Source organism: Tamandua tetradactyla, chromosome 16 (assembly GCF_023851605.1).
Source record: "Tamandua tetradactyla isolate mTamTet1 chromosome 16, mTamTet1.pri, whole genome shotgun sequence".
NCBI classification, from domain to species: domain Eukaryota; kingdom Metazoa; phylum Chordata; class Mammalia; order Pilosa; family Myrmecophagidae; genus Tamandua; species Tamandua tetradactyla.
This window is the reverse complement of record NC_135342.1, coordinates 30,313,356-30,457,534: the sequence shown is the minus strand read 5'-3', so window position 1 is coordinate 30,457,534 and position 144,179 is coordinate 30,313,356. Positions and strand designations below refer to the sequence as shown.

General features: G+C 41.0%; 4 protein-coding genes, 1 long non-coding RNA gene and 3 pseudogenes across 12 annotated transcripts; 7 read left to right on the top strand and 1 right to left on the bottom strand.

The window, feature by feature from the left end:
* The first annotated feature begins 42,154 nt into the window (after positions 1 to 42,154).
* LOC143660233 (uncharacterized) lies at positions 42,155 to 45,266 on the top strand. 2 transcript variants are annotated; one of them, XR_013163885.1, is made up of 3 exons: positions 42,155 to 42,197; positions 43,222 to 43,332; positions 43,555 to 45,266. It is a non-coding gene; the product is annotated as an uncharacterized LOC143660233 (long non-coding RNA). The 2 variants fall into 2 exon arrangements; XR_013163886.1 differs by lacking the exon at positions 42,155 to 42,197 and adding an exon at positions 42,248 to 42,644.
* Positions 45,267 to 52,921: 7,655 nt separating this feature from the next.
* On the top strand, positions 52,922 to 64,603 carry HAUS5 (HAUS augmin like complex subunit 5). 3 transcript variants are annotated; one of them, XM_077132104.1, is made up of 19 exons: positions 52,922 to 53,053; positions 53,707 to 53,769; positions 53,861 to 53,893; positions 54,027 to 54,051; positions 54,525 to 54,630; positions 54,710 to 54,869; positions 56,406 to 56,475; positions 56,570 to 56,652; positions 57,077 to 57,134; positions 57,267 to 57,391; positions 57,599 to 57,662; positions 57,754 to 57,884; positions 58,110 to 58,272; positions 58,461 to 58,541; positions 58,698 to 58,843; positions 59,117 to 59,228; positions 59,347 to 59,437; positions 61,384 to 61,516; positions 61,663 to 64,603. In XM_077132104.1, exons 1-19 carry the CDS (start codon positions 52,956 to 52,958, stop codon positions 61,778 to 61,780), a joined length of 1,860 nt encoding a protein of 619 aa, XP_076988219.1. In that variant the 5' UTR covers positions 52,922 to 52,955; the 3' UTR covers positions 61,781 to 64,603. The 3 variants fall into 3 exon arrangements, with proteins under 3 accessions (XP_076988219.1, XP_076988218.1, XP_076988217.1); XM_077132103.1 differs by having other exon boundaries at positions 59,329 to 59,437; XM_077132102.1 differs by having other exon boundaries at positions 59,305 to 59,437.
* Positions 64,604 to 69,318: 4,715 nt separating this feature from the next.
* LOC143659295 (actin, cytoplasmic 2 pseudogene) lies at positions 69,319 to 70,488 on the top strand (annotated as a pseudogene).
* A 5,975-nt stretch (positions 70,489 to 76,463) lies between these two features.
* On the top strand, positions 76,464 to 87,093 carry RBM42 (RNA binding motif protein 42). Of its 4 annotated transcripts, XR_013163488.1 has the most exons (12): positions 76,464 to 76,828; positions 77,068 to 77,212; positions 78,549 to 78,630; positions 78,724 to 78,798; positions 80,331 to 80,396; positions 80,474 to 80,649; positions 81,166 to 81,507; positions 81,835 to 81,952; positions 83,759 to 83,953; positions 84,046 to 84,159; positions 84,482 to 84,572; positions 87,071 to 87,093. XR_013163488.1 is itself a non-coding variant. In XM_077132096.1 (10 exons), the coding sequence occupies exons 1-10, from the start codon at positions 76,701 to 76,703 to the stop codon at positions 84,156 to 84,158; spliced, it is 1,419 nt and encodes a 472-aa protein (XP_076988211.1). In that variant the 5' UTR covers positions 76,464 to 76,700; the 3' UTR covers positions 84,159 to 84,294. The 4 variants fall into 4 exon arrangements, 3 of the variants coding, with proteins under 3 accessions (XP_076988211.1, XP_076988210.1, XP_076988212.1); XM_077132096.1 differs by lacking the exons at positions 84,482 to 84,572; positions 87,071 to 87,093 and having other exon boundaries at positions 80,495 to 80,649; positions 84,046 to 84,294; XM_077132095.1 differs by lacking the exons at positions 84,482 to 84,572; positions 87,071 to 87,093 and having other exon boundaries at positions 84,046 to 84,294.
* A 458-nt stretch (positions 87,094 to 87,551) lies between these two features.
* Positions 87,552 to 90,218, top strand: ETV2 (ETS variant transcription factor 2). 2 transcript variants are annotated; one of them, XM_077132099.1, is made up of 7 exons: positions 87,552 to 87,664; positions 87,953 to 88,036; positions 88,152 to 88,226; positions 88,452 to 88,511; positions 88,779 to 89,258; positions 89,627 to 89,739; positions 90,004 to 90,218. In XM_077132099.1, the coding sequence occupies exons 2-7, from the start codon at positions 87,973 to 87,975 to the stop codon at positions 90,160 to 90,162; spliced, it is 951 nt and encodes a 316-aa protein (XP_076988214.1). In that variant the 5' UTR covers positions 87,552 to 87,664; positions 87,953 to 87,972; the 3' UTR covers positions 90,163 to 90,218. The 2 variants fall into 2 exon arrangements, with proteins under 2 accessions (XP_076988214.1, XP_076988213.1); XM_077132098.1 differs by having other exon boundaries at positions 88,149 to 88,226.
* A 2,381-nt stretch (positions 90,219 to 92,599) lies between these two features.
* On the top strand, positions 92,600 to 111,568 carry COX6B1 (cytochrome c oxidase subunit 6B1). Its single transcript, XM_077132101.1, has 4 exons — positions 92,600 to 92,734; positions 94,319 to 94,435; positions 95,554 to 95,654; positions 111,376 to 111,568. Exons 2-4 carry the CDS (start codon positions 94,330 to 94,332, stop codon positions 111,427 to 111,429), a joined length of 261 nt encoding a protein of 86 aa, XP_076988216.1. The 5' UTR covers positions 92,600 to 92,734; positions 94,319 to 94,329; the 3' UTR covers positions 111,430 to 111,568.
* On the top strand, positions 99,914 to 111,357 carry LOC143659293 (exostosin-like 2 pseudogene; annotated as a pseudogene).
* LOC143659294 (UPF0462 protein C4orf33 pseudogene) lies at positions 107,194 to 107,772 on the bottom strand (annotated as a pseudogene).
* Positions 111,569 to 144,179: the final 32,611 nt, after the last annotated feature.

Here is a 144,179-nt window from a genome sequence, read left to right as displayed (position 1 = left end):
GTTCATATCAGTGAGACCATATAGTATTTGTTCTTTTGTTTTTGGCTAGTCTCACTCAGCATAATGTTCTCAAGGTCCATCCATGTTGTTACATACTTCATAAGTTTATTCTGTCTTAAAGCTGCATAATATCCCATCGTATGTATATACCACAGTTTGTTTAGCCACTCATCTGTTGATGGACATTTTGGCTGTTTCCATCTCCTTGCAATTGTAAATAATGCTGCTATACACATGGTGTGCAAATGTCCGTTTGTGTCTTTGCCTTTATGTCCTCTGAGTAGATACCTAGCAATGGTATTGCTGGGCCATATGGCAATTCTATATTCAGCTTTTTGAGGAACTGCCAAACTGCCTTCCACAGTGGTTGCACCATTTGACATTCCCACCAACAGTCGATCAGTGTGCCTTTTTCTCCACATCCACTCCAGCACTTGTCATTTTCTGTTTTGTTGATAATGACCATTCTGGTGGGTGTGAGATGATATCTCATTGTGGTTTTGATTTGCATTTCTCTAATGGCCAGGGAAGTTGAGCATCTCTTCATGTGCCTTTTTTTGGCCATTTGTATTTCCTCTTCTGAGAAGTGTCTGTCCAAGTCTTTTTCCCATTTTGTAATTGGGTTGGCTGTCTTTTTGTTGTTGAGTTGAACAATCTCTTTATAAATTCTGGATACTAGACCTTTATCTGATATGTCGTTTCCAAATATTGTCTCCCATTGTGTAGGCTGTCTTTTAACTTTCTTGATAAAGTTCTTTGATGCACAAAAGTGTTTAATTTTGAGGAGTTCCCATTTCTTTCTTTCTTTCTTCAGTGCTCTTGCTTTGGGTGTAAGGTCTATAAAACCTTTGGGTGTGAGATATGGGTCCTCTTTCATTCTTTTGCATATGGATATCCAGTTCTCTAGGCACCATTTATTGAAGAGACTCTTTTGTCCCAGGTGAGTTGGCTTGACTGCCTTATCAAAGATCAAATGTCCATAGATGAGAGGGTCTATATCTGAGCAGTCTATTCGATTCCATTGGTTGATATATCTATCTTTATGCCAATACCATGCTGTTTTGACCACTGTAGCTTCATAATATGCCTTAAAGTCAGGCAGCGTGAGACCTCCAGCTTTGTTTTTTTTCCTCAGGATACTTTTAGCAATTTGGGGCACCCTGCCCTTCCAGATAAATTTGCTTATTGGTTTTTCTATTTCTGAGTTGTTGGGATTTTGATTGGCATTGCATTGAATCTGTAAATCAATTTAGGTAGAATTGACATCTTAACAATATTTAGTCTTCCAATCCATGAACACGGTATGCCCTTCCATCTATTTAGGTCTTCTGTGATTTCTTTTAACAGTTTCTTGTAGTTTTCTTTGTATAGGTCTTTTGTCTCTTTAGCTAAATTTACTCCTAAGTATTTTATTCTTTTAGTTGCGATTGTAAATGGAATTTGTTTCTTGATTTACCCCTCAGATTGTTCATTACTAGTGTATAGAAATACTACAGATTTTTGAATGTTGATCTTGTAACCTGCCACTTTGCTCTACTCGTTTATTAGCTCTAGTAGTTTTGCTGTGGATTTTTCAGGGTTTTCGACATATAGTATCATATCATCTGCAAACAGTGAGAGTTTTACTTCTTCCTTTCCAATTTTGATGCCTTGTATTTCTTTTTCTTGCCTAATTTCTCTGGCTAGAACTTCCAACACAATGTTGAATAACAGTGGTGAGAGTGGACATCCTTGTCTTGTTCCTGATCTTAGGGGGAAAGTTTTCAGTTTTTTCCCATTGAGGATGATATTAGCTGTGGGTTTTTCATATATTCCCTTTATCATTTTAAGGAAATTTCCTTGTATTCCTATCCTTTGAAGTGTTTTCAACAGGAAAGGATGTTGAATTTTGTCAAATGCCTTCTCTGCATCAATTGAGATGATCATGTGATTTTTCTGCTTTGATTTGTTGATATGGTGTATTACATTAATTTATTTTCTTATGTTGAACCATCCTTGCATTCCTGGGATGAATCCTACTTGGTCATGACGTATAATTCTTTTAAAGTGTTGCTGGATTCGATTTGCTAGAATTTTGTTGAGGATTTTTGCATCTATATTCATTAGAGAGATTGATTTGTAGTTTTCTTTTTTGTAATATCTTTGCCTGGTTTTGGTATGAGGGTGATGTTGGCTTCATAGAATGAATTAGGTAGCTTTCCCTCCACTTCATTTTTTTGAAGAGTTTGAGCAGGATTGGTACTAATTCTTTCTGGAATGTTTGGTAGAATTCACATATGAAGCCGTCTGGTGCTGGACTTTTCTTTTTGGGAAGCTTTTTAATGACTGATTCAATTTCTTTACTTGTGATTGGTTTGTTGAGGTCATCTATTTCTTCTCGAGTCAAAGTTGGTTGTTCATGCCTTTCTAGGAAGTTGTCCATTTCATCGACATTGTTGTATTTGTTAGCATAAAGTTGTTCGTAGTATCCTGTTGTTACCTCCTTTATTTCTGTGGTGTCAGTGGTTATGTCTCCTCTTCCATTTCTGATCTTATTTATTTGCATCCTCTCTCTTCTTCTTTTTGTCAATCTTGCTAAGGGTCCATCAATCTTATTGATTTTCTCATAGAACCAGCTTCTGGTTTTATTGATTTTCTCAATTATTTTCATGTTCTCAATTTCAATTATTTCTGCTCTAATCTTTGTTATTTATTTCCTTTTGCTTGCTTTGTGGTTAGTTTGCTGTTCTTTCTCCAGTTCTTCCAAGTGGACTGTTAATTCCTGTATTTTTGCCCTTTCTTCTTTTCTGATATAGGCATTTAGGGCAATAAATTTCCCTCTTAGCACTGCCTTTGCTGCATCCCATGAGTTTTGATATGTTGTGTTTTCATTTTCGCTTGCCTCGAGATATTTACTGATTTCTCTTGTAATTTCTTCCTTGACCCACTGGTTGTTTAAGAGTGTGTTGTTGAGCCTCCACACATTTGTGAATTTTCTGGTGCTTTGCCTATTATTGATGTCCAACTTCATTCCTTTATGATCTGAGAAAGTGTTTTGTATGATTTCAATCTTTTTAAATTTGTTGAGACTTGCTTTGTGACCCAGCATATGGTCTATCCTTGAGAATGATCCATGAGCACTTGAGAAAAAGGTGTATCCTGCTGCTGTGGGGTGTAATGCCCTATAAATGTCTGTTAAGTCCAGCTCATTTATTGTAATCTTCAAATTCTCTGTTTCTTTATTGATCCTCTGTCTAGATGTTCTGTCCATTGATGAAAGTGGGGAATTGAAATCTCCAACTATTATGGTAGATGTGTCTATTTCTCTTTTCAGTGTTTTCAGTGTTTGGCACATGTATTTTGGAGCATTCTGGTTCGGTGCATAAATATTTATGATTTTTATGTCTTCATGCTGAATCGTTCCTTTTATTAGTACATAGTATCCTTCTTTGTCTCTTTTAACTGTTTTACATTTGAAGTCTAATTTGTTGGATATTAGTATAGCTATTCCTGCTCTTTTCTGGTTGTTATTTGCATGAAATATCTTTTCCCAACCTTTCACTTTCAACCTATGTTTATCTTTGGGTCTAAGATGTGTTTCCTGTAGATAGCATATAGATGGGTCCTGTTTTTTAATCCATTCTGCCAGTCTATGTCTTTTGATTGGTGAGTTCAATCCATTAACATTTAGTGTTATTACTGTACGGGTAGTACTTTCTTCTACCATTTTGCCTTTTGGATTTTATATGTCATATCTAATTTTCCTTCTTTCTACACTCTTCTCCACACCTCTTTCTTTTGTGTTTTCATATCTGTCTCTAGTGCTCCCTTTAGTATTCCTTGCAGAGCTGGTCTCTTGGTCACAAATTCTCTCAGTGATTTTTTGTCTGAAAGTGTTTTAATTTCTCCCTCATTTTTGAAGGACAATTTTGCTGGGTATAGAATTCTTGGTTGGCAGTTTTTCTCTTTTAGTAATTTAAATATATCATCCCACTGTCTTCCTGCCTCCATGGTTTCTGCTGAGAAATCTGTGCAAAGTCTTATTGGGTTTCCCTTGTATGTTATGGTGTGCTTTTCTCTTGCTGCTTTCAAGATCCTCGCTTTCTCTTTGAACTCTGACATTCTGATTAGCAAATGTCTTGGAGTACATCTATTTGGATCTATTCTCTTTGGGGTACGCTGCACTTCTTGGATCTGTAATTTTAAGTCTTTCATAAGAGTTGAGAAATTTTCAGGGATAATTTCCTCCATTAGCTTTTCTTCTCCTTTTCCTTTCTCTTCTCCTTTTGGGACACCCACAACAAGTATATTTGTGCGCTTCATATTATCATTCAATTCCCTGAGTCCCTGCTCATATGTTTCCATTTTTTTTGCTGATAGTTTCTGTTTCTGGTCAGATTTCAGATGTTCCATCCTCCAGTTCACTAATCCTAACCTCTGTCTCTTGAAATCTACCATTGTAGGTTTCCATTGTTTTTTTCATCTCTTCTACTGTGTTTTTCATTCCCATAAGTTCTGTGATTTTTTTCAGACTTCCCATTTCTTCTTTTTGTTCATTCCTTGCCTTCTTCATATCCTTCCTCTCAATTCATTGATTTGGTTTTTGATGAGGTTTTCCATGTCTGTTCATATATTCTGAATTAATTGTTTCAGCTCCTGTATCTCATTTGAATTTCTAGTTTGTTCCTTTGACTGGGCCATATCTTCGATTTTCCTGGTGTGATTTTTTATTTCTTGCTAGCATCTAGGCATTTAATTACCTTAATTAGTTTATTCTGGATAACCCTCAGGGTTTCCAGAATAAACTGCGCTGTTTGTATGGTGCCTTTTTCCCCCCACCCTTAGGAGGGTCTACATAGGTATTATAGACCCCAGCTGGGTTTTCCCCGAATAAACTGGCCTCCTATCAGGGGAAGGAGTCACCTGCATCAGTTTTCCCTGAGGGTGAGACCAGAATAAACTAATTTCTCTTACCTAGTATTTTCTTGCTGGATAAATTTGTTGTCTATCTGTTCTTTGACATTCAGTTCAGGTTTTTCTGGACCTCTAGCTTAAGTTTTGTTTAACAGAGGAGAATTTTTCGGTTCTTGTTTTCTTGCTTTTTGCGCTGTTTGTATGGTGCCTTTTTCCCCCCACCCTTAGGAGGGTCTACATAGGTATTATAGACCCCAGCTGGGTTTTCCCCGAATAAACTGGCCTCCTATCAGGGGAAGGAGTCACCTGCGTCAGTTTTCCCTGAGGGTGAGACCCAGCAGGTTAAAAGACTTTCCAGTGAAGTCTCTGGGCTCTGTTTTTCTTATCCTGCCCAGTATGTGGTGCTTGTCTGCCTGCGGGTCCCACCAGCATAAGATGATGCTACACCTTTAACTTTGGAAGACTCTCCCTGCTGGGGGCATGATGGAGACAGAGGAGAGGTTGTAGGCTGGTTTTGATGGCTTCAAATTACCATGCCTTGGGGTCTGAATTCCTTGAGGGAGGGATTCCACCTGAGTTGGGCTTCACCCCTCCCCTGTGGAAGGCAGGAGTTGGAAACAAGCCCTGAAAGGATTTTCTTCTGCCTATGCCTGGGGCAGTTGCAGCCTGAGAAGTCCTGCTGCTTAATCCAGAGGCAGCCAAGCCTTTGTAGAAACACAGCCACAAAACCTCTGTTTCTTTGCTTTTTTTCTTTTTCCGTTAGCCCAATGAGTGACCTCTGCTTTGACCAGGTTCACCTGAGCTGGGGGCCTATTTTCAGTAGTCAGAATTTGTTAATTAATGCCACAACTGGTGTTTGCTTGGGCTCAGCCCCTGCTGCTGTTAAATTCTCTTTCCTTTCCCCACTGGGAAGCAGCCCTGGGGGAGGGGCGCCGACCCCCACAGCTTGGGGGAACTCACGGTTCTGGGGAAGCTCGCAGCTGGTCCAGCTGGTCCAGACTAGGGTACGCTGTGAGTCCAGTCACTGACATGGCCCCAGGAGCTGTTCTGTAGTTTCTGGTTATTTAGCAGTTTATCTGGAGGACAAACTAAAACGTGCACATTGCTAAACTGCCATCTTGGCCACACCCCCAACTGTTGAAATTTTCTTCGGAATTGTGTTGAATTTGCAAATCATTTTGGGTAGAACTGACATCTTAATATTTAGCTTCCAATCCATGAACACAGAATATTCTTCTATTTATGTATGTCTTCTTTGATTTTTTTAGCAATGTTTTGTAGTTTTCTTTGTACAAATCCTTTTATCCTTGGTTAGATTTATTCTTAGATATTTAATTATTTTTGTTGCTATTTTAAATGGAATTTTTCTTGATTTCTTCTGATTGCTCATTGCTGGTGTATTGATCTGGGATGTTGATCTTATACCCCTCCACTTTGCTGAATTCATTTATTAGCTCTAGGAGCTCTGTGTTGGATTTTCAGGGTTTTCTGTATATAGATCTTGTCATCTGCAAATAGAGAAAGTTTTTCTTCTTCCTTTTCAATTTGGATGCCTTTTCTTTTTCTTCTATAATTGCTCTGGCTACAACTTTCCAGTACAATGTTGAATAGCAGTCATGACAGTGGGCATCCTTATCTTATTCCAGATCTTAGAGGGAAAACTTTCAATCTTTCACCATTAAGTAGGATGTTAGCTGTGGGATTTTCATATAAGCCCTTTAACATGTTGAGGAAGTTTCCTTCTATTCTTAGTTTTCTAAGCGTATTTCCAAGAAGGGGTGCTGAATTTTGTCAAATACCTTTCCAGCTTCAATTGAGATGATCATGTGTACTCCCCTCCACTCCACTCTGTTAATGTGGTGTATTACCTTAATTGCTAAACTGCCATCTTGGCCACACCCCCAACTGTTGAAATTTTCTTTGGAATTGTGTTGAATCTGCAGATCATTTTGGGTAGAACTGACATCTTAATATTTAGCTTCCAATACACGAACACAGAATATTCTTCTATTTATGTATTATGTAATACATAAATGTAATATTCCACATAAGGAAACCATCCATGCATACCTGGGATATACCCCATTTGATCATGGTGTATAATTCTTTTAATGGGCTGTTGGATTCAGTTAGCTAATATTTTGTTGATGATTATTGCAACTATATTCATAAGAGATATTGGCCAGTAACTTTTTTTTTCTTATGGTATCTTTATCTGGCTTTAGTATGAGGGTGATGTTCACCTTGTAGAATGAATTAGGGAGTGCTTGTTCTGTCCTCTTCAATTTTTTGGAAGTGTTTGAACATTCTCCTTGGAATGTTTGGTAAAATCCCCTTGTGCTGCCATCTGGACCTGCACTTTTCTTTGTTGGGAGGCTTTCTATAACTGATTCAATTTCTTTACTAGTAACTGGTTTGTTGAGATCTTCTATTTCTTCTTGAGTCGATGTAGGTAATTTGTGTTTTCGTCCGTTTCATCTAGTTTACCCAATTTGTTGGCATACAGTTGTTCATAATATCCCCTTATCGTCCTTCTGATTTCTGAGGGCTTGGTAGTAGATCCCCTTTTTCAGTTCAGATTTCAGTTATTTGTGCCTTCTCTATTTTTTATCAGCCTAGCTAAAGGTTTGTCTATTTTATTGACCAAAAAAAAAAAAACCTTTGGTTTTATTGATTCTATTGGTTTTCATTCTCTATTTTATTTATCTCCCCATTAATCTTTGTCATTTTCTTCATTCTGGGCACTTTGAATTTAATTTGTTCTTCTCTTTAAAGATCCTCCCAGTTTTTAGGTTAGATCTATGATTTTGAGGTCATTTTTTTCTTTTTTAACCTAAGTATTTAGAGCTGTAAATTTCCCTCTTAACATTGCCTTCACTATAACTTATAAGTTTAGATATGTTGTGTTTTCATTTCCTTTAAGATATTTTCTAATTTCTATTTTCACTTCTTCTTTGACCCATTGGTTGTTTAAGTGTGTGTTGTTTAATTTCCACATATTTTGTGAATTTTCCACTTCTCCTTCTGATATAGATTTCTAGCTTCATTCTATTGTGGTCAGAAAAGATCCATTGTAAGATTTCAATTACTTTTTAATTTATTGAAACTTGTTTTGTGACTCAACCTATATTCTTTCCTGGAGAATGATCCATGTACAGTAGAAAAGAGCATGCTTTCTGCTGCTGTTGGGTGAAGTGTTCTATATGTCTGTTTGGTCTAGCTGGTTTAGAATGTCATTCAAGTCTTCTTTTTTCTTACTGATCTTCTGTTCAGATAGTCTACACATTATTGAAAGTGGCACAGTGAAATCTCCTATGAGTAATGTAGAATTGTCTAGTTTTCCCTTCAAATCTGTCAATATTTGCTTCATGTGTTATGGGACTCTGATGTTAGGTGCATATACATTTATAATTGTTATATATTCTTTTTAAATTGTCCCTTTTATCAGTTAATAATAACCTTCTCTGCCCCTCATAACACTTTTTTACTTAAGGTCTATTTTATCTGTTATTAATATAGCTACTCCAGATCTCTTTTGGTTACTTTTTGCATGGTATATATTTTTTTTCATCTTTTCACTTTCAACCTACCTATATCTTTCAGTTTAAGGTGAGTGTCTTGTAAACAGCATATGATTGGGTCATACTTTTTTTAGCTATTCTACCTGCCTTTTGACTGGACAGTTTAATCCATTTACATTTAAAATAACAGCTGATATGCAGGACTCTCTTCTGCCACTTTGTTATTTTGTCTTTATAAGTCCTATATCTTTTTTGACCCTCAATTCTTCCATGTTTATCTGTTTGTTGTTGTATTGTACCATTTGAGTCTCTTCTCATTTCTTTCTGAATGTATTCTTAATATATTTTATGGTTACCATGGGCCTAAATTTAACATCCTAAATCTATGTCATATTTTATTTTATACCAACTTATCTTTGATAGCATACACATACATTATTCTCATACCCCTCATACCCCAACCTTTGCTGAACTTGTTACAAATTATATCTTTTTACATTGTATGTCCAAAACCATACATTGATCATTCCTTTTTATATATTTGCATTTTAGCACCTGTAAGAACTAAGAAGTGAAGTTACATAACAACAAATACAATACAAAAGTACTCACATTTACAAGTACCCACATAGTTACCTTTACTGGAGGTCTTTATTTCTTTATGCTCCCTTGACCCTCTGTCTAGTGTCCCTTCCTTTCAGTCTGAAGAACTCCCTTTAGTACTTACAGAGCATGTCTACTGGTGATGAACTCCCTCAGGTTTTCTTTTCTGGGAAATGTTTTAACCTCCCCCTCATTTTTAAAGCAGCATTTAACCAGATATAAAATTCTTTTTAGGCAATTATTTTCTTTCAGCACTTTATATATTTCATACTATTGCCTTCTAGCCACCTTGGTTTCTGATAAGAAATCAGCACTTAATCTTATTGTGATTACCTTGTATCTAACTTGCTTTTTTTCTTGCAGCTTTCAGCACTCTCTCCTTGTCCTTAGCATAGAACAATTTTATTTCTATGTGTCTGGACATGATTCTTTTTTAGTTTAACCTGTTTGGGGTTCACTGTGATTCTTGAATGTGCATATTATGTCTTTTTTTTAAATTTTGGAATATTCCTTTTGGCCCTCTCTTTTTTCTCCTTCTGGGACTCCCATAATAAGTGTATCGGTATGTTTGAGTGTGTCCCACAGGTCTTTTAAGTTCTATTTGTTCCTTTTTATTATTTTTCTTTCTGCTCTTCATCTTGAATCATTTCAGTTGTCTTGTCTTTTTTATTACCAACTCTGTCTTCTACTACCTCCAATCTTCTGTTGAAATCATCTGAAGAATTTTTCATTTCAGTTATATCATTCAACTCCAGTATTTCAATAGAGAGATTCCCTTATTATTCATTCATTGTTTTCCTCATATCCTTTTAGTTGTTTCTCCAAAGGTTGGTCCTCTTCCTTGATGGTTTCTGGGTTTTTACCTGATTCCTTTGAATGGACCATCATTTCCTATTTCTTTGTCTTATAATCTCTTTTTATGCACATTGTACATTTTTAATATTTAAAGTGTTAACTCTGTGATTTATTTGAATGGACCATCATTTCCTGTTTCTTTGTCTTATAATCTCTTTTTATGCACATTGTACATTTTTGATATTTAAATTATTAATTCTGTGATTTAGTCCCCGAGCTGTCTGTTCCTTAATTTTGTGTCCAGCTAATCATATGATGGAGATTTTCTTGAATGCCAGGAGCTAATCAAAACAAAGAACCAAGGCAAAAAGCACCATTCACTGTCTTTGCAAAGTTTGTGCAAGCTAGAAGCCTTAGGAATTCTAAAATTACAGTTTAACTTCCTGCCTATCCGGGTGCCCTCTTGAGCGACTTAATGCAGGTAGTCCTTTGCCCTAAGCTACTTCAACGCAATTGTTTCTTACACTGTCCCACCGCAAACCACTTCTCTTCCCTCAGGACAAACTCTAAGAGAATGAACCTGAGACACAGTCCCCTGCTCAGTTTCTCAGATAGATTGGCACTGATACACATATACCTCAGTATGCATAAAGGGACCACCTCACTCCCTCTAGAACAGGGCCATGGACCCAAAATTGCTGGGCCCACCCTGTTTTGTAGAGGGGATAAGGAAGGGGCTAGCTATGGTATCAGGAGTTTCCTCTATGGCTTTGAAGCTGTTTCTTTGATTCAGCACATGCCCATTTAATGCAGTCCTTTAACTCTTTTCCATAGTTTTGAGGAAGATTCCTGTCTTTAAATTTCCTCTGCTACTTTTGCCAGAAAGGGCTGGAACAATGGATGCCTACAGACCCAGTAATCTGAACTAGCATCAAGTAAACTGAACTAGCTGATCACGGATAGAGGCCTGGAATCAGACTACACATACTTGGAGTTTGGAAGACTGGATCTTTATGACTCACCCTACAACCAACAATCTGGAGCTCCAGTCCTCACTGCTGCCTGCCACAAGTCTGGGGTAGTGAGAGGAAAGCCACTGCAGGGAGGGTAAAACTCATCAGTATTTATCATAGTTTACCAGCCTCCCCCACCTGCACAGTGTTCCACCAGCCTCCAGATTTCAAAGTGGTTCATTCATACAGTTCCTGCCAGTTTGATAGCTGCTTTGGTGGCAGAAATGATTCACGGAGCTTCTTATACCACCATCTTCCCACAGTCCTAGCCAATTGATTTTTGACAGGTGCCAAGTCTACTCAATTGGGAAAGAATAGTTTCATCAACAACTGGTACTGGGAAAATGAATGTCTATATACAAGATAATAAAAGTGGACCCCTACCTCATACCATATACAAAAATTAACTCAAAATGATCATTATATTAATATTTCTTTTAATCTCCAGTATCTTAGAGCAGCTAGAAGTAAAAAACTAAAATTGTGGAAGTATAACCCATACCAAACTCTGAAATCTGTTCTATAATTAATTGTTGTGATGTGTTTTGAAATGTATTGATTTTTTTGTATATATGTTATTTTTCACAAAAAAGAGAAAAAGTCGATTGTGCTGATAAATGCACAGCTATATGATGATGCTGTGAATCACTGATTGTATACTTGGATGATTTCATGGTATGTGAATATATAATATATTACAATTTTTTTAAAGCAAAAAAAGAACTCAAAAAACAGATAAAAGATCTAAATATAAGAACCACAAACTTTAAAACCCTAGAAGAAAACTTGGTGAAGCATTCTCAGGACCTTGTGCTATGCAATGGTTTCTTACACTTTATGCCAAAACAAACACCAGCAACAAAAGAAAAAATAGATTATGTAAGGTGTCATCAAAATTTTTAAAACTTTGGTGCATCAAAGGACTTCATGATGAGAGCATATTAGTTTGCTAATGCTACCGGAAACCAATATACCAGAAATGGAATGGCTTTTTAAAAGAGAATTTAATAAGTTATAAATTTACAGTTCTAGTGCCAAGATAGTGTCCAAACTAGGGCACCAACAAAAGGTTACCTTCACTCAAGAAAGGCTGATGTCATTCAGAACACCTCTGTCAGCTGGGAAGGCATGTGGGTGGCATCTGCTGGTCCCTTGTTCCCTGGCTCATTACTTTCGGTCTCTGTTTCCTGTGGGGGTTCCTCCTTGGTATCTGTGGGCCTTCACTCAACTCCTCTGGGGCACAACTCTGGGTTGTGACTTGCTTAGCATTTTACAGGAAGGCATATAGTGACATTTGCTGAGCCATGCATCTCCAAACATCTGGGTCTTGTGTTGGTTCTGTCAGCTCTGAAGCAACTAGTTCTCCAAGCATCTGCATTGGCTCTCTCCAAAATGTTTCCTCTTTCACAGGACTCCAGTAAATGAATCAAGGTCTACCCTAAATGGGTGGAGTCACATCTCCATCTAATCAAAAGTTTCCAAAACAGATTGAAAGTAGAAGGTTGGAAAAAGATATATCATGCAAACAACAACCAGAAAAGAGCAGGGGTAGCTATACTAATATCCAACAAATTAGACTTCAAATGTAAAACAATTAAAAAAGGCAATGAAGGACACTATGTATTAATTAAAGGAACAATTCTACAGGAAGACAACACAATCATAAATATATATGCACCCAGCTAGAATACTCTAAAATACATACAGCAAACACTGACAACACTAAAGGGAGAAGTAGACACCTCTACAATAATAGTTGGAGACTTCAATTCCCTACTCTCATTAATGGACAGAACATCTAGACAAAGGATAAATAAAGAAACAGATTTTGAATACTATGATAAATGAACTAGACTTAAGGGACATTTACAGAACATTGACACCCCATAACATCAGGATAGATATTTTTCTCAAGTGCTCATGGGTCATTCTCAAGAATAGACTACATGTGGAGTCACAAAGCAAGCCTCAACAATTAAAAAGTTTGAAATTATACAAATCACTTTCTTGGATCATAATGGAATGGAGTTGGAAATCAGTAACAGGCAGAAGGCTGGAAAATTCACAAAAATATGGAGGCTAAACAACATACTCTTAAACAACCAGTGTGTCAAGGAAGAAATTATAAGAGAAAACAGTAAATATCACAAGGCAAATGAAAATGAAAGCACAACATATCAAAACTTACAGGATACAGCAAAGGCAATGCTTAGATGGAAATTTATTGCCCTAAATGCCTATATTTTTAAATAAGAAAGAGCAAAAATTGAGGAATTAATTGTTCACTTGGAAGAATTAGGAAAAGGACAACAAACTAACCCTAAAGCAAACAAAAGGAAAGAAATAATGAAGATTAGAGCAGAAAAAAAATGAAATTGAGAACATGAAGACAATACAGAAAAGCAACAAAGCCAGAAGTTGGTTCTTTGAGAAAACTAAAATCAATGGACCCTTAGCTGACAGAGAGAGAGAGAAAGGATGCAAATAAATAAAATCAGAAAAAGAAGAGGGGGCATAACCATTGACCCCACAGAAATAAAGGAGGTAATGAGAGGATACTATGAGCAACTATATGCTAATAAACTAGAAAACAGAGATGAAATGGACAATTTCCTAGAAAGGCATGAACAACCAACATTGACTTAAGAAACAGATGACCTCAACAAACCAATCACAAGTAAAAAGATTGAATCAGTCATCAAGAAGCTCTGAAAAAAGAAAAATCCAGGACCAGATGGCTTCATATGTGAATTCTACCTGGCATTCAAGAAACAATTTGTACCTCAAACTCTTCAAAAAAAATTGAAAAGGAGGGAAAGCTACCTTCTATGAAGCAAACACCACCCTAATACCAAGGCCAGATGAAGATACTACAAGAAAAGAAAATTATAGACCAATCTCTTTAGTGAACATAGATGCAAAAATCATCAACAAAATACCTGCAAATTGAATCCAGCAGCTCATTAAATGAATTATACACCATGACCAAGTGAGATTTATTCCAAATATGCAAGGCTGATTCAACACTATAAAATCAATTAATGTAATACACCACATCAATAAGTCAAAGCAGAAAAACCACACGATCATTTCAATTGATGCAGACAAGGCATTTGGCAAAATTCAACATCCTTTCTTGATGAAAATGCTTCAAAGAATAAGAATAGAAGGAAACTTCCTCAACATAAATCCCAAGAAATCTACTGCAAAGCTCCTAGAGCTAATAAATGAGTACAGCAAAGTGGCAGGGTACAAGATCAACACCAAAAATTCAGTAGTGTTTCTATATACTAGTTATGAGCAATCTGAGGAAGAAATCAAGAAAAAATTCATTTACAGTAGCAAACAAAAGAATAAAATATTTAGGAATAAATTTAACTAAGGACCCAAAAGACCAATACACAGAAAACTACCAAAAAAAAATTGCTAAAGAGTGCATAATAAAAGGGGAGCGGCAAAGAGGCAGGGAAACAAATCCTTGTTGGAGAAGATGGAAAGGAGCCTAGCAACTTAAAAATCGCATACCCTTCTCTGTGAGATGACCTTTTTCCTGTTGGTGGCTCAGTTTACTTAGGACATGAAGAAGATACTGAGGCCTGTGACAGTATCATCATGCCATATCTGAGCTTATTGAAATGTTTCTTCCCTTTCCTTATTCTTTATTTCACAGTTTGCTTTTCATGTTCATGAAATGACTCACCTGTTTCCTATTAGTATTTAAAATATCATATGGGCACCATAAGTTCTAACAAAATGGCTTTTAATGAGGGGACTGAAGGCTCATATTTATGACTTTCTATGAAATTTTGGCTTGTTCACAAAACTACCCCCACTGAAGGAAGGTAGTAGTGTTCAAGAAAGAAGAAGTTGATAAAAACAATTGATATGGTGTTTTTTTTTTTTCAGATGGGCAGGCACCAGGAATCAAACCCGGGTCTCTGATATAGCAGGCGAGAACTCTGCCAGTGAGCCATGGCGGCTCGCCCTGGGGTGGTGTTTTATGACTTAAAGTTTTAAGTAGTAGTTTTTAATCTAAGTTTTTATTAATTTTGGCAAAAACATTACTATATCTTTTTAATGTCATGTATATTGCCAAGAGGTGTAGGCATTTGGTGGCCTCCCACTTTAGGATTTGTATGAATTAAACATAAATTAGAGAAAAGTATTAATATTTTCTTATGTAAGAAAAACAAAAAACTTAAACTTTACTATTGCTCTAAGAGTACTTTATAACGAAAACATAAAATGTATATTAAATATATAGGAGAGCATGTTAAAATTAACACTTCTGTTTTTATTTTAGAAATTTATTTTATCATATTATAATATGGTGTTCTAGTTTGCTAGCTGCTGGAATGCAACGTGCCAGAGATGGATTGGCTTTTAATAAAAAGGCATTTATTTCGTTAGTTCTTCAGAGGAAAGGCAGCTTTCTTTCAATGGAGATTCTTTCTTCCATGGGAAGGCAGAGGGTGATCTCTGCTGGCCTTCTCTCCAGGCCTCTGGGTTCCAACATCTTTCCCCAGGGTGATTCCTTTCTTCATCTCCAAAGGCCTGGGCTGAGCTGCGACTGCTGAGATGAGGTATGTTGAACTGCTTGGGCTATGTTACATTGAGCTCGCTCATTTAAGCACCAGCCAATTAAATCAAACATTATTCATTGCAGCAGGCATGTCTCCTAGTCAACTGCAGATGTAATCAGCAACAGATAAGGTTCACAAGCCATTGGCTTATGTCCACAGCAATATAACTAGGCACCTTCACCTGGCCAGGTTAACAACTGAATCTAACTACCACATATGGCCTGTCAAAATTTTTCCCTACCTGCTTATATAGGCTAAACTGCTTCTAGAGAGATGGCTGTGTCAATTTGCTACTACTCTTGTTTTTTATTTAGCTAAATTAAAGCTTAGTTAAAACTCAGAAAAACAGAAATTGCTAAAAGAAATTACGGAAGACATAAATAAGTGGAAGGGCATATAGTTCATAGACTGGAAGACTAAATATAGTTAAGATGTTAACTTTACCCAAACTGATTTATAGATTCAATGCAATACCAATTAAAATCCCAACAATGCACTTCGCAGAAATAGAAAAACCACTAACCAAATTTATTTTGGAAGGGAAGGGTGTCTTTATCTTGAGATAAAAGTATCTTTTAGCTAAAAGTATCTTGAGAAAGAAAAATGAAGTGGGAGGTCTCACACTACCGGACTTTAAAGCATATTACAAAGCTACAGTGGTTCAAACAGTATGGTACTGGTATAAAGACAGATATACTCACCAATGGAATTGAATAGATTGTTCAGAAATAGACCCTCTCATCTACAGACAATTAATCTTTGATAAGGCAGTCAAGACAACACAATTGGGAAAGAGCAGCTTCTTCAATAAATGGTGTTTCAAGAACTGGATATCCATTTGCAAAAGAATGAGAGGATCCACATCTCACACCCAATACAAAAATTAACTCAAAATGGATCAAAGACCTAAACATTAGAACTAAGGCCATAAAACTTTTAGATGAAAATGTAGGGAAATAATTTATAAATCTTGTAATGGGAGATGGTTTCCTAGACCTTAAACTCAAAGCACAAGCAATGAAAAAAGAAATAGATAAATGGGATCTCCTCAAAATTAAACACTTATGTGCATCAGAGAACTTTGTAATAAAAGTAAAAAGGCAGCCTATGCAATAGGAGACAATATTTGGAAACCACATATCAGATAATGGTTTAATATACAGAATATATAAAGAGATTCTACAACTCAACAAAAAGACAAACAACTCAGTATAAAAATGGGTAAAAGACATGAACAGTTTTCAGAAGAGGAAACGCAAATAGCCAAAAGGCATTTGAAAAGATGCTCAATTTCACTGGCTATTAGGGAAATGCACATTAAAACCACAATGAAATATCAACTCACACCCACTACAGTGGACATTATCAACAACAACAAAAAGCAAACAGAAAACAATGTGCTGGAAAGGATGTGGAGAAAGAAGCACACTTATCCCTTGGTGGTGAGAATGCAAAGTGGTGCAACCACTCTGGAAGTCAGTTTGGCAGTTTCTCAGGAAGCTAAGTATAGAATTGCTATATGATCCAGCAATCATTTTACTAGGTATATTTTCAGAGGAACTGAAGGCAGGGACACACACATGCGTCCAGCCCCTCAATCTCTACCTCTCCCTCCCTGCCCCTTTCAGGCAGTCACCTGCACACCTGGGCCACACCTGCACACAGCCCATATAGTCACTCAACCCTGCAAAGCCCCCCCCCACCAAGCCCTGCAAAAGTGTGTATGCAGATGGGCCTACTCATGCCACACCCCCTCAGCTCTGGGCAAGTGGCTCCCAACACATGCAGGCGCAATCTCACCCCACCACCCCTGACCTCTCTGCACATACACACTAGGGCCTTGCCCCCAGATCCATGCACACCAGCACCCTGCCCCCCAGACACATGCACACCAGGGCACTGTCCCCCACACATATGCACCAACATAGCCCTATCCTCCCCAACAGGCACCCACATATCTGTGCACTGAACTCTTGACCCCTGCACCCCACCCTCTCTGCCCCACACAGGTGCACATCCTTATCCCACACCACAACTATATGCCAACAAACTAGACAACTTACATGAAATGGACAAATTCCTGGAAACACACAAACAAGCTACACTGACTCAGGAAGAAATAAAAGATCTCCCCAAACTGACCACAAGTAAAGAGATTCAATCAGTCATCAAAAATCTTCCTACAAAAGCCTAGGGCCAGATGGCTTCACAGGGGAATTTTATAAAGCACTCTAAAAAGAACTAACACCATCTTGCTCAAACTTTTCAAAAAAATTGATGAAAAAGGAATACTACCTAACTCATTTTATGAAGCTAACGTCACTTTAATAACAAAACCAGGTAAAGATGCTCCAAGAAAGGAAAACTACAGGCCAGTCTGCCTAATGAACATAGATGCAAAATTTCTCAACAAAATATTAGCAAATCAAATCCAACAGCACATTAAAAGAATTCTACACCATGAACAAATGGGGTTTATACACGGAATGCAAGTATGTCTCAACACCAGAAACTCAGTTAATGTAATACAGCACATTAACAAATCGAAAGGGAAAAATCATATGATCATCTCAATTGATGCTGAAAAAGCATTCAACAAAATTCAACATCCTTTTTTGATAAAAACACTGCAAAAGGCAGGAATCAATGGTAACTTCCTGAACATTATAAAAGACATATGAAAAAACAATAGCCAGCATCATACTCAATGGTGAGACACTGAAAGCTTTCCCCCTAAGATCAGGAGCAAGACAAGGATGCCCTCTGTCAGCACTGTTATTCAACATTGTACTAGAAGTTCTAGTGAGAGCAAACAGGAAGGAAAAAGAAATAAAAGGCATCCAAATCAGAAAGAAAGAAGTAAATTTTTCATTATTTGCAGATGACATGATACTATACTTGGAAACTCCTAAGAAATCTACAACAAAGTTACTTGAGCTAATAAAAAATTCAGCAAGGTGGCAGGTTATAAAATTAATGTGCAAAATTCAGTAATGTTTCTGTACACAAGCAATGATCTAACCAAAAGTCAATTAAGGAAAAACTTCCATTCAAGATAGCAACTGAAAGAATCAAGTTTGTAGGAATGAACTTAACTAAGGACGTAAAGGACCTTCATAACAATGTTAAAGAAATCAAAGAAGATCTAAATAGGTGGAAAGACATTCCATGCTCATGGATAGGAAGGTTAAATGTAGTTAAGATGTCAATTCTGCCCAAATGGATCTACAGATTCAATGCAGTACCAATCAAAATTCCAACAATCTACTTTGAAGACTTGGAAAAGCCAGTTACCAAATTCATCTGGAAGGGAAAGAGACCACGAATAGCTAAAAGCATCCTTAAAAAGAAGAGCAAAGCGGAAGGATTAACACTCCCCATTTGTAGAACTTATTATACAGCCACAGTGGTCAAAACAGCATGGCAATAGCATAAAAAAAAGAAGTATTGACCAAAGAAAGAGAATTGAGAGTGCAGAAATTAACCACCAAATCTATGGCAAACTGATCTTCAACAAGGCCCCCAAATCCATTAAACTGGGACAAAATAGTCTTTTTAATAAATAGGCATGGAAGAACTTGATTTCAATAGACAGAAGAATGAAAGAGGACCCTTACCTAACATATTATACAAAAATTAGCTCAAATTGGATCAAACACCTAAACATAAGAACCAGTACCATAAAGCCCCTAGAAGAAAATGTAGGGAAACATTTTCAAAACCTGGTAATAGGAGGTAGCTTCCTAAACTTTACACCCAAAGGACAAGCAACAAAAGAAAAATGAGATAATTGGGAACTCCTCAAAATCAAATGCTTTTGTGCCTCAAAAGACTTTGTCAAAAAGTTAAAGAGGCGGCAAACTGTTCACCCATCTCAAGACTCTGTGTATCTCTAGATTCCCTATATTTTGTATTATAAACCTCTGATTTTACCTTTACCATGGTCATAAAATTGAAATCATACAGTACCTGGCCTTTTATGTCTGGCTTATTTTACTCAGCATTATGTCCTCAAGGCTCATCCATCTTGTCATGTGGTTCAGGAAGTCAATGGGAGAAGATATTTGGAAACCTTTATCAGATAAAGGTTTGATATCCTGTATACATAAAGAACTCATACTACTCAACAAGAAAAGAACAAGCAACCCAGTTATAAAGTGAGCTAAGGATATGAATAGACATTTTTCTGAAGAGCAAATAAAGGTGGCTAAAAATCACATGAAGAGATGTTCATTCTCATTAGATATAAGAGAAATGCACCTCACACCTATAAGAAAGGTTGCCATAAACAAACAGGAAAGTACAAATGTTGGAGAGGATGTGGAGAAATTTGGACACTTATGCCCTGCTGGTGGGAATGTGTAATGGTACAGCTGCTATGGAAGATAGTCTGGCAGTTCCTCAGAAAACTAAATATCAAGTTGTGCTATGACCCAGCAATAACACTACTCGGTATATACCCAGAAGAGCTGAAAGCAGATGCACAAACAGAGATTTGCACACCGAGATTCATAGTAGCATTATTTAGAATTGCCAAAAAATGGAAACAATCCATGCGCCCATCAATACAAGTGGATTAACAAAATGTGTTATATACATACAATGGAATATTATGCAGCAATAAGATGAAATGACTTCCTGAATCACATGACAAGATGGATAAGCCTTGAGGACATAATGCTGAGTGAAATAAGCCAGACACAAAGGCCCAGGTACTCTAGGATTCTACTTTTATGACCATGGTAAAGGTAAAATCAGAGGCTTATATTTCAGAATACAGGGGATCTAGAGATACATAGAATCTTGAGATGGGTGAACAATTTGTTAATGAGGTTGAACTTCATTGTAAGGGAATAGACAGAAGTGAAGGGGTTTTTTACTAGTGGGTCTATAAATAATATTATCATATTGAAGGTGAACATGATTGAAAGGGGTTGTATAGACTCATGTGACCCACGAATTAACACTATAAATATAAATAAGTTCTTGCATGAAATACTGCAAAGGTATGAATCTTGTACAAAGAGTATAATTTTGGGGTATAGGGAGAAAAATGATATTGCATGCTATGGGCTATGCTTAACAGGAAAACATCAACAGTACTGCAGCAATACCAGGGGTATATAACAGGGGGAGGGGCAAGAGTTAAGGGGAGGCATGGATTTTCTATTTGAAGAGAGTGTATTTATTGGCTGTCTTTCTCTTGAGAACAAGAAATTATCTACAATTGAAAGTACTGATGGACTGTTGACTTTGGACATTATACACGAGGCCCAGTAGATGGAGGTGGCTGAAAGAAGCACTGACTGAGAAATAAATTGGTGAACAATAGTGTAAAAATATGATTGAACATGGCGCTGCTACAAAAAGGAACGAAGTTGTGAAGGATGCAATGATGTCAATGAACCCGTGGGACACTTGGTGACGCAAAATAAGCCAAAAACAATAGAGAAAATACTGCATGTTCCATTTAAGTATTTTCTTACTAAACTAAGAAAACTGGAGTCTAGATTGTAAGCTCTTATAGCAGTCACATTTAGTCCTGAGTGGTAATTGTTATTTCTGGGTTTTGAGAGGCTGTTTTATATGTGTGTGACCTGGTATGTAGAGATAAGAATGAAGCCAATTGGGTTGGGATTAAGGTAATTCAGAATACAGGGGTAAGGAAGACAGTGCCTGTATTTTAGAACTTCGCCCACTCTTTGAGACCAAAGGAAGATCATTTAAACAATCCAAACACAGGAAGCCCAGAATAAGAATGAGAGCCTTTAATCCTGTACAGCTTAATGTAATGCCTGGATACATCTCAAAGTATATTAAGCAGATAACCAAAAAGTATTGGCAAAGTCCTTAAGGGGAAAAGGGAAAAATTATGAAACTATTAAATTTTACCACCGGGGAAACCCCGGATACTGTGTCAAACATTAGGGACATCCAAATCAACAGGCCAAGCCCTTGCTCTTGTGAAGCTTCTGAATGTAGCAGAGAAGCTTAGCCTACCTATAGGCATGCCTAAGAGTCACCTCTGGTTGGACCTCTTTTGTTGCTCAGATGTGGTCTCTCTCTCCAAGCACAACTCTGCAAGTGAAACCACTGCCCTCTCCCCACCACATGGGACATGACTCCCAGGGATGAGCCTAGCCCTGGTACTGTAGGATCAACAATGTCATCCTGAGCCAAAGGGGGAAAAAGTGTAACAAATGAGGTATCAGTGGCTGAGAGAGTTCAGACAGAGTCAAGAGACTACTCTGGAGGTCATTCTTATGCAAGCTTCAGTTAAGCATTGCTACCTATCATGGCTTGCCAAAACCATTCCTGCCAATCTTAAAGAACACTTAGGGCATTATATAAGATTCTACAAAGGTTTTATGAACTAGGGTAACTTCCCAGAAACCTACACCCTCCAGATAGGTCCTGAAATGCAGAGGGCCCAACCCTTCTAGAACATCAACTAGTTCCATCCCACTATCCCATATTATTGACAGTCCCTTCCAATATGAAAAAAGCTAGAATGGGCAGAGCCCAAATACCCTAAAGAGTGGGAGGAAGATCAAAGGTGATGGTGGAGTTATACAAAGAATGTAGGCTTTAACAATGAGTATGAGTGCTGAATCATTATATTGATATTTCTTTTAGGTACCAGTACCTTGGGGCAGCTAGAAGTAAAAAACTAAAATTGTGGAATTGTAACCCATACCAAACTCTGAAATCTGTTCTACAACTAATTGTTGTGATGTACTTTGAAATGTATTGCTTTTTGTATATGTATTTTTCACAAAAAGAGAGGAGGAGTGTAACAGAGAAGATAGGATTCAACAAATTAATATGACTGCTGAATCATTATATTGATATTTCTTTTGATCTCCAGTGTCTTAGAGTAGCCAGAAGAAAAAAAGATTATGGAATTGTAACTCATACCAAACTTTAAAATCTGTTCTATAACTACATGTTAAAATGTTCTTGGAAAATTATTGCTTTTTTGTATATATATTTCACAATAAAAAAAACGTTTTAAAAAGTGATCAAACTCTGACTAGAGATATGAGCAAAACTAATCTGGATAGGACTAAGGTAAATCAGAATACTGGGTAAAGGATGATATGGTCCATATTTTAAAACTTTAATTTCTGTGTAAAACCAAAAGAAGAGATGTTTATTTTGGTGCAAAAATTTATATTTTGTGTAGTGCATTATTTAATTTAACTTGTATGGTCAGTTTAGTTGATTCCATAAGCACATGGACTCTTAAATAGGGCATGAGATCTTGTTGGTTTGTACAGGTTAGTATGATGCCCCGATACTTCCCAGAGTAATTTGGGCAGAGAGTAAAAAATATTTTCAAAGTCCCCTTGGTGGACTAGGGAGAAAGGAGGAAATATTCAACATCCCCATCTGGGGAATTCCTGGTATTCTCGCAAGTAGTGGGGACAACCAGTTCAACAGGCTGAACTTATTTGATTATGAAATTATGAAACTTATTTCTGCAAAGGAAAAGCTAAGCCTATTTAAAATTATGCCTGAGTCACCCCAAAAAAATCTCTTATGGTGCTTCAGATGTGGCCTCTCTCTAACCCAATTTGGCAGATGAACTCACTGCCCACCCCATACATGGGACATGACCACCGGGGTGTAAATATCCCTAGCAATGTGGGACAGGACTCCCAGGGATGAGCCGGGACCAACCTCATGGGCTTGAGAAAGCCTTCTTGATCAAAAGGCGGTAGAGAGAAATGAGAAAAAATAAAGTTTCAGTGGCTCATAGATTTCAAACAGTCAAGAGGTTATCCTGGAGGTTATTCTAATGCATTATATAGATATCCCTGTTTAGGTTATGGCGTATTGGAGTGGCTAGAGGGAATTACCTGAAACTGTTGAACTGTATTCCAGTAGCCTTGATTCTTGAGGACAACTGTGTAACAATATAGCTTTTACAATATGACCATGTAACTGTGAAAACCTGTGTCCAATGCTCCCTTTATCTGGGGTATGAACAGTTTTGTAAAAAAATAAATAAATAAATAAATAATGGGGGGGCAGTAAGAGGTAAAAAAAAATGGGTAGACAACAATACTAGTGTCAATGAGAGAGAGCGGTAAGGGGTATGGGATGTATAAGCTTTTCTTTTCTCTTTTATACTTCTTTTTCTGGAGTGATGCAAATGTTCTAAAAATATGATGGTGATGAATACACAACTGTGTGATATTATGAACCACTGATTGTATACTTTGAGTGGACTGTATGTCTGTGAAGCTATCTCAATAAAAATATTTTTTTTAAAACACCATAGGACTCGGTGCATGGATGGTTCAGTGGTAGAATGCTTGCCTTCCATGCGGGGGACCCGGCTTAATTCCCAGACTATGCACCTAAAAAAAAAAAAAACAACATAGGATGGGGGGTGCAAGTTTAGTTCAGTGGTAGAATTTTTGCCTGCCATGTGGAGACCTGGCTTTGATTCCTGGCCCATGCACTTCCCAACAAACAAACAAGCAAGCAAACAAATGAAAAACCAAACAAACAAAAATGCAACAAATGGTGCTGTGATAAGGGGATACTCACACGGAAAAAGAATGAAATGTGGCCCCTGCCGTACAGCATTCAAATGCAAAAAAACCACATAGAATTGTACAATAAAAAGCCCATACTTTACATTTACAAAGACAACCCTGTTGTCTGAGAGATCATTGCCTGTCTTCTGCCAACATCCATTAGCATCAATCTTATGAAGTTTTGCTGACTTGAAGGGTAAGGAATTGCTTGAATTTACATTTCCCTGATGAATAGTGATTTTAAGCATCTTTTAAAAATGTTTATTAGTCCTTTGTGCTTCTCTTTTTTTTATTTTTTATTAATTTTTTAAAGAATATAACAACGAACAAAAATTTTCTTAACATATGATCATTCAGTTCAACATATATAATCAGTAATTCACAATATCATCACATAGTTGCATATTCATCATCATGATCATTTCTTAGAACATTTGAATCAGTTCAGAAAAAGAAATAAAAAGACAACAGAAAAAAATCACACATACCATATCCCCTACCCCTCCCTTTCATTGATCACTAGCATTTCAATCTACTAAATTTATTTTGACCTTTGTTCCCCCTATTATTTATTTTTATTCCATATGTTTTACTCATCTGTTGATAAGATAGATAAAAGGAGCATCAGACACAAGGTTTTCACAATCAAACAGTCTTCGTGCTTCTCTTATAAGTCATTTGTGATATCTGATGTGGATTGAATTGAGTCTTGGTCCACATTCTGGTAGGTGTGAACCCACAGTACACAGGATCTCTTCAAGACGTTACTTCAGTTAAGCTGTGGTGTAACTAAATCAGGTAGGGCTTTAATCTGGATTACCAGATAGTAAGAAGAGTGAAAGTCAGACAGAGAGAAGTCACAAGGAGCAGGAAGAAGCTGGAGGTCAAGACAACCTGGAATAGAAAGAAGAGGCCACCATGTGCATTGCCATGTGTCAGAAAAGCAAGGAGCTGCAGCTAGCTCCTGAATGTCATAGTCTTCAAGAAGAAAACATCATCTTGTAGACTCCTCAATTTTGTACCTCTCCTAGCCTCAAAATTGTGTGCCAATAGATTCTAAGTGTTTAAATCAACCCATCCAATGGCATTTGTTTTAGCAGCTAGGAAACTAAAACAATATCCTTTGCCCATTTTTCTATGATTGTTTGTCTTTTTATTATGGATTTGTAAGAATTATTTTTATGCCACAGAAATTAATCCTTTTTCTGATAAATGCTTTACAAATGTATTTTTTTAATTAGAGAAGTTGCAGGTTTGCGGAAAAATTGTGCATAAAAAACAGAGTTCCCATATACCTCCCCTATGAATAACACCTTGCATTAGTTTGGTACATTTGTTACAATTGATGAAAGACCATTTACAGTCCATGGTTTAGAGTGATTTGAACAGTGAATGAAAAAGTATTTGCAAAGTCCCCTTGGGGAAATGGTGAGAAAGGGGGAAAATTCAACTTCCCCATTTGGAGAATTCCTGATATTATTGCAAGCAGTGGGGACAACCAAATCAAGGCCAAGCCTTCGATCTTGGGGTTTGTTCATATGAAACTTTACCCTGCAAAGGACAGACTAAGCCCACTTGAAATTAGGCCTAAGAGTCACCCCCAGAGAACCTCTTTTATTGCTCAGATGTGGTCTATCTCTCTCTCAGTCAATACAGCAAGCAAACACACTGCCCTCCCCCTCTCTATGTGGGACATGACTCCCAGGGGTGTAAACCTCCCTGGTAACATGGGACAGAAATCCTAGAATAAGCTGGGACTCAGCATCAAGGGATTGAGAAAATTTTCTCAACAGAAAGGGAGAAGATAGAAATGACACAAAAGTGTCAGTGGCTGAGAGATTTCAAACAGAGTTGAGCGGTTATCCTGGAGGTTATTCTTATGCATTATATAGATTTCACCTTGTTAGTTTAAGGTGTATTAGAGAGGCTAGAGGGTAGTGTCTGAAACTGTAGAGCTGTTTTCCAGTAGCCATGTTTCTTGAAGATGAATGTATAATGATATAGCTTTCACAATGTGACTATGTGATTATGAAAACCTTGTATCTGATGCGCTTTTTATCTACAATATTGACAAATGAGTAAAACATATAGATTAAAAATAAATAATAGGGCGAACAAATGTTAAAATAAATTCAGTATATTAAAATACTAGTAAACAATGAACTGGAGTGGTAAAGGGTATAGGAAAAGATAGAGGGAACAGAGGTTAAAATCTATTGCGTAGATGGAAATTAGTGGTCAGTGAGAGGGAGGGGTAAGGGGCATGGTATGTGTGAGATTTTTCTTTTTTCATTTTATTTCTTTTTCTGGAGTGATGCAAATGTTCTAAAAAAATGACCATGGTGATGAATATATTACTATGTGATGATATTATGAGGCATTGATTGTACACCATACACAGAATTGTTATATGTCAAAAATGTTCATGTTTATATGCTGTTTCAGTTTGATAATACAAATATATTAAATTTTTTTAAAAAGTCCACGGTTTACATTAGGGCTCACTGTGTTGTACAGTCCTATGTTGTTTTTATTTTTATTCTAGTAACAAATACATACAATGTTTCTCATACATTTTAACATTGTTTATACTATCTTTCACAAAGATATTTTAATTCTTATGAAGTGAAATTTATCAAAATTCACCTTTATGACTTCTGAGTTTTGTGTTTATTTAGGAAAACTTAAAAATATTTTTCTATATTTTCTCCCAACATGTAAGAATTATTTAATGTTTAGTTTTTTAATCCATCAAAACTATATCCATTTACTTATTTTTGTACTGTATACAATGATAGTCTAATTTTATTTTGCCAATTTGATATACTATTTTACAAAACAACATTAATTTGTTCATCCTTTTCCCTGATTTGAAATGCCACCTTTACCATATGCAAAATTTCCATATACATATGTGACTGTTCCTAGATTTTATTTCTGAGCCAAAATCAATTTTGAATTACCACAGTTTTATAGTCTTTTTTGATATCTGGTTAGTCACATCCTCCTTCATTATTATTTTTCAAAAATATCTTGGCAAATTTCATGCATTTTCCTTTCTAGATAAACTCTAGATCCTGCTTGCCAAGTTCTATTTTAAAAATCCATTCTGAATTTGATTGTATTACAGTGAATTTAACTATCAGTCTGGTGAGATTTAACACCTTTATGGTAAGCCTTCTTATCTATAAACAAAGTATGTCATAGGACATGCACACCTTTAGTTTTATTTTATTTAATATAAATGTACCTATTTCTACTACTTAATCTAAGTTATTATTGGAGCAGAAGAAAGATACTGAGTTTTCTAATGTTGATATTTTATCTGACCATTTTACTGAACATTTTTTGTTTCAATAATGTGTCATTTCAGATGCTTGGATTTTCTATGTGAAATCTGAATAATTGTTTAATAATTTTAATACATCATTTTATATTTTTCTTGGGGTTCCTTGGTTAGACATTCTGGTACAATTAGATTAGTATCAATAATATCAAGCATTCTTATCTTGTTTCTATCTTTTGATCAAAAGATTCTGTTTGAACATTACATCACACAGTTGATGTTGGTTCCTGATAAAATTCCATCCAGTTGGGCACACAGATAGTTCGGTAGTAGAATACTTACCTTCCATGTGGGAGACCTGGGTTTGATTCCCAGACTATGCAACTAAAAAAAAAAAAAATCCATCCAGTTTTCTTCTATTCCCAACTTGCCAAGATTATTTAAATTTTAGATTTTTTAAATTAGTAATTAGTGTTGAATTACATCAAATGATTTTCAGCATCTATTAAGATGATCATATGGGATTTTAATTCACTACAAATTTCTTCCCCTTGAACTCCTGGGAAAACCCAACTGGGTCACATCTATTATTCTTCTAATACATGTTGGATATTGTTTGCATATATAATTTTCAATTGAGGTGAAATTCGTATATTATAAAATTAACCATTTTAAAGTGTAGAATTGAGCGGCATTTAGTAATTCACAATATTGCACAGGCACCATTTCCATCTAGTTCCAAAACATTTTCACCATCTCAAAAGAAAATACTATACCTATTTCACAGTCACCCCTAAACCCACCTCTCTCCAGGCCCTGACAACCACCAATCTGTTTTGTCTCTGTGAATTTATCTATTATGTATTTTCATATAAATCGAATTGCTCCCTTATATTTTATTTTGCTTCTATATTCAAAAGTGAACCTGTCTTATAATTCCACTCCCATGTACTCAAAAAAACAATAATAATAATATAAAAGGCTGGGAGTACTGAGAGGAATGGATTACAAAGAAGCATGGGAAAACTTTCTCGGGTGATAGATATGTTCATTATCTTGATTGTGGTCATGATTTCATGAGAGTATGCATATGTCAAAACTCCCCAAATTGTACATTTTAAATATGTGCAGTCTTATTAGAAAAGAGCCACATTCATTTATTCATATATTGTCTAGAACTGTTCTCTTGCTACAATGGTAGAATTGAATAGTCGCAGCAGAGACATGGTGTTCTCATTATTTTGTATTGTTATCAGCACACAAATTGCAATGATGCAGTAATAAATCAACAGTGTTTTCACAGCCACCCATACCAACATACTGCAACTTGTTTTTGTTTTTGTTTTATTTAACAATGCATACCCATCATGCCAAAACAAGAAAGTAAGAGAAAAGTGGACTTCAAGTGTCATACTTTAAAGTATGGATTGTTTTGTTATTGAGTTTGATGACTATTATAAAAAATGGAAAATAACAAGAATTGGTGAGGATGTGGAGAAATAGGAATTTTCTTGCATTGCCAGCAGGAATGTAAATTGATGCAGCTGCTGTGCAAACAGTTTGGAGTTTCCCCTAAAAATTAAACACAGAATATGACCCAGCAGTCTAATCCTAGGCATATACCCCAAATAAGTGGAAACAGGAACTTGAACAGATACTTGTACACCAACGTTCATAACATTATTTATAATAGCCAAAAGATGGAAACAACCCAACTGTACATCAGCAGATGAATGGATAAACAAAATGTGCTATTATTCAGCCATAAAAAAGAATGAAGTTCTGATACGTGCAACATGGGCAAACCTTGAAAACTTTATGCTGAGTGAAATACTACAGACACAAGGACAAATATTGCATAATTTCACTTATATGAAATATCTGGAATAGGCAAATTCATGGAGACAGAGAGGACTTAGAGGTTACCAGGGGCTTAGGGTAGGGGGAATAGGGAGTCACTGCTTAATGGGTACTGAGTTTCTGTCTGGGATGATAAAAATATTTTGGAAATATGGTGATGGTTACACAAAATTGTGACTGTATTAATGCCACTAAATTGTACATTTAAAAAGTTAAAATGGCAAATTTTATGTGTTATTTATCAGCAGGTACATTATAGAGGATATTTGAATCTATCATCTGGTATTGAACCAGCCATCAGTGCCAACAAAAAATATCACTCACTCTTATGGATTTAACAATTGCCAGCTCCATAAAACTTCTCAGAAATAGAAACTGGTTAACCCGATAATAAAGAAAAATCAAATGGAAACTTTAGAACTACAAAATAGAAAAGCAAAATAAAAAAACTTTCTATATTGGCCAAATAGCATAATGGACATGACAGAGTAAAGAACCAGTGAACTTGAAAATAGAACAATAGAAATTATACAGTCTGAACAACAGAGAAAAAAAACATTGGAAAAATTGACAGAATCTCAGAGACTTGTGGAACAACAGCAAAAGCTCCAACATTCTTGTCACCAGAGTCCTAGAAAGAGAGGGAAAAGAGTGTGGTGCAAAAAAAAATAATTTTAAAGAATTGATGGCTGAAAGTTTCCTAATTTGACAAAAGACATAAATTTACCAATTCAAGAAGCTCAAAGAATATCAAGCAAAATCAATTTAAATAAGGGCGGTGTGACAGCGGTTCAGTGGCAGAATTCTTGCCTGCCATGTCGGAGACCTGGGTTTGTTTCCCAGTGCATGACCATGCAAAAAAAATTTTTTTAATTAAAAAAAAATCAACTTAAATAAATCCATGCTGAGACACATACTACTCAAAGCAATGAAAACTAAAGACAAAGAAAAAGTTATGAAAGGATCCACAGAAAAATTTAGCATTAAGCATTATGTATAGAAAAACAACAGTTCAAATTACTACCAATTTCTCATTAGAAACTGTAACAGCCAAAAGGAAATGGAACAGTATCTTTTAGGTACTCGGGAGAAAAAAAGGTCAACCCAGAATTCTATATCCATTAAAAATATCCTTCAGGAACAAAAGTGAAATAAAGATATCTTTTTTTTAAGATAAAGCGAGGTTGGTGCGATGGTGGCTCAATGGCAGAATTCTCGCCTGCCATGCTAGAGACCCAGGTTCAATTCCCCGTGCCTGTCCATGCAAAAATAAAAAAATAAATAAAGGGAAACTAAGAGAATACATTTGACAAAGTATTTCGCCTCTGAAAGAAATACTGAAGGAAACTCTTTAGAAAATGAACCTGTGGAAAATTTGGAATTTCAGGAATGAAGTAAAAGCAAGAGAAATATAAATATCTAGGCAAGTATAATAGACTACTCTCTTTTTTTACTCTTGAAAATATATATGACAGTTGAAAGCAAAAATTATAACACTGATGAGATTGTAAATGTATGTAGATGTAACACATATAAAAACTAAAATATAAAGGGAAAAGGGAGAAGAGACTTTGGTAATAATCTCTCTACATTCCACTTTAGGTTGTAAAATATTAATTCTAGTAATAATCTCTCTACATTTACACTTTACATTTACACTTTAAGTGTAAAATATTACTATTAACTAATTAATGAAAAGTTTATATTTGTTTATTGTGGTCCATAGAGCAACCACTAAAAAGATGTGCAAAGATATATAGTCAAAATTACAATTGATAAATTATAATGGAATACTAAAATAACACTCAAATATTCCAAAAGAAAGCAGGAAAGAGAAAACAGAAGAATGAAAAATAGAGAAAACAAACAGGAAACAAATAATAAAATGATAGACATCCAGTCAAGCATATCAGTAATCACATAAAATACATATGGTCTAAACACACAAATTATAAGATAGAAATTTTCAGAATGCATTTTTTTTAAAAGACACAACTAAATGTTGTCTACAGGAACCCACTTTAAATATAATGATATATGTCAGATAAAAGTAAGATGATCAGGGGAAAATATACTCAATACAAACACTAATCAAAATAAAGATGGGATGATTATGTTATTATCAGACAAAGTAGATGTCAGAGCAAGGATAATTAACAGGGATAAAATGAGACATTAAATAGTGATAAGAGTGATAAACCACCACAATTTTAATTGTGTAGGCACCAAACAACAGAAATTCAAAATATACAAGGTAAAACCTGATAAAACAGAAATCCAGTTATATTTGGAGACTTTAACACTTCTCTCTCAAAAATCAATAGAACAAGTAAAAAATCAGCAAAGATTTAGAAAAAAACTAGCACCATCAATCAACTGGATCTAATTGCCGTTTATAGAATATCCCCAAAAAGCAGAATATATATTATTTTCAAGTGCATGGGGAAATTCATCAAGATAGATCATATCCTTGGTCATAAAATGAACTAACAGAGGGAAAAGAAGTGGAACAAATAAGCGGAACAAATCAGTGGCTGAGAGAGTTCAAATTGAGTTGAGAGGCTACACTAGAAGTCACTCTTAGGCAGGCTTCAGTTAGACACTGCTATCTATCATAACTTGCCAAACCCCAACCAAAACCATTCCTGCCAATCCTAAAGAATACCTAGGGCATTATATAAGATTCTACTAATGTTCCATGCATTACGGTAATTTTCCAAAACCTACAACCTCCATATGGGTCCCTGGACCAGATAAGTCCTGAAATGCAGAGGGGCCAGCCCTTCCAGAACATCACCTAGTTCCATCCCCGTTTCCCATATTACTGACAGTCACTTCCAACATGAAAAACTTAGAATGGGTATAGCTCAAGTACCCCTAAAGAGTGGGAGAAATATCAAAGGTGATGGTGGAGTTATAAAGTTATGCTCTATAACTACTTGTTAAAATGTACTTGGAAATTAATTGGTTTTTTGTTTATATGTTATATATCACAATAAAAAGAGTTTTTAAAAAAACTAACAAATTTAAAAGAACTGAAATCATGCAAAGCATATTATCTGACTACAGTAGGCAGAATTTTAGCATGCTTCAAAAGATTACTGCCTCCTGGTGCATCTACCCTGTATAATCCCTGAGACTATAAATATTATGAGATTGTCCCTCCTGTGATTAGATAAACTTTACTGCCCAGTTGATTTAAGAAAAGGAGATTATCTGTATGGGACTGACCTAAACACACAAGGCCTTTAAATTTGGGTTTAGAGAACAGAGATGGAGAAAGTCAGAAACTCAACAGAGAATGATGTTCCCCTCCATCGTTCACTTTGAAGATAAGAGAGGACCACACGGAAAGGAATCCAGGCAGCCTTTAGGGGCTGAGGGCACATGCTAACTGACAGCCAGCAGGACAAGAGAATGGCCTCAGTCCTGCAAGTACAAGAAACTGAATTCTGCCACAACCACATGAGCTTGAATGAGGATCCAGAGGTCCAGATGAGAACACAGTCTGGAAGACACTTGATTTCAGCCTTGTGTGAACCTTAACAAAGAGCTCAACCACACCATTCCCAGACTTCAGACATACAGAACTGTGCAACTGTGCACTAATAAATGGGTGCTGTTCTAAGCCACTAAGTTTGTGGTAATTTGTTACATAGCAATAAAAAGCTGATACAATGACCATAGTAAAACTAAACTAGAAATTAATAACAGAAACATGACAGGAAAATCTCCAAATACTTCCAAGGTAAACAATCCACATCTAAATAATTCACAGCTCAAGGGAAATTAGAAAGTATTTTTAACTGGATCAAAAGTGAAAATGTAGCACATCCAAATGTGTGGGACACAGATAAGCAGTGCTTAGATGCAAATGTATGGCTTCCAAGGCTTATATTAGAAAATAAGAGGTATTTCAAATCAACAATCAAAGCCTCCAACTTAAAAAACCAGAAAAATAAAAGCAAAATAGACCCAAAATAAGCAGAAAGAAAAAATAAGAGCCAAAATTAGTGTAATAGAAAAGAGAAAAACAATAGGGAAAATTAATGAAACCAAAAACTGGTTATTTGAAAAGAACAATAAAATTGATAAACCTCTAGAAAGACTGAGAAAATAGAGTGAGAAGACAAATGACCAATATCAGAAATAAAAGGGAAAAAATTTTAAAATAAAAGTGAGAATACCAGTGCAACCCCACAGACATTAAGGGGAAATAAGGAAGCACTACAAATAACTTAAATGAAATGAACCCATTCCTCAGAAACAAAAACTTACCTAAGAAGAAAGAGATGACCTGCATAATTTTATATTGTGCTGGTTTGAAAGGATATATGTCCCCTAGAAAAGCCATGTTTTAATCTAAATCCCATTTCGTAAAAGCAGAATAATCCCTATTCAATACTGTATGCTTGAATCTGTAGTTAGATCATCTCCCTGGAGATGTGATTTAATCAAGAGTGGTTGTTAAACTGGATTAGGTGACATGTCTCCACCCATTTGAGTGCGTCTTGATGAGTTTCTGGAGTCCTGTAAAAGAGGAAATATTCTGGAGAATGAAGGAGATTTAGAGAGAACAGAGCATAATGACACAGACATCAGAAGCAGAGTCCACGAGCCAGTGACCTTTGGAGATGAAGAAGAAAAATGCCTCCCAGGGAGCTTCATGAAACAGGAAGCCAGGAGAAGAAGCTAGCAGATAATGCTGTGTTCACCATGTGCCCTTCCAGATGAGAGAGAGACCCTGACCCTGTTCACTATGTACCTTTCCAGATGAGAGAGAAATTCTGACTGTGTTCACCATGTGCCTTTCCACTTGAGAGAAACCCTGAACTTCATCAGCCTTCTTGAACCAAGGTATCTTTCCTTGGATGCCTTAGATTGGACATTTCTATAGACTTGTTTTAATTGGGACATTTTCTTGGCCTTAGAACTATAAACTAGCCACTTATTAAATTCCCCTTGTTAAAAGCCTTTCCATTTCTCATACACTGCCTTCTGGCAGCTAGCAAACTAGAACAGATTTTGGTACCAGAGGGTGGGGTGCTGCTGTGGTTTGCAAATACCAAACATGTTGGAACGGCTTTTCAATGAATAAGGGGAAGAATCTGGAGGAGTTGTGAGGAGCTTGATAGAGAAGATTTAGAATGCTTTGAAGAGACTGTTGGTAGAAATCTGGACTCAAAAGATACCTCTGACCAGGCTTTAGACAGAAATGAGGCGTGTGTTATTGCAGACTGGAAGGAAGGCAATCCTTGTTTTAAAATAGCAGATAATCTGGCAAAATTGACTAGTGGCTTTGGCTGGAAGGCAGATTTTAAAAGTCATGAACTTGGATATTTAGCAGAAGAGATTTCCAAATTAAATGTGGAAAGTGTAGCCTAGTTTCTCCTCACAACTTATAATGAAATGCAACAGGAAAGAGATAAACTGAGAACTGAACTCTTTCAGTTGAAAGAAACAATACATTGGAGTTCTGGAAAATTCTGGGCCTCCAGAAAGGGAAACCCCAGAGAATAGTGCCCCACTTGAAGATTTAACCAAATGTGGAACCAGCCAGCCATTTCAGAGAAAGCCAGGATTGGACATGGAGTTACCCAGGAAGGATCTGTGGAAACTCCTTATTTCTGATGGGCATGATCCAAGGCTGCTGCTGCATAGAACGCCAATGAGAGTGCTGTGGGACCTGTATAAACAGAGCCGCTGCCAGTCTGGACTGGAGGGTCCAGAGAAGGGACACATTGGAGGAAAAATAACTTCAGAGGCAAAACCATGGAGGCTGAGGTCTGAAGTCAAGAAGCCTCGGGCCAGAACAGCGGACCCACCCAATCATGTGGAGAGGGTGAGTTTGCCCTGAAGGCAGAGGATGGGCCTTCCACCTCATAGGAGTTGAAGAGTCATGCCTCCTCAGGCCTTGGAGAGGGTGAAGCACATTCCTTGGGGTTTGGGGAGAGCCTGGCTGCCACCACATGGAGGGGTTGAGCATGTGCCCTGGAGATGGCAGAGAGCCCGGGTGCAGCCCTAATGCTTGGAGAGGGTGGAGCAAAGAAAAGGTGGTCTCCCCAAAGTCCCCAAGGTTGTATTTGGAGAAAGGCAAGCCACTGCATAGGCCATTGGAAAGGGTGGGACTGCTGCTTTCTAAAGCCCCGAGGATAAATGATTCTCAGACTTTGAAATCTAATGGACTTTGCCCTGTGGGTTTTCGAAAGTGTATGGGTCCGGTGACCCCTGTGTTTCTTCCTCCCTATGGAAATGTGTATATGTATCCTATGATTGTTCCTCCTTTGTATGTTGGCAGCAAATAACTTGTTTCGAGTTTTTGTAGGTCCAGAGCCAGAGGATAATTGTGCCTTAGAACAGACCACGCCTGTAACTAACTTTGACAGGAGTTTGTACATTTCTAACTTTGTATTTCATGTGTATTGCTACTGAAATGGTTTAAGGATTTGTGATATTGTTATGAAATTAATGTATTTTGTATATGGGGAAAACATGTTTTTTTTAGGGTCCAGAGGGTGGAATGTGCTGGTTTGAAAGGATGTATGTCCCCTAGAAAAGCCACATTTTAATCTAAACCCCATTTTGTAAGGGCAGAATAATCCCTATTCAATACTGTATGTTTGAATCTGTAATTAGATCATCTCCGTGGGGGTGCGATTTAATCAATAGTGGCTGTTAAACTGGATTAGGTGACAACATGTCTCCACCCTTTTGGGTGGGTCTTGATAAATTTCTGGAGTCCTATAAAAGAGGAAACATTTTGGAGAATGAAGGAGATTCAGAGAGAGCAGAGTATAATGACATAGCCACGAGAAGCAGAGTTCACAAGCCAGCGACCTTTGGAAATGAAGAAGGAAGATGCTTCCCAGGGAGCTTCATGAAACAGGAAGCCAGGAGAAAAAGCTACCAGATAATGCCATGTTCACCATGTGCCCTTCCAGATGAGAGAGGAACTCTGATTGTGTTCACCATGTGCCTTTTCACTTGAGAGAGAAACCCTGAACTTCATCAGACTTCTTGAACCAAAGTATCTTTCCCTGGATGCCTTAGATTGGACATTTCTATAGACTTGTTTTAACTGGGACATTTTCTCAGCCTTAGAACTGTAAAGTAGCCACTTATTAAATTCCCCTTGCTAAAAGCCATTCCATTTCTGGCATATCGCATTCTGGCAGCTAGCAAACTAGAATATATATATATATATATATTAAAAATTCATTTTTAAATTTAAAATCTTCTGATAAAGAAATCTCCAGCCCCAGAGGGTTTCACTGGTAAATCATACCAAACAAATAACACCTTTTCTACACAGTCACTTTCATAAAATAAAAAAGGAAAGAATATTTCCCAACTCGTTTCATGAGGCCACCATTATCCAGACACCAAAATGAGATAAGATTGTGTGCAGAACACATTATTCTCTCATGAATAGAGACTCAAAAATCCTCAAGGAAATATTAGGAAATCAAAACCAGCAGTATATAAAAAGAATGCATCACTGCCAAGTGGGATTTATCCAAGAACACAAAGTAGTTAATAGTTAATGTAATCTACTACATGAACTGTCTAAATAAGGAAAACCACATGATCATATCAATTCATGCAGAAAAAAACATTTGAGAAAACACAACACCCATTCATAGTAAACTCTCAGCAAACTAAGAATAAAAGGGAACTTCCTCAACCTGATAAAAGCTAACATCCTACTTAATCGTGAAAGAAGAAAGCTTTCTCCCAAACAGTTGCAACAAGGCAAGGATATTGACTCTCACGATTCCTTTTCAACATCAGACTGGAAGTCCTAAATAGTACAGTAAATCAGAAAAAGATAAAAGGCACACAGATTGGAAAGGAAGAAGTAAAACTATTCTTACTTACAGATGGCATGATTGTCTATGGAGAAAATCCCAAAGAATCTACAAAAAAACTCCCAGAGAGAAAGAATATGGAACTATTAAACCTTAGCATCAGGGATTCCCTTGATACTGTGTCAAACTTTAGGGACACCCAAATCAATAGGCCATGACTTCGATCCTGAGGCTTACTCTTGTGAAGCTTATGTAGGTAGTGGAGAAGCTTAGACTACCTATAGGTATTCCTAAGAGTTAGTTCTGGAGGACCTCTTTTGTTTCTCAGATGTGGCCTCACTCACTGTAAGCTGAACTCTGCAAGTGAAATCATTGCCCTCCGCCCTACGTGGGACATGACATTCAGGGGTGAAAGTCTCCCTGGCAACATGGGAGATGATTCCCAGGGATGAGTCCTGCCCTGGCACTGTGGGATTAACAAGTCCATCCTGACTAAACGGGGGGAAAGAAGTGTAACTAATAAAGTATCAGTGGCAGAGAGAGTTCAAATAGAGTCAAGAGGCTACTCTGGAGGTTGCTCGTACACAAGCTTCAGTTAGACCTTACTTTATCATAACCTGCCAACCCCCAACCAGGACCATTTCAGCCAATCCTAAAGAACACCTAGGGCAATATATAAAATTCCACAAGGGTTCCATGCACTTGAGTAACTTTCCAGAAACCTACAGCTTCCAGATGGGTTCCTGGTCCAGATAAGTCCTGAAACCTAGCCCAGCCTCTCCAGAACATCAGATAGTTCCATCTCCCTACCCCATATTAGTGACAGACCCTTCCAATATGAAAAAGTTAAAATGGCCATAGGCCAAACACCCATAAAGGGAAGGGTGGAAAGACCAAAGGTGATGGTGGAATTACACAGTGAAGACAGGATTTAACAAATGAATATGAATACTGAATCATTAAATCAATATCTCTTTTAGTCTCCAGTATCTTAGAGCAGCTAGAAGTAAAAACCTAAACTTGTGGAATTGTAACCTATGTCAAACTCTGAAATATGTTCTGCAACAAATTGTGGTGCTGTGCATTTAAATTTATTACGCTTTGTATATTTGTTATTTTTCACAAAAAAAAGAAGGAAAAAAGTCGATTGTGATGATAAAAAAATATTTAAGCCCTCTAGCTTCCTATATTCTCGAGCAGCTAGAAAGAAAAATATGAGAGGATCATATGGTAGCCCATGACAAATGTATTGGGCTGTCCTGTAACTACTTGTTAAAGAGTGCTTGAAAAGTATTATTTTTTTATTTCTTCGCTTTATATGTATGTTATACTATACAATAAAAAAGTTAAAAAAAAAAAGCTCCCAGAACTAATAATAAGAGTTTGGCAAGACTGCAGGCTACAAGATCAACAAACATAAATCTATAGTAATTCCATATACTAGCAATGAATAATCAGAAGCCAAAATTTTAAAAACAATACTATTCACAATAACTCCCCAAAGAATCAAGTAACTGGGTATAAATTTAACACATGCACAATCCATGTGTTTAAAACAACAGCTGATGAAAGAAATAAAAGAAGACCTAAATAAATAGAGACACTTACATGTTTATGGACTGTATTCTAATTTGCAAGCTGCCAGAATGTGATATACCAGAAATGGAACAGCTTTCACAAAGGGGAATTTAATAAGTGATAAGTCTACAGCTCCAAGGAAGTGAAAGTGCCCAAAATAAGACACTAACAAGAGGTAACCTTCACTCAAAAAAGGCCAATGGGTCAGGAACACCTCTGACAGCTGAGCAGTCATGTAGCTGGCATCTGTTGGTCCCTTGCTCCTGGGCTCTGTTACTTTCAGCCTCTGTTCCTATAGGAGTTCCTCACTTTCCTTCTCCAGGGATGGCTTTCACCTCTTGGCTTCCCTTGACTCTTCCCAGGTTCTGTCTTGCTTAACATCTCATGGCAATGTCTGCTGGGCTTCAAGCATCTCTAAACATCCGTATCTCTGTTCTCCATGTGTTCATCCATCTCTGTGTCAGCTCTGCTGTGAAGTTTCTGTCGGCTCTGAGTCTTTTGTCGTTTCTGTTCTTTCTGGCTTTCTCCAAAATGTTTCCTCTTTTAAAGGATTCCAGTAAACTAATCAAGACCCACCTGGAATGGGTGGAGTCAATCTCCAACTAATCAACTATCACACCCATGACGGGGTGCATCACATCTCTGTACAGATAATCTTATCAAGATTCCAATCTATAGTATTGAATCAGGATTAAAAGAAACAGTTGCTCCCATAAGATTGTATCAAGATTAAAACATGGCTTTTCTAGCATACATAATAATTTCAAGCTGACACAGATTGGAATGCTCAACATCTCAAATTGATGTATATGTTTAATGCAATTCCTTTCAAAATCTCAACAAGATTTTTGTAGATCTAGACAAGCATATTTTAAAATTTATATGAAAAGGCACAAAACTAGAATAGCTAAATCAGTATGGAAAAGGAAGAATAAAGTTGGAGCACTCACTATCCAATTTTAAGAATTACTGTAAAGCTACAATAATCAGACTGTGGTAGTGACAATGGGATAAACACATAGACCAAAAGAACAGAAAAAGGAATGCAGAAATAGACCCATATAACATGGCCAATTTCTTTTTCAAAAGAAATGCAAGGCTATTTATTGGAGAAAGGATAATCTTTTTAACAAAGGGAGTTAGAAGAACTGAACATCCATTTGCCCAAAAAAGAAAAATTGATCTCAACCTAACCTTCACACCTTATACAAATATTAACTCAAAATGAATCATAGATCTAAATGTAAAACTATAAAACTTTTAAAAGAAAACATAGGAGAAAATATTCCTAACCTGGGGTTAAGCAAAGAGTTCTTAGATGATACCAAAAGCATAATTCATAAAAGAAAAAAAAATTTAAGGTGAATGAACCTTGAGAATATGATGTGGTATAAAACAAGCCAGAAACAAATGACCAAATAGCATATGGTCTATTTTAGAAAATACTTATAAGAAAATTGGGGCCTAGATTGTAAGCTCTTACAGCAAATATATTTAATCCAGAGCTGTAAAGGTTATTTCTAGATTTTGAGATGCTGTGCTACGTATGTATAACCTGATATCTCCCTGGAACTTTGGCTACCTATGTGACACCTAAGACTCAGAGTTGGAGTTCTGTAGCTCTGAAAGTCAGCATTGACTTTTAATACAACAACTGTTAAAGAAACTGGAAGAGATCAGACTTCAATTAGAAATAAGAATGTAGCTGATTGGGTCAGAACTAAGTAAATCAATATACAGGAGTAATGATGGCATTGTATTTTAGAACTTCACCTATTGCATGAGACCAAAGAAAGAGAGGTTTATTTTGTCTAAAACCTAAATTTTTTGTAGCACATAATCTAACTCAACCTATCTGGCTAGCTCATTTAAACAACCCAAATACATGGAGCCCAGAAGGAGAATGAGGGCTTGTTATTCTGTATAGCTTATTATAATACCCATATACATCCCAGAGTATGTTGGGCAGATCATTTAAAAGTATTGGCAAAGTCTCTCGAGGGACTGGAAAACAAAATACGGAACTATTAAGCTTTACCACCAGGGAAACACCTGATACTACCTCAAATATTAGGCATTCCTATGTCAACAGGCCAAGCCCTTGGTCTTCAGGCTTGCTCTTGTGAAGCTTATTTCTGTAGCAGAGAAGCTAAGCCTACCTTTAATTATGACTAAGAATTGCTTCCAGAAACCTCTTTCATTGCTCAGATGCAGCCTCACTCTCTCTCTAAACCCAACTCTGCAAGGAAGATCATTACTCTTCCCTCTATGCAAGACATGACTTTCAAGGGCGAAAATCTCCCTGGCAACATGGGACATGACTCCCAGGGATGAGCCTGGCCTTGGCACTATGGGATTGACAACACCTTCCTGACCAAAAGAGGGAAAAGTAATGTAACAAAATAAGGTATCAGTGGCTAAGAGAATTCAAATAGAGTCCAGAAACTATTCAGAGGTTACTCTTAAAGCAAGCTTCAGCTAGATATTGCTAATTACCATGGTTTGCCAACTCCCAACCAATACCATACCTTAAATTAACCCTAAAGGACACCTAGGGCTCTAGCTGAGATTCTATAAGTTTCATGCACTAAGATTACTTTCTTGAAACCTTTAACCTCCAGATGGTTCGTAAGCCTGATAAGTCCTGAAATACAAAGGGGCCAGCCTCTCCAAGAAAATCAACTAGTTCCATCCCCCTATCCCATATTATCAACACCCCTTTCCAACATGAAAAAGTTAGAATGGGCATTGCCCATATACCCTTAAAGATTGAGAGATGTATCAAAGGAGAAGGAAGAGTTGTAACAGAGAAGATGGGATTTAACAAATGAGTAAGACTGTTATATTGATATTTCTTTTAGTCTCCAGTGTATTGAAGCAGCTAGTAGGAAAAACCTAAAATTGTAGAACTTTAACCCATACCAAACTCGGAAATCTGTTCTGTAACTACTTGCACAACGCACTTTAAAATTTATTGTTTTGTATATATGTTATATTTCACAATAAAAAATATTTTTAAAAAAATTGAGGCTTCATCAACATAAAAACTTTCGCTCTGTGAAAGATACACAGAAAACTAAAAGATAAGCTACAAATGAGAGAAAATATTTGCAAATCTCATTTCAGACAAAGGACTTATATCCAGAATATAAAAAAGAACTCTCCAACTTAGTCGTAATAAAAACAACCCAATAAAAAGGGTCCAAAAGACTTGAACACACACTTGGCGAAAGAGAATATACAGATGGCAAATAAGTACATGAAAAGAGGTTAAGCGTATGATCACGCTCCACTGGTGAAGAACCTGACTCTAAGGTGTTAAATGGTCACTCTCAAACTGCCTGGTTTAATCCAAGACTACTCAAGTCACGTCATTCCAACTTCAGTTTATATTTTCCTAAGGCGTTCAGGAGGCGCCTTTATACAGAAAAGAACAGGGAGATGAAGCGCTAATTACAAGCCCGCCCTGAAGGTGGAGCCAGAGAGTCAGGAATTGACCAATTACCTTGAGAGTAAGAAGAGCCAGCCTTCTATCATACCAATCAGCAGCCAGGCAAGTATAGAGTTTCCCCTCCCCTTACACGCAACTTCCTATCAGCCAATAGAAGGACAGGTTGGGAAGCTGGGCCTGCCGGGTCTCCATGGTAATTCTGTGTAGGTTGTGAGCCTGGGAGAGGTTCTTTAGAAGATCCAGGAGCCTGAATGCGGGTGTTTTAGGAGGGCAGGGAGGGATTTTATGGGGGGTATAGGGTGGAAGAGAAAGGGTTAGGGGGGGCAGAGCCACAATGATGCGGGCAGAGAGGGGCAAGGGGGCAGAGAGGAGTTCAGAGGGAAGCTCATTTCAGAGAAAGAGAGAAGTTGTTAAAGAACAGAGCAGGGTTTATAAGGGGACAAGAAAGTTAAGAGTTTATAGGTAGTCTAAGAAGGTCTGAGAGGAACTAAGTAATGGGTTATGGGACGAAAGAGGGAGTTTATGGGTGAACAGTAAAAGGCTTATAGAGGGACCATGAAGGATTTATAGGGACTAAGTGAGGGATGTTGAAAAGGGACAGTGAAAAGGGACTATTGTAGACATTAGGAATTTTATAGGGTGAGCGTTTTATAAGGGAACAGTGAAGGTTTTACAGATGAAAAGTGAGAATATTAAAGTGTTCGGTGAGGATGTCTTTTATTAGGAGGATGTTTTATGGGGCCAAGAGAAGACTGATTTGGGGGATAGTGAATTTATTACAGGAACAAAGTGTTATAGAGGGTCAGTTGAGATTTTAGGGGAGTCAAGTAAGACTCATCAGGGTCAGTAAGGATTTTTGCAAGGGACAGTGGAGGTTATATAGGGGCCAAATGAGGGATGTTGTAGGGGATCAGTGAGACAGGTATAGGGGACATTGAGGAGGTTATAGGGGACAGGAAGAGATTATAGGGAGCAGGAAGGTGTTACATGGCATAGGGAGGGCTTATAGGGGACCAAAAGAGGGTTAGAGGGAAAAGAAAGGGGTTTCAGGGCACAGAAATAGTTAAAAGGGAGAGGGCGGGATTAAAGGGAATGGAGAGCGACTAGAAGGGACCTGGTGGAGGTTAGAGGGAGTTGGTAAGAATTTAAAGGGGGATTAATGAAGATTGTATAGAAGCCAAGGAGAAATGTATTAGGGTAAAAAGGATAAAAGACAGGGTGACAGCAGGGACAGTAGAGTCCAGAGGCCAAACTAAGCCATAGTCCACTCACTGCCCCTAGGTGTTTGAGATTCTACCCTCCAAGCAGCCCAAGGACTACATGTGCCTGTCAATCCTGGCCTTCTTGCTGTGTTTTCCCATAGGCATTATAGCCTTGATCTTCTCTATCCAGGTGGGAATGTGCCTCATGCCAATCCTAACTTTCCCTCTCCACTGTGGCCCTGACCCTGACTCAACTCCTTCCCTATTTTGCCTCCTGTGCTAGAAACCCATTACCACTTACCAGCAACGTCACTTCCTGTGGGTTTGGGTCCACCCTGGATCCGTATAGTCCTCCAGTTCATCCCTGTCCTATAACCCTTTTAATCCCATCTTGACCTGTTCTTCCTCTCAGACTAGGCATAGCAACAAGTGGAACGACCGAGCCTTGGCAGCTAAGACCTCCAGACAAACCTACTACATCGCCATTACAGGCATTGTTTTGGGTGCCATCCTGCTCATCCTCTTCATTTTCATCCTAATAGACTTACTTTCACGATAACTGCCTCCCCAGCCCATGAACAGACCACCAAATATATACAGCAGTGTTACTTAGTCTGGCTGTAAGCATCCATCTGGGCTGAAAGTGCCCCTCAATACCTGGAGTCCCCAGTATGACTAGCCAGAGCCTGCAACATGAGGTGGTAGATGGGGGAAGGAAGTGGTAGCTCAAGCAGACCTTTGGACCAGAACTCAAAACTAACTCTGGGACCCTGCCAAGGGGTGGGAGCCGTGGAAGAGGGGTAAGGCACTGCTTCCTCAGGGCAGCTTCTGCTCTGGCCCACATTCATGCATTCGCTCCACCAATGTATTGATGCCTACCAAGGCCCTGGTTGTGCTGCATAACTCTGGGGACAAAGCAGTGACTTCAGATTCGATCCATCCTCCCCAGAATTTATAATCCAGGGTGAAAAATCAACATGTCACCAGACAGTGACAGTTAAGAGTGGTCCAATCTATAATGGGGAATTCTAGGATGCTTGTAAGACAGCACACCTAACCTTAAATAGGGCATGAAATTTTGTAGGTTTGTCCAGGTTAGTGTGATACTCTGATAAATCCCAGAGTGATGTGAACAGTGAATAAAGAAGTATTTGCAAAGTTCCCTTCGGAGAATGGCAAGAAAGTGGAGAAATTCAACTTTCCCATTTGGAGAATTCCTGATATTCCTGCAAGCAGTGGGAACAACCAAATCAATAGGCTGAATCCCCGATCTTTGGGTTTCATAGGAATGAAACCTATCCCCACAAAGGATAGGCTAAGCCTACTTAAAATTAGGCTAAGAGTCACCCCCAGACAACCTCTTTTGTTGCTCAGAACTGGCCTCTCTCTCTCAGCCAACATGGCAAGCAAACTCACTGTCCTCCCCTTCTCTACATGGGACATGACTCCCAGGGGTGTAAACCTCCCTGACAATGTGGGACAGAAATCCTAGAATGAGCTGGGACTCAGCATCAAAGGATTGAGAAAGCCTTCTTGACCAAAATGGAGAAGAGAGAAATGAGCATCAGTGGCTGAGAGATTTCAAGCAGAGTCGTGAGGTTATCCTAGAAGTTATTCTTACACATTATATAAATATCCCCTTTTTAGTTTAAGGTGTATTACAGTGGCTAGAGGGAAGTGCCTGAAACTGTACAGCTGTGTTCCAGTAGCCATGTTTCTTGAAGATGGTTGTATAATGATATAGCTTTTGCAATGTGACTGTGTGATTGTGAAAACCTTGTGTCTGATGCTCCTTTTATCTATGGTATGGACAGATGAGTAATAAATATGGATAAAAAATTTAAAATAGGGAGAACAAATGTTAAAATAAATAGAGTAGATTGAAATACTGGTGATCAATGGAAAGGAGTTGTAAGGGGTATAGAAAAAATAGGGAGGACAAAGGTTAAAATATATTGGGTAGATGGAAATACTGTTGGTCAATGAGAGGGAGGAGTTAGGGGTATGGTATGTATGAGTTTTTTCATTTTTCTCTTCATGTCTTTTTCTGGAATGATGTAAATGTTCCAAGAAATTATCCTGGTGATGAATATACAACTATGTGATGATATGGTGAACCACTGATTGTACACCAAGTATGGAACGTTCATATGTTAAGAATGTTCGTGTTTGTATGTTGTTTTGTTGTCAATAAAAATATTTAAAAAAAAAAAAAGACAGCAGTGTGCAAATGTCCATTCATGTCCCCACACTCAGTTCCTCCAGTTCTATACCTAGCAATGGGGTTTCAGGATCATATGGCAACCCCACCCCTAGCCTCCTGTAGAACCACCACACAGTCCTCCAAGGGGCTGCACTTCTCAATTTTCCTACTAACAGTGAATAAATACATCTCTACCTCCACATTTTCTCTAGCACTTGTTTCTCTCTGTTCATTTTTCAACAGTTTTATTCACATATCATACAATCCAACCTAAGTACATAGACATGCCTTTGCCACCATAATCTATATGAAGACATTTCCTTTTCTTCCACAAAGAATCCATCCCCCTCCCCCGTCCCCACCCCACCTGTTAACATTTAGTTTTGGCATAATGCCTTCATTCAGTGGAAGCATATTATAATGTTACTATTGACTATAGACCCTAGCATGCATCGACTGTACTTTTTCCCACATACCATCCATTTTCAACAGCTTGCAATGCTGACATTCATTTGTTCTCCTGAATGCAAATACATTTTTTTATTTGTACATTTAATCACCATCATTGTCCACTCTAGGCATTCCTAAATTACACTATCTCAGTCTTTATCTTCTATGTTTCCTTCTGGCTTCATATGTGCCCCCAGCCCTTCACCATCAATCATACTCACATTCAGCTTCGTTCAGTGCACTTATGAGGTAGGTCACAAGAGGGACCTCAGTATTATTGCTGTATTTCCTTACTGAAATGAGTTATGAATTTGTGTACTCTCAAGAATGTGTAAAAACATGCTTTCTGAAAGAGGTAGTGAAACAAAACGTCTGCTGTGTCTGCTGGGCATGCCCAAACCCACCTGCATTACAGACAAAAGAAATCAGCTACAAGCCAGAGCTTATAGCATCCCTCTCTATTCCCACAGTAATTCCCACCCTGCTTGCTTTCTTGTCTAGTCTGGAGACAAAGGATATTTGGCACTCAGACTTTGGACAGAAGTCCTCTGAGCCTGCCAGCAATAAAAAGCTTGTCCACTTCTCAGAGGCTCCAGTGCTTTCTTGTGTGATATTTGGAGTTTTTCCTACTTCACTTATAATATTGTCCTACAAGCAGGTAGTTTGTGCTATCCATTTCTGAATTTTTACAATCAGTCTTATTACACAAGCTGTATTCCTTCAGCACCAAATGCCCAACCTCTACCCTAGTCAAAGAATCTACTTTTGACTTTATCAATTTTCATTATTGTTTTTCTATTCCCTACTTCATTTTTCTCTGCTTCAGTCTTTACTGTTTCCATCTTTCTGCTATCTCCAGGTTTAGTTTGCTTTTCTTTTATGAGTTCCTTAAGGTAGACATTTAGATTATTGGCTTGAGATCCTTCTTCTTTTTAACTGTAGGTGTTTACAGCTATAAATTTCCCTCTAAGCAAAACATGAGTACAGTCTATCCTGGAACACGTCCCATGTGCACATAAGAAAAATGTGTATTGTGTTGTTATTGGGTTAAGTGTTCTGTGTGTGTGTGCGCGCGCGTGTGTGTGCAGTAAATTTTGCTCAGATGTCTGGCCTTTGTCCTCAGCTTCTGGTGGTTAATCGCTAAGCTCTTCAATTGTACAGTATGAGTTAGAGTGGGAGTTAGCCATAACCAGATAGTCTTATGATGAGTTCTGGGCAACCAGAAATAACTAAATATGACTTAGGGTCATAGGACCTAGAAAGGTTGCAGAGTGGAGACAGAGACCAGCCACATAGGCAATCAACCATGCCTACATAATGGAGCCCCAATAAAAACTCTGAACTTGTGCTTCCCTGGTTAGCAGTACTCCACATATGCTGTCATACACTGATTCTTTGAAAGTAAGCATCCTGACTCCACTGGGAGAGGACACCTATGCCAAGATGATGAGCCAACAGATAAGCAACAACCTATGGATCTAGAAAACATTGCTGCTTTACTTCCAGCCTTTCCCTGTTGTAACAGTGAGCTGGCCCAACCAAGTCAGATCTCAGGCTGGGCTCAATAGGCTGCCCCCAGGGCTTGCCCCAGGAGGTTGGAACTGAGGGTCCTGGATTTGACCCTAGACTTTGAGCAGCTCCAAGGTAAAGGGGCCTCTAGGCTTTGGCCAAATTCCCTTCTTGGTTACCATCAACAGTCAAGAGAAGTCTCAAGACCTGACACGACCCCGGTTAGCAGAGGAGGCCAAGAAAGGACCTCTGCATGGCTGGGAACCCGTGGAATTACACATCGGATCTTTTCCTCTCAGGTCCCTTCAAGTGAGATGCATTCCTCTCTGGGCTCCTAATGAAAGTGGAACAGAGTGGTGAGTCCCTGCATCTCTGCTACAGGAAGTTGCATATCAAGCAGGTTCCATTTGACAGCCTCATGGGGACCTTGAAGACACAGATCTGGCCTTCATCCGGAGCTGGAGGTATTTGACTGGTTCCAGGCACTGGCAGAGCAGAGACTGATTTTCTGTTTTTGTTTTTTTAATATTTTTATTGACAAATCTTCATGCACATACATTCCATACATGGTGTACAATCAATGGCTCACAATATCATTACATAGTTGTGTATTCAACACCATGATCTTTTTCAAACATTTGCATCACTCCAAAAAAACAAAAAAGAAAAAACTCATACATCCCATACTCCTTACCCCTCCCTCTCACTGACCACCAGTATTTCAATTTACTCATTTATTTTAACCTTTGTTCCCCCTATTATTTGTTTATTTTTTATCCATTTTTTTTATTCATCTGTCCATACCCTAGATAAAAGAAGTACCAGATACAAGGCTTTCATAACCACACAGTCACACTGTAAAAGCTGTATCATTACACAATTGTCTTCAAGAAACAAGGCTACTGGAATACAGCTCAACAGTTTCAGAAGGCTTTCTCAATCCCTTAATGCCAGATCCCAGTGGAACAGAACCTGTTTGCCACCTAGCAGGGAAGGATCTGCAATGTGCTCAGCCTCAAGCTGGCCTCCTACCACTGGGCCTTCTCCAAAGAGGATGAGCCGGCCTCCAGCTCCTTCTCCCAGCTCGGTGGGCTGGTCTACCTCCAGAAGTTCTACCTGTCCTACTCTTATCTCTCAGGCAACCTGCATCAAGTGCTCAGCTGCCTGCAGACCCCCTGCACACACCATGAAGATCTGCTCCTGTGCATTCCTGGATACCGATATGGCTTACCTGTTCTGCAGCATCCACGCTCACCCACCTGAAGAGCATCATGGCAAAGGCACCACAAGAGTAGTGGCTGTGCTTTGGAACCAAGCTTAGCCAGAGAGGAGTGAGCAAGGCTGGAGGTTTACCAGGGACCAAGCCCCAGCCCCACTGGAATGCACTTCAAGGCTGGTACAGATGGACATGCAAGGAGGAGGCCGAGAAAGCAGGAATAAGTGAGCAGGACACAAGATCCACTGAAATAAACAGGCAAAGGAGCCCCAGGGCCTCCTTCTGGGCTGAACCCATTGGCACATTTGGGTAGCCTGGTTGTCACCTTCTCACTGAGGCTCAACCTTGGGTTTCTGGATCCACACATGACCTCCAGAACCGAAGCTGGGGAAAGCAGCCACACTTACTGGGCTCTGAGCAGGACTGGTCCATGTCCCACCTCTGCCTGGCTGCCCTGAACTTGGGTTATACTAATGCCCAGTAGCTCCATCCATGAGTCCTAAACAGGCTGGGGAGAGGTCCTCTGCATAGGACACTAGAGCAGCAGTCCTTGTATACTCACTGTCTCTTTCAGGTCGCACCATCACATAGGGAGAGCCAATTCAGTGACCAGGGAATTATTTTCCAAAAGTCCACCAGTGATTATTTTTGCATTATCCACTGATTCAACAAATACTATTACAAATGCTGGGGATAGAGTAAAAATAAGACAAGTTCCTGCCCCCCAGAGTGAATAAACACTCAGTAAACAAGAGGCATGATTTCAGACTGTGGCAGGGGCTATGTCTAAGAGAAAAGAGCTCACTCGTGATGCACAAGCACCCACTTTTTTGAGATAAAGTTTCAGGCAAGGCCTATCTAGGCAGAAGTTACTTTTGAAAAAAACTGAAAGGGGGCAATTCTTTACACTGAAAGTGCAAAGGCCCCAAGGTGAGCCTAGCTAGAGGCTTGTTATTGTCATAAATTAGACAACAATAAGTATAAAAGACACCCAAATAGGAATGGAGGAAGTAAAATATCTCCATTCGCAGATGACATGATCCTACATAGGAAAAAAAACAAATCAAGAAAATATTTCCAATTATAAAAGAATCTAAAAGAATAATATATCTGGAAATAAATTTAAATAAAGAGGAGAAAGACTTGTACACTGAAAAATTAAAAAACATTCCCCCAAAAAATGTAAAGAAAACTTAAATAAATGTAAAAATATCCCATGTTCATGGGCTGGAAATCGTAACATATTAAAGATGGCAGTACTACCCAAAGCAACCCACAGATCCTATCAAAAGTGCAGCAGCTTTCTTTACAGAAATGGAAACACCAATCCTCAAATTCATATGGAATGACAAGGGGTTCCAAATAGCCAAAACAATCTCGAAGAACAGAAGTCTTTCTTCCCAATTTCAAAACTTACTACAAAGTTCCACTAATCAAACATGTGTGGTACAAGCATAACATGGACATAAAGACTAATTGCATAGAAGTGAGAGTCCACAAACCTTTACAGATGCGGTGAATTGATTTTTGAAAAGGGCACTGAGACAATTCAATAGGGGAAAAATAGTTTCCTCAACAAACGGTGCCAGGAAAACTGGATTTCCACAAGCAAAAGAATGAAGTTGTTCTCTTACGACATTGTTCTCTTACATCAGTCATAAACATTATTTCAAAATGGATCAGTGATGTAAATATAGAAGCCAAACCCATAAAATTTCTAGATGATGACGGGAGAAAAGCTACATGACCTTGAACGTGGCAATGGATTCTTCAACTATACACCAAAAGCACAAGCAACAAAAGAAAAAATAGATTAATGGGACTTCAGCAAAATTTAAAACTTTTGCCTTTGAAAGAACTTTATTTAAAAAGTGAAAAGAACCCCCAGAATGGGAGGAAATATTTGGAAACCACATATCTGAAAAGGGTTTAATATCTAGAATACATTTAAGTATAATTCAACCACCTAAAGACAAACAATTAAAAAATGGGCAAGGTTTTTGGGAAAGAACCCTTTCATATTTACATGTAATTATTAGACATTTCATTAAACATTCAATATTTCAGCCAATACCTTTTAAAGGTCTCAAACAGGGCGGGCCACGGTGGCTCAGCAGGCAAGAAGGCTTGCCTGTGATGCCAGAGGACCCGGGTTCAATTTCCGGTGCCTGCCCATGTAAAAAAAAAAAAAAAAAAATTAAAGGTCTCAAACATGCTCAACTCCCCGACTTCCCACCCGGAAAGCTCATAGACCCATGGCAGATATTATGTCTAATTGATAAAAATAGGCCATCCCCACCCACATACAGGGCAGCAGGGTGGAGATGTTTGGGGAAAATGGCAGCTGATGAGAAAATAGACACCAAGGAACCCCAGCTGCCAGTCTTTCCTCCAAGAAGCCCAGCTTCTGGGTCCTTGAGAAGCCCTTGAAGCTGTCCTCAGCTTTTCCCCTAAACATGCTATTTCAGTGGTCCCTACACTGCCTGTTTGCCCCTGTGCCAGAACCCTGAACCTCCCCTTCAATGTCTCCCTGGCCCCTGTACCGGTTTGAAATGATGTATGGACCCTAAAAAAACCATGTTTTAATCCTAATCCCATTTTGTAAAGGCAGCCACTTCTTCTAATTCCTATTCGGCATTGTATGTTGAAACTGTAATTAGATCATCTCCCTGGAGATGTGATTTAATCAAGAGTGGCTGTTAAACTGCGTTAGCTGGAGGCATGTCTCCACCCATTTAGGTGGGTCTTGATTAGTTTCAAGTCTTGAAGTCCTATAAAAGAGGAAACATTTTGGAGAATGAGAGAAATTCTGAGAGAACAGAACGACACAGCCACAAGAAGCAGAGTCCACCAGCCAGTGACCTTTGGAGATGAAGAAGGGAAACACCTCCAGGGAGCTGCATGAAACAGGAAGCCAAGAGAGGAAGCTAATAGATGATGCCGTGTTCACCATGTGCCTTTCTAGATGAGAGAGAAACCCTGAACTTCACTGGCCTTCTTGAACCAAGGTATCTTTCCCTGGATGCCTTTGATTGGACATTTCTATAGACTTGTTTTAATTGGGACATTTTCTCGGCCTTAGAACTGTAAACTAGCAACTCATTAAATTTCCCTTTTTGAAAGCCATTCCATTTCTGGTACATTGCATTCCAGCAGCTAGCAAACTAGAACAGCCCCCTACACCCATAATATCCCACAATGTCCTTAGCATCCACCCCAAAACTGCCCCTTCTCTAGGCTTCCTATTTCAAGGTGTGCCCCACCCAATCCTCAAAGCTAGTCCTTCCTATTTTCCCCAGTCTCATCTAGTCCTGTCCCTATCCAGACTCATACCTCCTGCCCTCCCCCAGTGGAAATTCCTGTTATCCCCTGACTCTGGCCGCATTTCCTGTCCTCACCTTGAATGCCTCTCCCCTCCACAGCCCATCGAACCCATGACCCATCCACTCTGCCTCCTGATTTTCTCTTCCACATCCCCTCCTATCTGCCCCACATCCCCACTCTTGTCCAACACTATTCTCCGCCTTCTCCCTGGACTCTCAGCTCTAATCTTACCCCACCACCCTTCCCCAATTCTTCATTCAACAATTATTTCGAGAACCTTCTCTGATTCAGGCTTTGTACTGGACACAGAAGCAATAGTGACTGTGTTGAAACTTCCCTAAACGTCGGCATTTCTGAGTTTTCCAGCTCGAGGCCTCACACCCACTCCCCACAGCCCATCCAGATCTCTGCCCTAGAGTAGTGGCTCTCCAGAAATCCAGTCCTGGTATACATTTTCGGGGGCATCCCACAGACCTCTTGTACTTCCTGTGTATCAACTGAACCCACCCTGATGCTTATTCTGTACCATCCCTATCTAGCGATGCAGCCATCTTCCCATCACCCCCCAACTGGGGACAAGAGCAATCTCGGTCACCACGGTGTGCCAGGACAGAGTCCGCCCCAAGGATGTTTAGAAAATGGTATGCAAGAATGCACACCTGAAGGAATGTGTGCCAAGGAGATATTAGGATCATGCTGTGTGCCCTCTGGCTTTCACCCACACATGAGACATTTCCGTTCCTGAAATCAAGGATCCCTGAGACCCGCATCCCCTCACCTGGTTTTCGTCCTCAGGACACAAGTCCCATTTTGTCAAGAATATCAAGGGAAAAGCTCGATTCCTTTTGCGCTGTCCGCAAAGCTAAGCTATCGAGGACCTTTGGCCTCTTAGAGGCAACAAAGCAGGCGTAGTGAGGTGGAGGACTGCGGAAGGCGAGCGTATCCCACCATTTATCCATTGCACTTTTCATCATCCGGCACCCGAGACCGTGCAGCCAGACAGGGCCTGCAGTCTGCCCGGAAACCGATGACGTTCTGCTGGTGCGCGCGTGACGTCAGAAACAGGCGCCGCATTTGAAGAGGGTGTGGCGGCGGCTGCAGCGGCTCAGTCATGGAGCTAGTACTGGAAGCGCGGGAACTGGGCCGTTGGGCGGCGGAGGAAATGGGGGTACCTGCGGCGGCCCGGGCCCCGGAAGCGACGCTGCGCAGGTGAGGCCCGACCCTAGAGTGAAGACTCTCCATCCTGGAGTTAGGGTGTCCGGGAATGAGGACCCCAAACCTTGTGGACAGCGGGCCTCCCTCCCTTCTGTCCCATTGAGAACGACCCCGTGTTATTGAGGGCTCCCCATCCTGGTGGTAGTATGTCTAGGAAGAGGATCCTGGACGTCCTGGTGATGCACCCCACATTCCCACCCCATGATCCCGAGTCAGATCCCTGGCACTAGTGAGACTTCTCCACGAGTTGATGAAGACCCCATGTAGAAATAGGATCTCCAGAGTAAGGATGGCCCTGTAGTGTGAGTTCACACATGCACACAAATCAGAGCCAGGGAATGAGGACACTTGGAGTTAGCAAAGACCACCCTCTTAGGGACTGTGTCTCTAGAAGTGATGACCCATACCTGGTAATGAGAGGGGAATTCCTGGTAGCACATCCTCACTCCCATCTCTGGAAATGACTATCAGTAACTCTCATCCACAAGAAAGGCAGAACCTCACCCATTTAGAAGTATACTGTCTTGGTGACTGAAAACTCCCCTGGAGGGAGGATCTTGCCCCTTCCCTAGCCCCACCAGTTCAGGAATGAGAATCTTCTGCCCTGTGTGATACCTCAGGCGTACCCTCATCTACTGTTCCCACAGGCTGTGTCTGGGCCAGGGGGCCGATATCTGGGCCTATGTCTTGCGGCATGTGTACAGTCAGAGGTGAGTCTGACTGGATGAGGTAGAGTGGGGTGAGGGAGGAGCCACAGATGAATCCCACAGTAACTCCTCTTCTCCTACTGCTCTGCTACAGGAGTATCAAGAAGATTCGGGGAAACCTGCTCTGGTAACTATTCCTCAAAGAAAGCCCTTCCTATTTTCCCCAGTCCCATCTAGTCCTGTCCCTATCCAAACTTATACCTCCTGCCCTCCCCCAGTGGAAATTCCTATCATCCCTGACTCTGGCCTCATTTCCTCAGGTATGGCCACCAGGACAGGCCAGAGGTGAGAAGAAAGTGCTGCAAGATTCTCTCATCTCAAAAGGACTTGTATGTTGTCTACTGTAGGCCCAGCCTTGTGCTGGATGATGCTGGAGATACTAGGTCACAACACAGCCCTGATCCCTGCATACCCTGCACATTTCAGGGAGAGATAAACATGTGGAAGAGGCAGGAGTGGGGAATTGGGGTGGTATGGATAATGACTGGTGAGTGGAGAGGGCAGAGATGTAAGTGTTATCATTGCAGAGTCAGGAAACAGACTGAGAATGGGTAATGCAGAACAAGGAGGGAGGAGAGGACCAGGACAGTATTTTGGTACTTTCTGGGTGAAGTTCTGTGTCAGGAACAGAAACTGCTTAGGAAACCCTTTGCCATCTTTCTCAGTCAGAGTGGGAAACCTGATGCCCCCAGGGAGCTGTCAGGCCAGGCTAAGCCTAGGCCCAGCTGTGCATCTGACCCTCTATTTGACCCCACTAGGCCCGTCGGAAGTTGGAGCTGGAAGCCACTGTGGCCCGCCTGCGGGCTGAGATCCAGGAGCTAGACCAGATCCTGGAGCTGATGGAGCGAGATACTGAGGCTCAGGGTGACCTGTGTTTCTGGAAAGAAGGGCAGGGGACCCTTGGATAGGGGAAATGCTCACGGTCACCCTCTTCCTCCCATAGATGTAGTCATGGAGCAGGCATTGCAAAACATGCGAAATACCCAGCATCGTGCTCTCCTCTTCCGGGCCCAAGCTAGGGCCATACAAAGACAGCAGCATAAGCTCCGAGATCCCATACAGCGGCTGCAGAATCAGCTCAGGCGCCTGCAGGACATAGAAAGGTGGGCTTCAGTTACACAGGTACCCATCTTCACCAGAATGAGTGGCCAGACATTCTCCTTTAGAGACCCCAGGGCCTGCCCCAACCCCTTCTGAGATCGCAGAACTCTGAGCTCCCACCCTTAACAATTTAAGTTCCATGAGGCCAGAGATATTTATCATTAGTCACCACTGTATCCCCAGTGCCTGGAATGGTACGGGCTATATATCTAGCACACCAGTGCTAGGGACGCAGCAGTAAACAAAATTTAAGTTACTGTCCTTGTGGAATTCACCCTCTGATTTGGGGAGATAGATTGTAGTCTAGGAAACAAACAATCTTATGATTTTAGTTAGAGATAAGTGCTATGAAGTAAAGGGGGTGGCATCATAGAAAGGAAGGGAATGTGCTACTGTAGGTAGGGCAGTCAAGAAAGAACTTGCCAAGATAATGGCATTTGTGTTAGGGAAGAATTTCCATGGAGAGAGAATATCAAAGCAGAGGCCCTGAGCCTGAAGTGTGGAAAGGATGCCAGGAGACCAGTTAACTCAAGTTTCACAGATGAGAGGGTGAGCATGAGGAGGTAGGATTGGAAAGGTAGTCAGAGTGCTAGGCAGGCATTGGACTTTTACCCTGAGATTCTGGGTCTGTCCCTGGCTTAATCACTTAAAGCAGTGTGACCTTGGGTAACGTGTTTTAACTTCTTGGTGCCTTAATTTCTAAGATCAATTATTTGTATCTCCTTGGGCTGCCATAACAAATTACCACAAATTTGGTGGCTTAAAACAACATAAATTTATTCTCTCACAGTTCTGGAAGCTAGAAGTCTGAAATCAAGGTGTTGGCATGGCCATGCTCCCTCTGAAGGCTCTAGGGAAGGACTCTTTCCTTGCCTCTTCTTAGCTTCTGGTGGTTGCTGGCTACCCTTAGCATTCCTTGGCTTGTAGTTGCATCACTGCAGCCTCTGCCTCTCTCTTCACATGGCTGTCTTCCTCCTGTGTGTGTCTGAATATCCAGCCATTAGATTTAAGGTTCATCCTAACTGATTACATCTGCAGAGATCCTATTTCCAAAAAGGTCATATATTGAGGTTCCAGGTGGATGTGAATTTTTGGGGGGGTGACATTGTTCAACCCAGTATATCTATAGAATGGAAATAATATGCATACCTATCTAATAGGGCAGGGAGGTGTAAAGTGTTGAGGGGAGTGTCTCTTAGCCATTTTCATTATTCTGAGTGTAATGGGTAACATCACATTGTTTTGGGGGGGTTTGAGAAGAATAGTGATATGATCTGCCGTAGACTTTGACAGGATGCCTTAGGTTTTAATGGCATCATTGACTACTGGGCGGAGAGTAGACTAGGAGAAAGGAGCAGGGAGACCAGTGAGGAAATTAATGCATTAGTCCAGGCAAGCCATGACAATCTTGGATAATGGCTTCTGGGATCTTGGCTTAGTGAGCCAAGTAAACAGTCTTGCTGGCTAGTGGGGCAGGGGAAAAGGGGCCTCAGACATCTATTAGTCCAGGGATACCAGCCCCAACTTCCTCTCTCCAGGAAGGCCAAAGTAGATGTGACCTTTCCACCCCTGACATCATCTGCCCTGGGCCTGGAGCCTGTGGTCCTGGTAAGGGTCCTCTCTGAGCCCTGGGAGAAAGGGAGGGAATTCTGGGTCAGCTGGACCCCTGGGTCCCTCTCCTGCTCTATCTTCTTCTCCCTAGCATGATGTCCGAAAAGTCTGCACCCTCCGGACCCAGTTCCTGCAGAACCTCCTGATTCCACAGGCCAAGGAAGGCAGTGTCCTGTGAGTGTCCCCTGGCCTCCAATGACCCTGGGCTTTAGGAATCACTTGTTGGTTTATTCTTCACACATTGAACTTCTGGGCTATGTCAGTTCCTGGCCCTGCACTGACAACGCTCTCCAGCTGGGAAATATATGTGAGACAAGGATGCCTGGAAGGCTCTCGGTGCCCAGAAGAGGCAGCTGACCTAGCTTAATGGCAGGGAGGAGGGTTCTCTGATGAGCAGGCTTAACTAGGGTAATGGATCAATAGGATGTCCCAGGTAAAGAGCATATACAAAAGCCCAAGGCAGGCAGTAATTGGGAAACTCAAGTCTAGCAGGCATGGACAGACTCCTTATCAATAAAATGAGGACAGTGATAGCTTACCTCAGAGGGATAATCAATATGTCTTGTAACAGTCTCTGTCCCCCTACCCAACCCCACAGGACCCATTGTGATGACCACTTTGGAACCTCCTACCAGCAGTGGCTTAGCTCGGTGGAGGTGAGACCCATGATCAGACCTCACGGTGCCAGAACCTGATTCTTGAACCCTACCTCCAGCTCCATGGGGTCCGAACTCAGAGCCCTATCCCCATCCTTCCTCTAACTTTATCCCCTCCTTATCCCCAAACAGGCATTACTGACAAATCACCCTCCAGGCCACGTCCTGGCTGCCTTGGAGCACCTAGCCGCAGAGCGGGAGGCAGAGATTCGGTCCCTGTGCAGTGGGGACAGGCTCGGAGGTCTGGAGATACCCAGGTGTGGAGTAGAGTGCACCCAGAGTCAGGTCAGGGCAGGTGGGGGGTGAAGGGAACTGGGACAAGAACAAGACTGTGCATGATGATCTGGTGGTGGGGGTGGAACTGAAACCCAGTCTGATTGTTAGCCTAAGGTTGGCTTACCACAAGTGCCAAGGCATCGAGGCAAGACTCCTCTTTTAGCAGCTTTGCCCACCCCAACCCCCAGGCCCCAGGCCCCGGACCAGATGGACTCCAGCCAGGCCCTGCCATCCATGGTGCACCTCATCCAGGTGATCCCCAGGAGTCCACCCCTCCATCTCCTACTCCACTACCCTATCCCCATAAATCATGCCTACCCTGACACTGTGCTCCCTTCCCTAGGAGGGTTGGCGAACTGTGGGTATGCTGGTCACCCAGCGGGGACCCCTCCTGAAGGAGCATCAAGTCCTGACCTGGCGCCTCCAGGACCTGATGAAGGAGTTGGAGAGGAGTGCCCTAGGATCTAGGGAAAGGTGAGGAGCTCTCCCGACAGAGGCCACTAGGCCATTTCTTTCCCAGGTTTCTTGGGATATGGACTCTTCTGCCCCCTATTGCTCTCAGCTCTACCTCCCTGCTTTCCGCGTTGTCTCCTTTTGTGTGTGGCTACTCATACATCCATTCAGATCTCATCTCTCTCCTCCCCCAATGTGGGTTTCAGTCGCCTTCATCTCATCCACTCTCCCCTGCCTGTTCCTCAGGCAGGTGCTGGCACTGGGGCTACAGGGCTGTGGGCTGTGGGCAGAGCTCAAGGCCCTTCGTGCCCAGAGCCAAGAACTGGAGGAGGCAGCTGGACAGCGGCAGCTTCTGCTGAGGGACTTACAGGCCAAGAGGCTGCGGATCCTACACTGGCGCCAGCTTGTGGTGAGGGGCAGGACCTTCCTGAGATGGTGGAGGGGCAGATTGAGGCTTGGAGCTTGTGTCCTTGTGACTGGGGCTAGGGCATGGGCCACAGGGTGAGACTCTGAAGAGGAAGCAGGATCTGTGGCATAGAGCCATAGGTTGCAAAATGGGAAGAAAAATCAGATCTCTAAGGCCTCCCAGTTCCCTAGGAGGAGACTCAGGAACATGTCCGTCTACTCATCAAGGGAAACTCAGCCAGCAAGACTCGCCTGTGCCGGAGCCCTGGAGAGGTAAGGTGTGGTTGGGCAAGGCCTGGGTAGGTCCAGGTCTCCAGGTTGGATTGGGGACTGAGGTGGGGCTTGACTGTCCTCTGGGCAGAGTCATGTACTTGGGAAGAGGACTGGATGAATTCAGGCTGCACTTCCAATCCCTTTCTTTTCCTGCAGGTGCTGGCTCTGATTCAGCAAAAGGTGGTCCCCACATCTGAGGCAGTGGCCCCACAGAGCCAGGAGCTACTTCGCTGTCTAGAGAAAGAGGCCCAGCATCTGCCCCACCTTCTGCTAGGCACCCTTCTGCGACACAGCCCCAGAGGGTGAGACTGGGACCACCCATATCCACTGCAGTAGATGATTCTTTTGCCCTGGGCCCCCGCTGATAAAGTAATCCCAGACTTCCTATAATCCCAAACCACCAGACCTCACCTTAAAGGATCACTGGTCCTACTTTAGCTTCTAAGACTCAAACCCACCTGCAAGTTCCTGGGCCCCCAGACCCCATCTCTGAGCCCTCAAAACCTCTAGACCCAAGCACTAGGCACCTGTTCTACCCCCCTCCATCCCCCACCCAACTTGAAGTCTCCCCCCAGGTTGAAGTACCTGCCCACAGTCTTACCATCCATCCACCAACTGCACCCTGCATCCCCAAAGGGCTCCAGCCTCCTAGCACTGAGCCATATGCTGGGGTTGCCTGCAGGAAAGGTGAGTACCTATCCCCTATGACCTATCTCTCCCCACCCCTCCACCCAAGGTGACTGTTTCCCCACCTCCCCTCCAGGCCCCAGAGCTGCTTCTCCCACAGGCTGCCTTTCTGCGACAGGACCTCCTGTTCCTCCAGGACCAGCGGAGTCTCCGGTGCTGGAATCTGCTCCGCATGAAGACAGGCCTGCCTCCAGGACCATCCACCCAGGGTAGGCCTGCCCTGCTCCCCATTCCCAGCACCATCCATGGCTTACACAATACTCACAGTGAGCTGAGTACTGCAAATGCATCCACTTGTTTAATCTGCCCAGCACCTCTATGAGGAAAGTGCTACTATTCACCCGTTTTATAGAGGAGAGAGCTGAGGACCCAAGAGCATACTCAGCATGCCCAAATAACATGGTAGGAATTGAATTTAGGCTGTTTGGCATGGGTCTGTACTTTTAACTACAAAGTTACACTGACCATCAAATGGCCACAAACTTAATTGTCACCATCAGTCACCATCGAAGAGTGGGCTCTGAGGTTATTATCTGCATTCTTTTCTCAGCCCCACGTCTTCCTAGCTGTGTGATCTGTGTGTCCCAGGAAAGTAGGGATGAAGACAGTACTTTACAGAGTTGCTAGGTGACCGAGACAGGGCACTGACACTCAGACATTACCTGGCATGCATTAAGCACTCTCAATATCTCCAGAATGCTCGTGATTATTGTTGTCTGCACGCAATCTGAGCCCTTACCTCAGAAGTATGGGATGATCAACATCCCAGTTGACAGGTGAGGAATAGAAAACTCAAAGCATTCATTCATCCATGTATTCACTCAGCAAATACTCCTTGGGTATCTGCCAAGTGTAGGCCATGCCAGTTCAGTGGGGATTGTTGTGAAAGCTGTCTAACCCCAGGGCTTTCCCAATGGTAGACGCAAAAGAGCAAAGAATCAAAGGACAAATAAATGGAAAAGGTAACTTGATTCAAAATGAACTGGGGTGGGAGTGGAGGGCCACCAGCAAAGCAGGAAGAAAGAGATCTGGGTCTCCCCAACCTCTCTTTCTCCCCGTGGGAAGGGAGCTGTGTGCAGGAACAGTGGGAACAGTCTTGACATAGCACTCCATCTTCCCACCTCCTGGACAGCTTGAACTTGAACATATCTATAGCACAATTTTTGATTCCCTCTATTTTAGAAAGCTACTTTGTTTCTCCCTTCTTGGTTTCCCTTTAGTAAACAGCCCCACCCTCCTCAGGTACTGAAGTCAGAACTCCAAAGCCATCTTTAGTTCCTCTCACTTGCCCAGGCTGACTTCCAGCCCACCAGCCAGCACTGCAGGTCCACCTCCCGAGTTCTCCAGTTGCTCCTTGCCACGCTAGCCTAAAGCTCAAATAATTCTCCCTGACAGCAGACAGCTGAGGCTCAGAAAGGATAAGTCACCTATCCAGGTCTCAGGGCAAGGATGGGACAGAGTCAAGACTCAGGCCCAATAAGTCTGAACACACAGTAATCCATAACTTGCTCTCCTGTTCTGGTAACATGGAGGGAAAATAGACATAGACACAGTCCCCAGGTGGGACACTGATAGAGTGAAGGGCTGGAGCAGTCTGAGGAAGAAGCCTTAGGATAAGGAATGCCAAGAAGGAAAGGTGATGCCTTGTGTGGGCCTTCGGGGTTAGGTTAGATTGTTCCCAGGAATAGTGAGCAGAGGCCATGAGAAACAAACCTTCAAATGCCATGCCTAGGAGGTTTGACCCTGTTTTGGGGACACTGGGGTACTACGGAGGGTTCTAGGCAGGAGAGGGTGAAGTTTAGGTTTAGGCTTCAATAAGATCACTCTGGCTCTCATGTGAAGGGTGGACCAAAGTGGAAGACTAAGGCCAGAAACCCAGAAAGGAAGCTGGCGTGGAGGGGAATAGGGTTGGTGAGGAACTCCCAGGATGCTGAATGGATGGACCTTGGAGATTAATGGGCTGTTAGGGGTAGGGAGGAAGGTATCAGAATGAGACCTGGGGCTCTCCCCTGAGGGATGATTGCTCTTGAGATAAAGAACCTGGACTGATGGGCAGGTTTGGGAGAGACAGGTGACTGCAGACTTAATGATCCCCTGGCCATAAGGCACGAGAGCTAGAATACTCAAGATTGCTCCCTGGGTTTCTAACCTCCAGAGCTGCTGCAAATCCAGGCATCCCAGGAAAGGGAGCAGAGAGAGAGTCTGAAGAAGGCTCTGAAGCAGTTGGAGAACATGCTGAAACAGGCGTTGGAGCGAATCCCCCAGCTGCAGGGAGCTGTGGGGGATTGGTAAGAGGGATCACAGTGGAAGCGGAGTACTAAGCTGGGTGGAAAAGTCAGGACTTAGACTGATGATGTGCAACCCATGGAGTTGGGGGAAGACCAGTGAGGGTCTGGAAGCCCAAATTTCCATCTGACACTACCTCCTTCCCCAGGTGGGAGCAGCCAGGCCAGGCCACCCTTTCTGAGGAGCTCTGCCAGGGCCTCTCTCTGCCCCAGTGGCGGCTGCGCTGGGTCCAGGCCCAAGGGGCCCTGCAGCAGCTGTACATGTGAAGAGGGGTCTCAACAGGAGTCAAGATCCACATTTGTTCACCCCAATACCCCACCTCCTCTAGTAAAATACTTGGAAGAAGGCATCATCTGGATTTGTCAGCCTATTTTCTCTACCCATGCCTGCAGTCCCTCCTTACACACCATTCTGCCACTGTCCTCCATTTCTCACCTCCATCCCAAGAGAATGGGGTCCTCTGGGCCCTACCCCTGTGTACCCTTTAAAAGTCCCCTCATCCCCTGCATACTCAGTAGCAAAATGTAATTGAGTACCTCCATCCTCTAGGCACTGGGGTTATAGCACTTTATAAAAAAACCAAAAGTTGGAATTCTAGGACAGGGAGACAGAGAATTGACAAGGTGTAAACAAAATGTATAGTATTTTAGCAGATAAGAACTGTGGGAAAAAATGAAGCAGGGCATTGGAGATGTACTTTTAAACAGAGGCCTGTACTGCAGAGGCCACAGCTCTCTAAAGGTGAGAGGGAGCCCTATAGATATCTGAGGAAGAGTTGCAGGTAGAGACAATAGCATGCGCAAAGGCCCTGAACTATGTGCCAATGTGAGGACCACTGAGGGAGGCAGTATAGCTGGGGCTAGGGGTTATTAGGAGATGAGCTTGTTCTCTAGTTCTTACATGTTTTTCTTTTCTTTACATTTAAATCTCAGAGGCATTTGGTATTTATCCAAGCAAATGTATCCAATTATCACTTTTTACATATATCCCAATAGAATTTATTAAAATTCTGAGTCAGAACAGTGGTTTCTAATTTATTTTCCCAAATGAAACAAACTTTTTACTCAACATGCCTGATTCCAAAAGAAAGGGAAAAAAACAAAAACAAAAAACGGAGTGTGGTTTTATTGGCATTGCAGCAACAAATTACAGAGACTTGAACCTTTATCTTCTTGAACCTTGCTATCCACCCTCCCTCCTTACAAACTCTCTCTCAGCCTGTAGGGTTCCCACACCTGTTCCTGGCCTCTCCTCCCTCTCCTCATCTTGGTTCCCAGCCCCCACCTCCCTTCTAAACTCCAGATGTGGGAACCTTAACTCCCTTCCTTGTTGAGTTTTTCTCCATAGCACATCTTACCTTATCACATATGCATACTGTGTGTTTTACTTAATTTATATTTATTGTCTCCTTCAGACAGAATGTGAGCTCCATGAAGGCTAATTCCTTTATAAACTAGAAGTTGACAGTCTTTCCTAACTATAGCTCAAAATCCCGATGCAGGAACAGAAATACTGATAAATTTAACTATGTAAAAATAAACTTTTGCAAAAAAAAACAAGTAAAAGTAATAAGAAATTTTAAAATAGGGAAAAATATTTACAACTTACATCGTATAGTTATATAGGCATATATGCATATACATATATGTGTGTGTGCCTATACATACACACACACATATGGTGTCAAAGTGGAAAAGAAAAATCCCAAGTCCATAGAAAATACATGAATGGACAATTTTCAGAAAAGATGCTCAGACTCAATCACAAGAGAAAAGCAAATTAAAACTATATCTTGGTACATTTCTTGCTATCAGACTAGCAAAAAGGAGACCACAAATTTTGATAGATCACTATGTGGCAAGGCTGTGGGAAAATGAGCACTCTGATACATCAATAGAAGTGTGGTATGGAACACCATCTATAGGAACTCTCCAGCAAAACTATATGTACATATACCCTTAGCCCAAGTAATTCCAATTTTAGGAAACTGTCCCACAGACATGCTGGGAAATACAAAAAGGCAGGCTTGTCATTACAACACTATTGGCAAGTTGTGGGGCTGCCCCACAACTGGACCATATTCTTCAGGTCAACAGGCATGAGGTAGGAACTGTTTTAGATTAAAAGAGATTAAAGAGACATTGTGTTTTAGTTTACTAAAGCTGCCAGAATGCAATATACCAGAAATGGAACGGTTTCTAAAAAGGGAATTCATTAAGTTGCAAGTTTACATTTGTAAGGGCATAGAAATGTCCACCCTAAGGCATTCAGAGAAAGATAACTCCAAAAAAAGGGCCGCTGACATTTTGGGTTTCTCAGCCGGGAAGGCACATGGTGACATCTGCTAGCTTTCTATACTGGCCTCTTCTTCAAGGACTTCCCTGCAGGCATTGTTCTTCTGCATCTCCAAATGTCTCTGGCTGTGTGGGCTCTGTAGGTTCTAAAGCTTTTTCCAAAATGGTTCCCTCTTAAAGGAGTCCAGTAAGCAGCCCCACCTTGAATGGGTGAAGACAGCTCGCCATGGAAACCAGTTAATCAAAAGTTACCACCCACAATTGGGTGAGTCACATCTCCATGGAAACAATAAAAAAAGATCCTACCTAGCAATATTGAATGAGGAGTAAAGAACATGGCTTTTCTGGGGTACACAACACTTTCGAACTGGCATGTGTGGCAACCAAATGCAATCAAGGATCTTGATTGAATCCTAAATTTTAAAGAAATGTTGAAAAGTACATTTTGGAGGCCACTGGGAATATTTGAATAAGAAGAAATTTGTTTATGAAAGAATATTATTGTATCTTAAATTTATTAGGTAAGATATATTGTGGTTAGGTGGGAGAATGTTCTTAGAGAATATGTGTTCAAGTAATGGATATTGTCTGCAATTTATTTTCACATACATAGTTCAGGAAAATGTAAATGTAGCAAAACATTAAACAATTGGTCAGTTCTGATGAATTGTCAGGGTGTTTATTACTGAGCTATTTTTTCAACTTTGCTGAAGGTTTAAAAGTTTTCAAACTAAAAATTTGAAGAAATTTTTTTAATTAAAAAAAGATACTAATAAAAACCTATTCATAAAAAGAAGCATGGAAAGATAAACCTAATAAGAATGGCTGGCAGTATAGAAGGAGGGAATAAGGGAGGGAATGGGTTGGAAGCCAGACATCTCTGAATGTACACTGTTTCATTGTTTCAACTGGAAATATATATTTTTTTCTATAATTAAAAAATCAAATTGAAAGAAAGAAAAAAATCCCTAAAAATTCAAAAGAAGCTGAACCTAACTATATATCAAGTTGGTGGCAGAATCACCTAGAGAAGAATTTAAGTAGCAAGTGATGCTAAAACACACTGTTTGGACTCAATACCGCCAGTGCTATTTATATATCCTAAGGGAATATATATCCTAAGGGGATATATATTTATATATCCGAAGGGGATATATCCTAAGGGGATATATAAATGCAATGAAATCTTAAACTGCATTCAGTTGTCTTATTGTTAGTAATAATACTGATATTTTTATTTTGATAAAAATACATAGTTTAAATATGCATCCATTATGTGTTTTGAAATTACATTTACTAAACTAAAGCAATGTTATGTTAATATCATTGGGAATCAAGATTTTTATATAAATGAAGAGGTTTTAGTTTCCTGGCTGCTAAAGCAAATATCACGCAATGGGTTGGCTTGAACAGTGAAAATTTATTAGCTCACAGTTTTGAGGCGAAGAGAAGTCTAAAATCAAGATGCTTTCTCCCAGAAGATTAGCATTCTGTGGTTGCCTGTGAGAGATCCTTAGTCCTCAGCTTTTTATCACATGGCAGCCTCTCCTGGCATCTCTGAATTCCATTGAGTTCCAGCTCTCTCATTCTCTCTGGCCTTCCCTGTAAGACCTTCAGTAATAGAAGTAAGACCTATCATTATTCAGTTGGGCCACACCTTAACTGAGGTGACTTCAGCAAAACATCCTATTTACAATGGGTTCACACCCACAGAAATGGATTAAGTTTAAGAACATGTTTTTCTGGGGTACAGCTAAATATACATGTTAAATAGAAAAATCAAAAGTAAGTACCCTGTAATCTTTTATTTGAATTGGAAGTATCAAAGTGAACTCACGACTTTTCTCTTTCTAAAAAATATTTCCTAGCTAAATCTACTGAAAAAGCCTAGACATAATGACAACCCATTAACAGTGAGCAACTCTAGTGACCAGACTGGTCTCAAAATAGCATTTCCCACTAAAAGGAACAAAAGATCCTTGGGAAAACAGCTGATTCAAGAAGATGTATGTAGTGAGGTATGAAATTTAGTTCATCCTCCAGAGCAGATAGTAAATAACGAGGAACTGTAGGGAACAACTGTTGGGAGACTTCAGTGACCAGACACAAATCAACACCAGTCTGGAATAGATGGAAAGGCTGAGATCCCACACACAACTGTTAGTCTCCCAAGCCATGAAGACCAGTGCCCCTCCCCAGTTGGCAGAGCAGGCTTGTTCCTCAAGGGAAAAAGAAATAGAATCTACTAGGAGCAAAGAAAGACCTCAACCAACCTCCAGTTGTGGAACTGATTAACAAATTTTGACTGCTGAGAACAGGCCCTGAGCACAGATAAACCTAGAGTAGGCAATAAAGGAACCAGGGGTTTTTGCCCCCAGTGAGAGAGGGTGAAACTGACAGGGAAAAAAAATAAAGAACAGGCTTTTTGAGTTGGATAAGCACAAAATACTGGAAAAGGGTTGGGCCCCAAGAAAAGGGGGCACATCGATCAGTGAGTGGAAAAGTATTTGCAAAGTCCCCTTCGGGGAATGGGGAGAATGGGGAGAAAATCAACTTCTCCAAGTTGAATTCTTGATATTCTCACAAGCAGTGTGGACAACCAAAACTATAGGCTGAGCCCCCAGTCTTCAGGTTTGTTCATATGAAAGTTAACCCCACAAAGGATAGGTCAAGCCTACTTAAAATTTAGGCCTAAGAGTCACCCCCAAGAGAGCCTCTTTTGTTGCTCAAATGTGGCCTCTCTCTCCAGCCAACACAATAAGCAATCTCACCACCCTCCCCCTGTCTACATGGGACATGACTCCCAGGAGAGTGGACCTTCCTGGCAACGTGGGACAGAAATCCTAGAATGAGCTGAGACTCAGCATCAAGGGACTGAGAAAACCTTCTCGACCAAAAGGGGGAAGAGTGAAATGAGACAAAATGTCAATGGCTGAGAGATTCCAAACAGAGTCAAGAGATTATCCTGGAGGTTATTCTTATGCATTAAGTAGATATCACCTTGTTATTCAAGATGTAGTGGAGAGGCTGGAGGGAACTGCCTGAAGATGTAGAGCTGTGTTCTAGTAGCCATGTTTCTTGATGATGATTGAATAATGGTATAGCTTTCACAGTGTGACTGTGTGATTATGAAAACCTTGTGTCTGATGCTCCTTTTATCTACCTTGTCAGCAGACGAGTAGAACATATGGAATAAAAATAAATAATAGGGGGAACAAATGTTAAAATAAATTTAGTTTGATATGCTAGTGATCAATGAAAGCAAGGGGTAAAGGGTATGGTATGTACAATCTTTTTTTTTCTGTTTTCGTTTTATGTCTTTTTCTGTAGTCTTTTTATTTCTTTTTCTGAATTGATGCAAATGTTCTAAGAAATGAATATGCAACTATGAAGATATTGTGAATTACTGATTATATATGTAGAATGGAATGATATGTTAATGTTTTTGTTCATTTGTTAATTTTTTAATTAATAAATAAATTTAATAAAAAATAACCACACACAAAAAAATAATAATGTATATTCAGATGTTGGGGGTGGTGCGCTATTATGTCAGTTGGGTTGAGTTTATTAATGGTGTTATTTTGGTCTTCCCTATCCTTACTGATTTATGCCTGCTTGTTATATCACCTATTGAGAGAGGTATATTAAACCTACATTATTATTGTGGGGGGAATAAAAGGGAGGGCACATAGAGCCTGGGGACACAAAGAGCCATGTTCCAACTCCAGCTCTTCCTTGGCAAACCTGGGGAGCTGGGGTCTGGTTCTGAAAATATTTTGTTTGTTTTTTTCTCTCCTTTTTTTTTTTTTTACTTTTAACAGCTCATTAGATATAACTGGGAGCATTCTCAGGATCCAGTACTGCCCCAGGCAAGGGTGGAATTACAGCATGTCTGAGAATCACAGTAACTAGTCAGGTGAATGGGGATAATCCCCTAAAGGGTGTACCTTTTCCAAGAAAAGGGGAGCAAGGCACAGCTCAAGTGGCCTCTCCTTCACATTCAGAAACAACCTAAGCCCACTTTCTTTTCTATTTATTTATTTTTTATTATGATCATTCCATTCTACATATATAATCAGTAATTCATAATATCACATAGTTGCATATTCATCATCATGATCATTTCTTAGAACATTTGCATCCATTCAGAAAAAGAAAAAGACAGCAGAAAAAAATTCATACACACCATACCCATTACCCCTCCCTTTCATTGATCACTAGCATTTCAATGTAAATTTATTTTAACATTTGTACCCCCTATTATTTATTTTTATTCCATTTGTTTTACTTGTCTATTGATAGGGTAGATAAAAGGAACATCAGACACAAGGTTTTCACAATCACATTGTGAAAGCTATATCATTATACAATCATCTTCAAGAAACATGGCTACTGGAACATAGCTCTACATTTTCAGGCAGTTCCCTCCAGCCTCTCCATTACATCTTAACTAACAAGGTGATATCTATTTAATGCGTAAGAATAACCTCCAGGATAACTTCTCGACTCTCCTTGGAATCTCTCAGCCATTGACACTTTATTTTGTCTCATTTCACTCTTCCTCCTTTTGGTTGAGAAGGTTTTCTCAATCCCTCGATGCTGAGTCCCAGCTCATTCTAGGATTTCTGTCCCACGTTGCCAGGAAGGTCCACACCCCTGGGAGTCATGTCCCATGTAGACAGGGGGAGGCTAAGCCCACTTTCTACCTCACTCTCTGCTGCAACCACAACACTGGCAGGGAGAGGCTGCTGAGAATTAAAGGCACCACATCACTTTATGCTGATAGGAAGCAGTGGGCGGACAAGTACCACATGCTGGGCAGGACAGGAAAAGCATAGAGTCTAGAAGCTTGATTGGAAAGTCTGACAACCTGCTGGGTCTCACCCTCAGGGAAACTTGATACTGATTACACACTTCTCCTGAGATGTAGGCCTCTCTGGTCTAGGAAAGTCTGACAGGGATTGATCATATCTGAGAAGACCCTTTCTTAAGAAATGTCCCATATAGGCAAGATAAGAATCAGAAAATCAATAGCTGAAAAATTCTGTTCAGTTAAATGGAACCTATGCCACAGGTCTAGAATAAGTTTAACTGAATGCCAAAGAACAGTAGAGAATATGGACAACCAACAAGAAAATCCTAGTTAAAAAAGTGAAAACAACCTCCAGAATAAACTAATTAAGGAAATTAAATATCTAGACACCAGCAAAAAAATAACTAATCATAATAGGAAAATCAAAGATATGGCCCAGTCAAAGGAACAAATCAACTTTTCACATGAGATACAGGAATTGATACAACTACTAAGGATGTTTGAACACACATGCAAAATCACATAAAGAAAATCAAATCAACGATTTGAAGGAAGATAGAGCAAAAGAGATGAAAGATATAAGTAAGACTTCAGATCACCAAGACCATATGCACCCCATGAGCACAGGCCTCTTGCCACTCTGCCACCACCACTACCGGTTTACACCCACCACCACCAAGCTCACCATGATGACATCACTGCACTCCTGGTTAAAAACAGCTCTGAGATGTGCAAGGCCAGCTTCATGGGCAACAGTGCACCCCAGGCCATCTTCCCATCCATCATGGAGTTCCCTCAGCACCAGGGGTGATGGTGGGCATCAGCCAGAAGGACTCCTATGTGGGTGACAAGGGCCAGAGCAAGAGAGGCAACCCGACCCTGAAGTACCCCATCAAGCATGGCATGACCACCTGGAATGATATGGAAACCATCTAGCAACATACCTTCTACAATGAGCTACACGTGGCCCCAGAGAATCACCCGGTACTGCTGACCAAGGGTCCTTTCCACCCAAAGGCCAATCATGAGAAGATGATCAGGTTATGTTTGAGACCTTCAGCACCCCTGTCATGTATATGGCCATCCAGGCTGTGCTGTCCCTGTATGTCCCCAGCCACACCATGAGCATTGTCATGGACTCCAGTGAGGGGTTCACCCACACTGAGCCCACCTACGAGGCTATGCCCTACCCCACACCATCCTGAGTCTGGACCTGGCCAGCCAGGCCTGATGGACTACTTGGAGATCCTCACCAAGTGCAGCAACAGCTTCACCATGGCTGAGCTGGAAACCATGTGTGACATCAAGGAGAAGCTCTGTTCTGTCACCCTGGACTTCGAGCAGAAGATGGCCACTGACATGTTTCTTATCCTCTTCCCTGGAGAACAGCTATGAGCTGCCCAACAGACAGGTCATCACCATTGGCAACAAGGGGTTCCAATATCCTGAGACCCTCTTCCAGCCCTCCTTCCTGGACATGGAATCCTGTGGCATTCAGGAAACCACATTCAACTCCATCATGAATTGTGACCTGTTCATCCACAAGGATCACTACACCAACACGGTGCTGTCTGGCAGGACCACCATGTATACAGGCATCACCAACAGGATGCAGAAGTAGATCACAGTGCTGGTGCCTAACACAATGATGATCAAGAATATCACACACCCACACCCCTCAAGTACAGGTACTCTGTGTGGATTGGTGGCTCCATCCTGGCCTCACTGTTCACCTTCCAGCAGATGTGTATCAGCAAGGAGTACAATGAGTCTGGCCCCTCCATCATCCACCACAAATGCTTCTAGGTGGACTGTTACTTAGTTGTGTTACACCCTTTCTTGACAAAATCTAACTTGCACAGAAAATGAAACAAAATTAGCATGGTTTTATTTGATTAATATATCTATGCACACACACACACACACACACACACACACACATATATATATGTTATTTTGTTTTGTTTTTTGACATTTGACTTAACATTTAAAAACTGGAATGGTGAAGGTGACAGCAGTCGGTTAGAGCAAGCACCCCCAAAGTTCTACAAATTGGCCTAGGACTTTGATTGTACATTGTTTTTTTTTTTAACAGTCACCCCAAATACCATGCTATGAATTGTTACGTGTAGTTCCTGGCCTTCCCAAAAGCTTCCCACTTCTCCCTAAGGAGAATGGCCCAGTCCTCACCCACATTCATACCAGGGAGGGTGACAGCACTGCTTTTGTATAAACTGTATCATCCTAATTTTTTAAAAAAAATTCTGCCTTAACAACACCTTTTATTTTTATTTTAAATTTTCAGCCATCATGGTCCCCACTTTTTGTCCCCTAAATTTACATGTATGAAGGCTTATAGTCTCCCTGGGAGTAGGTCATATTGCATAGGCACCCAGGGCTTCCCTGTACACTGACATGAGACCAGTTCAGTAAAAGTTCACACCTTCAAGAAAAAGAAAAAAAGAAAACACTAGGTGAACACAAAGAAGAATTCAAAAGTTTTAAAAAACAAATGGCAGAACTCATGGGAATGAAAGGCACAACAGAAGAGTTAAAAAAACAAACAAACAAAACACTGGAGACCTACAACAACAGATGTGAAGAAGCAGAAGAAAAGATTAGTGAATGAGAAGACTGAACATCTGAAATCCTACACTGAAAGGAACAGACAGGGAAACACATAGAAAAATATGAGTATGATCTCAGGGAATTGGATGAAGCACATGAATATATGTGTTATGGGTGTCCCAGGAGAAGAGAAGGGGAAAGGAACAGAAAGACTAATGGAGGAAATAATCACTGAAAATTTCCCATATCTTATGAAAGATATGAAATTACAGATCCAAGAAGTACAGTGTACCCCAAACAAAATAGATCCAAATAAACCAATGTGGTAGTTAGAGTCAATTGTCAACTTGGCCAGGTGAAGGCACTTAGTTATGTTACTGTGGGCATGAGCCAATGGTACATGAACCTCATCTGTTGCTGATTTACATCTGCAGTCGGCTAGGAGGCGTGCCTGCTGCAATGAATGACGTTTGACTTAATTGGCTGGTGCTTAAATGAGAGAGCTCAACATAGCACAGCCAAAGCAGCTCAGCATACCTCATCTCAGCACTTGCAGCTCAGCCCAGGCCTTTGGAGATGCAGAAAGAAATCACCCTGGGGAAGGTTGTTGGAACCCAGAGGCCTGGAGAGAAGGCCAGCAGAGACCATCGTGTGCCTTCCCACGCATGGAAAGTTAGCTGCCTTTTCTCTGAAGAACTAACAAAATAAATCCCCTTTTATTAAAAGCCAATCTGTCTCTGGTGTGTTGCATTCTGGCAGCTAGCAAACTAAAACAGCCAAATTCAAGACACTTAGTAATCAGATTGTCAAATGTCAAAGACAAAAAGAGAATCATGAAAACAGCAAGAGAAAAGCAATCCATCACATTCAAGGGAAACTTGTTGAGTCCATGTGTGGATTTCTCAGCAGAAACTATGGAGGCAAGAAGGCAGTGGTATGATATATTTACAATTCTGAAAGAGGAAAACAGCCAACCAAGAATTCTATACCCAGCAAAACTGTCCTTCAAAAAATGAGGTAGAATTTTAAATATTTTCAGACACTCAGAAAAGAGACTGGGCCTACAAGAAATTCCAATGGGAACACTACAGGCAGATAGGAAAAGACAAGAGAGAGGTCTGGAGAAGAGTGTAGAAATGAAGACTATCATTAAAGGTAAAAAGAAAAAAAAATAAGATATGACATATTAAATCCAAAAGATAAAATGGTAGGAGAAAGTACTGCCTTTACAGTATGAACATAAAATGTTAATGGCTTAAATTTCCCAATCAAAAGACATAGACTGGCACAGTGGATTAAAAAGCAGGATCTATATGCTGTCTACAAGAAACTCACTTTAGATGCAAGGACAAAAACAGATTGAAAGTGAAAGGTTGGAAAAAGATATTTCACACAAACAACAACCAGAAAAGAGCAGTAGTAGCTATACTACTATCTGACAAATTAGACTTCAAATGTAAAACAATTAAAGAGACAAAGAAGGACACTATATATTAATAAAAGGAACAACTCATCAAGAAGACAGAACAACCATAAATATTTCTGCACCAAGCCAGACTGCCCTAAAATACATGAGGCAAACACTGACGACACTGAAGAGAGAAGTAGACACCTCTTTACTAATAGTTGGAGACTTCAATACATGGGTCTTCTCAATGGATAGAACATCTAGACAAAAGATTAATAAGGAAACAGATTTTGAATACTATGATAAGTAAACTAGACTTAACACACACTTAACAGAACATTACACTGCACAACAGCAGAATACACATTTTTTTCAAGAGCTCATGGATTATTCTCAAGGATGGACCTAATTCTGGGTCACAAAGCAAGTATCAATGCATTTTAAAAGACTGAAATTATACCAAAATTATGCAAAACACTTTCTTGGATCATAATGGAATGAAGTTGGAAATCAATAATAGGGAGAGGGACAGAAAATTCACAAATATATGGAGGCTAAACAACCAGTGTTTTAAGGTAGGAATTAGAAGAAGAATCAGTAAACATCTTGAGGCAAATGAAAATTAAAATACAACATATCAAAATTTATGGGATGCAGCAAAGGCAGTGCTGAGAGGTAAATTTATTACCCTAAATGGCTATATTTAAAAAAAGAAGAAGAAAGATAAAAAATCAAGGAATTAATTGTTCACCTGGAAGAACTAGAGAAAGAACAGCAAACTAACTCCAAAGTAAATGGAGGACAGAAATAACGAAGATTAAAGCAGAAATAAATGAAATTTAGAATATGAAACAATAGAGAAAAGCAAGAAAACCAGAAGTTGGTTATTTGATAAAATCAATGGATCCTTAGCTAGGCTAACAAAAAAAAAAGAAGAAGAAGAAGAAAGAGAGAGGATGCAAAAAATAAATACAATCAGAAATTGGAAAGGGGACATAACCACTGACCCCGCAGAAATAAAGGAAGTAATGAGAGGATACTATGAGCAACTATATGCTAATAAACTAGATAACGTAGATGAAAAGGACAACTTCCTAGAAAATATTAACAACCAACATTGACTGTAGAAGATATTGACGACCTCAACAAGCAAATCACAAGACATTGTATCGGTCATCAAGAATCGCCCCCCCCCCCCCAAAAAAAAAAGTCCAGGACCAGATGGCTTCACATGTGAACTCTACCAAGCATTCAAAAAAGAATTAGTTTGTGAGACATGCAACTAGGTGAATGAACCTTAAGGACTGTATGTTGAATGAAATGGCAGAAACAAAAAGACTAATATTATCATGCCTCACTCATACAGACTAACTATAATGTTCAAACTGAAAGAATTGAAGTTAAGAGGATGGATTATGGGCGGGCCACGGTGGCTCAGCAGGCAAGAATGTTTGCCTGGAATGCCAGAGGGCCCGGGTTCAATTCCCAGTGCCTGCCCATGTATAAAAAAAAAAGATGGATTATCAAGTTGGGGCCTTTTGAAAAGGTTCCTAGATTGTGAGCTCTTACAGCAGTCACATACATTCAGGAGTTGTAACTGTTATTTCTAAATTCTGAGACACTGAGCTGTTTGGACAGAACCTGGTCATTCCCAGAAACTTCGAGTATCTGTGTGGCACCTGAGACTTAGAGTTTGGGCTCTGAAGCCGTGAAAGTCAGCATTACCCTATACAGGAACTGTTTAAAAGTTGAAAGAATGATCAGACTTCAACTAGAGATATGAACGAAGCTGATCTGGATAGGATTAAGGTAAATTAGATTACAGGGTTAAGGATGATATGGTCCATATTTTAAAACTTCAACTTCTGTGTGAAACCAGAAGGAGAAATGTTTATTTGGTGCAAAATTTATATTTTAGGTAGCACATTACCTAATTTAACTTGTATGGTCAGTTTAGTTGAACACTGTAAGTATATGGACTCTTACATGGGCAGGCACCAGGAATCGAACCTGGGTCCTCTGGCATGGCAGGCAAGCCTTCTTGCCTGCTGAGCCACCGTGGCCTGCCCAGTATATGGACTCTTGATTAGGGTGTGAGATCTTGTTGGTTTGTCCAGGTTAGTGTAATGTCCTAATACATCTCAGAATAATTTGAGCAGAGAATAAAAAAGTATTTGAAAAGTTCCCTTGGGGAACTGGGGAGAAAGGAGGAAATATTCTACTTCCCCATTTGGGGAATTCCTGATATTCTTGCAGACAGTAGGTACAACCAATTCAATAGGTTGAGCCCTCAATCTTAGACTTCATTCCTATGAAACTTACTCCTGCAAAGGAGAAATTAAGCCTCTTTATAATTATGCCCTGGTCACCCTCAGAGAACCTCTTTTGTTGCTCAGATGTGGCCTTTTTTTCTAAGCCAACTTGGCAGGTTAACTCACTGCCCTCCCTCTTTGGGACATGACTCCCAGGCATGTAAATCTCCCTGGCAACATGGGACCTGGCATCATGGACTTGAGAAAGAGTTCTTGACCAAAAGGAGGAAGAGAGAAATGAGACGAAGTAAAGTTTCAATGGCTGAGATTTCAGACAGAGTTGATCTCCAAGATGGCAGGCAAGAACTCTGCCTGCTGAGCCACCATGGCCGGCCCTAGATATCCCTATTTAGATTATGGCGCATTAGAGTGACTGGAGCTAAGTAGCTGAAACCAGCTAAGTAGTTGAGCTGTGTTCCAGTAGCCTTGATTCTTGAAGACGACTGCATAACGATATAGTTTTTACAATGTGACCATGTGATTATGAAAACCATGTGTCTTAGGCTCCTTTTATCCAGGGTATGAACAGATGAATAAAAAAATAAGGATAAAAAATAAAATAATAGGGGGCAATAAAGTGTTAAAAAATGGATAGACTGCAATACTAGTGGTCAATAAGAGGGAGGGGGTAAGGGTATGAGATATGGCAAATTACGTTGATAGTACTACTATATATATATATATATAGAATTGCACTTCACCTCTGGTTTTCCTTCCCCAAACCCGTAAGTCCAATCTAATGATTAAAACATCAGACAAATCCTAGATGAGAGAGATTCCATAAAATACCTAGTCAGTACTTCTCAAAACTATCTAAGTCATCAAAAGCAAGGGAAGTCTGAGAAACTGTCACAGAGAAGTGGAGCCTAAGGAGACGTGTTGATTAAATGTAATGTGGGATCCTGGATGGGATGCTAGAACAGAGAAAGGACATTAGATTAAAAATAAGGAAATCTGAATAAAGTATGGACTTTAATAATGTAAAAAAAAAAAAGTTAAAAGACTCACAGTTCACGCCTTACATTTTGATGGAGGGGTCAGTTGTGTCCCAAGAAAGACACTAAAACCAAACACACACACGCGCGCGCCTTTCTAAGTTGACGCATTTGACCGAGCCTGTTCTTGAGTGGTCCTTCCCTTTAGAACGCTCCCGTTTTCCCCTGCCAAATGTTTTCTGATGCGTCAGCTGTCATCCCCTCCAGGAAGTCTCGTTCGGGCGCGTCCGCTAGGCTCCCTAATCATGTACTTCATGTTTCTGTAGTCACCATCTGGCAGCATTTTTGCCTACTCGAAAGTGAGAACCCAGATCCTCCAACCTCGTCCAACACTGAGCCCCTCCTCGAGTTCAGTGTGCCCTTAAAAACTTCCGGCATTGGGCGAGGCCTCGGAACTTTCCTGAGCTCTCAAAGGTCCAGATTCCATGCTGGTGGGTGGAGCCAACTGACTTTGCCGCACTCTCATTGGCTCACGTTCCTCCATGAAAGCTACGCTCCCTGTCTTTGCTGCGCCTCGATAGGTCCAAGTTCTTCCGTCAGTTAGTCTTTTCAGCCCCCTCATTCTCCGGGTGTGGCCCGGTTCTCATTTGCCCACGTTCCGGGTCCGCGTAGAGGGAAAGGTGGGCCCCCTTTGGCGTCTTGACGTTGTCTACCAGCGCCCGTCGCTTTCGTATACGTCATCCCCGAGCGCCCATCCTTACGCAACCAGAGAGTACACAGCGAACCGCCGGCGGCCGCGGAGCGGCGAGCCTGCGCCGAGGCGGTAGTAGCAGCGACAGCGACTGCAACAGCGATGGCCGGGGCGGGGCCAGCCCCGGGACTCCCGGGGGCAGGAGGACCCATGGTCCCGGTCTCAGGCGCCGGCATCCCGGGCAAGAGCGGCGAAGAACGCCTAAAGGAGATGGAGGCGGAGATGGCCCTGTAAGGCCTGCAACAGGGCGCGATAAAAGCTGTTCCAGAGTCAGAACCGCTGACCCCTGGAGCCTCTAGGCGCCGATAGGCCCGGAATATGGCTCTTTCCTCGGAAACTGGGACTTCGAGATTGTGGGAGCGGGGTTGGGGGAGAAGTAGGCAGAGGTGAAGGCGCTGTCATGATACATACCCAGCGTTCCAGAATTCGTGTGAGGCCTTGAACTATGGTGTCTGTCCTGCTCCCCCAGGTTTGAACAGGAAGTTTTGGGGGCTCCGGTAACTGGGATCCCGGCTGGTGTGCCTGCGATGCCCACGGTCCCCACGGTAGAAGCAATGCAAGTTCCAGCAGCTCCTGTAATCCGCCCGATTATCGCAACCAACACTTACCAGCAGGTATGGCTGAGCTACAGCATATAAATCAGGCAGCACTAATGCCTAGCCCACAGTAGTTAGCTAGCTCTTAATTATCATGACAAGTATATTTTTTATGTGCCAAACAATGTACTAAGTGCTGAAGACAGTACTGACTGAGACAGACAATAGTTCAGCCCTTGGGGAACTTATGTTCTATAGCATACTGTTCAGTAGAACTTTCTGCAATGACGGAAATGTTCTATGTCTATTTAAAATTTACATTTAAGTTAAATTTTCCTCAGATGCATTAGTTGCATTTGGAGTATTCCAGACCTGGCTAATGTAATGAGTGGAGTGACAGATACTATTAAAAAAGAAAACAAATGAATGACTTGTTCATTCCATCAACACATAATTTTCAGGTGCCTCTTATGCTCCTGTGTTCCCTGAACAAAACAGAAAAGCAATCACTGTCTTTTTGGAGTTTACATTTTACTAAGAAGAGACTTACCAGCATAGTCAGGGAAAGCCTTTCTCAGAAGGTGACATATTAGCAATGATATAAAGAAGGTGAGGGAAAGAATAATGCAGATACTTGGGAGATGAGCATTCTCAGCAGAGAGAACGACCAGGGCAAGAGCCCTGAGGCAGGTACCTACCTGGCATGCTGAAGGAATAGCAAAGAGGGATTCTGACTGGAGTGGAGTGAGCAGGGAGGAAGAGAGAGGAGATAAGGACAGATGGGTGATAGAGGGCAGATCTAATAGGGCTTTCTGAGCCACATTAAGGACCTTAGCTTTTACTCTGAGTTGGGCAGCCATTAGAGCATTTTAGGTAGAGGAATGATATGGTCTAATTTAGATGTTAACCGGGTCACACTGGCTGGGTTTGGAGAATAGACTGTAAAAATAATAATGGCCTGGACCAGGAAGGTAGCATGGGAGATGAAGAAAATGGGGTGGACATAACTTCGCAAAGAGCTAAATGCTAAGGGAAAGATGAAACAGGGTAGAAAGAAGTTGCTTCTGGGAGGTGGTATGAAACAGCTTTAGCTAGTGACATCTCAAAGACCTCCTGGAGAAGTGACAAATTTTAGCTGAGACCCTTTGCTTGTGTATACTCAGTTTGATGTAAAGTTCTGCCCTGCTCTCTATTAGATCAAACTTGGTAATTAGATCTAACCCTGTTACACTTTTGTTATTTTTATCTGATGATAACTGAGAAATTTTAGCATTTCTCACTCTGCACTCTGCTGGTTATATAACCAGCCCCATGTAAAGTGCCAAAAATGAAACCCTTAGTCTACCAAGTTGAACCAGCCAAAGCACATTTGGGAATCTGAGCCAGCCCCTCATCCTGACCTCCTCTCCAACAGGTCCAGCAAACTCTGGAGGCCCGGGCAGCTGCTGCAGCCACAGTGGTTCCTCCCATGGTGGGCCCTCCTTTTGTAGGTCCAGGTAAGTAAGGAGTTAGGGATAACGGTGAGGGCAGTATCAGGAATATTAGAAAAAGGGGTTGTCTTCCACCACTCCTCTCTCCCTTCCCAACAGTTGGCTTTGGCCCTGGTGATCGGAGTCACCTGGATAGTCCAGAAGCTCGAGAAGCCATGTTTCTGCGGCGAGCAGGTAAGTCTGGGCCTACAGACCCCACATTTATCCAGACACCACAAAAACATCTCTGGGTTTGCCAGGTACTCTTGTTTAGCCTGCTTCAGTCTCTTGCCTAAATCTTCAGTCTTCCTGCTCTAAATCAAGTTCTCCATTTTACCCCCATCCTGATGTTATCAGCTTCCTAAAACACAAACCTGATCGTGTCACTTCTCTGATTATTTTAAGTTAGTTTGGCCTTTGTGGCGCTTAACCTGATCATTGCAAACTGCCCCCACCCCCAGCTGTCACTCCTAATCACTGCTTTTAGCCATGTTTCTCCATAACATGTGTCACATTCTAATAAGCATATGATTTACTTACTTATTTGGTTTTTCTTCTTTTGCCACCTTTAAAACATAAGCTCCATGAGGGTCAGGGGTCTTGTCACCTGTCACATAGTAAGCATTACACACTGTCTGTTGATGGGATGAACAAACTATTAAACAAGTGCCAAGCTCCTCACCTAGCATCCAGAGCCATATACACCCTCACCCCTGGCAGGGAGATATCCCTACACTCTCCCCTGGAGTCCCAAATATTGCTGAGGTGTGCCAGCAGTGCTCCCATTGAGGTCTTTACACACTATCTCCCTTACTCACTGTCACTCAGCTCTAATCTTCAAATCTGTTCTCTCTCCAGGCCATTCTTACCTTTTGTTATTGCGGTAACCTTTATATACCCGGCCAGTTTCTGTGCCTTTACTTTTCTGTGTGTCTGAAGAAAATGTGTATACTCAGTTTGATGTAAAGTTCTGCCATGCTCTCTATTAGATCAAACTTGGTAATTAGATCTAACCCTGTTACACTTTTGTTATTTTTATCTGATGATAACAGAAATTTTAGCATTTCTCTCTCTGCACTATGGTTTTGATCAAAATGTAAAACTGACCCAGTCATCCTTCCCAACTTCCATTTCTGCTGTGGCTCCCCAATGCCATCAGAGGACATCCATGTGCTCGGCAAACAAGGCCTTGCTTGGGCGCCTGCTGTCCTCCCTATCCTTATAAGGCACTATAAACTCCCACCCACCCCACCCCACTTAGTCTCTTAAAGACACACTAAACCAAAAAGGAGAAAGGTTTGTTCACAAATACTTTCTCTGCCTGTAATATTTAACTCACTCTTTGCCTGATCAGCTCCTCGTCCATTTGTTCTCACTAATAGGTCTCTCTCTACAAAACCTTCTCTCATCCTCTGACCAGCCCTCATCCTACCTTTGGTCCCTTATTGCTGTCACTCTCTGATGATGGGTCTCTTCCCCCCTTCCCTGAACTGAAAGCCCGTGTTCTAGAGGCATGTTCTTAGCATTGCCCAGCCTGAGGCCCAGCCCAGAAGAGATCTTCGATTGTAAATTTTTGCTGAATGAACAAACAAAAAGACCCCTCACTTCTCCAAGAAGGCTCCCCAGGCTCTTCTCCAGGATTTTTCGGATGCTGAAAGAACCACTCCCAGCTCACCCCCAATGCCCCGGTCCCCCATGACATGCACCCCCATCTCTCTCTCCCACAGCCGTGGCCCCCCAGAGGGCCCCTATCCTGCGGCCGGCCTTCGTCCCCCATGTGCTGCAGAGAGCAGGTGAGGGGGCCAGGGTCATCATCCCTGCCACAAACCCCACCCCAATTCCTCCAACTCTCCCACTAACACCCTGACAGATTCTGCTCTCTCTTCTGCAGCAGGTGGTCCCCGCCCTATGGCCCTTCGGCCTCCTCATCAGGCCCTTGTGGGACCCCCTCTGCCCGGGCCTCCTGGACCACCCATGATGCTGCCACCAATGGCTCGGGCCCCGGGACCCCCTCTGGGAGCTATGGCAGCTCTGAGGCCTCCTCTGGTGAGCGTGGATAGGGATCTGATGGCTGGAGGTGTAGTGGGTATAAAGACCCTCAGTCTTGGTCCACTGGGTTCTGTCTTTCTCTCCTGGCTGTTCATGTCCCTATCTTCTTATTCACTGATTTTGTTTCTGTAGTGTCACTGTTTCTTTCTGCCTCAGTCTTTCTCAGTTTCTCCCTGTGGCTGAATCTTTCTGCTTTTGTTTTCAGTTTTCTTTTTTTGGTAGAGAGTATAGAGAGAAACTGCTATGGGTGTATTTCTGGTTTTTTTTATTGTCCTCTCCCTGGTTTTCTGTCTTGATCTCTCTTTGTCTCTTCTCAGTGTCTGTCCCTCTGTGCCCTCACGGTGTCTATTTCTTCTGTTTTTGTCTCAATTTCTGTCTCTTGAATATCTGTACTCTTTCTCTGTCCAGGTTCCTCTTGATTGCTCTCTGGTCCTTGCTGTGTTATATGTGAGAGTGGTGGAAGCAAAGTCTGAGCCTGTGATCTGACCCCTCATGCCCTCCCCTTGCCCACAGGAGGAGCCAGCAGCCCCCAGAGAGTTGGGCCTGAGCCTGGGCCTGGGCCTGAAAGAGAAGGAAGAGGCAGTGGTGGCAGTTGCAGCGGCAGCAGCTGGGCTGGAGGAGGCCAGTGCAGCAGTGGCTGTAGGGGCAGGAGGTGCCCCAACTGGCCCTGCAGTCATTGGGCCCAGCCTCCCACTGGCCCTAGCCATGCCATTGCCTGAACCTGAGCCCCTGCCCCTCCCACTGGAGGTCGTACGTGGCCTACTGCCCCCACTGCGCATTCCTGAGCTCCTATCCCTGCGTCCGCGGCCCCGGCCTCCTCGGCCTGAGCCACCTCCTGGCCTCATGGCTCTTGAGGTAAGCAAGGAATATGGCAGTGAGGGAACAGGAGGGACTGAGTGAGCAGGCAGAAGTTCATGAGCTTCCACACATACAACTACATGTAGTCCTCTATCCGTGGGGGTAGGAGGGACCCAGGGGGTTGGAGAGGCTGGGGTGGGGTGGGAAGAAGATAGGAGGAAACAGACACACTCCACACCCAAACACACATCCAGTCCTGTAACTATGAAGGCAGGAGGGCTAGGGGGGAAAAGGAGGGTGACAGAGCCTGAAGAGGGGTAGGTGGATCCAGAAGACTTTGAGTCCCTCTGCTCCCAAACATATCCCATACTCTTCCTGCTGCAGGTCCCAGAACCCCTGGGTGAGGACAAGAAGAAAGGGAAGCCAGAAAAACTGAAACGCTGCATTCGCACAGCAGCTGGCAGCAGCTGGGAGGACCCCAGTCTGCTGGAGTGGGATGCAGGTAAATAGACTGAAGTGCAGGGTAAGGCATTGCTCAGCCAAGGCCCCTGTGGGGCAGTGAATCACATAACTCTGCACCTCCCTAGAGGGCAGGTTTTGTCAGTCAAGCTCATGGATGCTCTGAGGGTAGGTTCTCACTGAGCCAGTGGCCAGAACTCGGTAGAGGTGATTGGCACTTACAGGGCTTTCTAGCCCCATTTAACTCACTAGGGGATTGGCTTGCTAAAGGTCAGAGAGCATTTTTTTCTCCCAACTTCTTATGAAAAATTTCAAACACAGAAAATTTGAATTGTACAGAGAACAGACATATATCTACCACCTAGAACTGGCAATTAATGTTCTAGCATATTTGCTTTACCTTTTATGTGTATGTATATATTTTTTGTTCTTTGCTTATTCTTTTGAAGCAAGTGGTAAACATCATAACATTTCACCCCTAGATATCTCAGAGTTCATCTCCTAAGAATTGAGACATTCTCTTTCATGTCGTAATACAATCAGCACATCTAAGAAAATTAGCAATAACTTCATGCCATCTCATGTTCAGTTCATATTCAGATTTCCCAGTTGTCCTATAACTGTCCATTCTAGCTGTTTTATCCCTGAATCAAGATCCAGCTAAGATTAAGGTGTTACATTTGGTTTTATGTCTCTAGATTATCATTTAATGTAGAAAGGTCTCCCTCCACCTCTTGTGTATAATACTTTTTTGAAGCATCCAGGCCCATTCTCTTAAAGGAGGTCCCATCCTCTAATTTCATCAGATTGTTTCCTCCTGAGGTGGTATAACCAGTTCTCAGAGAACAACCTTAATCACCACAGAAACCATGGGGCAGCCAGAATGGTGTCCAAGGAAGGAAATGGACCTACTACTCATCCCTGTCCATGGCCTCTGCCTCCTCTCCTGGCATCATCTCTTTGCCCCAGGCCAGGGCCATGGCAGTCTCAGCCCAGGAGTAACCAGTATAAGCCCTAGATCCTCTTTTTGTGACCTGGGGCAAGTCACTTAGCCTTTAAGCGTCATTTCCTCACTTTGCTCAAAAGGCATGATAGTATCTGTCTCCTGGTGGTTAGGGATTCATTGAGATTGAGCATGTTCAGGACAGGCCCAGGCCTGCCAAGAGGACCTGCCCAGAATTAGCAACTGAGACCACTCTTGGCAAAGGGTCAGGCAGTGCATTCAGGTTTTAGGAACTCAAGAGGAAATTAGAATGAGTTTTGCAGATGAAACAGAGCTGAGAGAAAATTAAGCCTGTGGTGCTGAGGTGCCAGGGTGGGACCAGGTGGGTGTCTGGGACCCCCATGGGTTGGTGTCCAGGAGATGAAATGATCCTGGGGACTTAGAGTCCAGGACTAGGAACAGAAGCAGGGATCCAGCATGGGAATGTGTCAGATGGCCCTGGGGGTGGGGAAGGGAAGTCCATTCAAGTTAAAAGAGAAACCTCAAGCAAGGTAACTGACTTCCTGTTCTGACTCAGTTGCTTCCTGGTCATTTAACTTTGGGCAGGTGACTTCACCTCTCTGTATCTTCATGTAAAAGGAAAGGCCAAAAAAAAAGGAAGGCCAGAAATGTTCTAACTCCCAGAGTACTTAGCGGAGAGTCTGGCACAGGGTTAATGTTACTCAGGTATTGGTTGTTATTACTAAGTGGATGCTAGGCAAAGGCTGCTGGAGACCCAGAGGGAAGAGGGCTTGGGGGCTGCCTCCAGAGAAGATAGGGGTCATTCAAATAAGGCACATACTGAGCAAAGTCAGGACTGGCAGGGCCAGGAATCTGCATTCTCTGACTTTTCTCTTCCAACCCCAGATGACTTCCGGATTTTCTGTGGGGACCTGGGCAATGAGGTGAACGATGACATCTTGGCACGTGCCTTCAGCCGCTTCCCATCCTTCCTTAAGGCAAAAGTGATCCGTGACAAGCGTACAGGCAAGACCAAGGGCTATGGCTTTGTCAGCTTTAAGGACCCCAGTGACTATGTGCGTGCCATGCGTGAGATGAATGGTGAGTGAGGTCTCCCCTGGGGCAGCTAGGTGGCAGGCATCTGGCCTATGCCTGATGCCCCAAGCCTGACCATGAGCGCTCCAATCCCACAGGGAAATATGTGGGCTCACGCCCCATCAAGCTGCGGAAGAGCATGTGGAAAGACCGGAACTTGGATGTGGTGCGCAAGAAGCAGAAGGAGAAGAAGAAGTTGGGCCTGAGATAGGGTCTGTGGCCAGGCACCCGCTTACCCGGCTGGGCGCTGGCTCCTTCCCACAGTTCTTTTTGGAAAACCCCAAGTCTCTACCCTCCCCCCCCCACTTGCCCTAGAACAAGTTTCAATAAATTTATGTTCATTTCCATCCCCAAGGCTGGGTCACTGCCTGCAAGCACTCTGTGGGAAGTGGAGCTTGTATCCTTCATCTGGGAATGGTAGAGAGCCTTGAAGTTTAACCCAGACAAAAGATGGGCATATTTGAACCCCTACTATGTGCCCCTGACATATTCTTGAAACCTCACACACACACACTTGTGCTGACCTTTCCACAGAGGAGGAAGTGGAGGTTTATGGCAAGTTCGCAGCCTAGCCGAAGTTCAGATCCATGTTTTTCTGACTCCAGCCTGTGCTCTCAGTACCAAGGTATGGGGTTTTCTGGGTTCTGCCCTTCTGGAGTTCACTGCCTTCTCGGTTTTCATCCATTCAGCAGATTCTCACCGAGGCCCTGGACAGTGTTAGGGACAAAACAGTGACCGAGACACAGTCCCAGGCCCTGCACCCTGGGAGCACATGGTCGGTGGCAGGAGATAGGCCGGTTGCCAGTAACAGACCAGAAGGGTCAGAGCTGGAATGGGGGAGCCCACGGTTCTGTCATTGCTCAGAGGAGGGCGCCTAATGTCACCTCATCCTCTTCCTGTCATTCTGTCTCCCCCAACTTTGTCTTTCTTTCCCAGTCTCTGCAGTTCTCACTCCTGGGTCTCTGAGACTGTTTTCCAGTTTCCTCAAACCCCAGCAAACCTCTTGCTTTATATCTCTGGATCTCTCTGAGTGTCCCGCTGTTTCTTACCTCTTTCTAAGCTTCTCTGTCTCCAAATCTGTATTCTCTCTCTCTACATCTCCATATTTCTTACCTCTCTTTTCCAGCTGCAAGCTTGTCTCTGCCTCTCTGAAAAGATGACCATGCAAGGCCTTGAAGAGCCTAGACTTTACCCTGGAGGCAACAGCAAGCCTTGGGAAACTGAGGCAAATACAGATTTGCACTTTAGAAAGAGCCCTAAGACAGTATACTGTGGGCTGGAAGCCTGGGAGGCTGGGACACAGATCCGCCAGAGAAGGGAGATTGCTTGGTTTCAGGAGAGTTGGGGAGTCAGGGGATGAGGGTCTCCCCTGGACATAGTTATCAGAACCCTGCATGGAGAGGAGGCAAATTGGGAAAGACTGGGGGGAGCTGGAGGGGGGTGACATCAAGGCCTCTCAGGAAGGTCACCCAGGATTGTTCTCATGTTCCCTCTATTCCTGTCTTTCCCCCTTACTGCCCCACTCTCTGACGTCACATTTTCCAGTCTGGCCTGAGGGTCAAAGGGGTGAAGACCTCCCTTCTCTGCAGGAAGTGCCCTGCAGCTCTCTCCCACCTGGGCTGGACCACCCAGCTTCAGGACTCTCAAAACACACACAAACACATGCCCTTTACTAGTTTCCCTCCCCTCAACCCTCTCCCACCCACCTGGGCACAAGGGAAGAGATTGCAAGAGGATGGTTCCAGAAAGGAGGGTTTTAAATGTGTGCATGGGAGGCGGGAGTCCTCCAGGGAAAAAGGAGGGAAGAAAGTGGGGGTGGGGTAGGACTTAAAAACAAGGGCAGAAATGGAGGGGATGTAGCAGGCAGGGCTAGAGAGATGGGGAGGGAGACAGGGAGACTCAGAGGCAGAAAAGCTGAAGAAATAATTGGTCAGAGACAGTACAATGGGAAGAGAGGGAGAGAGAGAGACAGAGGAAGATAAGAAGAGGGAGATAAGGAGAACAACGGGAACACTTAGACCCAGGGAGATGGGGAGGGACCGGCTGCTCAGATGGGAAGAGACAGACTTGTCAGATAGACTGGATGACAAGGCCTCACTGGAGTCATGCCTGGTACAACAGAGACCCATGGCTGAGGGTAACGGCCCAGGGAGAGAAATGGAGAGACAGATAGGGGAGAGACCAGCTTCAGGGAGAGAAGGCGAGGGGCAGGGCAGGCCAGGATTCCCTTCAGGCCCCTGGAGTTGGGTGGATGGAGGGACCAGTGATGCAGAGGGTTCTGTGATCACCCTCCTGTGGGTATCCCAGCCACATCCTCAGTGTGATGCTGACAAGTGGCATCCCCCCCCAGGGTTCAGTTTCTCTTCTGTAAAATGAGTGGAAAGGCAGTGTTCAACCCCCACTCCCTCAATCCTTTCCCCACCCACTCCTTCCCTCCATCTCACCCCCAGCCTAGCAGGTGTTCCTAGAGAAGGTGGTGAGCATAGAAGCTGCCATATGGCAATAATTATTAAGATGAAATGAGAATGGCAAGTGGTTAACAATCACAGCTGGGTGAATATTGGAAAATGTCCATAATAAAGAGATTATTTTTAATGATAAATATTTACTTTTAATACAGAATGATGGATAAAAGTGAGATTTAGCAAATAAAAATACAGGATGCCCAGTTAAATCTGAATTTCAGACTGAATGATTTTTTAATATACGTATGCCCTAAATATTGCATGGCTGAATGTATATGCTGCATATATGCATGTGTTTTGTTTTTTGTTGAATCATTAAAAGCAAGTTACAGACATCACATTTCTCCCCTAAATTCATCTAATAGAGATATCTTTAATATCACAATACTAAAAAATTTAATAATCCAATGATATCTCATATTCAATTCATGCTCAAATTTTCCCAGTTGTCTCAAACTGTTAAGTGGGAGGAAGCCTGCCTCAGCCTACCCCTTCATTAAATGGGATAAGAATAGTACCTACTTTGTAAGAGGATTAAATGAAGGCACATAGCTCAGTTGGTGGCTCTCAATGAGCCCTCAATAAATGTTAGTTATTACAGTTATTAATTTGTTTCTATTGTTTATGTTATTTTTGTTATTATGATTGACACTCTTAGGCAGCAGCCCCAGAACGTCCTCCTCTACGCCCTTGGAAGGGAAGAATTCGGACCTGATGAGGGATCTCCGGGCGGCCTCCCCCATCTCACCTCCCCACAGACACCGGCCCCTCTCCCACAATCACCCCTGCGGATTGTGACGTAGGCCGGCTGGGGGTCTGGCCGGAAATCCCGCTTCCTGTTGCAGATAAGCTCCGCACAACCCAGCAGACCCCAGACCCTCCTCCCACCCTCCATGTCACAGGATCAAGTCCCTAAGACGGAGGACCTGTCCACCAAGCCCCCCGTCCCACCCCCATCACCCATACCCCCGCCCCCACCCCATCTGGTCCAGGCTACCACTCCCCAAGACGCTGGCCAGGCCCAAACCACCCCTGCTGCAGGACAGCCCCAGCAACCCAGGGGCGGGCACCAAGCCCTAAGGCGGGGCACCTGCGGCTCGGCCCCGCCCCCGCCCCTGCAACTCGACCCTGGCTGCGACCCCCAGCTCTGACGTCTCGGAAAATTCCCCCCTGCCCCAGTCCCTGGGGGAGGGGGGTCATGGTATGAAATGGGGCTGAGACCCCCGGCTGGGGACAGAGGGACCCGCCAGAGGTGAGCACAAAGTTGGGATCTGGATGCTTGGGTCCTTGGGGGAGGAGAGGGCTGAAGGCGTAGATTCCCAAGAGATTGGGGGCTGAGACTCCTGGGCCTGAGGAAGACGGAGGTCCCTGCCTTCTGGTCCAGGGAAAAAGGGGACTGGAGACCAAGATTCCAGGGTCTCAGGGGGGGAAAGAGCAGAGGCCTGGACTCCTGGGTCTAAAGAAAGCAAGAGCTGGGTCCCATCTGGAGTCTCTAAGTGCCACCAGCTCACCTTTTGCTCTTTCACCTTTCTTGGCCCAGAACATTCCAAACAAGCATCCATGGATTTGTGGAACTGGGATGAAGCATCACCACAGGAACTGCCTCCAGGGAACAGGATCTCAGGTCTGCATAAGTTGCTGGGGCTGAGACAGTGTGTGGAAAGGGTGCCTAGATGGGGTCCTGTGGTGGGGTCTGTTGACACCTGACCTAAACCTAACTTCCTCATTGCCTGCAGCAGGAGCTGAACTTGGCTTCTATTTCCCTGAACTGGCACTCCAAGGGGACAGGCTGACAGTGGAGACATGCTGGAAAGGTAGCTTCAGGCTGGGCCCCCTGAGTACTGGGAAGAAAGGGGGGAAGCTGGGCTCCTGGGTCTGAGTGGGAAAGAGGCTGCATGCTTGGACTCCTGAGGTTGAAGGTGGAGGGGTCTCAGAGTCCTAGTTCTGAGTAAGTGGGTCCTGGAGCACTAATTCCTGGGTGGGGGGCGGTTAGTCCCTAGTCATTGCTCACACCTTCCCCACCATCTTATCCCTGACAGGGTTCCCACAGTTGGACTGGGGCTCCGCGTTACCACAAACAGACACTACATGGGCAACTGGTGAGTGTTTGGAGAGGTGGGGGATGGCGGTCCTGAAGCACTGGGCCTGCAAGCTTAACTTCCCCGATCTTTAAGGGGGAACAGGGCTGGGACTATGGATGCCTGTGTCCTCAAAGTAGCACAGCCTGAATCAGGGTAACGGCCTCCACCACCCCAAGGAATCGGGAGCGGGGACCGAGGCTTGGAGCTTAGAATCCAAGAAGCCCCAAGGGATCCGGGGCCTGGACATCTAAAGTCCCCTCACTTGGGGTGTGTTCCTCCACACAGAGCCCACCCTGCCGGCTCTTGCCTGGTCAGGAGACAGGACCGACCTGGCGCGTCTCGGCGCTGACCCTCGGAGCCCCGTCTCCCAGATCCTGGGCATCGCCCCTCCGGACCCCGTCACCTCCCACTTCGCGGGCTCTGAAGGGCCGGCGGGCCTAGACAGGAGCACCTTGGCGGCAGGGGCAGCGTCTTGGTCTCACGCCCACACGGCCGGGAGCATCCCCAGCTGGCCCCGATGTTCTGTCGGCCCCGATGCCGCCACCTACTGGGATGAGGGCCTCGGTAGGGAGTCGCGCGTGGACTATACCATTTCGTGCGACGGGCCTGAGGGCTCGGACTGTACCACTTCCTGGGACCTGGGACCGCAGACGGCTTGCATGGCCTCTTCCCAGAGGCACCAGAGTTCAGACTGCATTTCCTCCGAGCAAAGCCAGCAGTCGGACCGTCCCACATTAACTTGTTACCCCAAAACTAACCACCGAGGTGAGAGGACCGCGAAGACTGTGTCCTGCAGGGAGTCTAGAGATAACCTAACTTTGGGGCGTAGGGGGCGGGACCGGGAAAACTGGTAGCGAGGGGGGCGGGGCTGAAGTACCTCAGTGCAGGAGAGAAGAGGGGATGGTGGTTTTCAGGTCTGGGTCCTGAGGGAGGAGAAGGCTGTCAGACACTGGTAGGCTTCTAGAGAGCGAGGGGATGGCACACAGGCTACTGGATTTTGTGAAAGAAAAGAGGGCCCCGAAGCCTGGGTCCTCGAGGCACTCTTGGAGTCCCCATCAAAGAGGGGACTCCTGGGTCACCCAAGTGGCGTGGACTGGGGCCAGAAAACCTCTCACCCGCCTCCCATCCCTCAGGTCCCATTCAGCTGTGGCAGTTTCTCCTAGAGCTGCTCCGCGATGGGTCGCGCAGCAGCTGCATCCGCTGGACGGGGAACAGTCGCGAATTCCAGCTTTGCGACCCCAAAGAGGTGCGGTCGCTCTCCAGCCCTGGTCGGTCCGGCTCTACCCTCGTCTTGCTCAATCCTGCAGTTCCATTCACCCTACCTAGTCTTGGCCCCGCACCCAGCGTCTCCTGGGCTAGGTCCCGTCCAACCCTCTGCCAGCCTCATCGGGAGCTTCGACCCCATCCTTGTCAGGGGTGTTTTCTGTATCCTGGCCCCGCTCCTCCTACCCAATCACTAGGTCCCGCCCCCTTTCCTGCCCTTTCTGACTCAGCCCCGCCTCCGTCCCAGGTGGCGCGTCTCTGGGGCGAGCGCAAGAGGAAACCCGGAATGAATTATGAAAAGCTAAGTCGCGGCCTGCGCTACTACTACCGCCGCGACATCGTGCGAAAGAGCGGTGGGCGCAAGTACACGTACCGTTTCGGAGGCTGCGTGCCCGGCTTGGCCTAGCGGGACCGCACTAAGGCGGACAGAGAGCTGTGACCAAATAAAAAATATCCCATCAAGCCTTGTAGCGCGTTCTCATCTGTGTTCTTCCCACTGACACTGAACAGACCCGCCCCCGCTGGGGTACCTACGTGTGCACCACCACACCCGCTGCTGGGCCATCGAGAAACAAGGGTGAGCAAAACAGACCCAGCCTTTTAGGGGGCCAATTGTGTGCCCACACTGTGATGTGACCTACAAGGGAATTAGATCCAGTGCCTCTAGGGCCTACTGTGTGCCTGCCCTGTGTTGGGACAGGTAAAGGAATCAGACACAATCACTAACTGTGTTGGCCCTAGAGAGGGCATAGAGAGGACTAAGACTCAGAACTCCAAAAAGAGCTTAGTGTGCCCTCTCAGTGCTGGGGACCATGAAGAAATTAGACCTGGTGCTTGTCCCTCCACACCACCTAATCTGTTTCCCCAACCCAGACTAGGGAACATAGAACTCGGACCTAGGAGACCCTACTGGGTACTACCCCATTCTGGGAACCACTGAGGACTCAGATCCAGTCCTGAAAGAAAGCCTACTATGTTCCCCTACTGTGGACAGTGCTGGGATACAGCAATGGTCATGGCAGCCCAGAGACCTGCCCTCAGGGAGCTCACAGTCCAAGGTGGAGATAAAACCATTGCCAGACAGGGGCAATCCAGATTGGTCAGGGCAGGGATGGGGAACCCCAGGGGGTTGAGGGAGCCTAAAAAGAAAAACTTGACCTGGAATGTGGGGGAGGGGTCCAGATAGGGGAGTCCGCTGATCTGAGAAGTCAGCTAATTAAAGAGTGTTCCAGGCAGGGAGAACAGCATGAACAAAGGCCTGCAGGTGAAGATCTCATAGCACTGTTCTTACTGTTCAAGGAATTGGGAATGTGGCTTGGGAATATGGGCCAGCTCACATAGGATCTAAAGCCATGGAGGAGTTAAATAGAGGAGTAGTTTCAGCTTTAGGAAGATTTCATTGAAAGGTGGTGGTGGGTGGGTGGATGCAGACATGTGAACAGGTAGGTTCACAAATAATTTCAACATTGATAAACACAGAATGTATGAGAGGCCCCTGACCTAGTTAGACCTGGACACTGCACCCAAGACAGTATGTGGGAAGCTTAGAAGCCACGCTGAGAGGAGGGAGAAAAGCAGTGTGCTTTCACAACTCCTTCTCCCAGCTCTCAGATTCCCCCTTCATTCATACAAGAAATGCATTCATTAATTTATAGAGCACATTCTATGTGCCAAGCATTGTTGTAGGTGCTGGAGTCACAATGGTGAATAAGACAGACAAAAATAGCTCCTTTATGGTGCTTCTATCCTAATGAGAGAGATAAATAAGAGGTAAACATTTAAAAAAAATTAAAAAAAAGGAAGGCTATAGTAAGTACTATAATACACGAAGAGATAAGTGCTGTGTAACAATAAAGTAGGGAAGGGAAATCTGAGAAAGACTCTCAGAGACATTTGAGCAAAGGAGATAAGGGAGGGAGCCATCTGCAGGAACAGCATTCTAAGCCAAAGAAACAGCAAGTGCAAAGGCCCTTGGGGGGAAGCTAGCCTGTACGTTTAAGAAACTGCAAAGTCAATGTGGCTAGTGCAGTGAGAAGGGTAGATGAGAATATTGGGGGCGAGGGGATGAGGCAAGTAGATTGTGTAGGCCATTTGTAAGGACTTTAGCTTTTGCTCGGAGTCAGACCAGCAGCCGGGGTAAATTCTGGACTGAGGAGGGATGTAATATGACACAGGTGTCAACAGAGTTCTTGTGGCTGGTTAGACAAAATGTGGAGGTCAGCAGAGAAGCCAGAAGGCCAGGCAGAGACTACTGCAATAGTCCATGATGGAGTTGACGGTGGCGTGAACCAAATTTGGCAGGGGAGGACTCTAGATACATATTTTAAGGCAGAGTGAACGAGATTAGATTTGGGAAGGGAATGTAGGGTCTGGACAATCCAGTCAATGACCCCAGGAAAGAGATTAATTCGTTTCAAGCGATTAGTTCGTTGATTGTCGTGGTATGACAATCAACCCCGTAACAATCATAATAAGGATGGGGGTTTTGTATTTTGTACAATAATGTATCCCCAAAACTTACACAAGAGTCTGGCTCAGGATAAACGCTCAATAAATATTTCTTGCATGAATAAAAGCACCTCTTCTGGGACATTCTCCCCGAGACAGTCTTCTCTCCAGCCAGTCCCGGGACTCAGAAATCTTTCCCCCTGATACAGTCAAGGTGAAGAGAGCCTGTAATTTGGCGTCCCCAACTGCTGCTCCTAGTTATCTGAAGAGCCACACGAACTCTCTTTTGTCCCGGTAGTGATGTTAAACATGCATTTCAAAGCCCAATGGGATGTCGGAGTTCGAAGGATGGGCGGGCCCAGAGTGACTTCCGGGACTCGGCTACCCATACGCGCTGTAGGCGCGCTGTAGACTACCCAGTACCCGGCTTCGCCGCACTTCCGGCCAGTCTTAATTCCGCTTCCGGTCCTAGACAGACGTTTGGGCTGAGGGTCACATTGAGCAGCGAGCAGCTTCAGAGGCGCTGCTAGGTGAGTGTGGGGGCTCAGATACCTGGGACCCTAGTATGGGGGCTTGGGGAACCGAACCCCACTTCCCCGAGAACGGGATGAGGGTTCCAGCTGGTGGCGTCCTACATCCCAGTGTGCCAGCCCCGGGCCTTGGTTGTTCTGTTAATAATAACAACTAACGTTTGTGGAGTTCTTCCTTATTGCCCAGCAACCTTCCAGGCGATTTAGTTAGATTGATTCTTTAATCTTACCCCCAACCCTGACTGAGGCTGAGAGATAATAAGCTTCTTAGTCGAGGCCGTAGCTACTAGGGTTTAGACCCATTAATTTGGACTGCATTGCTCTTAATCACCAAGCCGCGGGCGTGACCCCCGGGGTTTTGTTTGAGCCGCAGCTTGACTCCCTGGTGGCTGATCCCGCTTCCCCCTTGCACGTTGGAGGGACCGCAGCGTCGTTCCGGATCCACCAACACCCCCACATATTGGGTCGAGATATCACCCGAAGCTCTTTAGACGACTCTGTCCCAGCGGCTGGTGTTTTATAGTCCTCCCTCTCCGGAAGGACTGTTTAGTGCTACCAGAGCCCCAACACTGCCTTGGGCCGCTTGAATTGGACACCGGCCGATGCACCTCTATGTAGTCCATGACTCCTTGAATTTCTGGAATACAGAGGCCATTTCTCATAGGTTCCATGGCTACTGTGTGTCCCTTTTTTAGAGACATAATATCAAATTTTAACCCTACGTCCACAGAACTAATAGGTTTCAAGGAGTGCTAGTGGTTAAATGGGGAAAAAATTATATCTGTTTTTGCTGGCCTCCAATTGAAATGTACCATTTCCTTCCCTTTGGAATGGAGGCAACAATCTCAGAAGCATGGTTATTACTGCTGTGATGCTTCTGGCACCTGTGACTTTTGTCACCATTTGAAATCACAGATGTTCTTATATCACATTAGTTGTTGCAGATATCACAAAATAGTTTTACTTGTGGTTAAATCAATACTATGGCAGTTAATAAATCTACAGCTAGATATAACTGGTTTTCTTTTTGACCCAGTGCAGTTTTTAATGCATTTAAACATATTCTGAGAATGCGGTTTGTAGGATTAATCAAACCCCAGAGCAGTTCATAGCACCAAAAAGATTAAGAACCTCTGCAGTGTATGGTAGTCCAGTAACTGAGTACAGCCCCATCAGTTGTGTGTGGCATGACCTTGGGAAGTCACTTAGATGTCTGATTCCTTCCTTGTCAAGAAATGGGGATAGTAATAGTTCTGACCTTATACAGAGGCTGTTAGAGGAGTCAAGTATGTTGAACAGCATCTGGCCTGTAAATTTATTCAGTAATGTAGCTAGTATTATTTGGGATAAGAGACTTGATTTTGCTAAGGGTTTGCCCCAACCTGTTATGACTTCCACACCAGATGTATGGATTGGCCCTGCAGTTCACTTGTGTGTGAGTGTGTGTGTTAGGGGAGGGGAGTGATGACTTCTTTATACTCAGCCCAATTTTCTGGATTTGGGCCTCATTTGGTCCTGGGTGGGCTGAGATGCCCATGTCTAAGCCCTCCAACCCTTACCAACGTCCACCCACTTTGCCTCCAGGAGTCAGCATCATGGCAGAAGACATCAAGACCAAAATTAAGAACTACAGAACTGCCCCTTTTGACAGCCGCTTCCCCAACCAGAACCAGACCAGGAACTGCTGGCAGAACTACCTGGGTAAGAAGGGTGTGGTCATGGGAAAGTGCAGACCTTCCCCTAGTCCCAATCCTCAAGTCCCTCACCTCTTACCTACTCCTAGAGGACCCATGCACCTTAACACTGGTCCTGGACGCTACTTTTATTCTGAACATCATAACCCTGGAGGGCCCATGCCCTCATTAACAATCACCTCAGCATCTGAACCAGTCACAAACTTTGGTTCTTACAATGATTTTTAAGTGTATGTGTGTGTGTGTTTGTGTGTGTGTAATGAAACATATGTAAAACATAATGTAAGCTAAAACAATAATTCTAAAGTGAACCCCTGTACGGCCATAACCTGGATAGAAAAATAGAATGTTGCTAGTACTCTAAACTCCCCAACCACTACATGCTCCATCTTGAGCACAACTCCCTCCCCCTACTAGAAGTGTAACCAATATTCAATATTATATCACATTTTTGGTTTTACCTCCTTGTTTTAAGTTTGCCCCTTTGTGAACTTTATAGTACTCTGTGTTCTTTTTGGCTTTCTTCATTCAGTTCAGGAATCTTATATGCTGTGGTATACAGTATTCCACAGTTCTTTCCATGTACACTTGTGTGGCTTTCAGTTTGGGGCTTTGATGAATAGGGCTGCTATAAACATTCATAGAAATGTAATCCAATGCTGTGTGCATGCATTCCTGTCTAGGAAATGTGCCCAGGAGTGAATTGCCTTTTTGTTTGTTTGTTTTTAATTTATTTTTGTTTGTTTTTATTTTAATGAATTACCTATTTTAAAAAAAAACAGATTATTCCTTTCCCGCCTTCCTCTCTGGAACTCCCAGCACCTTATCGTCAAGATCATTTTCCCCTTCCCTTGCCCTGGTTTTGGGCTCCATAATCTGTGTGCTAATGCTTCCCCATCATTCCTGATCCCAGTGTTTACAAGTCAGGCAACAGTTCTCTAGTGGATTACAAAATCAGTTTAGTGAGTTGTGCTCAGCCCTTTTTAATGGATTTGTTTCTTTGTGAAACTTCTATTTTCAATATGTGTGTGTGTGTGAGACTGATCATGAGGTATAAAATATTTCCCGCTGTGAGTTTTGGTCAGAAGTGTGTTCAGAAATGACCCTGAACCCCTTTCTTTACAGACTTCCACCGCTGCGAGAAGGCAATGACTGATAAAGGGGGTGACGTCTCCGTGTGTGAATGGTACCGGCGTGTGTATAAGTCCCTCTGCCCCATATCCTGGGTAGGTGCTTCCTGTTGGGACTCTTGGGATGCAGGGGCAGGTCCGAGCAGAGGAGAGTGTGGTGACTTGGCGGGAGCTCATCTCTAAGGGACAAGGGAAGACAAGGTATAACATTGTCTACAGGGCTTTTGCTGTTTCCCCTTCCCGGAATTGCCTCCCTTCTCTGACACCTCTTAGCCAGGGAGGGCTCTCAGCCATGACCACCAGAGCTGTCTCCTTGCTGGAACCATCTTTCTCACTTTTCAAATTCATACTCAGTATCAGGCCTCTGTACCTGTGAGCTTCTCTTGTCTTTTTTATAAGTATTTTCAAATATATGTAAAATTAGAGTAGTTCATTGATCCCAAATATGGCCATCATTCGAACTGAATAGTTACAATGATTTTCTGCATTTGCCTCATCTGTCAGTTACCCCCCCCCCCAACTTTTCTTCTGGTGAAGTATTCTAAAGCAAATCTCAGACATGTAATTTCACCCTCTCCTCCTTTAGTATGGATCTCTTTAGAATACCACCATTTTGCAGTCCTTTTTGTCCTGATCTGTCCTGTCAGCACTTAGTGCTCTTTGCCATGCCTTTTATTTTTTTTTAAATAAAGAAAATTTGTTTAACGTTACCCTGTTTTGTTAAATCAAAGCCCTTATTAACTGCAAGACACATTGAAAGGTGCTAAAATTGCTGAAAGGGAATGTAACAGGTGCTAATTTCAGTGATGTTAAAATGAAAAAACATGTGTCTCAGACTAAAAATATGATACTATTGCAAAAGTAACTACTCATATAAAAACAAATGTGAGTGGGTACATGGGTGGTTCAGTAGTAGAATGCTTGCCTTCCATGAAGGAGACCCGGGTTCGATTCCTGGACCATGCACCCCCCAAGAAACAAAAAACAAATGTGAACAGTATAGTAAAAAAGTGAAGCTCTTCAGTACTCTCCAGCTCCCCTCCCCAATGGTAACTGCTATTAATTGATCCCCCTTTTTTCTCAATAAATTTATCATACACAGGCTTATGGAACTTTGTTAAGCGGCTCGTATATTGTTTTGCAGCTTGCTTTTCTATGACTTATCGGTGAGTCTTGAAGTCTTTTTTATTGAAAGGTTTATTAAATAAGTACAAACAAAACTAGGTACAAAAGCTCTTTTACAACCATAAAACCAAAAAAATGCATAATGCTATAAAGTTAATACAGTGCAAATGAACGCTTAAATGTAGCAGGTGATGTTTAGCTAAATCTAAATTGCTTTTTTTTTTCTTTAATTCGAGAAGTTGTAGATTTACAGAACAATCATGCATAAAATACAGGATACCCATATACCACCCCATTACCCACACCTTATATTGGTGTGGAACATTTGTTACAATTGGTGATAGCACTTATCTTTTTCCGTTCTACATATATAATCAGTAATTCATAAATAAATAAATTTATTTATTTTTCTTTTTTCATCACATAGTTGCATATTCATCGTCATAATCATTTCTTAGAACATTTGCATCAATTCAGAAAAAGAAATAAAAAGACAACAGAAAAAAATTCATACATACCATACCCCTTACTCCTCCCTTTCATTGATCACTAGCATTTCAATCTAAGTTTATTTTAACATTTGTTTCCCTATTATTTATTTTTATTCCATATGTTTTACTAGTCTGTTGATAAGGTAGATAAAAGGAGCATCAGACACAAGGTTTTCACAATCACACATTCACATTATGAAAGCTATATCATTATTCAATCGTCTTCAAGAAACATGGCTACTGGAACACAGCTCTACATTTTCAGGCAGTTCCCTCCAGCCTCTCCATTACATCTTGACTAACAAAGTGATATTTGTTTAATGCGTAAGAATAACCTCCAGGATAACCTTTATCCTCTTGTTTAACCTCTGTTTGGAATCTCTCAGCCATTGACGCTTTATTTTTGTCTCATTTTGCTCTTCCCCCTTTTGGTTGAGAAGGTTTTCTCAGTCCCTTGGTGCTGAGTCTCAGCTCATTCTAGGATTTCTGTCCCACGTTGCCAGGATGGTCCATACCCCTGGGAGTCATGTCCCATGTAGACAGGGGAGGGCAGTGAGTTTGCTTGTTGTGTTGGCTGGAGAGAGAGGCCACATCTGAGCAACAAAAGAGGTTCTCTTGGGGGTGACTCTTAGGCCTAATTTTAAGTAGGCCTGACCTATCCTTTGTGGGGTTAAGTTTCATATGAACAAACCCTAAGATTGGGGACTCAGCCTATAGCTTTGGTTGTCCACACTGCTTGTAAGAATAGATGATAGCACATTTTAATAATTATACTATTAATTAGAGTCCATGGTTTAACTTAGGGTTCACAGTGTAGTGGATGGTTTTATTTTTGTGCTGTTTCCATATATACAATCTAACATTTCTCCCTTTGATCATTTAGATATATGTTTCGGCACTGTTAATTGTGTTCATAATGTTGTATTATCATCACCACCATCCATTACCAAACTATTTCCATCATTCCAGAGAAGAACCCTGCACATTTTAGGCTTTAACTTACCTTTCCCTGATCTACTTGTTTTAAAACAGTGAGGTCTTACAATATTTGTCCTTTCGTGTTTGACTTATTTTGCTCAAAATGATGTCTTCAGGGGTTAACCATGCTGTTGGGTGTATCAGGACTTCATTCCTTTTTATGGCAGAATAATATTCCATTGTATGTATATACCACATTTTGTTTATCCATCTCTTGGTTGATGAAAACTTGGGTTGCCTCTATCTTTTGGCAATTGTGAATTACGCCTCTATGACCAATTGCTATGCAAACATCTGTTCAAGTCCCTACTTTCAGTTCTTTTGATTGCATAATGAGTACTGGGATTGTCGGGTCATATGGTAATTCTATACTATTTTCTGAGGAACTACCAAAAGGTCTTCCAGAGTGGTACCATTTTACATTGCCACCAGCAGTGCATGAGTATTCCTATTTCTCTTCAAGCTTTCCAATACTTATTTTCATTTTGTTTTTCTTTTTTTTTTTTTTTTTTTTTTTTTATATAGCCATTCTGATGAGTGTGAGATGGTGTGTCATTGTGGTTTTGATTTGCATTTCCCTGATGGCTAATGTTGTGCATCTTTTCATGTGCTTTCTGTACATCTTTGGAGAGATGTCTGTTAAAGTCTTTTGTCTATTTTTAAATTGGGTTGTTTTTCTTTTTGTTGTTAAGTTGAAGGATTTCTTTATATATTCTTGATATTAATCCTTTGTCAAGTATATGGTTTCTAAATATTTTCTCGCATTATTTAGGTTATCGTTTTGCTTTTACTTTCATGATACATTTTACTTTGAAGAACAAAAGTTTTTAATTTGGTAAGATCCTATTTATTTTTTATTTTGTTACTTATGCTTTGGGTATATCTTGGAGCCTTTCTTTAAATGACAATGTTTGTAGATCTTCTTTATTCCTTTTAATAACTTACTGATGTTTTTATTTAGCTGGTACCTTCCCCCCTCCCTTTTCTTTTTATTAGAGCAGTTTGATGCTTACAGAATAATCATACAGGAAGTTCTCTGTTTGATGGACATTATGTTTCAATTTTTCAGTATTTTAACCATCCATGATATACATCTTTGGCTCATTTCTGTAGAACGAATTGTCCAAGTGGACCGTTTTGCCTTGTCTTCTGTGGCACCATCCTCACCTGTATTTTTCCCTCACTTCTCTGGCCACACTGTCTCGAGTGTCTTTGAGTGCCATCTCTCCTCCCAGGATTTTGCCTCATCCTGGTGATTTCAGGTAACATAACATTGTGATCCCTATAACATCTCTCCCCAACTGCAGGGCCTGAGTTCAGGCCTCAGTGGTGGCTGCGTGCTAGACAAAATGCCTGGAAATATGTTCCCAGTTCCAAGACTGCCCTATACCCATGTCCAGGGCCTAGGCCTACCTTTACCTGGTGGGCATCAGACTGTGCAGTTCATCCACTCAAGTGTCTGCTCTCTGTCCTGGTAGGGCTGGATACAAATGCAGTCTACACAGGCCCCTTAAATCCCAGCAGCCCTGGCTTCTTTATTCCAAAAAACTTTGGTGTTATTAATTACAGATGATTTTTGTTGTGTTTGTTTCTGTTTCTTCTAAGCCGTCACAGAAAGTTAAAACATAGGGGAAGGGGCAAAAAATTTTTCCTCATCCCTTTTTTGGGGGCTGGGGAGGTGGTGGTGCATGGTTTGGGATCCTCATCCTTTTTTTTTTTTTTGATAGATAAAATTTTTTTATTAGCCCAGAATATCTTTCAGGTTTTCCAGGAATACTGTTGGTTGGGGTTTGCCATATTGTGACAGTTTGCAATATCTGCAAACTTGCATAAGAGTAACCTCCATAATGACCTCTCAATTCAATTTGAAATCTTTTAGCCATTGAAACTCTATTTCTTTTCCCCCTTTTGGTTAGCTAATCCACAATGCCAGAGCCAGGCTCATCCTTAGGAGTTATGTTTCATAATGCCAGGGCCAGTTATGTCCCATGATATCTGAGACAGTTATGTTCCACAATGTCAGGACCAGGCTTACACCCCTGAAAATTATGTCCCATGTAGAGGGGTGGTAGAGGTTCTCTGGAGATTACTCTAAGGCATTAATTATAATTAGGTTCAGTTTGCTATTACAGAAATAAGTTTCATAAGAGCAAGCCCTAAGATTGAGACCTTGGCTTATTAAATTGGTAGCCCCTCTTGTTTAAGACAATGTCAGGAATTCCCCAGGTGGGGATGTTTAATAATTATATTTTTCCCAGTCTCTCAAGGTGGTTTGTAAATACTTTTTCATTTACTACCCAAAATACTCTGAAATGCCTTGTGGTGTAACACTAGTTTGTACAGAATATTAAGATTTTATTCCTTATTCTAGGTTCTATATCAAATAAAGCTGAATTAGGTTGTTTAAATAAACTGACTAGTCAGATTAAATTAGAAATTGTGCTAAAGAAATTTTAAATTTCAGACAAAATAAATATTTTTCTTTTTGTTTCACACAAAAGTTAAAGCCTTACAATAGAATATTTTTTTTTACCTTGTATATTGATTTGCCTTAGTTTTAACCAGATCAGTTTTAGTCACGTCTTTAATTGGAGTTTGATCATTTTCAGTGTTTTTTTCTTAACAGTTGCTTTTCAGAGTTATGCTGATTTTCAGAGCTGGAGAAATAAATCTGAATCTCAGGTGTCACACAGATACTTAAAGTTCCAGGGATCTACTAGGTTACACAAAGAGCAAAGCATTTAGAATTCAAAGATAAGAGTTATAGTTTATAATCTAAGCTCTAATTTTTATAAGCATTTTTAAATGAAGCTACTTTCAAAATAAAAACATTAGACAGCTGTTTTATATTAGCAAACCATAGCAAAGGATTTGTTCTGTTTCACTTTCACATATTTACCAGAGTTATGTTAGCTCCTCATCCTTTTGACCTCGCTGCTAATGGGTATCTTCCATGTTTTCGTGTGTGTGTGTGTGTGTGTGTGTGTGTGTGTGTGTGTGTGTTTTGCATGGGCAGGCACTGGGAAAACTCTGCCTGGTGAGCCACCGTGGCCTGCCCTGTATATATGTATTTTTAATTGAGCTCTGATTCCTGTGTGAGTTGCTGTTTTGGTTTTTAACATTTTTTATTGTGAAATATAACATATATACAAAACAATAAATTAGAGTGCATTTTGATAAATAGTTAAAGAATAGCTTTCACAGTTTGGTAAGGGTTATGGTTACACGATTTCAGATTTTTTCCATCTAGCTGCACCAAGACACTAGAGACTTAAAGAAATATCAGTATAATGATTCAGCAGTCATACTCATTTGTTAAATTCTGTTTTCTCTGTTATAACTCCTCCTTCTCCTTTGATCCTTCTCCCAGTCCCATAGGGATGTTTGGGCTATGCCCATTCTAATTTTTTCATGTTGTAAAGAGGTATCGACAGTATGGAATAGGGGGATGGAACTAGTTGATGTTCTTGGAGAGGCTGGCCCCTCTGGGTTTTAGGACTTATCTGGCCTAGGAACCATCTGGAGAGTATAGATTTCTAGAAAGTAAATTTAGTGCGTGAAACTTTTGTAGAATCTTAGGTAGAGCTCTAGATATTCCTTAGGGTTAACAGGAATGATACGTTTTTTTTTCATTTGTTTGTTGGTTTTGGTCCAGCACTTTTCCTATAGTATAAGCATTTTAAGCACTTTTCCAGCCATCCTTTATTTTCCAGTTTTTCCATGAAAAATAATATTTGCTTTTGGTAGACTTTTCAAAAAATTATATAATATAGAAGGTAAAAGCCCCCCCATCACCCCTTCCAAGCCCCAAAGTTAATTTCCCTTAGCAATTTGGTGTAAATTTTCTTCTTCCTATTCTGTGTGTGCTGATGTGTATGTGTAGAGGTGTGTGTGTATGTATATATATATACTTTCTATATAATTGGGGATCATATCCTAGTTACTGTTCTGCACTTTGCTTTTTTTTTTCACTTAACATGCCTTGTATAGCTATCTTCATTCAGTGTAATCTATGAAATTAAAGACAGGTTGGTTATTTGAGTAGCCATCATCTTTAATAGTTAAAAATATTCTCTTTCCCTTTAGTTGGATTCATGCTTTCTTTTCACTATTTTAAATGACTTCAGTGAACATCTCCACTGCAGGAAATGTTCTCCCCTGTATTTCAATGGCTTCCTTAGTTTCCTTTCCATGAAATGGGATTATTGGAGTAAAGGGTAACTAGCCAAAGGATCCGACTATCTATCATTGCCCCTCACTCCCCAGCATTGTTGTTTTTTTTTTTATAAACAGTTTTATAAAAACTGTTGACAGATATATGAAACTAAATAATCACCATCCAGATTAAGGTACAGAACATTTCTATCACCCCGGGAAAATCTCTCAAACTCCTTTTCCAAAGAATTTGAATCCCCTATCCCTAGCCAGAGTAACTGCTGTTCTGGTATCTATTATCATAGCTTAGCTTTGCCCGTAATTGACTTTCACATAAAAATAATCATACAGTGTATTAGGTCTGGCTTATTTTACTCAACCTTATGTGTTTGAGGTGCATCTGTGCTGTTGCATTTATCAGTAGACTTTCTTTTGAATAATATTCCATTGTCTGACTATATTGCAGTTTGTCCATTCTCTGTGGTTAGAAGTTTGATTATTTACAATTTTGTGCTATTACAAAGCTGCTATGAATATTCATTTCTTTTAGGTATATACCTAAAAATGAAACCACTGGATCATGACGTAGGTGTGTGGTTTAACTTTATGAGAGAATTTCTATTTTTTTAAAGGAATTTAGGAAATATATTTTTGAGCAAATTAAAATTTTTAACAAATCAAGTATTGCTAGTAAAGAAGAGGACAGGCAACTAGGTATCCCTCCTGTAAGTAGAAAGTATTCATTTTATGCAAGGTTGCCAACCTCTGAGTTAAAAGAAGGCTGGAGAGAAAAAGAAAATGAGCAAGTGAGACGCTCCTTCCATTTTATGATTACCAAGCTGCAAGCAGATATCAGTTGACCCAACTGCATTCTTTTATATTCGAGTGCCAGTCAGTTTCTATCAATCAGTGAAGCTATAAGGAAATTTTTTTTTTAAATTAAACTTTACCACAGTGAGGTATTTCCACATCTGCAAACTTCCTAGGAGAGAATGGGGGTTCTGGTGCTTTGTTTCTCTTTGGTGGTCATCCTTGTATTACTACTGGTAGCTGGCGCCTTGACTAGTTTACTTCCTAATATCAAAGAAGACAAGATGCTAACCTTGCGTAGGGAGTTAAGCCCACCCTGGAATCCTTTACTCTAATAATGCAGACGTACAACAGAATAGATCTCTTATTGAGACTTCTAAATCATTATCAGTACCCCATCTGCACAAAGTGATGATGTATGGAACAATATTGGGGAGAAGGAACCAGATGTGTTATGGAATTCCCTGGGGCCTCACCTTGTCCCTGTGATCTTTAAACAGCAGATAGCTAACAGAGTGAGAAATAGACTCCAGATTTTCCCGGAACTGGAGACCAGTGCAGTGTTAATGGTAGGTGATGATGTGCTAATTAGCGCCCAGGACCTCATTTTTGCTTTCTCTGCTTGGCAGCAATTTCCTGATCAGATTGTAGGATTTGTTCCTAGAAAGCATATCTCTACTTCATCAAGTATTTACAGTTATGGAGGTTTTGAACTGCAAACACCTGGGTTTGGACATGATGACCAGTACTCTATGGTGCTGAATGGAGCCTCCTTCAATAGCAAAATTCGTGAACTCTTTCAGAGGCAACCTGCTGCTGTGCATGCTTTGATAGATGAATCTCAAAACTATGATGATATTGCCATGAATTTTTAAACATTTTTTTATTAATTAAAAAAAATTAACACAAAACATTAAGATATCATTCCATTCTACATATGTAATCAGTAATTCTTAATATCATCACATAGCTGCATATTCATCATTTCTTAGAACATTTGCATCGATTTAGAAAAAGAAATAAAAAGACAACAGAAATAAAAACAAAATGGTAACAGAGAAAAAAAAAAAGATTATACATACAATACCCCTTACCCCTCGCTTTCATTTACCACTAGCCTTTCAAACTAAATTTATTTTAACATTTGTTCCCCCTATTATTTATTTTTATTCCATATGTTCTACTCTTCTGTTGATATGGTAGATAAAAGGAGCATCAGACACAAGATTTTCACAATCACACAGTCACATTGTGAAAGCTATATCATTGTTCAGTCATCATCAAGAAACATGGCTACTGGAACACAGCTCTACATTTTCAGGCAGTTCCCTCCAGCTTCTCCACTATATCTTGAACAACAAGGTGATATCTACTTAATGCATAAGAATAACCTCCAGGATAACCTCTCAACTCTGGAATCTCTCAGCCATTGACACTTAGTCTCATTTCACTCTTCCCCCTTTTGGTCGAGAAGGTTCTCTAAATCCCTTGATGTTAATTCTCAGCTCATTCTAGGGTTTTTCTCAGTCCCTTGATGCTGAGTCTCAGCTCATTCCAGGATCTCTGTCCCACGTTGCCAGGAAGGTCCACACCCCTGGGAGTCATGTCCCACGCAGCGAGGGGGAGGGTGGTGAGACTGCTCGTTGTGTCGGCTGGAGGGAGAGGCCACATCTGAGAAACAAAAGAGGCTCTCTTGGGGGTGACTCTTAGTCCTAGATTTTAAGTAGACTTGACCTATCCTTTGTGGGGTTAAGTTTCATATGAACAAACCCCAAGATTAGGGGCTCAGCCTGTAGCTTTGGTTGTCCACACTGCTTGTGAGAATATCAAGAATTCAACTTGGGAAGTTGAATTTCTCCTCGCTCTCACCATTCCCCGAAGGGGGCTTGCAAATACTTGTCCACTCACTGATCAAATCACCCTGGGATTCATTGGGACATCACTGGACAAACGAACAAAATCTCATGTCCTACCTGAGATTCCAAGTACTTATGACGTTCAATCAAACTATCTACATAAGTTATATTAGGAAATGCTGTAGTCAAAATATAAATTTTGTAACAAATACACATTTTTTGCTTTAGTCTCACACATAAGGTGACATTTTAAAATATTAATTACCATCTATTTTCAGCACCCTGCCATAATGACATTCCTTTGTTCTTCCTCATGCAGTAACATTTTTTAAATTTGTACATTGTACATTTCACTATTATTATACACTCTAGGCATTCCTAGATTATACCATCTCGATCTTTAACATCTATCTTTCTTTCTGATTTCATTTATGTCCCCAGCCCTCCTCCCTCTATCATTCTCACATGCAGCTTCATTCAGTGTTTTAACATAATTATATTACAGTTAGGTAGTATTGTGCTGTCCATTTCTGAGTTTTTGTATCCAGTCCTGTTACACGGTCTGTATCCCTTCAGCTCCAATTACCCAATATCTTACCCTATTTCTATCTCCTGATGGTCTCTGTTACCAACAACATATTCCAAGTTTATTCACTAATGTCAGTTCATATCAGTGAGACCATACAGTATTTGTCCTTTAGTTTTTGGCTAGTCTCACTCAGCATAATGTTCTCAAGGTCCATCCATGTAGTTACATACTTCATAAGTTTATTCTGTCTTAAAGCTGCATAATATTCCATCGTATGTATATACCACAGTTTGTTTAGCCACTCATCTGTTGATGGACATTTTGGCTGTTTCCATCTCCTTGCAATTGTAAATAATGCTGCTATAAACATTGGCGTGCAAGTGTCCATTTGTGTCTTTGCCCTTAAGTCCTCTGAGTAGATACCTAGCAGTGGTATTGCTGGGTTATATGGCAATTCTATATTCAGCTTTTTGAGGAACCACCAAACTGCCTTCCACAGCAGTTGCACCATTTGACATTCCCACCAACAGTGAATAAGTGTGCCTCTTTCTCCACATCCTCTCCAGCACTTGTCATTTTCTGTTTTGTTGATAATGGCCATTCTGGTGGGTGTGAGATGGTATCTCATTGTGGTTTTGATTTGCATTTCTCTAATGGCCAGGAATGTTGAGCATCTCTTCATGTGCCTTTTGGCCATTTGTATTTCCTCTTCTGAGAAGTGCCTGTTCAAGTCTTTTTCCCATTTTGTAATTGGATTGGCTGTTTTTTTTTGTTGTTGAGTTGAACAATCTGTTTATAAATTCTGGATACTAGACCTTTATCTGATAAGTCATTTCCAAATATTGTCTCCCATTGTGTAGGCTGTCTTTTTACTTTCTTGATGAAGTTCTTTGATGCACAAAAGTGTTAATTGTAAGGAGTTCCCATTTCTTTCTTTCTTTCTTCAGTGCTCTTGCTTTAGGCGTAAGGTCTGTAAATATTGCCATGAATTTTATCATTGCCAAGCATATTGGAAAGACTTCAGGGATAGTTGTGAAACCTATAAACACAGGCAATTTAAAAAAGAAAACGACAGTGGCTATTCTGGAATGTAGCATCGAGCTGAGCACTTTCTGCAGAGATCTTATTTTATTAATAAGCTTATTAGTATCTATGAAGGCATGCCCTTAAAATGTTCCAACGTTATGATTTCTCTCTTTGGTTTTCCACATGCCAAGCACAAAAGTAAAATGTAAAAGTAAAAAGCAAACAAACCTCAAAACTGCTTGGTATTTAAGTAACCTCTCTGTGTTATGTAGTTTTTTAAGCAACATTACGAGCTTTTATCTACCTGAGGAGCCTCTGCAAAGGAAAAAATGTGCAGTGCTTCTAGGATGTAAAATTCACACTAACTTTAAAACCAAGAAGCTGGTATTATCCAGTTAGGTCTCCATGTAAGGCGCTTTTATTCAGGGATATAATTCCTGAGTCAGTGATTTTATTGTTTACATTCTGGGACTGTTCTACAGTGTCTTTGAGTCCTGGCATTTAATTGTTAACTTATAGCCACAGAGGTACTATATTTTCAGTGACATCTCTGAAAATATTTGTGGTTGAAATGTGTTTGTGGTGTCTTGAAGGAGATTGGTGCTTATTCTTGATTTACTTCAAAAGGCATAAAGAAGAAATTATATAGCTATCTACTATATAACCTATACATCAGGTTTGTCTATTAGCCACAGGTCTGATTCTGGCTGTTTCCATTCTTCTACAAGAAATGTGTTAAAATGGAAAGGCCTGAAGTATTCCAGACGATGGAAATCAGGTTTTTGTCCTTGTTGCTGTTCATGTCGAGGTACAGAGTAAAGAGCTTCATAACTTCTTTTATCTTTTGATCCATGAATTGAATTTTGTCACATTTGGTGGAAAATAACACCAAGGAAGATATGTTTTGCCTTCCCATTTTATCTCTCCTCTGGACACTTTGATAGAGCAAGTTCTTGTTTGTACACATTTCTTCATTGAGAGAGTAATAGCACCAAATGTTGTCCATGGAGACAAAGTTCAGCTTCTAAATACTGCTCAGTTATGTCATTCGAGAAAAATGCTTCTGCAACTTCATAATCCCACAGTTCATTGATAGGCTTTCCTTGTTCTCCAAGTGGGGTTGGAGACTCATTGAAAAATGGAGCACTTCCATCATCACTCCTCCATCACCTGGATTCAAACTGAGAAACAATGGCTCATGCTTCATTGGAAAACCACTCCAAGTGTTCAATTTTAAAATCCATCTGAAGACTCAGGAGGCCCTTCTAAATCCAAGACACACTGCCTCTTTGGCACCAGGGTCACTTGAGAGGCCCAACCTTGTATTTTTTTAATGCCTATTTAAAGAAGGATAAAACCAGAAACAGAGAAATTGAAATAGATAACTGTGAATAGTAGAAAATACAAGCCCATTTTGAGGGACCCCAGTTGAACCCCAGATATGAAAAAGATGGTCGTCCCTACTCTAATAGGGGAAATACAGTTGAAAACAACCGAGAGATGCTCATTTTACCATGCAGCCTGGTGGAAAATTATAAAGGTTGATTTTGCCAAGAATTAGCAAAATAGGTTCTCTCAGAGGCTGTTGATAGTTCTATACGTAAGCTCAACCTTTTTTTTTTTTTAATGTAAGTATTGGACTCACAATTTCAATTATTATCAAAATATTTCTATCAGATGTTGTAATAGTTAATAAGCTTCCAGAATGTGATATACTAGAACTGGAATGGCTTTTAAAAAGAGGAATTTAATAAGTTACAAGTTTACAGTTCTACACCTATAAAAATGTCCAGTGAAGGCATCCAGGCAAAGATACCTTAATTCAAGGAAGGCCAGTGGGTCAGAAACTGTTCAGTTCTCTCTGTTGCTGGGTAGTCACATGGCTGGTATTTGCTGGTCCCTTGCTCCTGGGGTTCTGATGCCTTCAGCCTCTGTTCCTTTCAGGATTTCTCATTTTTCTTCTCCAGGGCTAATTTTCATCTCTTGGCTTCCTTTGGTTCTCTTCAGGTTCTGGCTTGCTTAATTTCTCATGGCAGTGTCTGCTGGGCTCCAGGGATCTCCAAACATCTGTGTCTCTGTTCTCCGCATGTCTGCATCTGTGTCAGCTCTCCTCTGAAGGTTCTGTTGTTTCTTTAGGCTCTGTTACTGACTCTTTCCAAAATGTTTCCTCTTTTAAAGGACTCCAGTAAACCAGTCAAGACCCACCTGGAATGGGTGGAGTCACATCTCCCCCCAATCAAAAATCACACCCGCAGTTGGGTGAGTCACACTCAGAAGCTTCTACATACAATGTTGAATCAGAATTAAAATAAATGGTTGCTTCCACAAGATTGGATCAGGATTAAAACAGCTTTTCTAGGGTACATAATACTTCCAAACTGACACGGATGACAAACCTGAGAAAATTAGGAGATATGGAGCTACATAGATACAGTTTTGACCTTTTTATTTTAGCCACACTCAAGGACAGACTTAATATTGAGCATCTTGTTTGCAAACTAGAATTAGGTATATTCTAGATGACTGTCCAATGGCAACATTTATCCCAAAGTTTGTGCTTAAAGCTTTTCATCAATATGATTTATAAGTTCTAAATGTCTCAAATCTTCAACTGTATATCACTTTATAGATCTTAATTCATAACTGTTTATCTCAGAGTAGGAGTCTAGTCATTTTTTAGGTCAAATTTGGCAGGATCTTCCAAAATGAAAAAAAAAAGTACACTTTGACCTGACTATTTCGGCATCACAAAAATATTCGTGTATTTGATTCCCACTGCCTGCCCTTGTAAAAAAAAAAAAAATGCATGTACAAGGATGTCCATTGCAGAGTTGGTTGTAAGGGGACTCATTCAGAAACAACCCAAATTAGATAAATGATGGTACACTTATCTTGGCAGTCTTTGTAGAGAATGTGTTGATCTGTATGACAGAACACAAAAAGAGTTCTTTAAGACGTGAAAAAAACAAGTTGCAGAACAATCTGTAAGTATGATCATATATACATATATATTTTTTAATGCAGAGTATATACATATGTGTATAAACAAAATAAGCATGTAAGTGGCATTTACCAACCACACTGTAAGTGCTTTACATCATGTTAGGTCAAACATGCCATAGCAGTCATATAAGGTAGATACTATTATCAGTAATCTCATTTTTCAGAATTGGAAACTGAGGCCCAGGGAAGTTATATAACTTGCCCAAGGCCACACAGCTGGGAAGTGATGGAATAGGGATTCAGATTCTGTCTTCATTGTATAGCATTGTGTGTATATATATGTAAATGAATATGCTTATAACTGCCTGTAGAAAGGCCCACCAAGATCAAAGTGCTACTTTGTGGGAATTGGTAACAATTTGATATATACCTTTCCATCAGTTGTGTGTGTGTGTGTGTGTGTGTACCAGATTTCAATTCCTTTTTTTATTGTATGTATTATATATTCACATACCATGTAATCATCCCAAGTGTACAGTCAGCGGCTCACAATATAATCATATAGTTGCACTTTTATCATCACAATAAATTCTTTTTTCTTTTTTGTGAAAAATAACATATACAAAAAAACCATAAATCTCAAATCATACCGCAACAATTAGTTGTAGAACAGATTTCAGAGTTTGATATAGGTTACAGTTCCACAATTTTAGGTTTTTACTTTTAGTTGCTCTAAGGTCCTGGAGACTAAAAGAAATATCAGTATAATAATTCAGCAAACATACTCATTTGTTAAACCCTACCTTCTCTGTATAACTCCACCATCACCTTTAGAGGTATTTGGGCTATGCCCATTCTAATTTTTGCATGTTGAAAGGGGCTGTCAATAGTGTGGGATAGAGGGATGGAACTAGTTGATCTTCTGGAGAGGCTAGCCCGTCTGCATTTCAGGACTTACCTGGTCCAAGGACCCATTTGGAGGTTGTAGGTTTCTGGAAAGTTCATGAAACCTTTGTAGAATCTTATATAATATCCTAGGAATTCTTTAGGATTGGCAGGAATGGTCTTGGTTGAGGGTTGGCAAGTTATGATAGGTAGCAATGGCTAATTGAAGCATGCATGAAAGTGACCTCCAGAGTAGCCTCTTGACTCTATTTGAACTCTCTCAGACACACTGGTACCTTATTTATTACATTTCTTTTCCCCCTTTCTCTCAGGATAGCTTTGTTGATCCCACAGTGCCAGGGCCAATCCGATGGCTGGGAGTCATCTCCCAAGCAGTCTGGAAGAATTTCACCCCTGGGTGTCATGTCACATGGAGAGGAGAGAACAATAATTTCACTTGCAGAGTTTGGCTTAGAGAGAGAGGCCACATCTGAGCAACAAAGAGGTTCTCCAGATGTAACTCTTAGGCCTATCTATAGGTAGGCTAAGCTTCTCCACTGCATATATAAGCTTCACAAGAGCAAGCCTTAAGATGAAGAGCTTGGCCTATTGATTTGAGTGTCCCTAATATTTGACACAGTATTAGGGGTTTCCCCAGTGGTAAAGTTTAATAGTTTCATATTTTTTCTCCCATCCCTTAAGGGACTTTGCCAGTACTTTTTGATTATCGGTTTAATATACTCTGGGATTTATCCAGGCATTACATTAAGCTATACAGGATTAAAGGCCCTCATTCTTATTCTGGGCCTCCCTGTGTTTGGATTTTTTAAATGATCTATCCAGACAGGGTAAGTTAGATAATGTGCTGATTGCTCAGCTCCTGGAACAATAGCGGGTGCCTATGTTATTTGTTTTTTGGCTGAACAAATGAACAGGTGGGCACAGTGAGGAACACAAAGAAACCCACCCATCTAATTGCCCCACAGCTGAAGAAAGTGACACTGTCTGTCTTTCCACAGGTGTCAGCCTGGGACGACCGCAGGGCAGAAGGCACATTTCCTGGGAAGATCTGAACTGGCCTGCCGCTCTTCTCCTTTGTCCTTCATCCTTCTCCCACGGTCCTAAAGGGGGACCTGGATACATGGTGACCCATCACCCTGGGATCCTGAATCGTGACTTAACAAATAATAAAAACTTACTGGAAAAGTATAACAGTGTGTGTTTATAAAGAGCTGGATGATTGGGCAAGAAGAAGCTGGAATGTAAGAGAAGTCTCCAGATTTCTAACTGTGGTGTTGGGAATGGGGAAAAGGGGTGTCAGAGCACTTGTCTTTTCTGTTTTTTTTTTTTTTAATTTTAGCGAACTTGGACTGCCTCCTATGTGCCAGGTAGTCAATGGGATGGACGATTATACAGAATAGCCTCAGGTCCCTATCCATGCAAAAGGTAATCTGTATGTTCCCCTTTACTATCTACAGTAATTTTCTTATATCTTTTTTAAAATATTTCTTAGGTAATATTTAAGCGATATGCAAATTAGTATAAATTCCTATGTACCCCTCATCCAGCTTCAACAATTATCAACATACAACCAATCCTATTTCATCTCTAACTCCCCTCAGATAATTTCAAAGCAAATCTTGGAGATTGTGTTTTATCCAGAAATATGTACATATATGTATCTCAGAGATAATGATTCCTTTTTTTAAAACATATTAACACTACCATTATTACTCCTAAGAAATTAACAGAATCATGTAATAGATTCTTCTGCAGAGCTTGTGATTTCTGTCTACATTCTAGACCTCTTATGAAAATTGGAAGTCATTTAAGTAGGCAGACTAAATTGAACACATTCTTTCACAATGCCATAAACTCATGTACCAAACTTGGCAAAAAGAAATTCAGGCAGTATGGCCACTGGAGCACCATCCTGTGGCAGAATTGATGTTTCTTCAAGATCCATCAAGTGGTTGTTAGGCTAACTTGTCTGGGCATGTTCATATGAGCAGGGAAATCAATCTTTCTATTGAGAAAATACTTTAAGGAGGGATCTGAAATGGCTGTCCAAGAGGAGGAAGGGGCTGTTAAAAGGACCCCAGGACACACACAGGAAATTTGATGCACCATAGATGTTATGGCATGCATTGGGAAATGTAAAACAATTTAAACAGGAAGTCCATATATCTGGATCTAACATTTCCAGATTGCTCAACCATTGTGGCAGGGGGTGTGTGCAAATTAGAAGTTTCTTAAACACACCAGGCTGGCTCTAACCTCAAAAAGTATGCACTTGCTATATGGTCTACCTGGAATGATCTTTCACAAGATAGCCTATGGCTCATTCTCCCACTGCCTTCAGATCTTCACTCAAATGTAACCGCCTTCTTTGACCAAGCTAAAATTTCAAATCCCCCACCCCCCACACACTTTGTAACCTTTCCTGGCACAACTGACATTCCAAATATATTTACTTATTAATCCTTAATAATTGTTCCTCTAATGCATGCATGCATTAGAATTTAATTTCCATGAAAGCAAGAAGAATTCTTTTGCCTATTTATTACTCTTCCTCTCAGCATTTTATCATGAAAAATTTCAAGCATACAGAAAAAGTGAATGAATAGTGCAATGACTGTCCTTACACCTATCACCTAAGTTTAACAGTTAAAATTTTGCCATATTTGCCTAGTCTGTGTGGTGGTTTGAAGCTATATGTAACCCAGAAAAACATGTTCTTAAATTCAGTGGATGTGTACCCATTATAAGTAGGACCTTTTGATAAGGCTACTTAAGGTTTGACCCACCTCAATCAGAATAGGTCTTAATCCTCTTACTGGAGTACTTTATGTGAGAATAAAATTCAGGCAAAGAGAGAAAACCATGGAAGCAAGAAGCTGAAATCAATTAAACCCAGAAGAGGCAGGAGAGACCAGTAGACTCCACAATGTACCTTGTCATGTGGCAGAGGAGCAAAGTATCAACAGCAGCTAATCTTCAAGAAGAAAGTATGGCCTTGATGCCTTGATTTGGATAATTTCTTGCTCTTAAAATTGTAAACTAATAGGGCGGGCCACGGTGGCTCAGCAGGCAGGAAAGCTCACCTGCCATGCGGGAGGACCTGGGTTCGATTCCCAGTGCCTGCCCATGTAAAAAATAAATAAATAAATAAATTTTATATATATATATATATATATACAAATTGTAAGCTAATAAATTACATTGTTAAAGCTGAACCATTTCATGGTATTTGCTTTAAGCAGCCTAGGAAGCTAATATTGTCTGCATATTTGTATATATATGATATATATATACAATTTTTTCGCTGAACTATTTGAAAATAATTTCCAAACATCTTGACACTTCACCTGTAAATATTTTAGCTTGTGTCTTTGAAAAATGACATGTTCCTTCATACTATTATCAGTCCAAAGAAAAATTAATTCCCTAATACCTCATATCTAGTTCATACTCCTCTACTGAAATTCTTATAAACTAGAAGTTAGCTCTAAACGCTTGATTAGATACAAGTCCTATTTGCCAGTGGCAAAAAGCCAACTCAGATCATTTCAGAGGAGATAGCTAGTGGCCACCATCTTACCCAGTGATTAGATCCAGCATCACGTATCTCCTGATGGAGGCAATAAGGACACATAGAAATTTCCCAAATTGTTCCTCCAAGGCTTTTTATGTTATTGTTTAGTTAGTTTGTTTGCTGAATTAGGATCCAATCAAGGTACATATTCCACAATTGGCTATTATGTCTCAAGTCCTTAAATTCTAGAGTAGCCCCCTTTTATAAGATGGAATTTTTCAAGAGGCCAGGTCAGCAAATTTGTAGAAGTACCCTACTCTGGATTGACTTGATTATTGCCTCATAGTGTTATTTAGCTTCTTCCTCTATCTTCTGTAATTCTTATAAACTAGAAGTTAGTCTAAAGGCTTGATTAAACACAAGTAAATATTTTTGCAAGAATCCTTCCTTTTTGTGTCCTTATTGCCTCCCATCAGGAAGTACCTGATGCCACGTCTAATCACATGGTAAGGTGGTGGACACTCACTCTCTCCTCTGAAATTATCTGTTTTGTCTTTTTGCCATTGCAAAGTGACCTATGTGGTGATACTGTGGGAAAAGTCTCCCCCACAGTGCCCTGTCAACCTTGCACATCTCTACATAGCTACATAGACAAGGCTTAACTGAGGTCTGACCTGGGCCTGGCTATAAGACCCTATGATTCCTCCTGGAATAAAAAGAGATAAGCAACCTTGTGAAGCGCTGCCATGAGGCAGGAGATTGTGTAAGCCTATTTCTCATCCATATCTGTCATTCATTTAAACACAGGCGCTTTCCAACTTGCTCCCCCTTAGGATATAGGTGCAGGCTGTACAAGCTTAGATTATGGGAAAAAAATTTAAACATATGCAAACATATTAAGAGTACTGCACAGGGCAGGCAATGGTAGCACAGTGACAGAGTTCTTGCCTGCCATGCCAGAGACCTGGATTCGATTCGCAGTGCCTGCCCATGCGGGAAAAAAAAGTACTGCATGGCACCCAGTTTCTACAATTATTAACTCATGTCCAATCTTGCAATGTCTATATGCTCCACGATTCTCCTTCCTGTATTAAGCAAATCCAGGACTTCAAGTCATTTAATTCATAATTGTATTTTAAAAAGGGATGGAGGGTGGATGGTTGGTTCAGTGGTAGAATTCTCATCTTCCATGCGGGAAACCCAGGTTCGATTCCCAGACCATGCAACCCTAAAAAAAAACAAAAAGGGATGGATTATGGGCGAGCCACCTATGTGTCTCACTGGACCCCATGCTCAGAAGAGCCCATGCTTGGTTTGATGCTCTGCTGTCACCATCTTGAAATTCTTATTCTATTTTTTTAAACATGGGTAGGCACCTGAAACTGAACCTGGGTCTCCAGCAAGCAGGCGAGAACTCTGCCACTGTGCCACCATTACCCACCTGAAATTCTTAATTTTAAATAATGCCCCACATTTCATCTTGCACTGAGCCTTTCAAATTATATAGCGGGCCCTGAATATCATTCTGAAAAAGTTGGCGATAATTCTGTAATATTATCAAATATCCAGTCAGTATTTGAATTTCTAATATTTTATAAATACAAATGTGATTTTTACTGTTGTTAATTTTAACCTTTCAAAGGTTTAAATCAGGATCCAAATAAAGCTTACACATGGTAGTTTGTTAATCGGTCTCCAAATTCTCTTTTGATCTGTTGGTTCTTCCCCTCTCTTTTTTTCCCTCTTGCAATTTGTTTGCTGAAGTAAGCAGGGCCATTTGCCCTGCAGAGCTTCCCAGAGTCTGGATTTTGCTGACTGCACCCTGTGGTTTAACATGTTTCTGTCATCTATAATTCCTATAAATCAGCAGTTGAATCTAGAGGCTTGATCAGATTCAGGTTTGATTTTAGGAGGAAAAACTGTATCAGAGGTGATGATGGGTTCTTCCATCCAGAGGCATGTCACGTCCGGCTGTCTCTCTTTTGGTGGTATTTGCAGCCATTGTTGTCCAATGCTTAGCTCTGTTAGGGGTTGAAAAATGCTGATATTCTAAACCCATCATTCCTTCACTCACTATCTGGAACACTCCCTGTGCTGGTTTGAAAGGATGTATGTACCCTAGAAAAGCCATGTTTTAACCAAAATCCCATTTCGTAGGGGCAGAATAATCTCTATTCAATACTGTATGCTTGAATCTGTAATTAGATCATCTCCCTGTAACCCAATCAAGAGTGGTTGTTAAACTGGATTAGGGTAGAGGCGTGTCTCCACCCATTTGTGTGGGTCTTGATTAGTTTCTGAAGTCCTATAAAAGAGGAAACATTTTGGAGAATGAGGGAGATTCAGAGAGAGCAAAGTAGAACGACATGGCCTCAAGAAGCAGAGTCCACCAGCCAGTGACCTTTGGAGATGAAGAAGGAAAATGCCTCCCAGGGAGCCTCATAAAACAGGAAGCCAGGAGAGGAAGCTAGCAGATGACACCATGTTCGCCATGTGCCCTTTCATTTGAGAGAGAAACCCTGAACTTCATCGGCCTTCTTGAACCAAGGTATCTTTCCCTGGATGCCTTTGATTGGACATTTCTTTAGATTTGTTTTAATTGGGACATTTTCTCGGCCTTAGAACTGTAAACTAGCAACTCATTAAATTCCCCTTTTTAAAAGTCATTCCGTTTCTGGTATATTGCATTCCAGCAGCTAGCAAACTAGAACACCTACCTTTCCCCTGAAGCCCAGACCCAGGGTCTCAACACTGGACATCTTCTGGATTCCACATACCTGCAAGGCCCAGCAGGTTCACCCCCAAGAATAACCAGGGGGATATATTTTTCTTTACTTCCTTATTTTTTTTTATCTGCAAAATTTCCACACGTACATAGAAAAGTATAATGAATCCCGATAAGGACCACTTAGATTTAACAACTTTTGGGGTTTTGCCATGTTGCTTCATCTACTTTTTGAGGTGTCTTAAAGCAAACCTCAGCCATAACATTTTTTTTTTCATATTCACAACATTTGTTCATGGTCTTACTCAAAGGGACTTGGTCTGTATTGCAACATTGTGTGCAGAACAACACACTGGTTTCTTTGATGATGTTATCTTTTGTTGCTGTTGTTGTTGTTACTTTTTTTATTTTAGAAAACAAACAATACACTTAGAACCACCAACAATGGATAGCTTAGTTAGCTTAACCATAGGCATATTTAAATAAAGTATCCATATAATCATTGTAAAGCCTGTGTTTGCACAGTAAGTTTCATAAACCAATTCAAAATTAAGGCAACAAAGGAAAAAAATCTACATATTCAGATAGCAAAGTTCTTAAATTCTAAGTATTAAACACTAACTTAGATACCATTTGATCAGCTGCCACCAGCCATAGCATTTTATCCTTAAATACTTCAGTATGCTTTTCTAAAAAACAAGAAATTTTCTTACATATCAACCATGTCATTATCCCCCTTAACAAAATTAGCACTTCTCTAATGTCATCTAACACACAGAAGACATTCAAATTTTCTGTTTTTCTCCCATGTATTTTTTTTTAATTAGAGCCATATATATGTCTTTTACACTTGGTTTGAGTTTTGTTGTTTCCTATAAACATAAAGCTAGATCTTGAGGCTTGATGAGATTCAGGTTTAATATTTTTTATCAGAAACCTCCAGGTGGTGCCTCGTACTTCCCACTGCACCCCATCAGGGGGTTGCCTAACCTGTGATGGGGCCAAAGATTGAATGGTGGGTTCAGGGGCTGCCAACTGGATCCCCCACTTGTTGCAGAAACATATTTCTAAGAAACAAATATTAGCATGTCCTTTCCCTGCTCAGTATCCTTCCATGGCCCCTCAGTGCACTATAGAAAAGTCCAAGCTCCTTTCAGAGGCCTCCAAGCCCGGGTGTGATCTGGCCCCACCCTCAGTCCCAGCTTCATGAATGTTCTTCCCTATTTTTTACCTGCTGGACTCCTCCTTCTATGCCCCTTCTTCCAGGAAGCCTTCCCTGACACCCTGGGCTGGATCAGGCATCTCCTCTTGGCTCATACATTCACCTTCATTTTCCCTATCATGGCTCCTATAACCCTGGTTTCTGATTCCCTCTTAGTACTTTGGTCACTTTGGCATCCCACCGCTGACCATGTGGGCTGTCACTCTCTATTGAATGTTTGTGTCCCTCACCCTATTGTGAACCCATCAGGGCAAGGACAGGGCTTGATCCGAGGCACAGCCAGGCATTGGGAGTGTCAGAAGTTCCTCCAGGAGATTCAAATGTGCAGTGAAGATTTAAAGTGCATTCAAGTTACCAGGAGATCTTGTTAAAATGCAGGTTTTTGTTTCAGCATGTCTTAAGGAGACCTTAAGGAGAAAACTTTCATTCTCTTACCAGTAAGTATAATTTTCATAGATGCACTTTATCCAGTTGTGAACATTCCCTTCTATTCCTAGTTTGTTGAGCGTTTTTATCATGAAAGGGTGGTGGATTTTGTAAAATGCTTTTTTTCTGTTTATTGAAATAATCATGTGGTTTTTTGAGGTAGCCAACAATGTCCATTGAACATTTGCCTCATAGAGTACTCTTTGAAGATACCTATAATGTGAGTTTCCATGGACTTTTTCCTATTCTTGTAGTATGAGTTCCATCCTATGCTCACCACCATCTTACCAACACATTCACTTCCAACACTTGGCCCAATCACAGTAAACGCCAGTGGACACAGCAGCTGGAAGATTACCTATTACTTGCTCAGGAAAATAAGCAATAGGGATGCTCAGCTACTTGGAGCCGCCCCTGCAGTTCCACTACTTGGCGGCAGAGGACGGAGGGCAAAAGCCTGTGGCCGCCACCCACTTGGGGCACGGATCCCACCAAATCCGCGCATCCGCAGTGCCTGAACCCTCCCAGACCAACTGGAGGACACGGGAGGGAACTCGGCCGGGCAGACCACGGGCCGGATGGTTCCGATCAGGACCCGTTGCACCACTGACCTGACAGAAGCTACCGGCGCCTGAGAGGTGGCGTCTCAGTCCCCTGGAACAGCGGTGGCCGTATAGTCCCTTTTAGAGGCTGCCAAATTTGGTTTGCCAGTATTTTCTTGAGGATTTTTTCAGTGATCTTCATAAGGAATATTGGTTGGCAGTTTTCTTTTCTTTTGATGTCTTTCTCTGGTTTGGGCATCAGGGTAAGACCCGCCTCAGAGGGAAACGATCGCTCCTCTCCTATTTTTTGGAAGAATTTGTGAAGGATTGGTGTAGATTCTTCTTTAGATGTTTAGTAAGATTCCTAGTGAAGTCAAATGAGCCTGGGCTTTCCTTTATGGGAAAATATTTAATTACTAATTGTGTGGTGAAGAAAAAACCTTACCCAAAGAGAAGCCCGGCTTCTGGCCTTTTCCTTCAGCTGCTGGTTGATTATTTCTAGGCCAGTGGAATGATATTCCTGATAGCAACATCTTTTTTTTGTCTGCTTGTTTTGGCCACCGACAGTCTAACATTGTGATTTATGAAAAGGGCTTTAGGTCATGCAGTTCTGCCTCCAGACAGGACTGAAGACTAGAGGTATCAGCTAAACCTCCGGGAGGACCTGGAAATGAAAGGTCAGTCACACAGGCAGGGTACAGTGGAGTTCCAACAAAACAGGAAAGACTCAAGTGAGCTTCCCTGTTGGGGATTTTCCATGTGTATCATCCATCACACATTATGACTGGCAGGAATGAATACTATTCATGAATCCATGGGTTGAGGACACCAGAAATTCCACATTCAGATCTCTCCTGGACTCTACACTATATGGCTCTTCCTTCGGCTCCTTTTAATCTCTGTCCTTTCCCAGAAATAAACCATAACCATGAAGATAACAGCTTTCAGTACATTCTGTGAAGCCCGCTGGCAAATTATTGAAACTGAAGGTGATTTGGGTAACCCTTGAATTTGCGACTGGTGTCAGAAGTGAGGGAGGTCTTGTGGGGAATGTTCTCTCGAACTTCTAGTTGTCCTAAATTCCATCCCAATAATGCAATCTCTTTACTTGTTATAGGTGTATTTGGATTATCTATTTCTTCTTGCTTTGGTTGTTTGTGTTTCTAGGAATTTGTCCATTTCATCCAGGTTATCTAATTTGTTAGTATTCAATTGTTTATGGTGTCCCTTATCATCCCTCTTGTTTCTGTAAGGTCCACTGTATATCACATCTTCCATTTTCTTGATTTTAGCAATTTGAGTCTTCTCTCTCTCTCTTTTTTGGTCAAACTAAAGGTTTGTCCACCTTATTGATCTTTTCAAATAACTAACTTGGTTTCATTGATATTCCGAATTGTTTTTTTTTTTTACATTCTATTTCATTTATTTCTATGCTAATCTTTATTATTTCCCTTCTTCTACTTGCTTTGGGTTTGGCTTTCTCTTCTTTCTCTTGATTCTTAAGGTAGAAGGTTACTGATTTAAGATATTTCTTCATTTTTAAAAAATTTCTTCTTATTTTTCTTATTAAAAGAAAATTTCTTATTATTTTTAACATAGTTGTTTATAGTTATATATTTTCCTCTGAGCATTACTTCGGTTATATCCCATAAGTTTGGAATGTTGTGTTTTCCTTTTCATTATTCTCCAGGTATTTTAAAATTTTCCTTGGGTTTCTTTTCTTTGACCTATTGGTTATTTAGGAATGTTTGTTAAATTTCCACATATTTATGAATTCCCCAATATCCTTCTATTATTGATTTCTAATTTCATTCCATTGAGATCTGGGAACATACTTTGTATGACTTCAATCTTTTAAAATTTATTGAGACTTGTTTTATTGCCTAACATATGGTCTATCCTGGAGAATGTACAGTTGAGAAGAATATGTATTTTGCTGTTGTTCAGTGGCGTGTTCTATAGATATTTGTTAGATCTATCTGATTGATAGTGTTCAAGGCTTCTATTTCCTTGTTGGTCTTCTCTAGTTATTATACCTATTATTGAAAGTAGAATATTGAAGTCTCCAACTAGTATCATTGGATTGTCCATGTCTTCTTTAAATCTGTCAGTTTTTTGTTTCTTATATTTTGGGGCTCTGTTGTAGGTGTCTATATTGTTTATAATTGTTATATCTTTTTGATGGATTGAAACTTTTAGCATTAAAAATATCCTTTTTTGTCTCTAGTAATAATTTCTGTATTAAAGTTTACTTTTCTGATTTTTCTATAGCTACTGAGCGCTCTTTTGGTTACTGTTTAGATATATATTTCCGTCCTTTCCTTTCAAACTATTTGTGCCTTTGAAACTAAACTGTGTCTCTTACAGATAGTATATAGTTTTGAAATTGGAGTTTTTATTTGCATTTAATGTAATTACTGATAAGGAAGGATTTATGTTGGCCATTTTGCTATATGCTTTATGTCTTTCTTATTTTCTAGTCTTTCACTGCTGCCTTCTTTTGTGTTACATAGATATTTTCTATAGTACCATTTTAATTTTCATATAATTTCTTTTACCATATACTTTTGGATTATTTTCTTACTGGATGCCCTTGGACTTATAATTAACATCTCAATTTATAATAATCTAATTTGGAATATGCCAACTTAATTTCAATAGTACACAAAATCTTAACTCTGTTTCCCCTCCTCCTTTGTGCTGTTATTGTCAAACAGACCATAACTTTATACACTGTATGACCATATACTCATATATATAAATACTGCTTTATGCATTTGTCTCTTATATCACATAGGAAAATTTGAAAGTTGTACACACACACCATCACATGTATACTATGTTTTATTTTTATGTAATTATCTTTACTGGTGCTCTTTATTTCTTCATGTATATTCAAATTACTCTTTAGTGTCCTTTCATATCAGCCTGAAAATTTTCATGAGAATTTCTTATAGAGCAGATCTGTCTGCAATGAATTTCTTCAGTTTTTCTTTATGTAGGAATGTTTTAAGTTCCCCATTTTTGAAAGATTAGCTTTGCTGGATACAGAATTCTTGGCTGATTGTTCTTTTAGTTCTTTTAGTACTTGAATATGTCATTCCACTGCCTTCTGGCCCCTGTGGTTTCTTATAAGAAATCAATTGCTTAATATTATTGAGGGTCCTTTATACATAATGAGTCCCTTCTCATTGATGCTTTCAAGATTCTTTTTTTGGGAGGCTCCTAGAGATAATGCTATTGTTAAGAAATCCTGGACTTCCGGAGAAGATGGCGGCTTAGTAAGACGCGCGGGTCTTAGTTCCTCCTCCAGAAAAGCAACTAAAGAAACAGAAACAATACAAAACAGCTCCCGGAGTCACGACAGAGACCAAAAAAGACAGCGTACCCCATTCTGGAACGGCTGAACGGGTAGGGAGAATCCACTGCTGTGAGATACCCGAGGGGTGCACGTTTTCCCGGCTGGGGTGGCTGGCGTCTGGGGTCCCCTCCACGCACGTGGCTCCCCGGTCTGACTGGGAACATTGGATAGCGGGGCCCTCCCGTCACGCTTGGCGTCTCGGGCCAGCTGGGCAATTTGGACCGGCACTCCCCCAAGCCACGGCCAGCGGCCCCCACCTCCACACGCGGTTTCCCGGGCCGACTGCCCCGCAGACAAACGACCACCACGAGCGCCACCTACTGGGCAGGAAAAGAAAAACAGAGCCCAGAGATTCCACAGAAAAACCTTTCAACCAGCTGGGTCCCACACCCAGGGAGATCTGATCAAATGCCCAGACACCAGCAGAAAATAATGGATGACGCTCGGAAAATTGAAGATATGGCCCAATCAAAGGAACAAACCAATAGTTCAAATGAGATACAGGAGCTGAGACAACTAATGCTGAATATACGAACAGAAATGGAAAAACTCTTCAAAAACAAATCAATAAATTGAGGGAGGACATGAAGAAGATATGGGCTGAACAAAAAGAAGAAATAGAAAATCTGAAAAAACAAATCACAGAACTTGTGGGAGTGAAGGACAAAGAAGAAAAAATGGAAAAAACAATGGATACCTACAATGGTAGATCTAAAGAGACAGAAGCTACAATTAGTGAACTGGAGGATGGAACAACTGAATTCCAAAAAGAAACAGAAACTATAGGGAAAAGAATGGAAAAACTTGAGCAGGGAATCAGGGAACTGAATGACAATATGAAGCGCACAAATATACGTGTTGTGGGTGTCCCAGAAGGAGAAGAGAAGGGAAAAGGAGGAGAAAAACTAATGGAAGAAATTATCACTGAAAATTTCCCAACTCTTATGAAAGACCTAAATATACAGATCCAAGAAGTGCAGCGCACCCCAAAGAGAATAGACCCAAATAGGCGTTCTCCAAGACATTTACTAGTTAGAATGTCAGAGGTCAAAGAGAAAGAGAGGATCTTGAAAGCAGCAAGAGAAAAACAATCTGTCACATACAAGGGAAACCCAATAAGACTATGTGTAGATTTCTCAGCAGAAACCATGGAAGCTAGAAGACAGTGGGATGATATATTTAAATCACTAAAAGAGAAAAACTGCCAACCAAGACTCCTATATCCAGCAAAATTGTCCTTCAAAAATGAAGGAGAAATTAAAACATTTATAGACAAAAAGTCACTGAGAGAATTTGTGACCAAGAGACCAGCTCTGCAAGAAATACTAAAGGGAGCACTAGAGTCAGATATGAAAAGACAGAAGAGAGAGGTATGGAGTAAAGTGTAGAAAGAAGGAAAATCAGATATGATATATATAATACAAAAGCCAAAATGGTAGAGGAAAATATTATCCAAACAGTAATAACACTAAAAGTTAATGGACTGAATTTCCCAATCAAAAGACATAGAATGGCAGAATGGATTACGACCCAGCAATACCACTGCTAGGTATCTACTCAAAGGACTTAAGGGCAAAGACACAGACGGACATTTGCACACCAGTGTTTATAGCAGCATTATCTACAACTTCAAAGAGATGGAAACAGCCAAAATGCCCATCAACAGACGAGTGGCTAAACAAACTGTGGCGTATACCTACGATGGAATATTATGCAGCTTTAAGACAGACTAAACTTATGAAGCATGTAATAACATAGATGGACCTAGAGAACATTATGCTGAGTGAGTCTAGCCAAAAACTAAAGGACAAATACTGTATGGTCCCACTGAAGTGAACCGACATTCGAGAATCAGCTTGGACTATATCATTGGTAACAGAGACCAGCAGGAGTTAGAAACAGGGTAAGATAATGGGTAATTGGAGCTGAAGGGATACAGACTGTGCAACAGGACTAGATACAAAAACTCAAAAATGGACAGCACAATAATACCTAAGTGTAATGTAACTAGGTTGGAACACTGAATGAAGCTGCACCTGAAATATGGTTTTTTGTTTGTTTGTTTGTGTGTTTGTATCTTTTGTTTTTGTTTTTTTCTTTTTCCTTTTTATATATATATATATTATTAGTATTATTATTTTAATTCTCTTCTCTATATTAACATTCTATATCTTTTTCTGCTGTTTTGCTAGTTCTTTTCCTAAATCGATGCAAATGTACTAAGAAATGATGATCATACATCTATGTGATGATACTAAGAATTACTGAGTGCATGTGTAGAATGGAATGATTTCTAAATGTTGTGTTAATTTCTTTTCTTTTTTTTGATTAATAAAAAAATTAAAAAAAAGAAATCCTCACTGTGCTGCTCCTTAGAGGAAAAAAGAAGAATGGTAAAATTGCTGATGAATTGCAGATATTGTCACAGCTAACTCAAGAAAAACTTTCTGAACTTAGGGTAGTCTTAACCAATCATTTCAATGTGTCTGTATTTTATTTATTTGGAAAATCCATGAAATTGTGTCTTCAGTCTGGAAATTCTTATTTGATTTACATTTTTAAAGGCACCAGGAATAGAACCCGGATCTCCGGCATGGCAGTCAAGAGCTCTGCCTGCTGAGCCACCATGGCCAGCCCTTGAACGATTATTTTTAAAAAACAGCTACTGGGGGAGTGGAAACGATACAGAGAAGCTCTCGGAGCCACGACGGAGATCAAAGGGACAGCGTACCCCATCCTGGAATGGCTGACTGTCTGGGAGAACCAGCTCCGGTGAGATCGCCGAGGGGCGCGGGTTTTCCCGGGCGGGACGGCAAGTGGCTGGAGTCCCTCCCTTCCTACTTCCCAGGCCAGCTGGCAGAATTGGGCAGCGATCCCCTCGGGCCGCGGCGGCTGGCAGCCCCACCACGCGAGGCCTCCAGGACCAACTGAGAGAGTTGGGTCGGAAATCCCCAGACCGCAGAGAACGGTGACTGGGGGGTCCCTTCCAAACACGTGACTCCCCGGTCCAGCTGGGAACGGTGCACTCTCCCGGGCCGCGGCGGCTGGCGCCCTCCCGCCACGCTTGGTGCCCCGGGCCGACTAGGAAATTCAGTCGGACGCTCTCCTGGGCTGCGGCGGCCGGCGACCCTCCCCGCATTCGGACCCCCGGGCCGGCTGGCACTCTTCCAAGCCACTTTGGCTGGCGAACCTCCCCCAAGGCGAGAGTTTTCCAAAGTTAAAGGACCCACAACACCTTTTGCTGGTGGAACCCAGAGACAAACGTGTGTCACGAGCACCACCTACTGGGCAGGATATGAAAGACAGAACCCAGAGATTTCACAGAAGGATCTTTCAGCCTGTTGGGTCCAACACCCAGAGAAGTCTGACTAAATGCCCAGATGCCAACAGAGGATAATGGATCATGTTCAGAAAATTGAGAATATGGCCCACTCAAAGGAACAGACCAATAGTTCAAATGAGATACAGGAGCTGAAACAACTAATGCTGAATATATGAACAGAAATGGAAAACCTCTTCAAAAACGAAATCGATAAATTGAGGGAGGACATGAAGAAGACATGGGCTGAACAAAAAGAAGAAATAGAAAAACTGAAAAAACAAATCACAGAGCTTATGGAAGTGAAGGATAAAGTAGAAAAGATGGAAAAAACAATGGATACCTACAATGATAGATTTAAAGAGACAGAAGATAGAATTAGTGATTTGGAGGCTGGAACATCTGAATTCCAAAAAGAAACAGAAACTATCCGGAATGGAATGGAAAAATTTGAACAGGGTATCAGGGAACTCAAGGACTATATGAACCGTACAAATATACGTGTTGTGGGTGTCCCAGAAGGAGAAGAGAAGGGAAAAGGAGGAGAAAAACTAATGGAAGAAATTATCACTGAAAATTTCCCAACTCTTATGAAAGACCTGAAATTACAGATCCAAGAAGTGCAGCGCACCCCAAAGAGAATAGACCGAAATAGGCGTTCTCCAAGAAACTTACTAGTTAGAATGTCAGAGGTCAAAGAGAAAGAGAGGGTCTTGAAAGCAGCAAGAGAAAAACAATCCATCACATACAAAGGAAACCCAATAAGACTATGTGTAGATTTCTCAGCAGAAACCATGGAAGCTAGAAGACAGTGGGATGATATATTTAAATTACTAAAAGAGAAAAACTGCCAAACAAGACTCCTATATCCAGCAAAATTGTCCTTCAAAAATGAGGGAGAAATTAAAACATTCTCAGACAAAAAGTCACTGAGAGAATTTGTGACCAAGAGACCATCTCTGCAAGAAATACTAAAGGGAGCACTAGAGTCAGATATGAAAAGACAGAAGAGAGAGGTATGGAGAAGAGTGTAGAAAGAAGGAAAGTCAGATATGATATATATAATACAAAAGCCAAAATGGTAGAGGAAAATATTATCCAAACAGTAATAACACTAAATGTCAATGGACTGAATTCCCCAATCAAAAGACATAGACTGGCAGAATGGATTAAAAAACAGGATCCTTCTATATGCTGTCTACAGGAAACACATCTTAGACCCAAAGATAAACATAGGTTGAAAGTGAAAGGTTGGGAAAAGATATTTCATGCAAATAACAACCAGAAAAGAGCAGGAGTGGCTATACTAATATCCAACAAATTAGACTTCAAATGTAAAACAGTTAAAAGAGACAAAGAAGGACACATATACTAATAAAAGGAACAATTAAACAAGAAGACATAACAATCATAAATATTTACACACTGAACCAGAATGCCCCAAAATATGTGAGGAATACACTGCAAACACTGAAAAGGGAAATAGACACATATACCATAATAGTTGGAGACTTCAATTCACCACTCTCATCAATGGACAGAACATCTAGACAGAGGATCAACAAAGAAATAGAGAATCTGAATATTACTATAAATGAGCTTGACTTAACAGACATCTATAGGACATTACATCCCACAACAGCAGAATACATCTTTTTCTCAAGTGCTCATGGATCATTCTCAAAGATAGACCATATGCTGGGTCACAAAGCAAGTCTTAACAAATTTAAAAAGATTGAAATCATACACAACACTTTCTTGGATCATAAAGGAATGTAGTTGGAAATCAATAATAGGGGGAGGGCCAGAAAATTCACAAATACGTGGAGGCTCAACAACACACTCTTAAACAACGAGTGGGTCAAAGAAGAAATTGCAAGAGAAATTAGTAAATACCTCGAGGCGAATGAAAATGAAAACACAACATATCAAAACCTATGGGATGCAGCAAAGGCAGTGCTAAGAGGGAAATTTATTGCCCTAAATGCCTATATCAGAAAAGAAGAAAAGGCAAAAATGTAGGAATTAACTGTCCACTTGGAAGAACTGGAGAAAGAACAGCAAACTAATCCCAAAGCAAGCAAAAGGAAAGAAATAACAAAGATTAGAGCAGAAATAAATGAAATTGAAAACAATAGAGAAAATCAATAAGACCAGAAGTTGGTTCTATGAGAAAATAAGATTGATGGGCCTTTAGCAAGATTGACAAAAAGAAGAAGAGAGAGGATGCAAATAAATAAGATCAGAAATGGAAGAGGAGACATAACTACTGACCTCACAGAAATAAAGGAGGTAATAACAGGATACTATGAACAACTTTACACTAATAAATACAACAACTTAGATGAAATGGACGGATTCCTGGAAAGACATGAACAACCAACTTTGACTCAAGAAGACATAGATGACCTCAACAAACCAATCACAAGTAAAGAGATTGAATTAGTCATTCAAAAGCTCCCTAAAAAGAAAAGTCCGGGACCAGATGGCTTCACATGTGAATTCTATCAAACATTCCAGAAAGAATTAGTACCAACTCTCCTCAAACTCTTCAAAAAAATCGAAGTGGAGGGAAAACTACCTAATTCATTCTATGAAGCCAACATCACCCTCATACCAAAACCAGGCAAAGATATTACAAAAAAAGAAAACTACAGACCAATCTCTCTAATGAATATAGATGCAAAAATCCTCAATAAAATTCTAGCAAATCGTATCCAACAACACATTAAAAGACTTATTCATCATGACCAAGTAGGATTCATCCCAGGTATGCAAGGATGGTTCAACATAAGAAAATCAATTAATGTAATACACCATATCAACAAATCAAAGCAGAAAAATCACATGATCATCTCAATTGATGCAGAGAAGGCATTTGAAAACATTCAACATCCTTTCCTGTTGAAAACACTTCAAAAGATAGGAATACAAGGGAACTTCCTTAAAATAATAGAGGGAATATATGAAAAACCCACAGCTAATATCATCCTCAATGGGGAAAAATTGAAAACTTTCCCCCTAAGATCAGGAACAAGACAAGGATGTCCACTTACACCACTATTATTCAACATTGTGTTGGAGGTTCTAGCCAGAGCAATTAGACAAGAAAAAGAAATACAAGGCATCAAAATTGGAAAGGAAGAAGTAAAACTATCACTGTTTGCAGACGATATGATACTACACGTCGAAAACCCGGAAAAATCCACAACAAAACTACTAGAGCTAATAAATGAGTACAGCAAAGTAGCAGTTACAAGATCAACATTCAAAAATCTATAGCATTTCTATACACTAGTAATGAACAAGCTAAGGGGGAAATCAAAAAACGAATCCCATTTACAATCGCAACTAAAAGAATAAAATACCTAGGAATAAATTTAACTAAAAAGAGAAAAAACCTATATAAAGAAAACTACAAAAAACTGCTAAAAGAAATCACAGAAGACTTAAATAGATGGAAGGGCATACCGTGTTCATGGATTGGAAGACTAAATATAATTAAGATGTCAATCCTACCTAAACTGATCTACAGATTCAATGCAATACCAATCAAAATCCCAACAACTTATTTTTCAGAATTAGAAAAACCAATAAGCAAATTTATCTGGAAGGGCAGGGTGCCCCGAATTGCTAAAAACATCTTGAGGAAAAAAAACGAAGCTGGAGGTCTCACGCTGCCGGACTTTAAGGCATATTATGAAGCCACAGTGGTCAAAACAGCATGGTATTGGCATAAAGATAGATATATCGACCAATGGAATTGAATAGAGTGCTCAGATACAGACCCTCTCATCTATGGACATTTGATCTTTGATAAGGCAGTCAAGCCAACTCACCTGGGACAGAACAGTCTCTTCAATAATTGATGCCTAGAGAACTGGATATCCATATGCAAAAGAATGAAAGAAGACCTGTATCTCACACCTTATACAAAAGTTAACTCAAAATGGATCAAAGATCTAAACATTAGGTCTAAGACCATAAAACAGTTAGAGGAAAATGTAGGGAGATATCTTATGAATCTTACAATTGGAGGCGGTTTTATGGACCTTAAACCTAAAGCAAGAACACTGAAGAAGGAAATAAATAAATGGGAGCTCCTCAAAATTAAACACTTTTGTGCATCAAAGAACTTCATCAAGAAAGTAGAAAGACAGCCTACACAATGGGAGACAATATTTGGAAATGATATATCAGATAAAGGTCTAGTATCCAGAATTTATAAAGAGATTGTTCATCTCAACAACAAAAAGACAGCCAACCCAATTACAAAATGGGAAAAAGACTTGAACAGACACCTATCAGAAGAGGAAATACAAATGGCCAAAAGGCACATGAAGAGATGCTCAATGTCCCTGGCCATTAGAGAAATGCAAATCAAAACCACAATGAGATATCATCTCACACCCACCAGAATGGCCATTATCAACAAAACAGAAAATGACAAGTGCTGGAGAGGATGCGGAGAAAGAGGCACACTTATCCACTGTTGGTGGGAATGTCAAATGGTGCAACCACTGTGGAAGGCAGTTTGGCGGTTCCTCAAAAAGCTGAATATAGAATTGCCATACGACCCAGCAATACCATTGCTGGGAATATACTCAAAGGACTTAAGGGCAAAGACACAAACGGACATTTGCACACCAATGTTTATAGTAGCGTTATTTACAATTGCAAAGAGATGGAAACAGCCAAAATGTCCATCAACAGAAGAGTGGCTAAACAAACTGTGGTATATACATATGATGGAATATTATGCAGCTTTAAGACAGGATAAACTTATGAAGCATGTAATAACATGGATGGACCTAGAGAACATTATGCTGAGTGAGTCTAGCCAAAAACTAAAGGACAAATACTGTATGGTCCCACTGATGTGAACCGACATTCGAGAATCAGCTTGGAATATATCATTGGTAACAGAGATCAGCAGGAGTTAGAAACAGGGTAAGATAATGGGTAATTGGAGCTGAAGGGATACAGACTGTGCAACAGGACTAGATACAAAAACTCAAAAATGGACAGCACAATAATACCTAATTGTAAAGTAATCATGTTAAAACACTGAATGAAGCTGCATCTGAGCTATAGGGTTTTTTTTTGTTGTTGTTTTTTACTATTATTATTACTCTTATTTCTTTTCTCTATATTAACATTTTATATCTTTTTCTGTTGTGTTGCTAGTTCCTCTAAACCGATGCAAATGTACTAAGAAACGATGATCATGCATCTATGTGATGATGTTAAGAATTACTGATTGCATATGTAGAATGGTATGATTTCTAAATGTTGGGTTAATTTCTTTTTTTCCATTAATTAAAAAAAAAAAAGAGAGAGAAGGGGTAATTGGAGCTGAAGGGATACAGACTGTACAACGGGACTGGATATAAAAACTCAGAAATGGACAGCACAATACTACCCAATTGTAATGCAATTATGTTAAAACACTGAATGAAGCTGCATGTGAGGTATAGGTTTTTTGTTTTTTTTTTCTTCTTTCTATTAATGTTTTAATTCTTATTCTGTTGTCTTTTTATTTCTTTTTCTAAATCGATGCAAATGTACTAAGAAATGATGAATATGCAACTATGTGATGTTATTAAGAATTACTGATTGTACATGTAGAATGGAATGATTTCTAATTGTTTTGTTAATTCTTTTTCTAATTAATAAAAAAAAAGAAAGTAGAAAGACAGCCTACATAATGGGAGATAATATTTGGAAATGACATATCAGATAAAGGTCTAGTATCCAGAATTTATAAAGAGATTGTTCAACTCAACAACAAAAAGACAGCCAACCCGATTACAAAATGGGAAAAAGACTTGAACAGACACCTACCAGAAGAGGAAATACGGATGGCCAAGAGGCACATGAAGAGATGCTCAATGTCCCTGGCCATTAGAGAAATGCAAATCAAAACCACAATGAGATATCATCTCACACCCACCAGAATGGCCATTATCAACGAAACAGAAAATGACAAGTGCTGGAGAGGATGCGGAGAAAGAGGCACACTTATCCACTGTTGGTGGGAATGTCAAATGGTGCAACCACTGTGGAAGGCAGTTTGGTGGTTCCTCAAAAAGCTGAATATAGAATTGCATATGACCCAGCAATACCATTGCTAGGTATCTACTCAAAGGACTTAAGGGCAAAGACACAAACGAACATTTGCACACCAATGTTTATAGCAGCGTTATTTACAATTGCAAAGAGATGGAAACAGCCAAAATGTCCATCAACAGAAGAGTGTATATTGTGGTATATACATACGATGGAATATTATGCAGCTTTAAGACAAGATAAACTTATGAAGCATGTAATAACATGGATGGACCTAGAGAACATTACGCTGAGTGAGTCCAGCCAAAAACTAAAGGACAAATACTGTATGGTCCCACTGATGTGAACGGACATTCGAGAATAAACTTGGAATATGTCATTGGTAACAGAGTCCAGCAGGAGTTGGAAACAGGGTAAGATAATGGGTAATTGGAGCTGAAAGGATAAAGACTGTGCAACAGGATTAGATACAAAAACTCAAAAATGGACAGCACAATAATACCTAAGTGTAAAGTAATCATGTTAAAACACTGAATGAAGCTGCATCTGAGCTATAGGGTTGGTTTTTTTTTACTATTATTATTACTTTTATTTCTTTTCTCTATATTAACATTCTATATCCTTTTCTGTTGTGTTGCTAGTTCTTCTAAACCGATGCAAATGTACTAAGAAACGATGATCATGCATCTATGTGATGATGTTAAGAATTACTGATTGCATATGTAGAATGGTATGATTTCTAAATGTTGTGTTAATTTCTTTTTTTTCCGTTAATTAATAAAAAAAAGATTCTTTTTTTGTCTGTCTTTCAAGCATTTGATTATGTGTCTAGGTGTAGAAATTTTTAAGTTTATCTCATTTGGAAATTTTTGCACTTCTGGCTGTTTAATTTTTTTCCATCAAATTTAGTAATGTTTTCAATCATTATTTCTTTAACTATTCTTTCTGCTCCTTCCTTCTCTCCTCTCCTCTGGGAATCCCATTATGAGTATGTTGGTATGCTTGATGACGTTCCACAGGTATCTGAGGCTCTATTTACTTTTCTTTATCCTTTCTCTTCCTGTTCCTCAATTAGTAATCTCAGTGAACCTATATTCAGATTCACTGATTCTTTCTTCTGCCTGTTCAAATATGCTGTTGAAATCCCTAGTGAAATTTTCATTTCAATTATTGTACTTTTCAACTGCAAGATTTGTATTTGGTTTTTTATTATTAATATATTCTATTGGTGGGACATTATTCTCATACGTTCCTTTAGCCGTTTAGGCATGATTTCTTTTAGTTCTTTGAACATTATTTTAGCTAGCTCATTTAATATCTTTGTCTAGGTTGAAATGGTTGAAAACAAAGTCTAGTGTCTGGGCTTACTCAAGATAGTGTCATTGATTGCTTGTTTTCCAGTGACTGGAACATAGTTTCTTGTTTCTTTGCATTCCTGTAAGGTATAAACCTATTGTGGGTGGGATCTCTTCATTAGGTTATTTCAGTTGAGGCCTGCCCAAGGTATGTCTTAATCCTCTTACTGGATCCTTTATAAGAGGATAAAAGACAGAAAAAGCCCCCAGAGAAGCTAGGAGATGAAATTCAGGGAAGCTAAAAGAGAGAAAAGCCAGAGAAGCTAGGAGACAAGGACACATACAAAAGCTCAGAAAGAAAGCCACTGAAGGCAGAAGCTGGAAGCAACAAAACCCAGGAGAGACCAGGAGGCATCACCATGTGCTTTCCTATGTGACAGAGTAGGTGCGGATTGCTGGGAGCTGGTCTTTGGGGACAAGGTATCATCCTGTTGATGCCTTGATTTGGGCATTTTCATTGTCTAAGAACTGTAAACTTGTAAGCTAATAAATCCCATTTAAAAAGCCAGCCCATGGAGGGAATTGCCTGAAAATGTAGCGCGGTGTTCCAGTAGCCATGTTTCTTGATGATGATTGAATAATGATATAGCTTTCACAATGTAACTGTGTGATTGTGAAAACTTTGTGTCTGATGCTCCTTTTATCTATCTTGTCAACAGACAAGTAGAATATATCAAATAAAAATAAATAATAAGGGTAACAAATGTTAAAATAAATTTAGTTTGAAATGCTAGTGATCAATGAAAGCGAGGGGTAAGGGGTATGGTATGTATAATCTTTTTTTTTCTGTTTTCATTTTATTTCTTTTTCTGAATTGAGGCAAATGTTCTAAGAAATGATGAATATGCAACTATGTGATGATATTGTGAATTACTGATTATATATGTAGAACGGAAAAAAAAAAAAAAGCCAGCCCATTTCTGGTATACTGCACTTCATCAGCGTTAGCAAACTGAATATCTCAGTTCTCACTTTTAAAGTCTCCAGCTGATTGGATGAGGCCCATCCACATTGCTCAGGGTAGTCTCCTTAAAGTCACCTGCTGGTAGATTCTAATGCCATCAATGAAATACCTCCACAGTAAAAACAAGACCAGTATTTGACCAAACAATTGACACCATAACTTACCAAAGTAGGCACATAAAATTAACCATCACTTGCCAAGGGCAGGTGGTGATGGGTGGATATAAGAACCCTCATGCACTGGTTGGAGTGGGGAAGGGGACAGCCACTGTGGAAAGCAGCCATACATATCCATGGCCCAGCAATGCTAGCTGTGCAGAAAAGAGACATACAAATCTCTAAGGGACCATTGTTTGTAACGGTGGTGGTAAAGGAGCTGGAAGCAGCCCAAATGTCCCCCCTGGGGGAGGAGACAGTAAAGTGCAAAGGATATACACTGGTGGCATCTCAGGCAACCATTAGAAGCCATGTATACGCTGTACCCAGAGCTAAATGGATGGATCTTAAAAACAGTGCTGAGTGAGAAAAGGAAGAATAGGAAAACTATTTAATCCAATCATAGATATATAAATGAGTAAATACACAGGCTATAATGGTACTCATTTTTATAAGAACACATGCCAACAAAAAGTAAGGAGGTGTTTCCCTCTGTTTGTATTTTCTAGAAGACATGGAGAATTTCTTCCTTAAATGTTTGATAGAATTCTCCAGCGAAGGTTGGCCAGTAGAGGGCGCCAAAAGGGAACACATACACACCTCATTTTATTGTGCGTCACTTTATCATGCTTCTCAGATTTGCATTTTTTATAAATTGAAGTTTGTACCAACCCTGAACCGAGCAAGTCTATAAGCACCATTTTCCCAGCAACGCGTGCTCACTTTATGTCTCTGGGTCACATTTTGATAATTCTTGCAATATTTCAAACTTTCTCATTATTGTATCTGTTAAGGTGATCTGTGATCAGTGATCTTTGATGTAACTGTTGCAGCTGTCTGGGGGCACCACAAACTGCTCTCATATAAGACAATGAACTTAATGGATAAATGTATGTGTTTTGACTACTCCACTGATCAGCCCATCTCTCCCTCTCCTCAGGCCTCCTTATTCCCTGAGACACAGCAATATTGAAGTTGGGCCAGTTAATAACTCTATAATGACCTTTAAGTGTTCAAGTGAATGGAAGAGTCACATATCTTTTACTTTAAATCAAAAGCTAGAAATGATCAAGCCTAATATGAAGGCCTGTCAAAAGTCAAGACAGTTGGAAAGCTAGGCCTTTTGTGCCAGTTAGAAAAGTTGAAAACAAAGGAAAAGTTCTTAAAGGAAATTAGAAGTGCTACCCCAGTGGATACATGAATGATAGGAAAGAAGCCTTATTGCCGGTGTGAAAAGAAGTAAAATAGAGTTACTTTGGCTGGGAGATTTACAATGGAGTCAGGAGGCCATTCTGGAGATTACTCTTATGCATGTCTCAGCCAGGCATCACAAACTGCCAAAGCATCCATAACCACAAGCAACAACGTTCCTCGAAACCTTAAGGACATCTGGACACTATAATCAAACCCCAAGATAAGTCAGTAAACTATCTACCCTGAGGGACATTTGGAGTGCCCTAAATATTCACCACTCACAAACAACTTACATATTCTTTTTCTTCAAAAACCTCTTGCCTGAAGTGCCAAGAGGGGACATAATTTGGGTTACTACAGGTGCCAGTTTGAAGCTATTATGTACTCCAGAAAAGCCATGTCCTTTAATCCTCATTCAATATTGCTGAGTGGGATCTTTTTTATGGTTTCCATAGAGATGTGACCCATCCAACTGTAGATGGTAACTTTTTTTTAATTTTGTATTAATTAAAAAAAAATTACAAGAAACACAAACATTTCCAACACATACACTCAGCAAATTCACAATATCATCACATAGTTGCATATTCATCATCATGATCATTTCCCAGAACATTAGCATCAATTCAGAAAAAGAAATAAAAAGACAACAGAAAAATAAAACAAACAGAAAAAACATTTTTACATGCCATACCTCTTATCCCTCCCTTTCATTGATCACTAGCATTTCAAACTAAATTTATTTTAACATTTGTTCCCCCTATTATTTATTTTTAATCCATACGTTCTACTCATCTGTTGACAAGGTAGATAAAAGGAGCATCAGACACAAGGTTTTCACAATCACACAGTCACACTGTGAAAGCTATATTATTATACAATCATCATCAAGAAATATGGCTACTGGAACACAGCTCTACATTTTCAGGCAGTTCCCTCCAGCCTCTCCATTATATCTTGGTTAACAAGGTGATATCTACTTAATGCGTAAGAATAACCTCCAGGATAACCTCTCAACTCTGTTTGGGATCTCTCAGCAAACTGACACTTTATTTTGTCTCATTTCACTCTTCCCCCTTTTGGTGGAGAAGGTTTTCTCAATCCCTTGATGCTGGGTGTCAGCTCATTCTAGAGTTTTTCTCAATCCCTTGATGCTGAATCTCTGCTCATTCTGGGATTTCTGTCCCATGTTGCCAGGAAGGTCCACACCCCTGGGAGTCATGTCCCATGCAGAGAGGGGGAGAGTGGTGAGACTGCTCGTCATGTTGGCTGGAGAGAGAGGTCACATCTGAGCAACAAAAGAGGCTCTCTTGGGGGTGACTCTTAGGCCTAATTTTAAGTAGACTTGACCTATCCTTTGCGGGGTTAAGTTTCATATAAACAAACCCCAGGACTTGGGGCTCAGCCTATATCTTTGGTTGCCCACACTGCTTGTGAGAATATCAAGAATTCAGCTTGGGGAAGTTGAGTTTTCCCCATTCTCACCATTCCCCGAAGGGGACTTTGCAAATACTTTTCCACTCACTAATCACATCACTCTGGGATTCATCATGGCATCACCTGGACAAACCAACAAAATCTCATGTCCTATACAAAGATCCATGTACTTAAGATGTTCAATCAACTATCCACATAAGTTATATTAGGAGTTATACTAGTCAAAGTATAAATTTGTACCAAATAAGCATTTTTTGCTTTAGTCTCACACATAAGTTGAAATTTTAAAATATTAATTACCATCTATTTTCAGCACACTGCAGTAATGACATTCTTTTGTCCTTCCTCATGCAAAAACATTTTTTAAATTTGTACATTTAGCCACTATCATTATACACTCTAGGCATTCCTAGATTATACCATCTCAATCTTTATCATCTACCTTTCTTTGTGATTTCATTTATGCCCCACCCCTCCTCCCTCTATCATTCTCATGTGCAGCTTCATTCAGTGTTTTAACATAATTGTATCACAATTAGGTAATATTGTGCTGTCCATTTCTGGGTTTTTATATTCAGTCCTGTCACACAATCTGTATCCCTTCAGCTCCAGTTACCCAATATCTTACCCTATTTCTATCTCCTGATGGTCTCTGTTACCAACGAAATATTCCAAGTTTATTCACTAATGTCAGTTCATATCAATGAGACCATACAGATTTGTCCTTTTGTTTCTGGCTAATCACACTCAGCATAATGTCCTTAAGGTCCATTCATGTTGTTACATAGTTCATAACTTTATTCTGTCTTACTGCTGCATAATATTCCATCTTATGTAAATGCCACAGTTTGTTTAGCCACTCGTCTGTTGATGGACATTTTGGCTGCTTCCATCTCTTGGTAATTGTAAATAATGCTGCTGTAAACATTGGTGTGCAAATGTCCATTTGTGTCCTTGCCCTCATGTCCTTTGAGTAGAGACAGCATATAGATGGGTCCTGTTTTTTAATCCACTCTGCGAGACTATGTCTTTTGATTGGAGAGTTTAATCCATTAACATTCAATGTTATTACTGCATGGGTAGTACTTTCTTCTACTATTTTGCCTTCTGGATTTTATATGCATATCTAATTTTCCTTCTTTTTACCTTTACTCATAGTCTTCCTTTCTACACTCTTCTCCACACCTCTCTCTTCTGTCTTCGTATTTGATCTAGTGCTCCCTTTAGTATTTCTTGCAGAGCTGGTCTCTTGGTCATAAATTCTCTCAGTGATTTTTTGTCTGAAAATGTTTTAATTTCTCCCTGATTTTTGAAGGACAATTTTCCTGGATATAGAATTCTTGGTTGTCAGTTTTTCTCTTTTAATAATTTAAATATATCATCCCACTGTCTTCTCGCCTCCATGGTTTCTGCTGAGAGATCTGTGCATAGTCTTATTGGGCTTCCCTTGTATGTGATGGATTGCTTTTCTCTTGCTGCTTTCAAGATTCTCTCTTTCTCTTTGACCTCTGACATTCTGATTAGTAAGTGTCTTGGAGTACATCTATTTGGATCTATTCTGTTTGGGGTATGCGGCACTTCTTGGATCTGTAATTTTAAGTCCTTCATAAGAGTTGGGAAATTTTCAGTAATAATTTCCTCCATTAGTTTTTCTCCTCCTTTTCCCTTCTCTTCTCCTTCTGGGACACCCACAACACGTATATTCGTGCGCTTCATATTGTCTTTCAATTCCCTGAGCCCCTGCTCATATTTTTCCATTCTTTTCCCTATATTTTCTTTTTCTTACTGGATTTCAGATGTTCCATCCTCCAGTTCAGAAATCCTATGCTCTGTCTCTCGAAATCTACCATTGTAGGTTTCCATTGTTTTTTTCATCTCTTCTACCTTGCCTTTCATTCCCATAAGTTCTGTGATTTGTTTTTTCAGACTTTCAATTTCTTCCTTTTGTTCATTCCTTGCATTCTTTATATCCTCCCCCAATTCATTGATTTGGTTTTTGATGAGGTTTTCCATGTCTGTTTGTACATTCTGAATTAATTGTTTCAGCTCCTGTATGTCATTTGAATTGTTGGTTTGTTCCTTTGACTGGGCCATATCTTCAATTTTCCTGGTGTGATTTGTTATTTTTTGCTGGCATCTAGACATTTATTTTAATTAGTTTATTCTGGAGATTGCTTTCACTTCTTTTACCGAGGGTTTTCTTGCTGGATGAATTTGTTATCTATCTGTTCTTTGACATTCAGTTCAGCTTTATCTGGACCTCTAGCATAAGTTTTGTTTAACAGAGGAGAGTTTTTCAGTTCTTGTTTTCTTGTTTCTTGCCCTGCTGTGTGGTGCCTTTTTCCCCCTACACTTAGGAGGGTCTGCTTAGATATTATAGACCCCAGCAGGATTTTCCCAGACCAAACTGGCCTCCTTTGAGAAGGAAAGAGTCACCTGCATTGGTTTTCCCTGAGGGTGAGACCTAGTAGGTTTAAAGACTTTCCTGTGAAGTCTCTGGGCTCTTTTTTTCTTATCCTGCCCAGTATGTGGTGCTTGTCTGCCTGCAGGTCCCACCAGCATAAGATGATGCGGTACTTTTAACTTTAGCAGACTCTCCCTGCTGGGGGCGTGGTGGAGACACATGAGAGGTTGTAGGCTGGTTTTAATGGCTTCAAATTACCAAGCCCTGGTGTCTGAATTCCTTGAGGGAGGGATTCCACCTGAGTTGGGCTTCACCCCTCCCCTGGGGAAGTACAGGCTCCAGACAAGCCCCCAAAAGAGCTCACTTCTGCCTATGCCTGGGGCAGCTGCAGCCTGAGAAGTCCTGCCACTTAATCCAGAGGCAGTCAAGCCTTTGTAGAAACAGCCACAAACCTCTGTTTCCTTCTTTTTTTTCCCCCCTTTTTCCGTCAGCCATGCCCCCTTGGTGCCGGGGCAAATATGAGCAACCTCCGCTTTGACCAGGTTCACCTAAGCTTGGGGCCTATTTTTAGTAGTCAGAATTTGTTAATTAATTCCACAATTGGCATTTGATTGTGCTTAGTCCCTGCTGCTGGTAAAGTCCTTTCCTTTCCCCTCTGGGAAGCAGCCTGTGGGAGAGGGGCGCCAGCCGCCACAGTTTGGGAACTCATGGTTCTGGGGGGTGCTCACAGCTGGTCCAGCTGGTCCAGACTGGGGTATGCTGTGTGTCCGGTCATTGATGTGGCCCCAGGAGCTGTTCTGTTCTGTTTCTGGTTATTTAGTAGTTGTTCTGGAGGAAGAACTAAAATGCACACATTGTTAAGCCGCCATCTTGACCCGGAAGTCTCTGTGTGGGTGGTAACTTTTGATTAGATGGTTTCCATGGAGACAGGGCTCCACCCAGTCAAGGTGGGGTCGCTTACTTGAGCACTTTAAGAGGGAACCATTTTGGAAAAAATTTCAGAACTAGCAGAGCCCACAAAGCCAGAGAACTTTGTAGATGAAGAAGGAAACACCACCAGGGGAGCCTTGTAATGAGAAGAGGAAGCTAGCAGACATTGTCATGGAGTTTGGAGTTTCAGCTGAGAAACTCCAAACATCATCGGCCTTCTTGAGCCAAGATATCTTTACCTGGATGCCTTAGTTTGGACATTTTTATGGCCTTGTCTTAATTTGGACATTTTCATGGCCTTGGAACTATAAATTTGCAACTTAATAAATTCCCTTTCTAAAAAACTGTTCCATTTCTGCAATGTTATATTGCATTCTGGCAGCTTACAAACTAAAACACTACCTGAATCTGTACTCTCTGAATTGCAATTCTAAGACCCCAAATAAATGCCTTTGTTGCTTTTGCAGCTCAGTTTGTCTTTTCTCTGTATATTTTTCTGACACTGATGTGGAGAAAGTTTTAGTGGTCTGGATAGAAGATTAACCCAGATACAACATTCTCCTAAGCCAAAGCCTAAACCAGAGCAAAGCCCTAACTCTCTTTAATTCTCTGAAGGCTGAGGTAGGTGAGGATGCTGCAGAAGGAAAGTTTGAAGATAGCAGGGGTTGGTTCATGAGGTTTAAGGAAAGAAGCCATCTCTATAACATAAAAATTCAAGGCAAAGCAACAAATGCTGATCCAGAAGCTACATCAAGTTATCCAGGAGATCTAGCTAAGATAATTGATGAAGGTGGCTACACTAAACAACAGATTTTCAACATAGATGAAGCAACTTTCTATTGGAAGATTATGTCATCTAGGACTTTAATAGGTAGTGAAGAGAAGTCAACACCTTGCTTCAAAGGACAGGCTGACTCTCTTGCCAGGGGCTAATGCAGCTGGTGACTTTAAGTTGAAGCCAATGCTCATTTACCATCTGAAAATCCCAGGACCTTTAATGGTTATGCTAAATCTACTCTGTCTGAGCTCTATAAATGGAAAGACAAGCCTGAATGGTGGCATATCTGTTTACAACATGATTTAGTGAATATTTTATCCTGTTGTTGAGATCTACTGCTCAGAACAAAAAGATTCTTTTCAAGGATAGGTGAAGCCTACTTAAAATTAGGCCTAAGAGTCACCCCCAGAGACCCTCTTTTGTTGCTCAGTTGTGGCCTATCTCTCTCTTAGCCAACACAACAAGCAAACTTACCGCCCTCCACCTCTCTACATGGGATATGACTCCCAGGGGTGTAAACCTCCCTGGCAATGTGGGACAGAAATCCTACAATGAGCTGGGACTCAGCATCAAGGAATTGAGAAAATCTTCTCGAATGAAAGGGGGAACAGAGAAGTGAGACAAAATAAAGTATCAGTGGCTGAGAGATTTCAAACAGAGTCAAGAGGTTATCCTAGAGGTTATTCTTATGCATTTTATAGATATCCCCTTTTTAATTTAAGGTGTAGTAGAGAGGCTAGAGGGAAGTGCCTGAAACTGTAGAGCTAAGTTCTAGTAGCCATGTTTCCTGAAAGTGAATGTATAATGATACAGCTCTCACAATAAGACTATATGAGTGCGAAAAAAAAAAAAAGATTCCTTTCAAGATATTACTGCTCATTGAGAATGCATCTGTCAGCCAAGAGCTCTGAGGGAGATGTAAAGCAAGACATTTTCATGCCTGCTAACATCATCCCTCATTCTGAAGCCCACGAATCAAGGAGTAATTTCAACTTTCAAGTCTTATTATTTAAGAAATACATTTCATAAGGCTACCATAGACAGTGATTCCTCTGATGGTTCTGGGAAAAGTCAATTGAAAACTTTTTGAAAAGGATTCACTATTCTAAATGTCATTATGAACATTCAAATGTCAATGTTAACAGGAGTTTGGAAGAAGTTGATTCTAGCCCTCATGGATGACTTTGAGGAGTTCAAAACTTCATTGGAGGAAGTGAGTGTGATGTGGTGGAAATAGCAAGAGAATTAGAATTAGAATTAGAAGTTGAGCCTGAAGATGTGACTGAATTCTGCAATCTCATGATAAAACATGAAAGGATGAAGAGTAGCTTCTTATGGACAAAGAAAGTGGTTTCTTGAGATGGAATCTACTCCTGATGAAGATGCTGTGAACATCATTAAAATGACCACAAAGGTTGTTAATAAAGCAGAGACCGTGTTCTAGTTTGCTAGCTGCTGGAATGCAATATACCAGAAATGGATGGCTTTTAAAAAGGAGAATTTAATAAATTGCTAGTTTACAGTTCTAGGGCCAAGAAAATGTCCCAGTTAAAACAAGTCTATAGAAATGTCCAACCAAAGGCATCCAGGGAAAGATACCTTGGTTCAAGAAGGCCGATGAAGTTCAGGATTTCTCTCTCAAGTGAGAAGGCAGATGGCAAGTACAGTCAGGGCTTCTCTCTCAGCTGGAAGGGCACATGGTGAACATGACATCATCTGATAGATTCTTCTCCTGGCTTCCTGTTTCATGAAGCTCCCCAGGAGGCATTTTCCTTCTTCATCTCCAAAGGTCGCTGGCTGACGGACTCTGCTTCTCATAGCAATGTCGTACTGCTCTGCTCTCTCTGAATCTCTTTCATTCTCCAAAATGTTTCCTCTTTTATAGGACTCCAGTAAACTATTCAAGACCCACTCAAATGGGTGGAGACATGCCTCCACTTAATCCAGTTTAATAGCCACTCTTGATTAAATCATATCTCCAGGGAGATGATCTGATTACAGTTTCAAATATACAATGCTGAATAAGAATTAGAAGAAATGGCTACCTTTACAAAATGGGATTAGGATTAAAACATGGCTTTTTAGGGTACATACATCCTTTCAAACCAGCACATTCCATCCTCTGGACCCTAAAAAAGACACGTATTCCCCATACACAAAATTCGTTCCATCACAATAGCAGAAATCCTTAAACCATTTCAGTAGCAATACAAATGAAATACGAAGTTAGAAACAGTGCAAACTCCTATCAAAGTTAGTCACAGGCATGGTCTGTTCTAAGGCAAAGTTCCCCCTCTGGCTCTGGACCTATAAAAACTCAAAACAAGTTATTTGCTGCCAACATACAAAGAAGGAACAGTCATAGGAAGAATATACCCATTACCACAGGGAGAAAGGAACACAGGGGTCAAAGGACCCAAGCAATTTCGAAAACCTGCAGGGCAAAATTCATTAGATTTCAAAGCCTGAGAGTCATTCATCCTCCGGGGTTTAGAAAGCAGAGGTCCCACCGTTTACAAGGGCCTACACAGAGGCCTGCCTCTCTCCAAATGCAGCCTTGGGGGATATTGGGGAGACCACCTTTTTCTCGGCTCCACCCTCTCCAAGCATTGGGACTATACCTGGACTCTCTGCCATCTCCAGGGCACATGCTCAACCCCTCCATGTGGTGGCAGCCAGGCTCTTCCCAAACCCCGAGGAATGTGCTTCACCCTCTCCAAGGCCTGAGGTGGCATGACCCTTCCACTGCAATGAGGTGGAAGGCCCATCCTCTGCCTTTGGGGCAAACTCACCCTCTCCACAGGCTTGGGTGGGTCTGCTGTCCTGACCCGAGACTTTTTGACTTCAGACCTCAGCTTCCATCGTTTTGCCTCTGAAGTTATTTTTCCTCCAATGTGTCCCTTCTCTGAACCCCCCAGTCCAGACTGGCAGTGGCTCTGTTTATACAGGTCCCACAGCACTCTCGTTGGCGTTCTATGCAGTAGCCTCGGATCATGCCCATCAGACATAAGAAGTTTCCACAGATCCTTCCTGGATAACTCCATGTCCCATCCTGGCTTTGTCTGAAATGGCTGACTGTTTCCACATTTGGTTAAATCCTCACACAGGGCACTATTCTCTGTAGTCTCCCTTTCTGGAGGCCCAGGATTTTCCAGTACATCACTTTCTGGTTTCTTTGTACTCAAGAGTTCAGTTTTCAGCTTATCTCTCTCCTGTTGCATTTCACTATAAGCTGTGAGGAAAAACCAGGTTGTACTTTCCACATTTAATTTGGAGATCTCTTCTGCTAAATATCCAAGTTCATGGCTTTTAAAATCTGCCTTCCAGCCAAAGCCATTAGTCAATTTTGCCAGATTATCTGCTATTTTAAAACAAGGATTGCCTTCCTTCCAGTCTGCAATAGCACA

Bases quoted from the DNA above. Each gene is read 5' to 3' on its own strand.
- COX6B1 (XM_077132101.1), top strand. From the start codon at position 94,330: ATGGCAGAAGACATCAAGACCAAAATTAAGAACTACAGAACTGCCCCT. The intron at 94,436-95,553 runs GTAAGAAGGGTG...CTTTCTTTACAG, and splicing joins CTGCTGGCAGAACTACCTGG to ACTTCCACCGCTGCGAGAAG. The intron at 95,655-111,375 runs GTAGGTGCTTCC...GTCTTTCCACAG, and splicing joins CCCTCTGCCCCATATCCTGG to GTGTCAGCCTGGGACGACCG.
- HAUS5 (XM_077132102.1), top strand. From the start codon at position 52,956: ATGGAGCTAGTACTGGAAGCGCGGGAACTGGGCCGTTGGGCGGCGGAG. The intron at 53,770-53,860 runs GTGAGTCTGACT...GCTCTGCTACAG, and splicing joins CGGCATGTGTACAGTCAGAG to GAGTATCAAGAAGATTCGGG. The intron at 59,229-59,304 runs GTGAGTACCTAT...CCTCCCCTCCAG, and splicing joins TGGGGTTGCCTGCAGGAAAG to GCCCCAGAGCTGCTTCTCCC.
- ETV2 (XM_077132098.1), top strand. From the start codon at position 87,973: ATGGATTTGTGGAACTGGGATGAAGCATCACCACAGGAACTGCCTCCA. The intron at 88,037-88,148 runs GTCTGCATAAGT...CATTGCCTGCAG, and splicing joins TCCAGGGAACAGGATCTCAG to CAGGAGCTGAACTTGGCTTC. The intron at 88,512-88,778 runs GTGAGTGTTTGG...TCCTCCACACAG, and splicing joins AGACACTACATGGGCAACTG to AGCCCACCCTGCCGGCTCTT.
- RBM42 (XM_077132095.1), top strand. From the start codon at position 76,701: ATGGCCGGGGCGGGGCCAGCCCCGGGACTCCCGGGGGCAGGAGGACCC. The intron at 77,213-78,548 runs GTATGGCTGAGC...CCTCTCCAACAG, and splicing joins CAACCAACACTTACCAGCAG to GTCCAGCAAACTCTGGAGGC. The intron at 81,953-83,758 runs GTAAATAGACTG...TTCCAACCCCAG, and splicing joins TCTGCTGGAGTGGGATGCAG to ATGACTTCCGGATTTTCTGT.